At 38.9% G+C, this 144,179-nt stretch overlaps 5 protein-coding genes across 17 annotated transcripts; 2 read left to right on the forward strand and 3 right to left on the reverse strand.

Annotated features, from left to right (window-relative positions):
* The first annotated feature begins 14,571 nt into the window (after nucleotides 1-14,571).
* Nucleotides 14,572-18,159, forward strand: glrx2 (glutaredoxin 2). Of its 4 annotated transcripts, none has more exons than XM_058073331.1 (4): nucleotides 14,572-14,632; nucleotides 15,298-15,364; nucleotides 15,849-16,025; nucleotides 17,657-18,159. In XM_058073331.1, the coding sequence occupies exons 2-4, from the start codon at nucleotides 15,299-15,301 to the stop codon at nucleotides 17,813-17,815; spliced, it is 402 nt and encodes a 133-aa protein (XP_057929314.1). In that variant the 5' UTR covers nucleotides 14,572-14,632; nucleotide 15,298; the 3' UTR covers nucleotides 17,816-18,159. The 4 variants fall into 4 exon arrangements, with proteins under 4 accessions (XP_057929314.1, XP_057929313.1, XP_057929311.1 ...); XM_058073330.1 differs by having other exon boundaries at nucleotides 14,609-14,691; XM_058073328.1 differs by lacking the exon at nucleotides 14,572-14,632 and adding an exon at nucleotides 14,639-14,845.
* A 446-nt stretch (nucleotides 18,160-18,605) lies between these two features.
* uchl5 (ubiquitin carboxyl-terminal hydrolase L5) lies at nucleotides 18,606-25,757 on the forward strand. Its single transcript, XM_058072941.1, has 11 exons — nucleotides 18,606-18,844; nucleotides 19,255-19,318; nucleotides 19,395-19,500; nucleotides 20,711-20,836; nucleotides 21,086-21,147; nucleotides 21,535-21,665; nucleotides 22,197-22,260; nucleotides 22,983-23,085; nucleotides 24,159-24,272; nucleotides 25,119-25,217; nucleotides 25,442-25,757. The coding sequence occupies exons 1-11, from the start codon at nucleotides 18,769-18,771 to the stop codon at nucleotides 25,484-25,486; spliced, it is 990 nt and encodes a 329-aa protein (XP_057928924.1). The 5' UTR covers nucleotides 18,606-18,768; the 3' UTR covers nucleotides 25,487-25,757.
* A 3,804-nt stretch (nucleotides 25,758-29,561) lies between these two features.
* Nucleotides 29,562-31,507, reverse strand: rgs2 (regulator of G protein signaling 2). The gene is made up of 5 exons (XM_058072942.1): nucleotides 31,391-31,507; nucleotides 31,223-31,300; nucleotides 30,791-30,852; nucleotides 30,487-30,653; nucleotides 29,562-30,141 (listed from the first exon to the last, which is right to left on the reverse strand). The coding sequence occupies exons 1-5, from the start codon at nucleotides 31,483-31,485 to the stop codon at nucleotides 29,950-29,952; spliced, it is 594 nt and encodes a 197-aa protein (XP_057928925.1). The 5' UTR covers nucleotides 31,486-31,507; the 3' UTR covers nucleotides 29,562-29,949.
* A 7,184-nt stretch (nucleotides 31,508-38,691) lies between these two features.
* On the reverse strand, nucleotides 38,692-43,284 carry LOC131129476 (regulator of G-protein signaling 21-like). Of its 4 annotated transcripts, none has more exons than XM_058073092.1 (5): nucleotides 43,153-43,284; nucleotides 42,825-42,884; nucleotides 42,468-42,529; nucleotides 42,179-42,345; nucleotides 38,692-40,880 (listed from the first exon to the last, which is right to left on the reverse strand). In XM_058073092.1, exons 1-5 carry the CDS (start codon nucleotides 43,227-43,229, stop codon nucleotides 40,692-40,694), a joined length of 555 nt encoding a protein of 184 aa, XP_057929075.1. In that variant the 5' UTR covers nucleotides 43,230-43,284; the 3' UTR covers nucleotides 38,692-40,691. The 4 variants fall into 4 exon arrangements, with proteins under 4 accessions (XP_057929075.1, XP_057929074.1, XP_057929076.1 ...); XM_058073091.1 differs by having other exon boundaries at nucleotides 42,468-42,532; XM_058073093.1 differs by lacking the exon at nucleotides 42,825-42,884 and having other exon boundaries at nucleotides 42,468-42,532; nucleotides 43,153-43,277.
* Nucleotides 43,285-47,705: 4,421 nt separating this feature from the next.
* LOC131129867 (regulator of G-protein signaling 21-like) lies at nucleotides 47,706-97,468 on the reverse strand. Of its 7 annotated transcripts, none has more exons than XR_009129909.1 (9): nucleotides 97,289-97,468; nucleotides 88,757-88,804; nucleotides 68,849-68,927; nucleotides 68,549-68,649; nucleotides 68,325-68,474; nucleotides 62,539-62,605; nucleotides 51,623-51,842; nucleotides 49,607-49,690; nucleotides 49,502-49,538 (listed from the first exon to the last, which is right to left on the reverse strand). XR_009129909.1 is itself a non-coding variant. In XM_058073792.1 (5 exons), the coding sequence occupies exons 1-5, from the start codon at nucleotides 50,087-50,089 to the stop codon at nucleotides 47,979-47,981; spliced, it is 561 nt and encodes a 186-aa protein (XP_057929775.1). In that variant the 5' UTR covers nucleotides 50,090-50,875; the 3' UTR covers nucleotides 47,706-47,978. The 7 variants fall into 7 exon arrangements, 1 of the variants encoding a protein (XP_057929775.1); XR_009129908.1 differs by lacking the exon at nucleotides 97,289-97,468 and adding an exon at nucleotides 91,243-91,323; XR_009129911.1 differs by lacking the exon at nucleotides 97,289-97,468 and adding an exon at nucleotides 69,542-69,609 and having other exon boundaries at nucleotides 88,757-88,798.
* Between the last annotated feature and the right edge of the window lie 46,711 nt (nucleotides 97,469-144,179).

Genomic DNA, 144,179 nt, shown 5'->3' on the forward strand with positions numbered 1-144,179 from the left:
ATTGGCTGATGACAGGCCATGGAGTAACGTTACCTACAGCCATTTGAAGATGCTAATGCAGCAAGAAATATTAATTAGGCCAATGTTGGCTGCACGGTGGACGAGTGGTTAGCGCACAGGCCACACACCCCGGTTCAATTCAATTTCTGTGTGGAGTTTGTATGTTCTCCCCGTACATGTGTGGGTTGTCTCCGGGAACTCCAGCTTCCTCCCACATTCCAAAAACATGCTAGGTTAATTGGCGACTCCAAATTGTCCATAGGTATGAATGTGAGTGTGAATGGTTGTTTGTCTATATGTGCCCTGCAATTGGCTGGCGACCAGTCCAGGGTGTACCCCGCCTCTCGCCCGCGGATAGCTGGGATAGGCTCCAGCATGCCCACGACCTTCATGAGGATAAGCGGTATAGAAAATGGATGGATGGATAGGCCAATGTTAAATGTCACAGTACTCCTTGCGTGAGTACTCATGTCAAAACTGTCATCTAGTGGTCACAATGAGATACAACAAGAGAGACTAGTAGGGCATAGTTAGCATAATAAATCAGTGTTTACTTGTACATTACATACTCAGCATTATTTGTCAGGGATCCACCCTCACTCTCTTGGCGGCAACACTACCGGACTTAACTGACACACATCGTTTAGTTGTGTTTGGGGAATATTGGTCTGAATTTAGCTGCATCTTGAGTACAAAGCCGAGGTTGGTTGAGGCAGTTTTGCAGAATACCCCCCATAGTATGATAATGTGAAGACAAGCAATCTCAAGGCTGACCAATGACTAAAACATGAACGTTATTGTCTCCATAAATAAAACAAACAAAAACAAAGGTTATTGTCTCCAGGGTATATACAATATTCTGCAGGAAAAAACATACATCTGGACTTTAATGAAAAATGAAAGGCCTATGTCAGCATTTATTATGTTGGGATAAAAATAGCAGGAGTAGCAACAAACCTGTCTGCGCCCAGGGAAGACCTATGCAAGGCCAAAACGGTACCACTGGAGGTGAGCAGATGATCGGAAAAGAGTTAGCTGTGAGTATGTGGCAATCAGCAGGTGTGGAGAAGAAGCATCCAGAAAAAAAAATCGATACCCAATAGACCATCTGTGTGACCATGAAGCACATAAATCAGTCTTGTCCTTTCAGCAAGAGTCTTGGTGAGGAAAAGGCCAGTGTTGGTATTATAACAAAACAAAAACTTGAAAAAAATTGTCCTTGCTTTGGAGTTCCGTGTCAGATTTTGCTTTGTGGAGAAAGGATGATTCTAAGAAAAGTCATCATCTCCGAATTACATGGCAGGATAATATACAGTATAGTAGTCTATCAGTGCAGCATGGTAGAAAGTTATAACACGCAACTAACTTTTTTTCTAATTTTGCCCATAATCCACAAGCCTTATGTGAGACATGAACACACATTCATATAGTCCACCTATAGAGCCCTCTATGAAAACACCTGCAACATTTCATCATTCAATATACAGTCTCTGACTGTGCAACAGCAAAGTACAAAGTCACATTGCTGTGTGTTTGCGGAAGTAAAGATTGCTGCAGTGTGTTCACTCTCCTCCTCTCTTCTCCTTGTGGCAATTTCAAAGATTTTGTGCTACGGGAGTCAATGTTTTCTTAATCCAGTGGTTCTCAGTTATTATCTCTCATGTTTTCGCACACCCCCGGATTTGAAATACTACTGAGAAAGTGATAATATCTATTTATTCATCTGTACTGTACAGACTGAACTCGAAACCGAAACCAGCCAAATACAAACAAAATGGAGAGCAGTGAAGCATAGAAGTGTATTTAAGAGTCAAATTGCACGCTGATGAGGACAAAATCATTCTCACTCACTCTTTGACAGTTCACCACACTTCCCCCAGGGGGGCGGCCCCACTGTTTGAGAAGCACTGTCTGAGCCTACATAGCAGATTAGCAAAAAAGAGGGCAAGAAGGGTTTCTACACAAATTTATTCTTGTGGATTAAATACTTATTATTAAATACTTACATATTATTATTACAATAAATATTTATTTCCTTCAATCATATCTCTCTCTGGTACCGAAACCCTGCACTGTTCATATATTTGTAAGGGGATTAGTGTACAAAATCAGCAGAGAATAATCTACCTACTTCCCCCACAGTATATTTCTTTCATTTTACTGCTGTTGTCAAGAATTCGATTTTATCTAATCCCATCTCTCATTCTTAGGACAACCGCTGGTGAATTGCTTACTGGATGTGTCAGGTGTACCATGGAGACCTTTGCTTGCAACATTGATGAAACTGTTGAAACCAAAAACAACAAAAAAATAGAAATCTTGAGCCAACGTCATATACTTCATGTTCAGTATTTTATAGTTGGTTATAGTTTTACAGTTGGTATTGTAACTACGGACATGTTGGATTAATTACAGCTGTGTGCTAGTGTGGCCTAACACAGCCTGACACCCCAACCCCAATTAATGCAATGTTTCTGGTTATTGTCGCTATCTTTCTACAACTTTGTCCCATCTTCACACACAAGGGCTCATTAAAGATGTTCCCTGATCGACTTTCCATGGCCCAAGAGAAACCAAATTTGGCACTTTATTATTTTTTTCTCTGCATAACCAACAGAGAGAGAGAGAGAAATTACGTTAGAAATATGACAAAAGTCAATTGCGCAAATAAGTGAGTAGAATACAAAAATTGTACATGTGTGATGTTTTTTCCATGTGCGGATATCCAATTCTGCTTGTGAATGTAAAGCTGACTTTTGGCAGTTTGTAGGCGGTACCCACCAGAAGCATAGAAACACTGCGCCTGTGACGTCTTGATTGACAAGGTAGCTATCTGTTCCATAATCAACCTCAGGGAGTTGGAGACGGGTAAGTGCATTTATCATAATCGGTGGAATTTATCGGTGGAATTTAAGAGTCAACAAGTCCACAAACACCTGAAACAGGCTCCGAAATGAATGTACTGTTGACACTCATTCAATACCAAATACATATTTATAGGTTTTCATAATCCTGTATTCCTGATTCCCAACGATGTATTTGAAGAAGTGCATTTGATAAGAGCTCGACAGAGATCAAGCAAACGGAAAAAAGCACATGACAGAAAGGAGGAAGTGAAAGAGGAATGTCGTTTGTGGAAGTTTATGCATTGTAAGGACATTGTATAACATGCATAACATGCAATACTGTATTTGGTGTAAATAGTTCATGGTGTTATACAGGTATTTGAAAATAAATAAACAACATCTTTTTGTGCTGTTTATGATGTGGTATAGTAGTTTAGATATTTGAGATATTTGGAGAGTCATACGTAAAAGCAAATAATATTTGTGTGAAAGTTACGCTTGAAATGTATGTTTTCCAGAAAAGCCCTTTTCTGGTCGGGAACTGATATTCATGGGGAGAATGGATTTGGATAAGAGTACACTTCTGTTTGAGTCAAGGTAAGCTAAGGTATACAAGACTGTGGTGAGACCAGCCATGTTGTTTGGTCTAGAGACAGTGCCACTGAGGAAAAGACAGGAAGCAGAACTGGAGGTAGCAGAGATGAGGACGCTGAGGTTCTCATTGGGAGTGACCAGGATGGATAGGATCAGGAACAAGTACATCAGAGGGACATTACATGTTAGAGGCCTTGGAGATAAAGTCAGAGAGGCCAGACTGAGATGGTTCAGACATGTCGAGAGGAGAGATAGTGAATATATTGGTAGAAGGATGCTGCGTTTAGAGCTGCCAGGTAGGAGGCGTAGAGGAAGACCAAAGAGGAGTTTTATGGATGTAGTGAGGGAGGACATGAGGGTAGTTGGTGTGAGGGAGACAGATGCAGAAGACAGGATTGGATGGAGGAGATTGATTTGCTGTGGCGACCCCTGAAGGGAAAAGCCCAAAGAGATAGAAGAAGAAGAAGAAGAAGAAGAAGAAGAAGAAGAAGAAGAAGACACTTCTGTTTGAGTCAGACCTTCTGGAACAGATTAATGACACTAGGACACTAAGTTTTCTTTTTTGCCCATGATAAAATAAAAAGACTTTAGGCGAATATATATACATATATATATATATATATATAGCAAATGTATTAATATATATACATAGAAAAATATAAGATAATGTATAAATCTTAACAAAATAGTTAGCTCACTTTCTTATTCCCCTTTACTGTCTTACATTTTTCGAGCAAAATACTGCAACTCCAAATTTCCCCTCAAAGCTCGTGTGATTCTGTGTAATACATATCAAGAAATCCTCGACTGGTCCAAGGTATTCATCAACCTCTATTAGTGATGATTAAAGTCACAACTCAAAGTAAGAGGATATTGGGAACAAGGCTGAGTATCACTCATGCATGTCCTATGCAATCAGAGCTGTAGATTACTTGCATCCGGCAGCACTCAACCCCTCAACAAATAATGAAAATGGGCCCGGGGAAAGGTGAACGCAGCGAGAAGGCATAAAAAGGTGAGTGGAATAACTTAGGCAGCAATAGTACAGCTCTCTGCCTGTATAGGGAGAAAGGAGAAAAGAAGATTGCTGTAGGTATAGGCACCAAGGGAAGAAAAGCAAATATAGCAGAAAAGGATGAGAGGGAACGAGAAAAACAGCAGCGGGGGGGAAGTGATGAATGAATGGAAAAGGGGTAATGGCCGAACAGTATTGAAAACCTGTACTGGTGTAAATTCATAATAAAGGGCTTACAGTGGAAATGGATAGAGATGTCTTCCATGATGGAATGGAGGCGGTCATCAAACTTTAACAACAGACTTCATTGTTCTTCAGAAATCAGAGACACTTCTGGAGGAGACAAATTCCCTGACCTTTCCATAGCAGCTCCACCGGAAATCTGACCAAGAGCTCTCATTGGGGATGAACAATGAACCATAATGGGAGTTTACTGTGAAGATTAAGAGGATGTGACATATGAATGATGCATTTAGTGTCCTGCAACAGCCATGAGGACATTTCCTCTGAAGGGGAATACATGATTTAAAGGACAAGTCAAAATGCAATGGGTGAGAGACATAAGTAAGAGGGATGGATGTAAGAAGTAAGGATTGCAACGCGGTGGGATGTGTCTGGATTTGGGCTGTATTCACCAAATTCATTCATTCATTCATTTTCCACCGCTTATCCTCACGAGGGTTGCGGCGGGTGCTGGACCCAGCTGTCTTCGGGTGAGAGGCGGGGTACACCCTGGACTGATAGCCAGCCAATCACAGGGCACATATAGACAAACAACCATTCACACTCACATTCATACCTATGGACAATTTGGAGTCGCTAATTAACCTAGCATGTTTTTGGAATGTGGGAGGAAACCGGAGTACCCGGAGAAAACCCATGCATGCACGGGGAGAACACGCAAACTCCTGGTGTCCTAGCTGTGAGGTCTGCGCGCTAACCACTCAACCACCGTGCAGCCCTTTTCATCAAATTATTTTGGTTAATTTAGGTGGCAACATTCTTTTTGGTCAAAGCAAAATTAACAAACTAACATCCATCCATCCATTTTCGACACCACTTATCTCCACCAGGGTCGCGGGTATGCTGGAGCCTATCCCAGCGGCAAACTAACATTTTTTTAAACTCATATTTGTCCTTGTATTTCTTAGCTACCCTTTGAGTCTTAAAGTACTGTGTGATGACTTTAGTGTTCTTTGTACGATGACAATATGAGGCTCATGTTTCCTCAGTGACTCACAAGATTAAAACTTAGCCATAAATTTGTTGCAGCGCTGTGTAAGCCGCAGTGTTAAAAAAAAAAAAAAAAAAAATAGCAGCTCATACACCAGGAATAAATAAATGTACAATGTACAAAGTACAATAAATGTAGACACAGTAAAAAAATGTGAACTCTTAACTCTTGAGGAAGAAAACATCACCAGTGATAAAATAAATGTAAAAAAACATGTAGAAATGTGGGCTTTCTAACATGTATGCTGTACATTTGACCTTTATTAGAACACATTAAAAAATATTACAGACTTATGGGGAGTGGGATGTGTTTTCTGCCAAAAAAGCTCTTTTTTGAATTTTCTGAGTAATTAAAAAGATAAAAAATATAGCCAATAGGGGCTGTGAATGCTAAATTATGAATACGTATGTGGGGATCCACTTTATATCAAGTGTGTTCTTATAAATTGTGCTAAGTATGTTTGAAATAAATGAACTATGATTATGCTATAATCCTTGTTATTGCACTGTAAGAAAGATTGGAATAAAAGTAAGCATTTCTCTCCTGCTTCTTCTAGGATTTGTTTCTGCCTGCTCAATTAAAACCACCCCCTGCCACTTAGAGACACCAGTAATCAGTGTAATTGAAAAGAGCTGTGCTATTGAAGGATGAAATCAACAGGATGGTAAATTAAATGTTCATAAAATATGATGAAACCGGGGGCTGGAACCTGATGCCACCTGAGGCACAACTGACTTTCCCCACATGCCACCACATCATTAACCATCGCCATTTCTTCCTCAGCAACCTACTTAGTACTCAATGCCTCCATCTTGGCCCTTAAAATTGGTTGTGTAAATGCTATATTAAAATAATTAGAAATGCTAACCATAATGCATATGAATAAAATTGCCTTCCGGGAAAAATGTGTACATTAGGGATTATTCATATCAGTTTCGTCTGATTTCTGTGAAAAAGCACATGATCGGTATGTGCCAATTAATGCAGCTTACAGCTTGTAGGGTTCATATCCCGCCCACATTTACCTAGTGCTTAGCATGTTGGCCACACATCAGGTGATCGGGAAGATCTGGGTTTGAATCTTTGTTGAGCATCTCTGCGTTTTCTCTCCGTACATGCACGGGTTTTCTTTGGTACTACTTAGTTTCTCCCCACATTCCAAAAATATGCATGTTACGTTAATTGGCGCCTCTAAAGTGTCTATATATGTGATTGACTGGCGACCAGTCCAGGTTGTACCCCGCCTCTTGTCCAAAGTCAGCTGGGATAGGCTCCAGCATACCCGTGACCCTTGTCAGGATAAGCAGTACAGACAATGGATGGATCAACAAAAGAGAACAGGAAGAAAGGCTAAAGAAAATAGTAATTACAAAATGAAACTGTTTATAGTGTTTATTATCTGAACCTGATCCCAACCCTGCATATAATAACCGCCTCAAATTATGGTAATTGTAGTTGAAAACACATTTAAGACTCTGAAAGCTAATAGCTTTCTCTGTATACGTCAAACTAAAGGGATGAGAATATCGTTGACATCATTCTACTGGAATCATCAGCTGCCATTCCTCATAAATTACAGTACCACCTGCTGTGCGCTCTAACCCATCTGAGGTGATTGTGCATACCGACTATAACACCCTTGTTTTCCTGGCTCAGTAGCACAACAATCACTGTTTAGTTAATGTGTGTGGCCCTGCTTACCAATGCTTATTATGCAAATGTAGTCCAAGGGGAGAAATGAATGGTGTTAAGGTTGTTATCAAGACAGGAATACCAAAGTCTTAAAGGGAAAATTTAAATAATAGATTTTTTTTTTTTTTTTTTGCAATGCTTGGATGCCCACCATGTTGGCGGTATACCTGGAAAATGACTCATACATTGCGATACGTGCTTTCATGTCAGTGTTTTTTTGAAAAAGTGTTGCGAGGGTCTGAATACTCGCCAAAGAGTATTGCAATTGCTGGCACCACTTAGCCGACAATAGTCTAAGAAGTGTGTCCATGCCACCTGCTTGTCTTATCCAAAAGCACAACTTTGATACTCAACTTGGTGTAAAGTGTATTTGGGTTGCCAATTTGAGTTATAATAGTAATGTGTCTCTGGTAATCACTTCCATGGAGAAGCTTTATCAAGCTCTCTATGTTGAGGGACACACATGTAAATTCTCTGTGCGCTCATGGTACAGAGACGACGAGATGTTCTGCTGACAAATATCCTTCCAGACCTGGATCAGGGCATCATTCAACTCCTGGACAGTCTTGTGGTGCAATGTTGTGGCTGTGGATGGAATGAGACACAATGTCCCAGAAGTGCTCGATTGAATTCAGGTCTAGCGAGCAGGCGGGTCCACAGTCCACAGCATTAATGCTTTCACATGAGGCACAGCATTCTCATGCATCAGAAGGAACCCAGTGGTCACTGCACCAGCACATGGTGCATCAAAACATGCCATGTATCGCTAATTTGCGCAGATCAATCAATCTCCATACACTGTGCAAGGCCTTGCAAATATGTCCAATCCCCATAAAGTTCACACTTCTGTAATGTTTGGTGAGAAACACAAGCACCAGACTTGATTGCTGGAACAACAGGCTTTTATTGCAGGTTTGAGTTGTCTCGCAACAGGCACAATAATCTCTAACACGGGCAGCTGTGGCAGTCATAAGCCACGCCAAACTAAAACTCAACTCTGAACCCTCGGTGTGACTTCCTGTCCACCCCCCAATGAGCTCCATATTACTGAAACACATTTACAACAACGCACACAAGCACAAGTCTTATTATTTTCTCCTATTGGGTCTACTATATATTTTTTTGTGTTCATTACTTTGATAGATAGAATTTCTAAGTGCAGCGAGGGTTGTGCCACACTCTGCCACCCTGCACCACTTTGCACTGTGCCACATCATTAGAGCCCTTTATGGTTCACGGGCATTGAAAGAACTGTAGAACAGTCGGCTTTACCTCTCAAGTACTTAGAGGCTATCCATCTACCGAATCATTTCATGAAGTTCAACTGCAGCTTCTGCTACAATACCCAGGGCATTTATTTTTAGAAGTGATGCAGGGATTCGAGGTTGACTGGTTCCTGGTCTTCCTGGCCCTGAGAGAGAGAAGACATCAATCTTCTGTAGAGAAAAGGCCTATCTATATCGACTCCATGTGCCCTGTGATTGACTGGCGGCCAGTACAGGTTGTACCCCGCCTCTAACCAAAAAGTCAGCAGGGATAGGCTCCAGTTCACTCTATGCCTGAACAGAATAACCAGTGGAGAATGAATGAATAAATGAACAATACAGTAATGTACAGTATGCACAGTATAAAGTTTAGTATAACAGTCTATAATAATTCTCTCGTTTTTAATCTCTCTCCTGAATACAACTGGGATAGGCTCCAGCACCCCGGCAACCCTCAAGAGGATAAACAGTAGAAAATGAATGAATCACAAGGCACAGAACCACAGGAATCTAGTGGGTAAAAAAAATGTCTAATCAAATTAATAGAAAAATAGCTAGACTTCATGCAGTCATTGTTGTCGTTTGCATTTCAGTCACAGCACTCCACTATTTCCTTTGTGTTTTGTCGACTTGGATTATGGCATTCTGTTTATTTACTAAACGCCTATGAGTGGAACCTATGAATATGACACCGCCCATCTTTGTGAGCCAATTTTCTTGGTTATTCTCATTGTCATGCAAAGCAATGATTCCTTCACAAGGTCAGCTTTTCCCTGTACAACATTAACTACAGTTCACCATTGCCATTCTGCAGAGCTAATAAAGTCAACTGCATGGAAAAAAGGAAGTGGATGTCAGACTTGTCATAGCACACAGGAGAAATTCATGTGGGAGGGGAGAGATAAGGTGTGAAATCTTGAAGGAGAAATGGAAACAGGGTATTCATTTAAGGTCTAATAGAGAGTTAAAAACAGTTTAAATATTCTTGTAGTTGACACTGATTCTGTGGAACTATTATCTTTATTCATTCATTCATTTTTGACCGCTTATCCTCACAAGGGTCGCGGGGGTGCTGGAGCCTATCCCAGCTGTCTTTGGGCGAGAAGCGGGGTACACCCTGGACTGGTCGCAAGCCAATCACAGGGCACATATAGACAAACAACCATTCACACTCACATTCATACCTATGGACAATTTGGAGTTGCCAATTAACCTAGCATGTTTTTGGAATGTGGGAGGAAACCGGAGTACCCGGAGAAAACCCACGCATGCACGGGGAGAACGTGCAAACTCCACACAGAGATGGCCGAGCGGGAATCAAACCCAGGTCTCCTAGCTGTGTGGCGAGCTTTATCTTTTTAAACTTCAAATAAACAAAACAGGGCTCTATTTTTTATGTAATATTTTTTTCAATGAGATTAGAGGAAGCTTAGTGTGCCAGGTGACAGCATACTGTGAAAACCACTATTAATTCATCTTTTCCACTGTTTCGATTGGTGAAATGCAGGTACAGTCAGTGCGCAGAAAACACACGCACATACATGGAAAAGCCATGGCAACACAGAATATGTACCTGTTTGCCTGGTTTCATCTCCATGGTAACCAGTGATTGATCCCTAGAGTTATGCAGCGAGAGAAACAATATTAATGAGGAGCAGTTGCAGTGGAGGCTGGAAAGTGATGACATGGTTGGTGGTAACACAGCTAATTTGTGAATGCAATGCAAATGCAAATGGGAGGATAAAAGTAAACATTATGCAGACTCATTTGTATTTCCTTATTTATCTATTCTTACTACAGGCTTTGTGTGCTGCTTTGTACTGATCTATTTGTGGGTATCTGATCTTCTTTGAAATTCATATACAGTGGTGGGAAATCTTTTTTTGCATGTTTGTCACACTTAAATATTTCAAATCCATCCATTCATTTTCTATACCGTTTTTCCTCACGAGGGTGGCGGGCATGCTGGAGTCTATCCCAGCTGTCTTTGGCCGAGAGGCAGGGAACTCTCTGGACTGGTCGCCAGCCAATCACAGAGCACACAGACAAACAATCATTCACACTCACATTCATACCTATGGACAATTTGGAGTCGCCAATTAACCTAGCATGTTCTTGGAATGTGGGAGGAAACCGGAGTACCCGGAGAAAACCCACGCATGCACGGGGAGAACATGCAAACTCCACACAGAGATGCCTGAGCCGGGAATCAAACCCCGGTCTCCTAGCTGTGTGGTTCACTGTTAATAAATGGGATTTATGGCATAGAAAACCTGCTTACCATCTTCTAAATATGGTTTTGAACATTATCAGAACTATCCAGACATAAAATAAATAAAATAACACCCATATAGTCACATTTACATTTGTATTAGTCATATAATCAGAGAAAATACAACATATTAGACATAAATGAAGTAACAGAATCACTCATCAGCAGTACCATGTTGTTTTTTCTGTGGTGGTTATTATCTCATCAATGTATTTGCACCATTATTACCCAATATAGTAGACATAATAAGAGTTAATATTCCATTTAAGATGTACCTGCTTGTGTGTGTCACAGTAAATATGTTCCCTACGGGAACTTAGTGATGAGTGGACAGATGTTTGAAGGACAGGAAGTGACGTTGGAGCTTCCGAGCTTAGTTTTAGTTTGTCATGGGTTACAGCCCCAACAGTAGCCCGGGGTATTATTATGATTATTATGTTATTATTATTATTATTGTGCCGTTGTTGTGAAAACATATATATATTGTGTTAAGACATTGCTGAGATTCATTTCTTTTCAGTCAAGAATCATCACATCATTATGATAATACATTTGGTACAGTCTCAGATGTAGTGTGAATACAGTCTGTGAAAATTTGACGGACATGACAACCATTAAGGAAATGTGATAAGTAGTTGTCTTTTATTCTGAGAAGACTTGCGACAAATGAAAATTTCATGGAAAAAACAAAAACAGTCAATCAAACTGTCACATCAGTCTTTATTTGGACTGACTGTGCAAATTGTTAGTTCCGTTCAAACACGTGCAATGTAAGTGTCGCGTTTCGTAAAGTAATATGCCACATTCCCACCCACCTGCATCTGCATGTACAGAATATCAATATGGCAGCATAAATTGTGTATCTTTATTCTTGTTGTCTCTATGGCTCCAAATCCAATTACAAGTCCATGTTTCTCTGTGAGGCTGTTTCAGCATCACTGTGTGCCTTTTGGCCAAAAAGCAATGTAACACTGCATCTTCAGCAAACTTATTCTTTATTGCCTGCCTCTGTGCTATCTGACAAAGATTATTGGGCCTCCGATAAAATGTTTATGTTAGCACAACTTCCTACAGTAGATTGGAAAAAAAAAATCCCATTGAAAATTGTCCAGGCTACTGAAAGCATCTGATAAAAGTACACTGGGGAAAGGATTCTCAGAGATGGATAGCCAACTTCAGGGGACTAGGATTATCAGAGATATAGACGACAGTACAGTAAAATACAGCTGGCATATTTGCCATATTTTTTTACAATTTCTATGTTGCAAGAAATGCTGGTTGATTTGAGCATATACTTTGTAGATAAGACAGAAAACTATAACGTGTAGAATGTTATTTTATATACAATATACAATATGTGTGTTTGTGTGCACTTATTAACCCTCAATTAATGTGACGAAAATGTGATGTTTGTGGCTGCAGCTTCAATGTTAAGCAATACAAAGCAACTCTGCCCTCTTGAGGACAAAAACGAAATTGCACACATCACACAGTGGTTTGGAGTAGCCTAAAAAGCCTAAACCTTATCGGTACGTCTTCCATTGCCACTTCTGAGTGACGAAATTCCAGCTTGGTAAAACAACCGTGTTTATTGACGTCAACAGAAAATTTCAAAGTAAAGCACATCACTTCCTCTTCAAATCACATGCATAGAAGTAACCAGAATTTCATAATAAAATACAGTAATGGACCAGAAAATGTAAAAAATAATAGATTTATACCAGTAAATCACCCATACTATTTTGTATACATAGGGTCTTGTTAGGGTACATGCTTACTGGCTTCCAGCCAATCACAGGGCAAATATAGATTAACTATTCTTACTCACATTCACATGCAATTTTGAGTCTCCTATGAGCCTAACATGCTTTTTGGGATGTGGGAGGAGTACCTGGAGAAAACCCATGCAAACACAAGCAGATGCCCAAATGAAGATCCAAACCCTCAATCTCCTGACGTACTCACCACTCATCCACAGTGTAGCCTCCAGCAAGTAACAATTGCCAAGCTTACACAACCGTATATATCACAGTTTTGTTAACTACAATCACCACCATACAACACAGATAAGTAGAAGTAGAGTTCAGTCAGTGTTTGAGCATCTTCCTCTGGGCCGTTTTATTTGCCACCTTGTATCAAGATCTCCAGGATTACTGTGCTCAAGGAGCTGTGAAATCTTCCCTGACATCTTGAGCCTCTGAAACAACTGGAGTCCGCCTCTCCTATCAAGGAAACACATGCTGGACAGCTTCCACATTGGATAAGAAGAACAACCCAAAACCTTCACACAGGCGCTAACGCTAACCTGCCATGCCACCAATCCAATCGGTGCCACCTTGCACGTCCATTCAAGAAAAACAGCAATTGGTGTTGACAGCAGGCCAGAGAAACTAACTTGATGCATTGTTGCAACCTCCTCTAAAACAAATTGTCAGCATCAATAGCACCTTCTCAGCTGCGTGACACAAGCCACGTCCAATTCATCAGATGAGACGCTACAAAACTAAAGATGACCCTGGGCAAAACCTCTAAAAATAGAGATTTTTTAAACTGTAATATAAAAACAAAAATATTAAAACAAAAATATTGACACTGGTCCCGAATGTTCAGTTAATTTCTCTTTCTGTACCCTGGGAACTCCGGCCTGGTAGCCCTGGATGACTTGTCACATAACAAACTAACACCTTTAAAAGCATTGTGTCTTTAATTCCTGTCCTTGGGAGAATTTCAGTATATGAACTCACACACTTCACAAACTTTGATAATTAAAAACCAATAACACATCGACACAGCCATACTCCTGCATCTTGGGTTTAAAGGAGGTTTCCAAGTAGATTACTTACAACTGGTGTGGGTATCGTGTATCATTTTAATGTCATTTTATTGACCAGATGGTATCGGATTTATGAAAGTGTATAGCATTAGAGGCCAGTTTAATTTACAAAAGTGATACAGATACTTCATCTTTTCAGCCATTTACCAATAGCAGATGGCATTGAGTCAACTTTGTGATGGATGTGTTTTTAAACGGCGTAAAAGACAAGACTGGTGATAGTGCATGTCATGTTTGTCCTGTTTAAAACTTAAACTTTAAATTATTGTTATTTATTCTAAATTATTTAAATTATTTGTACAAATTACTGTTTACGCTGTACATTGTTCATATTTGATGTCATCTATTTATTCTCCACATTATTATTTATTATCTATTATTACACAGGAGCCAGGCAACGACATTTCGTTGGGAATTTCACTGCTGTGTTATTGTGCAATGACTAAAGAATAAATAAAGATGAATAAAGAATAAAGATGACTAAAGAAAGTCTATGTCTATGTCTGTCTATGTCTGTTTGAATGGGAGTCATATAAACTGACTTCAATATTTGCTCTCCCCCAAATGATTTAAAAAATCACCATGTTTTTCTTAACATTTGTTTTAATGTATACAGGTAAATATGTTGCTATTCGATATTTGTTATAGTATTTGATAATTATATATTTATTTTTTATTTATTTATTTTATTTTTTTCTGTGGAGTATATATTTTTATATAAATATCAAATAAATATGTTACATTGAACACTATTATCATATTCATTTCACTTTCTTTACTAAATTGGACACGCCTCCCTCCCCTCAACACCGCGCGTTTTTGGTGACGTCAGTGAGTTACGTTCACCTGCGTCAGTTACTACTTCCGGGTGTTCATGTAAGGTAGGCTCCAAGTGAAACAAATACAACGGACGTAAACAAGCGCCTAACAGCAATTCGAGGTGTTTAATTGCGGACATATATATATATTTTTTACCGTTACTGCATGTTTTATCAACTAAAACTATTAGATTATTTTTGGGCCGTTTGTGGTTTTTTATCGATGTTTTCCCGAGCAGGATGTCTATCTCGAGCAGCGTGGACCGGTTGCCGAAGGTCATTATTTAAACATTCATTCATTTAATGTATTACCTCACCCGCTCGATCATAATAAGCAACACTTACTTCATATAAATACGTGGCAGTTTTAAAAACACAGTTGACGTCACTCACTTTAACTTTTAATCCTGGATTAACCAACCTAGTTGGTCACATAAACCTTTGTACAGTTAGTGACGACGCGACGGGACACCACTGTTTCAAACGTGGTGAACTACATAACGAGGGTTTTAATAATGGAAATGTGGATGTTCAGACCAGCAGTTATCCTCTTGGGGTTCTCACTGATGCAAATTAACGTTCCTCTCACATCTTCCTGTCATATTTTACCACTTTTAAGGTTTTAAGAAGCTGGGTTTTATTGTGGTAGTGGTAGTTGTGCAAAACTGTTCTGTTTTAACACTGATTTTATTCTGTGCTTATTTGTGTTAACGTGTGTTTTTTTCCAGAATGGGCAATTTTACGTCATCCCATACAGGGAGATCATCCAGTACGGCCTGTGTGCAGTATGTTAATGTAAGAAGACACATCTCAATTGCTTTAGTAAAATATTTAAAATAGATTCCAATATCACTTATAACGGTCTTCACTAGCTATTCACATATCACCCATTGTATTCATGCTGCAGTTGTCATCTTGAGTTCTGTTTTGCTAGACTAGCTTGCTTCTGTTGTTGTTGCTACTTGCATCTAAAGCTCATATTTTGGGGGGTTGGTGTTCATTGTTTGAATGAATCCAGAATATATCTTCCAATATACAGTCCCAACAACCTGCAGTGTATGACATCTAGGGATAGATTTAACATAATTATTTAGAAGCATACATTATATGGTGTTAATTGTAACAAAAAAATACACATATATATTTCTCCATTTAGTTTTACGGCTAATATAGATACAATTGTTATTATTCTGTAGATATAGATTATAACAAGTTGTAAAGAAATTAGAAATGGATGTCCTGTTGGTATTGAAGCATGATGTTTTCCTTTTACTTTCAGGAGGTGGTGTCACAGAACTGTGTTGTGATATTTTCCAAGACCACGTGCCCATACTGCAAAATGGCCAAAAATGTGTTCAATGAAATAGGCGCCACTTACAAAGTTATTGAACTTGATGAACACAATGAAGGGAGGAGACTACAAGAGGCCTTAGCTCAGGTGACTGGTGCCAGAACGGTAAGGACCTCTCGTTGCTTCTGGGGATTACTTTAATGTTTTGTTTTGAGACAACACCTAATATCTTTTTTATTAACCACAAACAATCGCACAGAAAAAACACGATACATTCTTAATACCGTCATCCCTCGCTACATCACATTTCGACCTTGCCCCTTCATTCTATTGCGGTTTTTCAAAAATGTATTAATAAATGATCACTGTTTTGTGGTTGAATATACCCTATTAATCGTAAAAACGTGCACATTTTGCCCCAATTTTTCAAGTATAAAAATGCTAAATAAACTAAAAGACAAATAGTGTAAGCCAGCCATTAAGCCCACTAACATGTGAAGGTAGTATTCCACATTGGTCACTAGGTGACAGTAATTGATTGGTGAGACCACCACGGAAGTACCATATATGAACAGATTTTATGGCAGGTTTAAATTATTTCACAACAGGTAGAAACATAATAACAATAATCATAATAACAGTGGTTTCATGGTTGTATGTTGGCCGTATAGTCAGGACTTTTTTTTCCTGCAGTAAACATCTCAATTACCATAAACCGGTAATAATTTATAAATGCATGTTAATATAGGTAAAATGTACAAAATACTATTTTTTTCCACGTTGTGATAATATTTTTTCACCAAGCATTGAGATTTCGCACTTTGTTCGGTGGTCCTTCAATGCACCAAAGCTGCTGTGAGACACAAAAGTGAAACTTTGAAACTGTATCTACTTACAATCTGTCGCTTTTATTGCAAATGTTGAATCAATATTGGAGGAGAACGTTGATGATTTATAACAAAAAATGTCTATATGTACATATCAATTACGCGTATCAATTACTCACAGGTTTCTGCAATTCGATTCAATATTAATAAACGGAATAGTTTCATATTTAGAGCATAGAAAACCCGCTTATGTCTTTCTTATTACGGTTTTTAACATTAGTAGAGCCCTAATAGATGTGAAATAACACCCCTGTAGTCACTTTTATACTCCTATTATTCTTTGTTTACATCACACTTGTGCAGCATGAGATCACTGCAGGGACATAACAGACAGACGCTGCTAGTATAGCAAGCTAGAGAGCTACTTAGCATCTCCTATTTACTTGGTCTAATCATAAGTGTTTCAAACAGAGTGGGGAATAACGACAAAGAAGCTCAAACTTACCACTTCCACACGTAATGGGAGGAGAACTTTTTTTTGTCTTTCTAGTATTTTTTTTTTTTTTACTACTAATAGGCCATAGCCAACCTCAAAACAGCATTCATTTATTCAATAGATACTATGGAGTCACAGACTGCCATGTCATTGACTGTAAAAGTAAAAGTACACAAGATCTCAATAGGCCATGTGACATGTTTCCCTCAATGAACCACAGCTTCTTAGTGCTGGCAGCACTCATGCAGCCCATGAACATTACAACCATCATGCATGACTGTAGGCAAGACAATTTTCAGTAAATAGTAAATATACTATACTGCCGTATAAGCTATAGTACCGTCCCTTGAGCTATACTGCTATAAAAAGTGGTTGCTGAAAACCTTGAATTCCCTCTGTGTCTTATTTACAAATGTGCCTCTGCGTTGGCGCATTTCTGACTGTCTAATATAAGGAATCACTTGTGTGTTCAGGTGCCAAGAGTCTTCATTAATGGAAGCTGCATCGGGGGTGGCTCGGATACCAAACAGCTCCATCAGCAGGGCAAGTTAGTGCCCCTAATCAAACAGTGTGCTCCCTGCTGTGCTGCAAGCAACGCCGAAGGCTCAGGCAGTGGACAGTTTGCAAAATGACTAACCGTTTTGCTTTCTTTCAAACATGTATTTATTGAATGTTTGCTGGATCTTTTCTTTGAAATTGCGTATGACTTGAACACAGTTGTTTTTAACAAAGTGCACTCAATACTTGATGCGTGATGCACATTTTCATCCCGCAATTTATTACAACTTTGACATGATGTGCTTCAATGTCTGTATGGCTTGAAACACAGTTGTTTTTATTTATCAAAGTACATATTTAACGTTGAAATATTCATGATGTAAAAAATGATCTAATTAAATTTCCATTGGACACTACCTCTAGTGTGATATGCATATTTTATGGGGCTCATTGAAATAAAACATTTTATTGAAAAACATCTGCAGTGACTGTTGAGCTACACTTCATTTTGAGCAACATTCTATAAGATGCTGTTTTATCCCAGAACTAAAGATCTAAAACTATGGATTTTGATAATCTATTGAAATCTACAGAGATTTGTTGTGTTCACTATGGCAGCTTTTTAACCACCTTATACACATTCATTCCAATTCCTTATACACAGCCATTAAAAGTAAACATATTTGTGAGCTGTTTCCATCCAAATTAGTGCTGACAGAGCACTCATACAAAATGCAACCTAGTGGGCTGATCTTTCACCTTTAATTTATTTAATTACTCGATTGCTTTTTGGATCTTGTTTGAAACAACATTCAGCATCACTTCATATTTCATTGTGGGAATAACTAACTGGTTTAGTAACGATCCGCGGTAAACAAGCTGTCGAATAGCAATACAAAACGGCCAGGACAGGTTCGTTTCAGGCTGTGCCGGCTGTGTACGCCGTGGAGTAAAACAAGCGAACCCGCGTTGCCCACATTGCACTGGTTTCGCTCCCGTGTAGTCTGTGACATTAGCTTGACTGAGTAAGCTAGGTTTACATTCAATACATGCGCCTTGTACGCTTGAGTAAATAACATTAGAAATAATGGCTGGAAGTGCGGGAGAGTGGTGTCTTATGGAGAGTGATCCCGGAGTATTTACGGAGCTCATAAAAGGATTCGGTGAGTGTTTCTGAGTTAAACTGAACCAACAATTTCATCGTAACATAGCTACCTATTAGCCTGCTGCATTCGAGCTAATGGCAACACAGAAATTACCTGTGCGTTTTGCCAAACGACTGCATGAATGAAACAATCGTACGTAGAATCATATATTAAATCCGGCCTCGTATGCATTATGTTTAAAGTTTCACTGCTCTGATCAGAATACATTAAATAGACACGCTAATTGCTAGCATTACTCAGCGTTCAAAACAACGGCGAGTGAAAACCAGTCTGTTCAAATGAACGATACATATAATCACTGCTCAGTTTTGAATTTGATAAATAATACAGCCGTGCGTCTACATCCATTTTAATGCTCAAATTCCCTGAGAGGTTTGAATTTCCGATGCTTTTGTGACATTTCTTAGGCTGCAAAGGTGCCCAGGTTGAAGAGATATGGAGCATGGAGCCAGAGAACTTTGACAACTTGAAGTACGTTCAATCAGTGTGCGTAACTCTCTTGTATACTTTGATTGGTGCGTCTTTTAATTTACATATCCTCTTCCAGGCCTGTCCATGGGTTGATTTTCCTGTTTAAGTGGCAAGCAGGAGAAGAGCCAGCTGGATCAATTGTGCAGGATTCAAGACTTGACCATCTTTTTTTTGCAAAACAGGTACATTTAAGTTTGTTCTTGGTGCAGTATTGTTTTGCATTTGCAGTAACTACACAATCAAAGAAGCCCAAATCTAAGAAAAGATGAGTTAATTTCTACCTTCATACAGACAACAAAATAGTAACAGATCAAGTTGATCTTTGTATGACATGAACAGTACATTAAATCGGTAAATGAAATTGCAAAGTGCAATGCCATAACACCTGTTTGGGACCCCCAGGGAAGACTGATGTACCCAAGTGTCAAATATGTCAAAGGTTCACATGATGTTACTCAGTAACAGCACAATCTTTTACAGTAGACCCTCACAACCCTTTTTGGTTAACATCAATTTTTTTCTCCCAACATTTTGCCTCAGTTTGTGTAAGTTTTTTTGGTTATTGTACAATATAATCCGTATCTTGTTGTATTATTTATACACTACATGATTCCAACTACATTCTTAATGTGTTTTATCACAAAGCATCCTTGTTAGCATCCTTAGCTTTCTAACAGAATGGCAACAGTAAACGGATATCAGCTATGTCATCAGTCTATGATGTCATCAGTGGTTGACTGTCATCAATATTAACACAAAACAATTTTTATAGTTTAACAATTATAGTTGTACATGCCTTAAACAGTTTTAAATGCATATGAAGGATAAAAAAAAATATGAATTAACATTTAAGGTTAATTTTACCTTCACTGAAAAAGTGGCAGGGAGTACCTACAATGTTTTGTAATGTTAGTGCAAAATGTACAGATTTATTGTACTCGGCATGCGGTTTGACTCTTGAATACATTGGTATGCTTCAGTTTTCCATTTTGTTGCATTGACCTGGTTTCACTTTTGTGTTCAATCTGTACACTACAGATAAATCGATAGATATCAGTTTCTGAATAGGACTTAAAATGTTGGGGTCTGAAAACATTTCTGTCATTACAGAAATAATTGACAACCACTAGATTGTGCAGAGAGCCGAAAAAAAAAAAAAGAAGCAGAGGCCTGAAATTGTACCCCGTCCCCTGGGCTGCACTTTGGCCACCACTGGTATATAGGGAACCTACAGTGCCATAACAAATTGGAGTAGCATTCCATTAGTATTTAATTAAATTCTATCTAAACTTCCCGTGCTGCTTCACATAATGATCATTAGGCTGTGTAGGGACTGATAGATCTCTCTTCTCACCCTTTTAATGGAAATTTATTTTACCTCTGTGATTTCAGGTCATTAACAACGCTTGTGCCACCCAGGCAATTGTCAGCGTTTTGCTCAACTGCTCCCATCCCGACATGCTGCTTGGAGACACACTCGCTGAGTTCAGAGAGTTTTCACAGAGTTTTGATGCTGCAGTATGTTTATTCTTTTTCACTATTAATCAAAGTAATTGAGGATATGGATGAATTTTGCCATACTGTTCAATAAATACAATGTTCTTTGTAGCAATAGCAAAGTGATAATGAAATTGATGCAGACCTCTGCATCTGAAATCAATGATGCAGCACATTTTATTTTCATGTAGTTACCAAGTGGGATAACGATATTTGATCGTTTCTACAAAACTGTCAGTTGTATAATCATCTTTCCTGTTTGCCCCACAGATGAAAGGTTTGGCTCTAAGCAACTCAGAAGTTATCAGACAAGTTCACAACAGCTTTGCCAGGTACGTCCTGCTTCTGTATTGGATGGAACAAAGGTCCTGTTTGTGATTGGGTTTTGGTGTGAAATCTCATTAACTACATACCTTCAATATTTGGGTTGGCAGTAGCTCATTTTGGAAGGTTCTGGCTTTCGGAAGGTCATAGTTTGAGTCCTGCTGCAGACATATTGCATCTACCTGTTGGAGAGATGCTAGTCTGCGTTCAGAGGACAGAGACCGACAGTCTCAGTATCAACGTAACCCTGTTTGGGTGCTTTTTCACTCTGCTTTGCTGCAACAATGGATACACAGAGTAAAAACTGAATTTCCCTGGGGAATAAAAGTTTGTATCATAGAAAAAATGTTGTTTGTGTTTACTGAATAGATGTTTTCCCTTTTTTGTATATGCAGACAACAAATGTTTGAGTTTGATGCAAAGTCCTCTGCAAAGGATGAGGATGCATTTCACTTTGTGAGTTATGTTCCTGTAAATGGTCGACTTTACGAGTTGGATGGACTTCGAGAAGGACCAATTGACCTAGGTAAGAACACAAACAGAATTTTGTCGGACACAGAGTTGTGCTCTCCAGAGGTAGCTCTTTATTTGGCAGGATCCAATCACAAGCAACCTTACAACCCATAGTTACAGTCTGACTCACGGTGTCATCTTATAAAAAAAAAAATCAAATCATCACACAGCAAATTAACACTCAAAAGGTAGATAGTAAATATAAAATAAAAGTACAAATACGAGTTTGGAATTAAAAAAACAACTATTTTAACGGCTTCCCATAATGCATTTCTTCCCAATGGATGATTACAATGACTCAGCTGCTTCTGTCCACTAGAGGGAGCCTCCCTTTCTTTCAAAGAGTTTTCACATAGCTCTATGGTTTCCTCACAGACTTGCCATGTGTATATTTGCTGCTGCGGATTACAGAAAATCCTCAATACATCTAATCTTATGCAACCTATTTGTAAAAGTAACTAAAATTATCAAAAAAAAAACATTGCACAACTTACAACTTTGGTCTGATTTAATCTTTTTTTCTGATTTCCTTTTTCTCCACTAGGTGTTTGCAACCAAGATGATTGGATCAGTGCTGTCCGCCCAGTCATTGAAAAAAGAATACAAAAGTGAATATGACTTTTTATCATATGACCATATACTTTCATTCAATTCCAATGAAATGTGTTGTTTCACAGGAATCCCTCACCACTTCACACTTTGAAATTTGCCACTCTGTCCTGGTTTTCCACAAATATATGAATAAATCATGTTATACGTTATACGGCCTATTAGTAAAAAATATATATATTTATGCTAATTTTACCAAATTGTTGCCTAAATTAAGCATTCTCAAGCATTAAAATGGCAAAATGAACAAACATACAAATATAAAGCTTTCAGAAGACTCATTCAGGGTGAGGTGTCAGTCAGGGTAATGTAATGTTTGTTGAGACACACAATCACCAGATTCAATCGCTGCAACAGCAGGGTTTTATAGCAGGTTCCAATTATCTGACAAACCGTCTGTCCCCCCCACCACACACACACACACACACACACACACACACACACACACACACACACACACATCACACACGTCTCCCATAGCTATGGAACACATTTAAAGCAACAAGCACAAGTTTTACTTGCGTCTAAAATGGCTCATTTTATTTATGTCTTATGTCTACTATATTAGGTAATATGTCTGTAAAGATGACTATGAAGTGATAGCTCTAGTCACGTTTTAAGATGTAATTAGAAGGTTAACAGATTTTCTATAAAATATTATTTTTTTTCATGTTTAATGTGACACTTTTACATAGTTTAACTGAGAGGGCTTTCTTCTCAGGTACAGTGAAGGGGAGATTCGTTTCAACCTGATGGCCATCGTCTCAGACCGAAAAATGATATATGAGAGGAAGATCGCAGAGCTTCAGACGCAGCTTGCTGAGGTGAGAAAGAGCAGAAAGAGCAAACAGTTGAAGCTTGAAGTTAACATTAATATTCAAAACAGATAAATTAAGGGTTGCAACTCGTGCTCATTTATTAAAAATTGGGATTGATTGGCCTCTGATGGGTATCGATTCATTTCTGTAAAAAAACACAAACTATAATGAAAAACACACAAAAAACAATCTGCATGTGGCAACTAATACTCTATGCCTACTGCATCACGTAGGGTTGCAGACAAAATGACACGTCTTGTATTGAGCTTGACACAGACTAGACCAATTGATTGCAGAGTGCTTGATCACTTTCTTTCCAAATCCATCTTTCGTCGAGTATTGCATCTTTGTTTACTTGCTTTGCCTAGCTGTCACTGGCTTTACTTTGCATTGGCAGCAGCCAGTTAATATTCTCTCCCTAGCTTCTGGTTTTCAGACATCCAAACGTGGCTTTTTACCACAGTGACATTTTGTTTCTAAAACAAAGTTTGCAGCTTGTTTTGAGTAGCTCCCAAAGGCTCCAAGAATATTTGCTTCAATACTACAGTTCCCGGGTATTCGTTTTATTCCAAAACATGCATCAAATTAATATTCCACATGCTGTAGCCCAGTCACTCCTGTCTTATATGTGTTGTTTATCTAACCTTTTTCTTGTAATGGAAATGTTTACTCTGTTGTAATTCATAGCAGTATTGCCACTGGGTGTTGTCTGAAATGTCCTCTGTTTCTGTCATACAAAATCTCATCTTGCTTAGTCATGCTGATGACAATCAATGCATGCGATGTGAAAGCCTCAAGCATTGAACGTCAGCAGAAATAGTTTTTAGCTTCTACTATTTTCAGTCAACCTAGAGTGAATAAATACATGACAGGGTTTAAATAAAATTGCTTTATCTTTTGTTTACTCTGCTGCAAAGCAGTTTTACAACAGATGAGGTCATTTGTCATTTTGTCTTTTTTGGTGTTGCATTCCGCCTGCTTGTAGCAGGTGTAAGAAGATGTGATTGAACCAGCATTGTAATCGTGCAGAACTTCATCTAATCTATATACATATAAACCTCTATTTTTGTGCTTTCCAGGATGAGCCAATGGACACAGACCAGAGCAGCACATTTCTAAGCTCCATTCAGTCGGAGATTGCCAAGTACCAGCTTCTTATTGAGGAGGAAAATCAGAAACTTAAAAGATATAAGGTTGGTATATTTGATTTTCTGCATTTGATGAGTTTACCGCCTTACAAAGCTATGAACAGTCCAGAATTTCTGTAGTAGTGTTATTGTAACCGAGAAACAGAATATCACAAATCACTTGCCCTATAAGTACAACACACTTGCAACCCCTCTGATTATCCTACTTCACCCATGTGCTGGCCAGGGTCAACAAATTTCCCCCAACGTGGTCAGGATGTAAATCCCGCGCAATCTAGCAGTGGCCTGCAGTGATCTCATAGCCTATGTAATATAAAGAATAATAGTATAAAGTATAAAGGGTGTAAAAGTGACTAGTGGGGTTTAATGTCTGCAGTTCTCTAATAATATTAAAACCTGATTTTAGAAAGTCATAAACTGGTTTTCTATGCTGAAACTACAAAATATTCTGTACATTAATATTGATTCCTACTTTGCAGAAATTCACTAATCACAATTAGGTCTGGAAACCATTAACCACCATAACCGAGGGACAACTGTATTATCTTGGAATTCTGCTCACAGAAGTGTCATAACATCACATGCTCAAATGGTCAAATATTTCTCTCTTAGTTATGATCAAGCTATGGTAAACATTCTGGACTGTTCTATTTTCTATTTTTTTTCTATTTACGGACCATTCAATTTTAGTAAGGGAAAATGTATTTCCTCATATAGTAAATGTCTGATCATGAATAACATTGAGGCCTTGTATAAACGGCAGAGGTTTGAGTGGTTTACTCTTAATTTAATTTTTTGTACTATATCTTGGTGAGGTCTAGTAAGATTGATTTTCTAACCATCCACATCATCATCCGCCTTTCCCCCTTGGACTCCTGTTTATTCTTACAGATTGAAAACATTCGAAGAAAGCACAACTATCTTCCCTTCATTATGGAGTTATTGAAGACGCTGGCAGAGCACCAGCAGTTAATACCTTTGGTGGAGAAGGTGAATGTTGAATTTTTAACACATTTTAACAAAGAAATATGTATATTATTAGAAAAAAGCTCAAATATTATTGTTACTTTTATTGACACAGTTTTGAAGAGAGATTTGATATTTTTTTTTGGCAAATAATTAGTTTTGGCAAATGGTGACGTAAAAAAAAAAATATATATATTTTTGGATTCAATGTGAAACGTGCACTCACTGAAATGTATTGTTTTTACCAGGCGAAGGAGAAACAGAACGCCAAAAAAGCCCAGGAGGCCAAGTGATCATGGTCACACTTACTGTATTACATACATACACACACACTGGCCCTCAAACACAGAGGCCCGAAGGTCATGATCTTGCCTGTGAGCCACATAGATTCTGTACATCTGCCATATACACTTCTGCAGCACTTCTTCACTGTGTTATTGCATCCAGACTTCCGAACTGTGTTGCAGGTGTAGCAGAGAGTGTTCATCAGCTTCCATGCATGATTGAAGAAGACATGTTTAAACTGTCTTATTTTCATAATAAAAGTGTCATTAAATTTGCTAATTGATGTGTGTTCATGAACAGATGTCCCAGTTGTTCCTAAGCGTTGTGACAGCCATCTGTCAGGAATAGCGTTTTGACAGTCTTCACACCACAAGCACTTTTGTCCCTTGCAGTAGAACCTGACTGCCACCTGCTGGTTGAGGGACTATTATTACAGTGAATAGATATACAATTCAAATCCCATGAATGCTATTGTAAGACGCACTAGTAACGTGATATACTCGCTCTGTCTTACAATATTTGCTTTGGATGCATCCGGATTCAGGAATAGTCCACGTTAGTTATTTGGGATATTCACAAGTCCAAGTCAGTCCCATTTCTTTGTTCACAAGTCCAATTAATGTCTAATGTATTTGGTTACAAGTCAAGTCTCGGGTCTTTGTGGTGTTAGACTTGTCTTTGGTGACAAGTCCAAGTCAATCTCGAAAACTTTGCCATAACAGCTGATGCCTAAAATGGTTACCACGTGAAAAAGGAATTAGAAAATGATTGTTTACGAATCCCAAAACACGAGTCTTAAGTCATTTAAGCACTGATCCGAGTCAAGTCTGTTTGTGTCCCCATCTCTGAAAGTGACAACGAGGCTTAATAATTGTATAGGTAGCAGACTGCTAGAGTTGGGGCTGCCAGGGATGAGAACTGAAAAACCAAAGAGGAGGTACAGTATCTAAAGGTAGCAGGAAGATGTAAAAGACATGGAATTAGAAAGAGCTTTGAATGCATCTGGATAGGCTCCTATCTGTGTCGAAAATTAACCGAACAATAAACTCAATACCGAGGTACATATTGAACCTTACCATCGCAGCCCTACTAATAAGTAGAAGTGCACGACTCGAGAGTCACCCTATTACTTACTGAAGTCGTCAGAAATCAGTGTTTTTGTTCTGCTTCTCATAGCTGTGTGTAGTTGTTTTGGACATAAAGTATAGCAGCCTTTTCAATGTGATTTACATTGAAGGTTCAATAAAAGTAGTAAAGGGGTTGTGTATATATGAACATTGTGTACATGCTCAGGTTTGCCACATGTCTGGAAGGCTTTCTTAGAATGTGTCCCTATTCTATTTTTGGCTCCAGTGTTTACAGACTCATAGACTCATTGGACTTACTTGTCAGTCACATACAGTGGATTCCTCATGGCAAGAAATGAAAACCTGCAGGTTTTACTACAAGCCCCAAGAGAGCACACACTGAGTTTCATTATCATGTCTGACGTCAGACCACACGCATCAGCAAACAAAGACTTCATTGTGAAGGCTTCATAATTCTGCAAGTGTTTCTTTCTAGAAAAGGTTATTATGGCCCATTATTAGTGGGCCTTAATGTTGCTAAAATGGAAAATGAGCCACCAAACTAAGTTGCATTGTGTGCAATGACAAACGTCTAACATCCACCCTAGCAACTGTATGGTGTGGTAGACATGACACATGATATGACGCTGTATGTCAGGGTGTGCAGACTTTGGTCAACCAGGGCCACAAACTGAACAATGAAAGTATGCACAGGCCACATTTAGTATATTTTGTAAACATGTAGATGTATGCTAAGAAGTATATGTATTTATAGATTACACAAGTGTATATACAGTATTTCAGCTCAATACAGTACATTTCAGGTAACATATTATGCTCTTTGGTCTTTGCTCTTTCGTAATTTTTGCTGTTTCTGTTTCAAATTTCCAACCAGTCCAAATTGTACTCTGCCTCTCACCCCAAGATAGCTGGGATAGGCTCCAGCACACCCCACGACTCTAGTGCGGATAAGCGGCATAGAATAGAGTATATTCCAAATATTGTAACTTTCTTCTTGTCAATGTTCTACTCATAATATTATGACTTTATTTCCATAATGTTGTGACTTTCCAACTTTATTTTCTTTAGTTTCTCATACTATTTGTCATAATTTATTCTTTATTTAAACTTTGTGCAAGTGTTGTTAAATCTAAAATTGAACTTAAATTATGACTCATTACAGTCAAGACTCATTTGTTCACTTACCTGTCATTGTGTCATTGTTTTCTTATTATTATGTGCAGACTCATGGTGTAGTGGTTAGCCTTCTGGACTTTGGAGCGGATGCTTCGTGTTTGAATCTCCACTAGTAAGTAAGTAATCATTGGTATTTGTCAGAAAACGGCACCTGAAATTTAAAGGACTCAAGCCAAAAATCGGTATGCTGTGGCGACTCCGTAAACAGGAAAAAGCAGAAAGAAAGAAACAAAAGCAGGCTAATAAAAAAAATGTGAACACCCCTGTTCTATGTAGTATGCATGGGCACCATGTTGGCGACTTGTGGTCTAGGCTTTACTTAGCTAGGTCTAGTCTACATACAGTATACACCATACTACATATACATCAGGAACTCGCCACAACCACATGAGACCTGCAAGCCTGCTTTTTATTCAGGATTTTAGTTAATAATGTGAGAATACGAGAAAGAAAGGCATTGTGACATACAGAATATGAATTGTGGATACCAGCATTTTGTCAATATTGTGGTGAAACAAGCATATTCTTTTTGTTTGGGTTTACATATGCTATGAAAATACAACAAAAAACGTTGGAGATTCCTGAATTAGGGAATGCGTACTTGGAGAGTCATATTCAAATGTGTAGAATTGACCTGGTCCAGAATGTAATTGGTTTTTGTGTTAGTGTATACACAGTACATGGTAATGGTTTTGTTTCATTTGAACATGCATCAGATAACAATTGAGTGCATCACATAATCAGAACATTTGTTCACTTCCTGCTTTCCATAATACAGTTTAATTTTTTTTGTTTTTTTTTTCTCGTCAATGTTCTACTCATAATATTATGACTTTTAACATACACTCCAATGATGACAGAGCACTATCATCTGCTCACAGAGGAATGTTCCCAAACCAAGAGGAACATTGTTCACGTGTAGTACGACACGCCTATCATCTTGTTATTACTGTCGCATTCACTGGAGCAGATCCTTTAACATAGTCAAGGATACGATCTATACCCTTAATAATGGTTCACCAATCAATCCAAAGATGAAAAAGGAGAAGGTGTATGAGGCGCTAATATAAAGAGCAAGTTGCAGCATTTCCTGGTTCACACGCACTACGGAAAATGGCAGCAAACTGCATGAACTTGAAAGGAAAAAATATTTTGCTGATTGAGCATTAGTCAGCTTGTCATCACAGCTTCACCTACAACTCTTGTGCAGCTCATGAACAAAGTTACTTACTTACACATTAATTATTATACTTGTACGGTACATACTATTTTAAAACTTTTACTCAAGTCATTCTTTGACGAGAACCTTTCACTTTTGCTCAAGTAATTTTCACCATTTGCACGGCGGACTAGTGGTTAGCGCGTAGACCTCACAGCTAGGAGACCCGGGTTCAATTCCACCTTCGGCCATCTCTGTGTGGAGTTTGCATGTTCTCCCCGTTTTTCGTTTTCTCCGGGTACTCCGGTTTCCTCCCACATTCCAAAAACATGCTAGGTTAATTGCCGACTCCAAATTGTCCATAGGTATGAATGTGAGTGTGAATGGTTGTTTGTCTATATGTGCCCTGTGATTGGCTGGCGACCAGTCTAGGGTGTACCCCATCCCGTCTCTCGCCCGAAGACAGCTGGGATAGGCTCCAGCATCCCCCACGACCCTCGTGAGGATAAGCGGTAGAAAATGAATGAATGAATGAATTTTCACCAAATTGTGTAATTATACAAGATTGATAAGAACAGAAAGTGAACCGTGTGTTTTTGTATGCCACTTTTCTTGCAGGAGTAACCTCAGAAATAATCAGAAAAATGTGTTGCATGGAAAAATGCGTTTTAATTTTAGAGCAGGCCAGCTGCCCCAAATGCAATGTTAACAAAATACATAAGAGCCACGCCACATAATATATCAAGTGTAAAAGCATTCACATTGGAAGTGCTGGTGTCTTGCAGCAGTGTACAGAATATCACATCACAGTATAATACATTCCAATATTTTATAAAGTCAAGAACATATAAATTAAATCACATCAGGCAGTAATGAAAGACGTCCTTCGTCGTCATGCAGCCATCATTGAAAGTCCTTCATTCTTAAGTTGTGTATTTTCCACACTTATTGCGAATGTTTATACTCAGTATTAGGGTATCTTTGAGTGAGGCAATGCTGGGATAAGAACTTCATTCCTGGTCCATTTGCACATTTAGGAGTAAATTAATTACTGTGTTGTTTCCTTTCCTCTCCTTGCAGCTGCACACAGTTCTTTGTAGAGGTCAGAGAGGATAAACCTTGGGTAGGAGTTGTTCTCCATCAGGGAGTAGATCTTCCCCTGAGCTGCCAAAAAGCTGGTGGCATTTGGCTCATGGAGACTCTGGATTATGTCATTTTTTGTGTAAAAGTCAAGGTTGACCTGTAACAAAAAGAGAAACACTCACAATGAACCTCCAATCTAAATCACCAAGATGGCATATTTTCATGTTCTGCAGTGGTTCTCAATTATTTTCTTCCAGAAATGTTTTTGGCATCCCATGATTTGAAATGCTATTAAGAAACTAATAATATCTATTTATTTATCTGTACAGTACAGGCTGAATTTGGAACTGAAACCAGCAAAATCCACCAAAAGCATACAAGTGTATTCAAGACTCAAATTGCATGCTGAGTACAACAAATTCCTACATGTTGGCAGGTCTGCTCTAATATTGACAAGTACCAATATATGGTGTAAGTCATTTCATGAAATTTGTTCAGTTACCTCTTTGGGAGCTTCATTTTTAATGAATTCCTCGTAAATGCTTTTGGCCTTGCACGTCAATTCTTGGTGTGATGAGAGCATCCTGAAATCCTCACATGCTGTCCAAAACTCAATGTTCTCTTCACAGAACTCGGTCTTCAAGAAGATGTAAAAAGCAGCCTTTCCGTCTGTGGGAGCGACAGGGCCAACAAACATTAAAATACATCTCCTACCATAGCCATCACTAGATGGATGGTAATAAAAACCTGACCTTTGAAACACTCTTATGTAATTTTAAACAAATAACGTGTTGAATGATGCTTACATTTATGACCGAGCAATTTGTCTAGTGACTGCGCCCACTGGCTCACATCATCTGCAGTTGGCCTGAAGGAAGAGAGAAGAGATCAGTCAGCAGGTTATTAGTGCAGACTAGTAGTGCTACTTTTAGGCAGGGATGGGACCAAGTTGCCACTTTGATCATTTTTATTTTTTTACATTAAAGATGCTAAAACCGATCCGATATAGGTTTACATATACTTAGACATCTGAACAAAACATCAGCATCACAATCAATTTATTTTCATTTTAGATTATGGCAATAAAAAATGAGCGACAAACCAAAAATGAAGTCATGGTAAAAATAATTTTTCCTGTAATGGACATTTAAATCCAAATTATAGCTATTTTAAGGGACACATTCAAATCCATTTCAGTTGACATCTTAAATGGATGCATTTGTAATGCAAAGTCTTACCTGTGAGGTTTGTTCTTCATTGAATGAAGTGAGTTGGTCTTCAAGAAGAGACCCATTCTGTGTTTCCAGTTTTTCACCCTGTCAAAAAGATGCAGCTTAGTGAAGCTCAACCCTCCAAAAAATATTATCAGTATTATTTAAATGAGGTTGAGTCTTAAGTTAACTTACTTCATCCCTTTTTTGTCTTTAGATAAGTCTGTGAGTTTCATGCAGTCGGTGAATGCCATGTTCCAGTGTGATAGACTAGCAAGGTCCTCCTTCATGGTTTTATCTCCTTTACCTCTCCCTCTTGACTCGCTGCCTAACTTTATAGTTTCCCTCCAGCGGTGCGCTGCAGCTGACAAGGAGGAGGCGGGCCTGGCATGACAGATCTTTTACACAATTGGCTCTAACATTTAAACACTGACAAGCCTATTTGTGACTCAAGGTTCCAAGGTAACAATTGTTGTTATGAACAACACACCCACACCACACAATATCTATAGGGTCTCTGTCCCGCCTCCAAATTATATTTTTCAAACATTCTTTTTAAACTTGATTGGCCTCTTTGTGTTTAGATTCATTCACAAAGCACCACTCCTACTAAAAAAAATCAACCACACAAAAAAAAACACTCTAGGCATCAGGATGCCACTCCGTGATTGAGGAGTTGTCCTGCATTTTTTACATGATGTCAAATATACAGGTACATGTTTAATTGTGCCATTGTTCGCAATGTGCTGCGTTCATGCTTAATGAGTCACACAGCGTGTGTCTCCAACAGATAAGAAGCACATCAATGCTGGATCTCTTGACACAATGGCAGTGATGAAATACTTCCTTCTATGGTTCATTCAAAAATGCTTACGCTCGACATCATTAAAGCGGTGCCAAAGAAGTTAGGCTGGCCTCCCTCTGTAGTAATTTTCCATGCTAACCAAGAGCAAAATGTGTGTTTTCTGCTTTTAGTGTGCAGCAACATTTGCACAAGCGATGCACACAATGTACATGGTAGTTCTGAAGGTCGCAAGTGAAGTGGATCGTCTTTAAATCGAAGACCTGTTGACTGGCGTTGACATAATCGAACCAAAAACAGTCATTGCTTGCACATTTACTTTCATCAGACACATACAAGTTACATTGGAATGCATCGCATAGCACAATTATGTGTGTGTTTATATTTACATTCTTTTGTTTTCATATAGGGCTGCATGTCGGACGAGTGGTTAGCGCAGAGACCCGAGTTCAATTCCACCCTCGGCCATTTCTGTGTGGAGTTTGCATGTTCTCCCCGTGCATGCAAGGGGTTTTCTCCGGGTACTCCGGTTTCCTCCCACATTCCAAAAACATGCTAGGTTAATTGGCGACTCCAAATTGTCCATAGGTATGAATGTGAGTGTGAATGGTTGTTTGTCTATATGTGCCCTGTGATTGGATGGCGACCAATCCAGGGTGTACCCCGCCTCTTGCCCAAAGACAGCTGGGATAGTCTCCAGCACCCTCCGCGACCCTCGTGAGGATAAGCGGTAGAAATAATGAATGAATGAATGAATGAAGGTTTTCACATATTGATCACAGTAAGGGAGACATTTTGAGACACAACCAACAGTCCCTTGGAGGTGGACAAGGAGCAAGTCCAAATCAGATGAAAGAAAAGGATAAACGTGCGACCCCGACCTGTCCACATAGCAGTTGATTAGAGCTTGAAAAAAATCAGACATTGAAAGCAGCCATCATGTGAAAGATTTTTGCTTCAATTCATCACACTGTGAAATAAGGACAACAGATCTAAAATTGTGTTTTATTAGAAGGTTGATTCCGGCTTTCCAGAATCACTCTCTTGTTTCACCCTTCAAGGACCACCACTGTGTCCGCCCCTGCTCATTATCATTCACTACAGACTCTGACAGATAGCGAGAAAGCACTATAATGTCCCAATTTTTGCTGGTAGAACCAGTGACGTTTCTGGAGGGACCCATGAGGGACCCAGCAGGACCAAAAATTTGGGCTACGGGGCCCGAAGCATGCCTCTGCATTGTACTCATGTTTTGAGGTTGCTTGCATCACCCTGACACAATAAGTGGAACCTGGAAGAGGTGGGTCAGGACCCAGCATGCACCTGAGCAACGTAGACATATCATAGAATTACTGTAATGTTCTTGCCAGCTATTTACAAAGTGAAAACATCACGCCCATGACTAGCACGGTTAAAATACTCTTAAGTGTGAGAATGCATGCGTATAAAGAGCACAGTCTGATGGAGCAATTAGGGGACAATAGGCTGTTTTACAAACTTTTTTTGAGGTTCAAATAAAAATGCATCACATTCGGTCTGCCTGTCTCGTGCAGGTGAATTACACGTGATATTTTTAGAGGTACTAAGTCAAAAAGCTTCCACACCATAAGAGGATGATAGGGTTGTAGCAGTGTTGTGTAAAATCTGACAGCATATTAAACTACTGTTGGCCACAAAACTGTTGAATGAGCCAATGGTTTTGTGCAGCTGAAATATCTCACAGGGTAAAGCATATCAGTATGAAAATATACATGTTTGTAGTTTTTATAACTTGAAAATGATGTGCAAGCATACAGCAGTTGTGCATAAACAAATGTATATTAATTTCTCGTGAGGTTATGTGAGGAAAATGTCACCATTTATTCTTGTCATGACATCATATTCCGGCTCAAGCAGAGGAAAGAATAACGTATTTTTAATATTGCACATTTTGTCCGAGATGATACGTATGTGCTACAATCCGTCTGCGTCACTTGATGTGTTGTAGCAGTCAGGAATACGCCGAGTGAAAACGCGGCATTGACCTCATCTGTTTATTATGATGTGCAGACTTGGTGTAAGCAATCGTATGTTTAGAAGTGGATGATGAGCAGAGCCAAGTTTCCACTAGGAACTAGCCCAAACAGCCTTACGCAGAAGGTGATTCCCAGCACTGCACAGTAGAGTTTGTACACTTTGTGTTCAGTTTTGGCTTTTTGCTGAACTTAAGAATTTGTCTTTGTTTTTAAAACAGTGGTTTCCGAACTTTGCTCCACGTAGCCCTTCAGACATTTGATTTGAAGCCATGTACCCGCCACTCCTGCACACTTAAACATATAATAATATATAAATAATATAAACATTTTAAATGAATTCATTTTATAGTAAGTAATTCTGGTTAAAGAATGTATTGTTCCATGGTCAAAGATTTTGACATGGACAATGATAAATAGGTAAGTATTCATCCTACATATTTTTTATTTCAGCAGAATGTTGAAATCCTTTCATTTGGATGGCTTGAAATTGAGCTTCACTTTTGTCCACTTGCAATTGCTATGATTTATCGGAAATTCCGGTGTATAAACCTCTACTTTTTCTTAAACTTAAAATCCTGCAGCCTATAAAGCGGTGCAGCTAAGTTATGGCTGAGATCTAATCTCGTGACATCGCCTTTACTACAACAAATTGTTTAAATACTCTGCTGCTTGCGAGTCAGTGAGTAAACAGTAGCCCTTTCTTTGGCAAAAGCTGATCACAAGTTATGATAGCACTCATGACAAACTTGGCAACCCATTGGAAATCACACGTCATTATATATAACAGTATAACAACACAGAGTCATCTTACAAAGAACACTAAATTCGTCACACAGTAACTTAACAGTCAAAAGGTATACCTGGGAAACACACAAATCAATATGAGTTTTGATGAAATGAAAAAAACTCCCATGATGCATTGCATCTAAGCATCCCATTCATTGACGCCCTGCAATGACGTCAGCCTCCCTCTGGGCTCCAGGCTCTTCTGGCTCCCTCAGGTGAAAGAAGCAGAAGCAGCACTGCAATGGCATCCATCCATTTTCTATGTATGAAATGAAATGCTTTGCTCAAACAAAATGCATTATGGAAAAACTTATTTTTTTAGCGGTACATGTTTGCATATTTATTAGGTATATTTTGTGGGTGTTAAGTTGCTTTGTGAGGAGTTTAGTGTTCTTTGTAATTTGTCACAGTGGGTCAGACTGTTGTATTGTATTCTTAGCCCAGTTCTTCATTGACAATTTCTATCTAAATAACAAAATACAATAGTATTTAGTATAAAATAGTATAAATACTGGAAAATGTTATTATTTATGTGTGATCAAGAATTGCTCTGTTTGTTATAGCTGTGCTGTTTGCTCTGTGCTATTTCATATTCGGGTATACGTATGTGCAGTGTATTGTCCCCTTTCCTTCACACTACACACAGATGTCCAGCAGCAAACCCAACATGTCTTCTGTGTCAGTAGGGTTGCCAAACATCCCTTGAAAAACGGAATTGTTAAGGACAGGAAGGGTGTTTGTGTGTGTGTGTCGAGCCAGCACATTCCAAAGAAAGGCAATTAAAAACATCACCTTTAAAAGCAATTGACTAATAGATTGAAGCATCATCTGACTGGTTTATCCTCAACTCATTTGAACCAAGCAACAGTTCATACCAGTAAAAATCTTGTCAAGGGTATTCTTACCTTATAAGTAGGGATATCCGGTATTGGCTTTTTTGCCAAAAAAACAATATGCCGATATTGTCCAAATCTCAATTTCCATGCAGATATCAGCCGATACCAATATGTTCAACATGACTGTGGTATACAGCATTTTTTAAAATGTTGGTTTCCATCATCTGGAAAAAAATGCATTCTGTGTTCAGTTGTGTTGTCATTGACTAATATTTAAATTTGTTTGATGATCTGAAACATTTAAGTCTGACAAACATGCAGATATATAACCCTAATACACACACCAGTTGAAAAAACTCTTATTTGAATCTTAAGGAGATTCTAAGTAAAGCTTCAAGATGAAAAAATAATTTTTTTGAGGGAGACACTTACTGCAAAAAAACATTCAATTCAAAATGTTGCTTATAAACAAATGATGGTGGGATATACCACAGACCAAGAGGAAAAATATGCTATTTTCTGAAATACTACTAATTAATATCAAATGTCGAGAGGCTTTCATTTCAATGCAGACCTACCAACATGTACTAATTTATAGTACTCAACATGCAATTTAACTCATGAATACGCTTGTATTCTCTCCATTTTGTTGCAATTTCCTGGTTTCAGTTTCAAGTTCAGTCAGTAGAGCACAGTGAAATGAATAGATATTATTAGTTTATCTAGTATTAGAAGGGGACGCGGAAAACATTTTACATCTCACTTTCAAGGATAAGAGCATGATGCGATATACAGTATATGTCACAGGTATATTTTTATAGTTTATTTTCATTAATTAATTAAATCAATTAGTAATTGAAGAAATAACACGTGCTGGTACAGCATTAGAACTACTTAATGGGTTTCTAAAGACTTTTAAGGTTGTGACAGGTGAGCTGAAGCCTATCCCTGCTGACTCTGCATAAGACACCCAGGTACACCCTGGACTCCACCCATCACAAATATTCTGTCACATTACTTTTTTACTGATTTACGTCAAGTATCTTCCCACACCTATAATATACATATGCCACCACTGATCCACCCGCGGTGTCATTGTTGTCATTGTTCGGGCCGAAGCAGGGTGGTGCAAAGGGTTTCTTGAAAATGCTATGTTTATCATTATTTTTCATGACCGTATTTTCTGGACTATAAGTATGTCACACCAGCCAAAAATGCACAGTGAAAACAACTTATACAAGTCACACTGGACTAAGACATTTAATCTTTAAAGGGGAGTTATAGTAATAACAATAAAGTGAAGAAAAGGTGAAATAGGCGTCTGTTACTGTAACGTAAATACTCTAGGTGGGATGTTAAGTAGCATATAAAGTTATTGAACTGTTAACTGACTTTTTAGTAATTTTGACTCGTAAAAAACATGAAAACTTTCATTTCAATGCAGACCTACCAACATGTACTAATTTATAGTACTCAACATGCAATTTAACTCATGAATATGCTTGTATTCTCTCCATTTTGGACTCGTAAAAAACATGACAACTCATGAAAATTTCAGATTACGCCAAAAACTTTATGTTTCAGAGGTCTCAAACACAAACCCTCAAAACTCACTCAGTAGCACCTGCAAAATTAAATCCATATTTTAAAACAATCAAGAAGTTTGGGCGAAAACCAGGAGTTGTATTTCAACTACTTAGTCCAAGTCACTTTCACCAAATGAGGTAATATTGATAATGATTTTAGAAAGTTCCGTAAAATGTGGTCAGGGCATGGTAACAAACGATGATCAATCATTTAACCGTAAACTTTAGTAACTCAATTGCATAAGTTCAGAACTTCATCATAATTGGTACATATGATGCTGCATCATAAAGGTATGCATTGGTCAATTCCTGCATTCATCTCAGTACTACAAAGTGACTCATGTGAGTCGAAGGGCATGCCCGACTTTACTCGTATTTGTGCTCTTAATGCATTCCTCAAACCAACAAATTAGTCCAGGGTTTTTTGTAAAAACTTTACTTGACAGCTTCTAAGGACTTCACCAGAGACACCACAATGTTTGCAAAGCTTGTGGAATTGTCCTGTTATACTATCCTTGGACACTTATACATATATCAGAGTTATACTGGCAAGATAGTGAGAGAACTCCTCACCACCCAGATCTCCTGATCCTCCTTTCTGCAATGAAAAACACCCTCCAAGCCACAGAACCCAGCTCTACACTAAACTCGATGTAATTAGGCCTTTTCCTCTGCAGCTATGAAGCTGCAGAACATCCTCCCTGACCACCCAATCACCCAATTACTTGTAAGGTAATTCTGCCCCCTAGAAGGGAATGACAGAAAATAATAGATAACTGATGATGATAATGTTACATTCATTTGAGACTATAATTTGTGAGATTGAATGACTATTTTTTTATTCTTCTGTGACTGACAACCAGTCCAGGGTCCCGCCTCTCTGCCATAGTCTATTTCCAGTAGAAAAATATTGAAAACAAGCAAAAGACATTCTCATGATTGCTACACCTGTTTGTACAGTATGTACTGCAAAGGTGTGCGAGTGTAAGGGTGTGTGTGTAAAGCCAGCACATTCCAAAACAACATTTTGACTGAAGCATCGTGGGACTGGTTTATCTCGAACAATGCACAATCACGAATGTGAAGCAATACTTAAAAGGGGTAATACATTGTCACCTTTCAAGGATATTCTTACGTTATAAGAGCATTTGTGTTCTTGTTTGACACAGACCAGACCAAAAATTAAATTATGTGCATGAATAACATGCAGAAAATTCATACACAGTTGTCCCTCGCCACATTGCGGTTCAAATGCATATTAATTTTGCATAAATTAAGCATTTTAAGCATGAAATGCCGACACAAACACAAGGCATTTTAATGTATGTAGTGAATGGTGGTATTTTATTCTGGTCTGTAGGTGTGAGTCATGTTACTCTAATGTTCGCTTAATAATACAAGTGCCAGACTTGCCGGAGCAACATGCTTTTATTGTAGGTACACAATAACATTCAATAATAATAACACGGGGTACTGTTGCGGCTGTGAACACATTTATTCGAACACTCATGAGCAAAAGTCTTATTTATGACGTATTTTGTCTGATAATGTGTTCTATATTGGGTAATATGAATGTAAAGCTGGGTGGCACGGCGGACGAGTGGTTAGCGCGCAGACCTTACAGCTAGGAGACCAGGGTTCAATTCCATCCTCGGCCATCCCGATTTCCTCCCACATTCCAAAAGCATGTTAGGTTAATTGGCGATTCCAAATTGTCCATAGGTATGAATGTGAGTGTGAATGGTTGTTTGTCTATATGTGCCCTGTGGTTGGCTGGCGACCAGTCCAGGGTGTACCCCGCCTCCCGCCCGAAGACAGCTGGGATAGGCTCCAGCAATGAATGAATGTAAAGCTGACTATAGGGGTATTATGTCATGTCTAGAGGGCTCTAATAATGTTAAAAATCATATTTACGTTTATAACAAGTATCCGGCTCACCCCAACTCATTCAACCCTCGGCTCTCAAGTTTGAAAAAAGATGTAAAACACATTGCTGTGGTATCAGTAAGTGATTTATTACTGTCCAAAACAGTGCTCATCTGTCGTGATCTTCCTTGAAACATTTGGTATGTATATAGAAAATGACCTGAAATGGAAATAAATAATTTACTCAATTACAAATATAGCTTTATACACATAAAACAAATATCTTTAATGCCCTCTTTTGGGATTCAAACAAAGATGTTTTCTTCAATGCAAATGCAAATGAATGTATAAATCTAATGTATGAATGTTTCTTTCAGTTGTCATAAACATACCATAAGGTACATAAGGTACATACTTCCTGGCCAGGGTTGGGTGAAAACCAAGCGGTTAAACTGTGGTGACCCCAGACAGGGAAAAGCCAAACGTGAAAAATAAATAATAATTATTTAACATTATTACAAGTACGACAGTACTAGCAACAAGTTAAGTTATTGTGTGACCTAGAATAAATAACATATAGCATATAGTGCTTCAGATATCATTTCAACAGTATGCCTCAACGTGTGTATACAAAGAGTTTTACCAGTGTTATCATGCAAGTTCAATTGTTGTTTTTCCTGTAATAAATATTTCCACTCAAATGATTTCTTACATTAAAAGCGTTGACATTTCAGTGCTGCAAAAAGTCACCGTAGACCTCTATTACGGCCAGTCAGCATACATGAAAGTTCATTATTGCTGTTTTGCAACATTTGATTCAGTTTCCACTCAGCAAAACTGTTGTCATAAATAGTGAAATATAGCAGTAGTATATTTTTTGTTTTAAATGTCGTCATTATGTGCAAAATGAACTGTATGCAGACGTTGATGAAACTAAGTTCCCAAAGTCTGACCTGAAAATGATGACGTCACACATATACAGTATATGAGTATTAATGAGGGTGACCCACAGGTCTCCTGTTATAAAGTCTTGTACTTTCCTAAGAACACGTTTCACAGAACACACAAACAGCAGCCTTAATTGTATGGATTAACTTGCATTGTTTCGTGAGGTCTGGCAAACCGCATGAATGAATCTCATTTCATGCAGCAACAAACAATGATGGTGATTCATGGGGATTTATGAGCAGGGTCTGCAAAATTGTTGGTGAATTTCTATCGTATACTAACCTATCCTCATCTCACAAAATAAATGCCTTCTGAACAATTTGTGTTAGATCCTGTGCACCCACTCCAGTGTGCCGTGTGTGGGATCTTAGCACACTGATCAGAGCGGGCGTCAGTCACCCAGGGCTTCCTTCTTCTGTCAAATGGACCACGGGGTCAGATGTGAGCCAGCGAAATCAAATACTACATTGTCAATATCAGTGGGGCCGCATTGTCGTCTCCTTAGACAGTGCTTATTGTGGGGATCCTTCCGTGACATGACGACTCCAAGACTTCGGTTTCTGTCTATGAGGCGTACTTGTTGACCCTCTTTATTAGTCCTCCCTGCTGAATTGGCTGAAACATTCCAGTTTGATCTCCATTTGCATCCTCTTGCTTTCATCCCTTTGTAGCATCGGCAGAAAGGTTTTCTAGGAGCGTTCTATAAATGTCCGATCGTAGAAACCGTGGGTATGAGTCTCTTTCCATCAGCCCATAAACAATCTTCTGTGCGTCGTCAAAGCAATAGATGGTGGGGGTCTTGACGTTTCTTTTGATTTGCTCTCGGGTGTGGTAGTCAATGTTGATCTGGAATTAAGCATACATTTATTGTTTACTTAAAGGAGCAACAGAGACACAGTTTAAATGACTTTGAGTACTAAGCCTATGTTCACATTGCACCAGGTGGGGCTCTCCTTGGCGCATTTGTGGTCATTTCAAGTATATCAACATTTTCTTTTTTTTTTCCATGTAGGAAATTAAGAATTTTGGCGATGGGAAGTTCATGGAGAACTTGCTGCGATGTCTGTTCTGAGGAGTATATGAGTGGACATCGGAGTCAGGTGTGGTGAGACATTGACCTAATTGACATTTACCTAACACTTTTAAAAATAATTGTTGGATCTCAAGAACAAATACATTTATTTATTGCACGGCATGGATGTATGCTACTTGACCGTTCAGACTGCAGTAGATAGGATACATATTGGAACATTTTCTATTTTCCAAAAGGCATATCTGTCATTCATTCATTCATTTTCTACCGCTTTTTCCTCACGCGGGTCGCGGGGGTGCTGGAGCCTATGCCAGCTGTCTTCGGGCGAGAGGCGGGGTCAATGGACAATTTGGAGTCGCCAATTAACCTAGCATGTTTTTGGAATGTGGGAGGAAACCGGAGTACCTGGAGAAAACCCACGCATGCACGGGGAGAACATGCAAACTCCACACAGAGATGGCCAAGGGTGGAATTGAACCCTGGTCTCCTAGCTGTGAGGTCTGCGTGCTAACCACTAGACCGCCCTGTCTAAATCAGTTAGTGAGTATTCATCATTCATAGTCTATCCACCTTACAGGTGTAGCGTATCAAGATCCCGATGAGGTTGGCTACAGTAAAAGGCCACTCCAAAATGTGTATTGACCACCATTTGCCTCAAATACTGTGTACACCAATCCACAGCATCCTAAACATGCTCAATGGGTACTATGAGTACTATGATGTAATACTGGGATGTATTCAGCTTCCAGATGCATTATCATGCTGCAACATGAGGTGATGCTTATGGATAAATGACACAACAATGGACCTCAGGCTCTCGTCAAAGGATCTCTGTACATTCAAATTGCAATCAATACAATGAAATGCACCTGTGGTGTGGATGGAGTGGCCTGTGGTGGCAGTGGGGTTATTATAAGGCCTCATTTTAAGATGGCAAGCATGTTTGGGATACAATGGAGTATCATTTTGGAGTGGCCTTTTATGGTGGAGCCCTAGCAGGGTTGCCAGGTACTTCAAGTGAGGTACCAGTCGGCAATCCAGGTGTCTTCCACCGCTAACTACGGCTGACAATTGACCTGCTATGTGAATGTTGCCCAAGATGTGTTCTTACCTCTTTTGGAGATTCGGCTTTGATAAACTGTTCGTAAATCTTCTTGGCTTTGGATGACATTCGGAAGGAAGACTTGATCTTTTTGTAGTCCTCACAGACAAGCCAAAATTCAATATTCTCATCGCTGTATTCAGATTTCAGAAAGTTGCGAAATGCCGCTAATCCATCTAAAGTGAACGAGACAGAAAAAAATGATTAGTTTACTTTGCTCAATCCCCCCCCCCCACAACAGTTATTCTCTGTAGATACTTATTCTTACAAACATAATTTTGTCAGAATGCCAACCTACATTTAGAGTCTAGAAGCCTTTCCAAAGACTGTGACCATTGTTGGGTATCTTCTAAAGTTAGCCTGCTGAGAGAGAGAACAAGTTCTATTACTCAGCCAGAAACATATTTGGGTATATAATGAAGCAACATCAGCTGACTGCAAAATACATTTGGGGGTTCCTCGAAAAACAACGCATGACCTTATTGAATTCATACAAAAATATCAAACCATGGGACATGTTGGCGAGCATGCTCTGCCAAAGCAAACACAGTGTGTAGTTGGTTTGGATCCCTTCAGACTGCCATAGATGGAAATGAAAGGAGCAGGCCGGCTTTTTAAAACTAAAAATCTATGCACACTCCATAAATCTCCTTACCTCTCAGAGCTTGATGAGTGTGAGAACATGCACTGGAGACGGCACATAAAGTTCTTTCCACTGTGCAGAGATAAGAAAAACATGAATATATCCCGTCTGGATTTACTGTAGTAAAATTAATTTAAGCGAATCAGTCTAAGAATGATAGGCATGTTATTAAAAGCATGCCTCCATTGTAAAAAACAGAAAACATGATTAGCTTTGAGTATTTTTAGGACAATCCATGATGAACTAATGTGTCTGACGCTTAGTTATAAAAAGTAAAACATGTCAAGTAAACAAGTCTTAATTGCATGGAATACATGTCTAAAATACAAGTTTCACTCACATATTCTTGTTTTTCTTCCTGTCATCTCTGTCCATGATGAAGTGGTGTGCGAGTGGTTCGACAATTAGGCTGGGCATTGTTTTGTTAAGTCCGCACTCTCAGGCTCTCGGTCCTGGTCATGCTGCAGCTGAGAGATACTTTGGAGGCTTCCCTGAGCACTGCTTCTTTTTATACCGAGGTCTCCTGTTGCTATAGGCCAAGGCTGCTGGGATACATCATCAGCTCAGCCCCAGACTGAAGAGGAAGCATCCCTTCCTCCTCCTACTCCTGTTTCTCCTCTCCTGCTACCTCACCATTGCAAACAACATCAAGTCACAATGTACAGTTTTGTGGTCCTTCCCTTCATGCCTTACTCTCTTGAATATCTTTTTGTTGTTTCTGTCTTCTTTTTGCAAATCCTGACTTCCTCGTTCTCTTTTCACTAGGCAGCCTAAGCAGACAGTACTCTTTGTGGCCAATTGCATGTTGTGTTGACATTATTTTTAGTCAGCACCACAGATGCCAATGACAGAAACTGTGACTGTGATAGGCAAACTATGACCTTCGCATGCTTCACATGGGTTTTGGTATTCTTGCTCTTTGAAGGAGTATGATTAGTTACTCCTATAGTTTGCCTTTTCCTCTTCAAAGTGCAAGTGCATGTCTAAAGTAAGCCTCGAGTTGTTAATCCCAAGTTTAAAGTACAGATGTGCAAGTCCAAGTCAAGACAAGACAGGTCGAGTCAAGTCTGAAGTCATAGGCTTTGCATTTTCTATTCCTTGCCAGTCATAAGCCCAGTTTATTCATTCATTCATTCATTTTCTACCGCTTATCCTCACAAGGGTCGCGGGGGTCCTGGAGCCTATCCCAGCTGTCTTCAGGCGAGAGGCGGGGTACACCCTGGACTGGTTGCCAGCCAATCACAGTGCACATATAGACAAACAGCCATTCACATTCATACCTATGGACAATTTGGAGTCGCCAATTAACCTAGCATGTTTTTGGAATGTGGGAGGAAATCGGAGTACCCGGAGAAAACCCACGCATGCACGGGGAGAACATGCAAACTCCACACAGAGATGGCCGAGGGTGGAATCGAACTCGGGTCTCCTAGCTGTGTGGCCTGCGCGCTAACCACTCCTCCTCTCTATTAAATAAAGAACAGGTTAGTGTTTCTCAAATAAAATGCCATTTTAACAATGCAACAATCTATTAAATATGACAAATACATTGTATTTTAATAACATAGACCAGTGTGGCAAGACTTAGTCATCGAAAGAGTGCTGACATAGCATTCAGGATTTAGTCAGTGCACAGAAATGCAATCCACACATTCCTTGTTTGTCATTAATAGATATATTCAAAGAGGAAGAGTCAACGGGAAAATATGTTGTCTTGCTGAAAATGACATAATGTGACATGACGTCAGAAGTCCAAGTCGAGGTGCAAGTCTATGGTGATGTTATCAAGTTCAGTCCAAAGTCATCAAAATTGTGCTTCAAGTGTGACTTGAGGCCAAATAGCATGACTCAAATCGACACCTCAGGTTTGTTGTATTTTATTGTTTATATTGACACAATCATAGAAAGGGAGTGAAGAAATGTGTATGGTCTGTTGGTTATGATGATGTGTAGTAGACAATAGACTCTGACACATAACCGCGATTGCTTTTGGTGTTTTGCAACTTGCTTTATCATGGTGGCTGTGAGGAATACTCGGCTTGATGTTTGATGTTTTACAATATATAGGCAGTAAGTATCTTAATGAACCTTCAAGGGGACCTATTGTGCATTTTTCACTTTTCTGACCTATAAATGCAGTTAGAATGTTGTATTCTTGTGTTAGACGATGCCAATAATGAGGTTAACGCATTTGGAAGTGAGGCCTGAAAGAAGTTTGTGATGGCTCTAAACGCTCGGTTTCAGAGGGTGTTGTAAAACTGGAGGTTTGTGATGTCACAGATGGGCAGGCTTCCTTATATGGGCATGCACAATATAGTTTGCTCTCCCCCCAAACTATAATTTCGAAGAAGTGTTTCTCGGGTGCAAGGGAAAGCTACATTTGTGTAAAATTCCGAAATTCCACCATTAGGCACAAGTGTTTGGAGTTCCTCATTCCTTACCAGCAAAAGAAAAATATTTTAATCTGTCAATGGCATTTCACACTGCGCTGTTTCGTGAATATTTAAAAATGATAAATCACTGTTTATTACCAACTCCTATACCGTTTATGAACTGGTATAAAGTTGGGATCGCCAGCTAGCGGCACAACATCAAAAGTCCTCCTAAGCACTTGGAAGTGTGACCAATCACAGCAGAGTGGGTGTGCCTGGAGGGAATAAACTAAAACAGCGGGAAGCACAAAATCCAAAGAAATACAGCTGGAATAGGTGAAGATTCTGGAAGATCTAGAAAGCTTCCTGTGCTGATTATTATATGTAGCTGCTCTATAGGAGTCCACAACTCAATACAAAGGGCCAAAAAATGAGCATAATAGATCCCCTTTAATAATCCTCCAACGTGTAGCTGTAAAATTACTACTTGAACCCTGGGCCATCTGGCTGGTAGACGACAGTTACAGAGTCACCGTGGCACTGCATCTCAAGCCGTCTTGATCATAGAATACTTATATAGTATAAGAGGAGATGCTAAAATTGGGGTTTTAGAAGAATATTAGTATCCTTGTATTGGGGACTGGATATTCAAATGAGATATAAAAATTGGGACTGGCTGTTTGAGATATGCTAGTCTGCAGGCACCCTTTAAGCAAAAAACTTCAAGTTGTTAAATCTTAAAGTTACACACGTATTTGGTCAGAATGTGAGTAATGTACAGATTTAACACATAATGTGGCTCAAGTAGAATTAATGCCATGTTTGTTCGGGCACATCACACTTGGAGTGGATGTACATGGACTTAATGCAATTGAAAGGTAGAGAATTCAGTGGAAAACATGTTGAAATTCTATCTCAAGGACAGCTGCTGTTCTCCCTAGTCCAAAACCTGGCCCATGGATCCGCCTTATTCATTAGGGTTTCCCTTCTTTGCCCAAACACGGTTATAACAACTCAAGCGCTACGGAGAGACACCAAACACATGTAACTGAAAGCTGTCCCTCACAGACAAAGCAGCCTGTGCTTGTTTCTTCAGGGCTTATTTCTATATGTTTCTATGCGTACAGTTCCTACATGGATATACATGATTTATATAGGAACATACTCACGCCATGAGAATGAAGAAGTTCCCTAAATACACCCATCACCCTTCTGACCATCACATTGACAGAACCACTTCCTTTTTGGTACCATGGTAACTGCTGCGTTGTGTGAAAACAGACAGACTGCGTGTGAAGAAAGTTGGAACGTGTGCAACGTGATGTGGGAGACGTGCCGTTTATCAGGAACAACCCCTTGACACCCTCAGTGTTCTCACATGTACAGACATGAACCATTGATGGAAGTGTTGTGGTCGGCTAAGGAAAAGTAGCTCCTGGAAATTAATTTTAAAAATTAAGTTTGATTCTGAAACAACTTGCTGGACAGCTAGTTTCAGCACACGTAGGGATGTAATGTTACTCTTCTAGTAAACACATCTGAGTGTGCCTCATTCGCAGCTACACAGAGTTAATAACACTTCTTATTAATTAACTTTTTGCACTTCATTAGGTCTGGTGGAAATATGCGAAGTACAGGAAGAGCTATCACAATGGAAGTGATATCACCAATATTGGCAGCATTTTGATATTAAACGTTCAGCTATCACAAACATCATTAAGGATAAAGATCGTATCCTTCGGCAGGATAAAGCATCTGCTCCTATGAAAGTGACAGTAATAAGTAAGCAGCGTAGTCGTCTTATACTGTAGTTTTCCTGCCTCTTCTACTTCCTTCTTGTTGTGAATGGCATCTTTTGGAAATGTGAACAGGAAAAAAATACACGGTAACAATATGTATATGTATATGTATATGTATATGTATATGTATATGTATATGTACGTATATGTATATGTATATGTATATGTATATGTATATGTATATGTATATGTATATGTATATGTATATGTATATCATGGCTAGTTCAGGGAGGGAGGGTTCTCAAAATGACAACACTTCCTCCTTTGCAAGTCTCCGACCAGATTGTGCCAGAAAATGTAAAAAAGGGTAAATAGGGGAATATTTGCACACATCTAACACAGGAAATGTGTTTTTTGGTGTTATGAGCACGGTAATGTAAGTGTATGACATCATTCTTGAGTATTCCTATATGTATTCTTGTACGTAAAGAATGCATATTTTCCGGTGTTTGTTCTTGAAACATTTGTTCAATCATTATTTTTCTGTGGAACGTACCACTTTTTGTGAAGTCAAACACTTGTATTTCTCTCTCATCAGAGGGTGATGAGATTATTCCCCTAACAAGGCAGCACATTCAGGCTGATCTGTTCCGCATCAGGTTGTCTGATGACTCCGGTGCTGTCGTTTAAGCCGCTGAGTTATTATTAGCTGCCTCAGTACTCCTTTTTAAGGCACATTTTTTAGGAATAAGGCCATTTACAGAGCAGAATAGGATCAAGGGTTACGGTGGGGTTACTTTTTTCCACTTTGGTAAACCCTATTGCTGGTGAGTAGAGTAATCTCTGTGCCTAATTAGAGGATATATCAGACATGTGACTAAAAAGAGAATCTCCTTGCTGGGTGAGCTGTGGAAACTTGATGATGAACACCTTCAGTTGATACAGATGATAAATAGAAACCGCTACTTTAATGCATTCATTTTAATTCAAATAAGCGAATGGCAGATTGTGTTTTTGAACATGATTGAGTCAACAAATGAAGGACTGGATGCTGATCACAGAGTCATGGATTTGTGCTTTAGTCCTAGGTAAGCACTGGACTGCAGAAACCTCGGACGAGAGTCTCTTTCCATAAGGAGGTAAACATGTTTCTGGGCCTCATTGAAGCATGTTAGACTTGGATAATCCAAGGATTTCTTGATCTTCTCTCTAACGGAGTGGTCAACATTGATCTGTGTGAGGAAACAATATACATTATAAGTTTTTGCTTATATTGATGGTAAAACGGCAACACCTGACTTCAACACGTTTTACACTGTATACCAGTGTCAATTACGGTATTCTAAGATGGAAAGAATGACATTTGTGGAGAGCGAGTAACAGAATGACAAACTACGTGAATCATAATATAGTTCCTCATGGTCACCTTATCAAGACATTGTGGTCAATTCTATACTTCTGATTTTGTTGGAGCGGTCTTCTCTGTTTACATGACTGACCTACACACCTATCCTCAACCCAATCAAACATCTTTGAACAGAGAGATTGTGAGCCAGGCCCCCTCCTCCAACGTCAATAAACTCTGACCACAGAAAGACAGTCTGGAAAGAAAGCCTTCCCAGAAAACTGGTAGCTGTTCTACAGTATACAGTGTTTTTTTTTCCTCCAGTTGATTTTCCCAATTTCTTGATAGTGAATGCATAGTGGAAACAACATAGCATCGTTACAGTCAACAAGGCAAACTGACCTCTTTGGAGGCTGTAGGCTGAATGAACTCCTCATAGATCTCCCTCACTTTCTGCTGCAGGTTATCCGATGAGGCAGTTGCCCTGAAGTTCTCACAAGCGAGCCAAAAGTCAATGTTTTCATCACTAAACTCAGACTGCAGATATGAGTGGAAGGCTGCTAAATACACTGGACCAAAAGATAGAAAGAAAATGAATCAATACACTCATACAGTAATACAGTAATTCCTCGTTTATCGTGGCTTATTGGTTCCAGACCTGACTGCGATAAGTGAATTTCCACCAAGAATGAATCAATATAAATAAAATTAATATTTTCATAGTTAGAGCATACAAAACATGTTTATAATCATCTAAATACGTTTTTTTTTTACCATTATGAGAGCTCTCTAGACATTATATAACAACCCCACAGTCACCTTTAAGCTCATATTACCCAATAATCATAATCAGAAATAAAGCTCATCCTCACGTGTGTTTCAATAAAAGTCTTTCGGCTGCTATTCCCCCATAGGTTGCAATACTAGTGATACATTGATACAGTAGTAAACACCCAGCATTGGGGCATATCTTTACAAGACGAAATGATAAAAAAAAAAAAAAACTATGAATACACAAACACGGAAACAATACATGCTGGCCCGAATCCATCATCATTTTATATCTTTGGCTCCCCTGTGTGTGCTTAATATTGGCCAAAAATACATAACAGTTGCTTAAATATGCAATTTTTGACAAAAAACGGGCCTTGGGCAACCAAAAAACAGCGATCATTTATTAATTAGTATTTGGAAAAAAATGCCAAAGATTTTACCTTTATCCTGGAGCAAATTTTCAAGTGTTGGCTGATGTTTACGGTCAGTCTTTGAGCTACAATAAAGAATAACTTGAAACAAACATTCACTCAAATTATGTTGAGTCAGCTATACTTACAGTACCTGAGTTTTACTGTGTATTTTCCATGGTTTCCCTTGATGGACTGGATGTACTTACGCCATTTATGATTTAGAACAACATGGATCCTGTAAAACAAATTATATGGAAGTGTGAAAAGGCAGGATTGGAACTGCACCTTAAATACTTTGTACACACAGTAAACCTTGCAATCCAACCTGACTTTGGTGTTCCCAGCATCACTCGATTGCTTGTGATGTGTGGCGGCTGCCACGGTGTTACTATCTACACTTGAGCAAACACGAGCAATGTGTGATAATATTGACTATATGATTATTTTTTGTTTCAATTTGTGGAAAGAAGTTCAACTGTTGGGTCAAAGATGAAAAGTTCTAAAACATTCCAAAATGTACCTGTATCTACTCACATTTGTTAAATATGCTGACTTACCTTCTCGACCGCTTTATATCTCTTAAAAGATCCTTTATCTCAACGAGACCAATCTTGGAAAACAAATATTTGGTCATATTAACATCCTTGGTTTAGTGTGAGGAATTCCACTATTCGATTGTGTCTTCAACACAACGCAGACAACTCTAATGCTTGCCTTTAACCTTACGTCAGTGGTATTACGCCCACAGGAAGGTGTGACAGCGGTGACGTGAAGGGCGTCCTAGCACAGGTTTATACATGCCTTTTAGATAAGCACCTGTCTACTTCTGACACTTGCTGTCTTTGACTCACAGCTGTAAAATTCCAATGTAATATAGTACAGTATATACAGCTTCTGATTCCAAATATAAATGAAATGCTCTTTTTTAGGTACTATATACAGTACATGTGTATATAGAATATATCATGTTTTTTATTGTGACACTGACTTATGACAATAGATTACAGATTAAGGGGTTCAGAGGTTGTACAATAGAATTACGGGGGTAGTATTCGTAGGACTCAGAAGTCAAATTGGTAAGGTTCCCTTTTGCCACGTTTACATGAGGAGTTTTTCCTCTTTCCGAATGACTTTTCCGAAAACAATGGTATACATTGAAAGGAATATTCCAATCTCTTGTCTACATGCGCCGCTATTATCAAACAGAATAGTAATGGGGCAGTAAAGCGTAAACATCAACATCACAAGTTTTTCTTTCAATTGTTGGAATAACTCTGTATTGCGAGTTTTTCGTTCCTCCAGTCTTGCAAATTTAGTTTAGATCAAAAACAAACTTTCCACAGCAGTCCAGTGCTGATTGCTCGTGTTACGTCATATCTGAGCATGTGCTGAGAGAACGCACCCGGGATAAATTTAAACAGGAAAAGATAAAATTCAATCTTGCTAATATTTTATAATTAAACTATGGACATGTTTTATATAAATATATATTTTCTTTTTAAGATTCTGTTCCACAGATGGCGGTGATGCACACCGAAAGCTGCTTGCCAACTGCTAATAAACAACAGATGAAGAAGAACGCATCCTGACAACTTTCCGTTTGTGCGGGTACAAGATACCTTAATCGGATTGGGGAAAGGAATATTCCACCCCTGTGAATCCGATTATATGTTCATTCGGAATGGCACTTTTTTCGGAATGAGGTGAATATACAAAGGTTAAATTCTTTCCATTTGAGCAAATAAACCAAATCCAATTGGAATATTTGGGTCCATGTATACGTGGCTAATGTGACTATACAGTACATTTTCTGCAGTGGACCCTAAACATAGGTGAATTTAGAGTTTTTGGAACTTTGCCCATCATCCACAGTCCTTATGTGAGAGATGAACACACGTCTTTCACTTTTCTGTGCGTTCCAAAGAGAGTAAAAACAGTTAGTACAGGGCAGCTAACAATGCACAGTATGGGACACACCTATTCCGACCAAACAAAAACTCCAAAAAACACCAACAATGTTCTATTTCCATATCATGACCTGTATATTAACCAAGCTACAGTGACATTGTTATTGTGGGATCTGACACTAAAGAACCTTTCTGGGGTGGTGACACAGTGCGTCGCTCACACCGTGAGGTAACTTAAGTTCATGGAGTTGCTGAATCACCTATGAGTTTGAACTGAGCTGATCTTGTTGGAGGAGTCTTCTTCGGTTTTTGCTCACAGCATTCACCTCTTCACAGATGGCCTCCCAAATTGCATTTCTTCTGGCAACGCTGAGACAACTCTGCTGGGGTTCACCAGTGTGTTTATTTGCCTCCTCCACAAAGACCACCAATTCTATGGCTTCAAACTCCATGCGATGAAATAAAAAGATGCCGAGATATCTGCACAAGAATGACAGAAAATAAAATAAAACATACGAGGACGTGACAGGCACCTCACTCTAATGAAGCAGCAGATCCAGGTAACATTCTGTGATGAGCAGATTATTTGACTCGAGTAATATGACTCGCTTAACCCAAACATTGCAAACCGAGGTAGGCCCATGATAACACAGACACACATTTTTTACGTTGAACACATTTAATTACTCTGCAAGTTTCAACTATTCAACAATTTTAAAGGCCGTAATGAATACAATTTAAGACCCATTTCACATCCGTGCATCCATTTACTGGCTTCAACCATGCATTAAATTGCATGTTCTGGAGCTGAAAATTGTCCAACTTTCATTTACCCAATGTATACAAGTCATTTTGCTGTGGGCTTTCACTGAGTTTTCTCCACTGTTATGTGCTACTAATACACATCAGTGTGCACGAAACACACTAGCTGGTTGTGCTCGATACATTTTGACCAGGTTGCACAGGTACTTTAGTTCAATTTTGTAGTTGTGTTATCCATCCATTTTCTGTACTGTTTATCCTCACGAGGGTCGCAGACATGCTATCCCAGCTGTCTTCGGGCGAGAGGTGGGGTACACCTTGGACTGGTCGCCAGCCAATCACAGCGCACATATAGACAAACAACCATTCACACTCACATTCATACCTATGCATAATTTAGAGTCGCCAATTAACCTAGCATGTTTTTGGAATGTGGGAGGAAACTGGAGTACCCGGAGAAACCCAACGGGAAGAACATGCAAAGTCCACACAGAGATGCCCGAGCTGTGTGGCCTGCATGCTAATCACTCGTCCAACGTGCAGCCCTAATTCAGAATCAGAATCACCTTTATTGTCATTGAATTGCATACAACGAAATTTGAGTGCAACTCCACGGTGCATTTTGTAGAAAGTAAAAATAAGAATAAGGAAAAGGATAAAAATAAAACAAGGAATAACAATATAAATATAAAAGTGGCAGGTGCTGTTCAAAATAAGTGTAAATATATGTACATAAAAAACAATAACCTATACAGTAACAAGATGTTGTGTTACATGTTCCTCAAAATTCCTCAACGTCAGTACATTTTAAAGATATTTCCAAATCATATTTGATAATGTAGTATCTAATGTTGGACACAAGAACAAATACTGTATGTACAGCCAAGAAGAATCGGTACTGAGCACCATCTGTTGATGGTGTTTCTTCTCAGTTGCTTCTGACTCATTCACATATAAAGGATGTGTGGCTCACACAGGGATTCCCTTAATCAGACGCATATTAATGGCAGCATTTCCACAACATTTCAAGATCCAATAATGAGATAATTTCTTGCACATTACTTGTACAACTGTAACATTTATACAGTATAGATGTATAGAAGCAACATGGGTCCCCTTCCCAATGGGCTCACCACCCACAGGAGGAGCCAAAGGGGTGTGATGCAATGTGAGCTGGGAAGAAGGCTCTGCTGATGCATGAGGTTTAGATGTTCCAGCTATATAGAGTCGGGTTCACCTCACTGCTCTGGAACCAGTTCTCTTGGGAGGAGTTGGACTCTCTTCCACTCTGGTGTTCCCATAAGCATGGGTGGCAACGCTTGTTGTCCCCTCTCAGGCTACTGTAATGTAGTGTTCTTATCAAGTCACACAGAGTCTGACAACGTTAACAGCAATGGGAGCGCTCAATTATAACACAGAACACAGTTCCCACAACAAAACGTCCTCCTTATCCACCAATAACATTAACAGCGAGGTGCATTCAGGAACATCAGAATTTAGACCATCAACATTACATCACTAACAGAGCGTCACAGTAACATTGCTAGCATCTACAGACCAGTTTTGAATACAACATACGTACGTATAAACGTGTCTTTCAATGCGTTTTTTGAATAGCCAAAATACGATATTTGTCTCCAACTAGTGGCATATTTTTTGACTAAACTAAACTGTGTGACAATTTATTGATATATTTTGAAAAACTACAGTAGAATAGTGTGAAGCTGCGAAATTCAAATCGTGATGTGCGGAGACTGAACTAGTGTCCAGTGGGGAAATAGCCCTTTTTTTTTTTTTTTTACAAAGATTATCTACCTGTCTAAAAATAAAAAATAAACAAGAAAACTAACAAACACAACAGCATAAACATAATAATATGAATTGTAACCTAAAACATGCAAGAACTGGTGTGCAGGCTTTAAATCTATATAACTTTTCAACATATCTGAAGGGGATAATTCTATCCTTTTACAGTTTTATTTATTTATTAATTAATTGAGGGTAAAGGTGTGTTTTTTTAATGTATAATGTACATTGTTTGACGTTATGATCACTTTTTGAAGCTGTCGGTATTTATTTACAGTGGATGTTTGTCTCCATCTAGTGGGCTCCATTGCACAGTGACATCTTTGTGCATGAAACGTGATGTGAAACTTGATGAGGCATTTAAAAAAATAAATCTGGTTTGATGAACGCATGAATGCAGCAAAAAAAAGTTTTACATGAAAGAAAAAGACAATAAAAAAATCAAACTTCTGTGCTTAAAGCTGACCTGACCTTAAATATACTACATTTTTACATTTTGTACATTGATACAAATGAAATATGCTCATCTCATACCAAAGTCATGTTAATTTATTCATTCATTCACTACTGCTTGTCCTCACGGGGGTCGTGGGGGGTGCTGGAGTGGCGGGGTACACCCTGGACTGGTCGCCAGCCAATCACAGGGCCCAAAGTCATGTTGTTAAATTAAAATTATACGAAAATTATCCACAGACTGACATAATCTCTTGGAGTTTGGGGTTAGGTTTCCTTCTACGTGTCGGGAAAGAAAGATCGGTCGGTCACAGTCAGCGGAAACCCAACTGCCTTATCTCCACACCCACCGGCGGTTGTGGCACTTGTGCTGGCCAAGCCCACAGTCCTGTGGCATTATCTCTGCTTCTGCTGCTCACATTACGGCAGCCCGCTGGGGATTTGCTGCCTCCAAGTACCTCCCTTGGCGCCGCCCTGTCCATCTATCCTTTCTCCGTCCCCTCACTTTGCTGCATTGCCGGTTTTGTCAATCACTTCTCCATCCCCTGCCCTCCTTCTGTCCTTTCTTACCTCGCACTAACTTAATTTTCTTCTTTCCTCCTTACTTACCTCCCCTGTCGCTGTCTCTTGTAATACTGTCACCTTCCTCACCCTTCAGCTGTTTCCATCTCATTGTCCCTCCGTACAAATCCCCATTTTTTCCTCATTACTGGCAACCCCCCTTCACTCTTGTTATCACAATATACCTGTTTCATTTGTTTTGCATTTGTTCCCTGGTTCTGTCCTACCCAGACTGTCTAGAAGGCATTTCTACGCATATTATACTTTCCGTCCTATTTTTCGACCTTCTCCGCTGAATTCTTTTTATCCCGTCCGATCCTAAACTTCCTATCCTATCTCATCCCCGTAAGCCCGAGCTGACTTCCAGCAGGGTCACAAATGCAATCAGACAGAACTGGACTTCATTCTCTGCAGGACGTCTTTCTCTAAGACCACAAACACACATTCTACAGTAGGTTCCTATAGTGAGATGATGATACAGTCCCATTTGTGCAATTAATTTCACACAAATAATTTTTATAATGACTTTATATTCATGCTGAAAGGATAACCGGATGGGTTGGGCCAATCAGGACCTTGGAGGCATCCATCCGCTGCATGTGCCATCAGCTTCCTGCCTTCCGGGGCGTCTCAGCTCCCATGCAGTGACAGTTCTGGACATCTGCGGGCCCTCAGCAGGGTTTTTCCTGGAGGCCCTCGCTAGTTAACAACGAATTTGCATATCTTTCATACACACACAGGCAGCAGTCTTAGTATTAACCGTGCTGGTCCATCGAGGTATCTTTACATTATAGTATTATAACATGTATTCTTATAAGGCACTGTAATCTATAAATATCTTCACATGTAGTTTTCTAAACAACAAAAACACCACACAAAAAAAAGACACTTGCAGAAAAAAGTCAAAATGTACAAATGTAAACAAAGCAATTTGTGTCAATATCCAATCATCGCAATATCAATTGGTAGTGGACTCGTGAGGTCAGTGTTTCGGGGACCCTATAGTGGCTCCAGTAGCCATTAAGTTTGCATATTTGAAGAAACTAACCCCCCCCCCCCCCCGCCCCCCCCCCCCCCCACACCCTACATTCACAAAGATCCTCAGTAACAGGTACTGTACGTTCCTGTTCAATATTGCTTTTGGTTTACAGCCACCTTTGTTCCCATCACAGGGAGTAACAGTTCTGGTGCAGTCATTCTCAACTGGTGGGTCACGAGCCAAAAGTGGGTCATACAACTGTTTTCAATGGATTGCAGGGTCTTTCCACAAAACAAGTGTTGACCTAATGCACTGTCCGTCCAACACACAGCTAGATAGCCATTAAGAGAAGACTACGGCATAAACAGAAAGTTCATATTGTGCTGTGTGAAGGAATTCTTTGCACAATACAGGTACTGCATGATGGTACTGGGAAGTGTTTCATACGTAATTCTTTGAGGGGTGGCCTACAGAATAAATGGTACTCCTATTATCATTTAACCTCTATACTAGGTGTTGAATCAGAGCAACTGGCTTGATGTTTCACTTCTTGTTTCACAGCTCATCCAGGTCCATGTTCAAATGCTCTGATTAAAGATGTACCCAAACTGTACTTTAATGTCTTTTCATTACAGGGACTATTTGCAGTCGGCTCAAAATGACACCACCAGTGCTTAGAAAGTCCCCTGTACATGTATGGGAACCATCTGAGAACCACTGATCTAAAGGGTTTGGCTGTCTTGATGTGATTTACCTGCACCCGACTCCAAGAAACTCATTTGACGTGGAGTGCATCATAAACCCCTGTGCTGTCAGACTCAAACTCAGAGAGCCACTGAAGATCCCCCCGATAGTCCACATCTTCCCAATGGAGCCCATCACCACTAGTCACCTTTGACCTCTGTCATGGTCTACAGCTCTCATTGTGATTTTATTTTTCTTATTTCCTTTCCTGTCTGTCTGGTTCAACTCTTTGTGTTTTCATGTAGCCAGTTTGGAGGCAAACAAGGCAAGTGGACGCATTCTCCAGCTGCTCTGCATTCACAACAGGAAGAAGCCAGATTGTTCCCTCAGCTCCGTTTCATGACTCCTGGTGTTCATCTCATTCGTCAACACAGCTTGCGTGCTGAATCTTTGTCCTTGTGTTTATTAGCGTCGTGCTTTTCCTGTGTTTTCCTCGCTGTACTTTTCTGGATTTTTTTTGTTTGTTGGTTTCCCCGGTTAGACTCATTGCTCCTTTCTTCTTCCCCAGTTTCTAGCTGGCTCTGCTATACTAATGCCAGCTCGTTTTTTTGTTAATTGTTTGTGCCATTTAATTTCCCTTGGAGCCCTTTAATTTGTTTTCTCGTGTACTGATGTGTTTTGTTTTTGTTCATCTGTTCCTTTCTTTTTTGCAGTTGTTGTTTTCCCTCACCTTTTTGGAGTATAGACTTTAGACACTGTTCAGGTACTTGGGCTGAATTTGATAAACTATATAATTATACTTTTTTTTTTTTTTTTACAAAAACTTAAACACTTTCCTATTCATGAACCATTCTCAACAACTCATTAAATAATTAGAAAATACTTTGCTGTGCATTCACTGTTTGTCATTGTCAATTGCAGCTGCAGCTTTTTTTATTGGCATGCAGCACATTCTAAAAATGTAATTTAGCAAAAAAACAAAACCAGCAACAACAAAGATGGAAAAAACAGCATGTAAAACAATGTAACGATAAAAGTAGTATTTTACAAGAATAAACTTAAATATATATATATATATAATTTTAGTAGTATAGAGTTGAAATAATGAAGACGACATATGATTTATAAAGTCTTAATATTATGAGAAACAAAACAAAATATAGTAGCAATTTTTGCACAATTAGATTAATGAAAAAGTTATAATATGTGAATACATTAAAAATATTATGAAGTCATAATATTATGAGAAGGGAATTTCCAAAGATAGGGAAATTAAGGAAAAAGTTGAAATAGTTGGAATTGTTTTCAATGCAAACATGGAGGGAAAAAGACCAACGTTTGTGCTAATAATAAAGTGCTCTCCTAACTCTTCATTTCTTTGCGCTGACATCGCCTAGACTCACTCATCATCAACTATGTTTCTGTGAACTATTCTCTTATAACTATTGTAACTTTTCATCAGTTATCTTATATTTATTTTATAATTTATTAACAGTCATTATGAACATTGACTCCTATTGTACCACATCGTTATACTGCATTATACTTTCCTATGTATTTTAAATTGTCAAAGAGTACATTCGAAATTAACTATTGTAACTTTTCATCAGGCGGCACGGCGGTCTAGTGGTTAGCGCGCAGACCTCACAGCTAGGACACCAGGGTTCAATTCCACCCTCGGCCATCTCGGGGAGAACATTCAAACTCCACACAGTTTGCATGTTCTCCCCGTCCATGCGTGGGTTTTCTCCGGGTACTCCGGTTTCCTCCCACATTCCAAAAACATGCTAGGTTAATTGCAAACGTTAATTACGTTAATTTACAAAATATCAAAGTGGCCCTGGGATCCTTTCATTTTTTAGTATGGCCTTAGGTGTAAATAGTTTAGACACCCCTGCCGTCCACATACTGGTAGGGACAAAGAGCAGTACAAAGCTTCACCAGAGTTTGACGGAATTTCAGGAAGAAGAGCCAGCAGGGAGAGAAAATATGGAGAAAGGTATTGGAGTCTTACATGGACAATTTCATTTTAAATTTCTTCCAGACAGTGGAATATTTTTTGACTACTTTGAGTCTGAAGTATCACTTTGAATGCATGTCTGAACAATTGTAAACAATTGAACCAACTGTATATGGTGGGATCCAGAGTTTCTTCACTAATAGTTTTACATAACAATTTAGAAAGGGGGCAGGTGATTTTTAGGCACTCTTCAATGGTCTACATACGCCATAACCTGACTAAGAGGAGATGGGATTGATGTATTTTTAGAGTCAATGACTCACAGACAAATGTTTGAACCCCATAGCAAGCTCAGATTGTTGGAGAGAAAAAAAAGCAGCCTTGTGGACTTGCGGTCCATATCTGACTGATCAGTCTGAGCAAAGTTGACACTTTGAAATTATATAAAATGTCAAGGTGTATTTTAAATGTCATCAGATTGCCACAAAGCAAGCCGGTTCATCACTTAAGAGACAGTTCATCTCGGTGAGGGGACAACAGGCTAAAATATTACAGATCAGAAAATTCATTTTCGGGTTGCAATGAAAAATGGGCAAGACTGCAGTGAAAAAGGACCGATAGGACTCAGTCATTGTCAAATCAAGGACCTGGAATATGGTCAGGTGAAAGCCATCAGTATGTGCCGGCTTTAGAAGTGAATATCTACGCCAGCAGCTCAGATTAAAACTCTAATCTCTGCCAGTGTCAACCTCCTTAAATATATCCCCAAATGGATTTGAGAAACCTCCTCCTCAAGAAGGTAATTCAAAATGATATTAAGCGCTGGAGTGAGGACAGAGTTTTTTTTTGCGCTGCATTTGATTTGACAGTTGAACAAGTGAACTTGCTCTTCAGCTGAAATTATTACATGGAATTATTTCACTCTCCCCCTCATTAGAAATCTAATTACATTTATTTTCAAAATGTACAAACTTTTAAAAAATAGCCAATTAAAAAAATATTGTAGTCACATTTTTCACTGTTTGTTATTTTGATTTCAGATATGTTTTGTCTGAGATTTGTCAAGGCAAGATGTATTAGATCATCACTGAAACTGAAAGGTTCGACTGGGTGGATTGCAAAACAGCAGGAAGCATAAAATCGAAAGAAATACAGCTTTACAGAATATACAGAATAGGTACAGATTCTGGAAGATCTAGAAAGCTTTCTGTGCTGGTTATTGTGTGTAGCTTCTCTATAGGAGTCCACTACTCAGTAGAAATGGACAAAAAAGTACCATAATAGGTTCCCTTTAAGTCGTTTTGATGTTTATAATTTCAAAAAAGATCTAGTTGCAGTAAAAAGATGATGCTTTAAAGTGTGTTTGTGAGGCCTCTCTTCGAACCAGAGACAATGAGACACATGAGTCTATGTTCTAATTTAGGCACTCCTCTTTTGTATTGCATCATGTGCAACAGAGAAAACATACAGCTCAAAGACGCCTCACATATCTTTTTCATCTTTTTGGTATTGTCATAGGGAGGAATAAAGAATGTGGAAGAGAGCTGGAGGCAAACAGAAACAGAGGGAGAAACTTTCAATAACAACATCACAGATCACAGCAGAAGCACTGCCTAACAGACTCCCCACAAAGAGACAAGCATCCACAAAACACATCCCACTTTTGTTTCAGTGGCATGCATTGTAGTTGGGCAAGATCTGAGAGGCAGTTTTTTTTCGAAACAACAGAGAAAAATGCAGGGGAAGAAAAACATTTGAAATGGTCGAGTGTGTCAAGAGTCTTTGTACCAAATAGCTAAGATCTCGGAAAATGTTAGGAGGTTAGGAGGATGCATTTTTACAGTACTGTAGCTCTAAGCACCGCACACAATAAAAAGTGTTGCTTTTTACACACTGGCTCACTCTTATGAGTGCAACGTCTGTGATGGAAAGTCAAAACTAATGATGGTGAGTGCTGACACTGTACGGACTGACTGACTCGGAATGCTAACCTTAATCACATTGCTAGAATAGTGATGTGCGGATTGATACCAAAATATTGATAGTTTCGATATCAGGTCTTAATGCTCTAAAATCGATTTGAGATAAATCTTTGTCTATTGAAAGAATAACCAATCATAAATTGAGTGAAATTGTGAATAAAGTTTTAATTCTTGTTGTGGTTATTAATAATGAATCATTTATTGTAATGGATTAGGGGTGCACAGCGATAGAATGGTTCGAGTTGTAGAAATCCTCCCCCTGAGGACTCTACGTGGGTATCCAATAGAGGATAAGGGAATCTTAAAGAACCAAATTATAGAATGAGAACCAGATTGTTTATTCCTGACAACAATACCTAATACAGATGTCCGGGCTTATCTGCAGTCCCTGTATGCCTACAAGTAAGCGGGTCTTATTACAGCGCAGCTGCAAAAAAAGCACCCTTCCTTTCCCTGCCCGGTCTTTTATACACTCAAGATTGTGTAAGAGGCTGGAGTCCTGGACCAATCAGCTTTCGTCACTACCCTTGCTTGAACCGCTTCTTTCATGGTGTTTCTGCTTTTGTTTGTTCGCAGGGGCATCAAGGCATCTTTTCCTTTGTTCGCAGGGGCATCAAGGGGTCTGGAACATTCTGCTTTTCCATGGTTGCAAAGCAAGCTGTCATATGCTTACCCAATGTTTCCACCTTAACTGTCAGTTGTCGCTTTAGTCCTTTTTTGTGTGGGTGCGTGTATAAGTATCTTTTGTCTGTATTTGTGAGACTATGTTTGTTTTAGCTTATATCTTTAGCTAGCACAATTGAGCAAATACCTTCAGCGTGCAGACCTCACAGCTAGGAGATCCGGGTTACGGATTCCACCCTCGGACATCTCTGTGTGGAGTTTGCATGTTATCCCCGTGCATGTGTGGGTTTTACATTCCAAAAACATGCTAGGTTAATTGGCGACTCCAAATTGTCCATAGGTATGAATGTAAGTGTGAATGGTTGTTTGTCTATATGTGCCCTGTGATTGGCTGGTGACCAGTCGCTCACCCGAAGACAGCTGGGATAGGCTCCAGCACCCCATGCGACCTTCGTGATGATAAGTGGCAGAAAATGAATGAAGATTTTAAGTTATGATTACATGAATACATTGTCTCTGTATGCTATGTATGCTAATCGCAACTAGATTTTGTCCAGCTGTTGAGCCGTTTTACACAGCAACAGTGAGGGGAAAACAGTGCTTCTAACTGTTCAAAATGACTAACTCTCAGACAGTCCCGAAATTCAACTGATCATTTTACACCTGTTCAAGGACGACTCGTCACTCCTTGCTTGTACACTGTACTTCTCTGCCACTGGGAATTTGGAAAGGGCCATATAATCAGTTAATCACTATCAAAATTACGATGAACAATGGATCCCGACAAACAATGGTGACATGAAGCGTTCCATGCTTAAGTTTAGCAAGAGTCACTGACATGACTTATAAACTTTGTTAAATATTGTTTATGTTTTACGTTGTTCGTTTTATGCAGGCAAACGGTATACTCAGAAAAATGACATTTATTGTTCATGGCAGTAGCCATGACGACCTCCAGTCCCAGAATGCGGGTGGTTTTTATCGTATTTTCAAGCCAAATGCTTCTTGTAAGGTGTTCCGTCATACTGTATATACTGTATATACTGTATATACTGTATATATATCTACTTATATACTTTAAGAAGTATATGCACTAGGATAGGAATAAGAAGGCTATGCGAGTCAGTTCAAACATAACTGTAGCTTCACATTCCGTGGCTAACCCGTAACATAAGGAAGCAGATGCTCAATTATCAGTTATAGGTGGGGTGTGCTGTGTAGTCAGCCAACATACAGAGAAAAGGGGAAGAGGGATGAGGCTATGAAAATGACTGATGGGAGCACAAATGGCAGCGCTGCAATGGCAGGGAAAGGGAGGAGAGGAAATGGAGTCGAGGGACAATGCTGACAGCTTAGCTCGCCTACCTGTCCACCTGTCTCTCGTTTTCTGTCTTGATTTGCAAGTTCTCAGCGGGACACTTGTCCAGGATGCCTGGAAAACAAGACAAGGTGTCATAAAACGCAGCTGTAACTGGGATTTGCATCTGTAATGACCTTACTGGGATGCTCATAGTTTGATCTTACAACAAATAGCTGACAAATGCAAGCTTTGAGTGCTATTCATTAAACTCAGATGTTGAATCTCTGCCAAGTTTCATAACACAGCCCATGTATCCCCTCAAAGCAGAAACAGGCTGCCCTACTTGGGTAACCCTCAGACATTCTGAAGTCCATAAACACATTTTTGTGCATAAACCTTTGAATCTTTTCACACTTTTTCCTGCACTTTGGTTTTGAAGTGTTCCACCTCCTTTCAAGAGTGGGTCCATCAGACCACATCCTTTCCTGAGGTTAAGGTAGATGATAGTTAAAGTATAAACTACTAAGATGATTTTTATGGTTCCTAATAAGCACCATTTCTCATTGCTTGAGATCTAGCAGTTTTTTCTGGACATGACTGACTGGAGAAGACGCCATCATGCTGTAAGGCAGGGGTGCTCATTATGTTGATTGAGTTACCTACATCATAAATGTCACTTTGATATCATATGACATATGTGTTTTATACAGTTTTTGTTGGTAAACTATTACATTTCATGAGTAATTAGTGTGCCCATTGCTGGACCATTTTCAATATGCCCAGACTTTCAGGCACATATAGACAAACAACCAATCATACGTAAGACTCAAGTGTGATTATTTAATTTGAGGTATTTTAAAGAATAGTTTTCTTTTTTTAAGCTAATTTCCATCCTTCCTCTGATATCGTTTGTTTTCTACCTATCTTGTCCTCCTTAGTAACCTGCTGCTCCGTTTGCCCTGTCCCAACTTTTTTCTTCTATTAGTTTTCTTTATGTTGATCGGTGGCTCCACAGTGGAGACAAGTGGTTGGCGCACAGGCCACGCAGTTAGGAAACCCGGATTTGATTCCGTGCTCCGGGGAGAACATGAAAAAAACATCTGTTTTCTCCGGGTACTCCGGTTTCCTCCCACATTCCAAAAACATGCTAGGTTAATTGGCCACTCCAAATTGGGGTCTCAAACTCAATTTACTTGGGGGCCACTGGAGCTAGGGTCTGGGCGAGACTGGGCCGCATCAGGTTTTCAAAAAAAAAACCAAAAAAACGCATTTATTAAAAACAGAAAAATGAATAAACTTTGCTTTGGTTTCGATTTTCTACAAGAAAAGCTCTGATAAAACATTCCACTGTTCTCAAATATCTTAATTTTTATTTTTCTGCACAAAATAAGATGAAAAATAAATAAACAAATCAAGAATTAAGAAAATCAATCAATCAGTAATAAATGAATATAATAATAATAAAACGGCAGATAATAAAAACTTAAGAAACCACATATAGTTGGTGGGTAGACAAATTATTTTTTTCAGATTAAAATTAACAAAGCCTTGAGACACATGCTAACTCGCAAACTAGAGAGCTAGCGACCTAAACGGTAGCCTTCAAGTTATTTGTTTTAAACTTAAATAGCCAAAAACTTACCACTTCCACACGGATTGGGAGGATAACTATTAACAGTTATTTAACCTTTAACATGAACATTAATCAAACGTAATAATTTTTTCTGGGTACATGATACCATACAACATCCATATCAAACTTGTGCGGGCCGCACTAACATTAAACTTTCATATCAAGGCGGGGGCCTCAAACTAGTGTCCTGTGGGCCACATTTGGCCCGCGAGCTGCGTGTTTGAGGCCCCTGGTGTAAATAGTTGTTTGTCTATATGTGCCCTGTGATTGGCTGGCGACCAGTCCAGGGTGTACCCCGCCTATCCCACCCGATGACAGCTGGGATAGGCTCCAACACGCCCGTGACCCTCGTGAGGATAAGCAGTACAGAAAATGGATGGCTGGATGTTTATCTGTGTTTTCTGTCTGTGTCACTGACCCTGCATCTGAGATCCAACCTATTACATAAAGTCACAACGTTTCACCCTGCGGCAATTTCGCATGAAGAGGCATTTGGAAATGGACCTGTCAAGTGTGGTGAGTCAGGAAACAACCTTCTGTGTGCCCATCCATGCTGTAACCCGCCTCATCCCCAACGACCCTAACATGTGTGGAATGTGACCCAGACTCTGTATAAAGTAGGTGATGGTGTCATGTGATAATATCCTTGTTGCCATAGTATTACCATGTTGCTCACCAGTTGAAAACACTAAACCTCCTCTGGCTGTTGAACCAGCTCTTTATGGATTCTCCACATGACTTGCATGTCCCCTTCAGCTATAAGCCCCCAGTGTTCTGGTTAATGATCACCCTTACTACCTAAATGCTTTGGTAGAAAGGGATAACAACTACAGAGATATCAAAGATAAGAAGCTGGCCAAAGATAAGAAGTTGTGTGTCTGTAGTTCCTTTCCTATCAAGTTCTCTTTCATACTGTGCATTCCCTGATGGAAGTTACCTCTATTTTCCTAGCTTTAATCCTCTTTTATTTAGTAAAAGGTGTATAAGCAAAGTATGTAATTTCGGTTCCAATGCCACAAGAACTATGTAAGAATAGAATAAGAATAATATACATTGGATATTAAATTAAGTACATCAATCACAGACAAAGCAGTTTAAATACAGTAAGTTGACTGCACAGTTAATAAAGGTGTTATAATTGTTATAGTTTGGCCCCAGAACAGATTGCTTTAATTTGAATTGCTTTCTATGGAAAATAACATTCATGCAACATCCGGTGGCTTTTGTTTTGTAGGATTTGACCATTATTATAGTGTTTGTCACGATGTGATTGACAGCTTGGAAATGTATTTTCATTTGACTGGGATGTTATGACAATGTTATTGATGCAGATTGTTTTTAGTGCGTCGTCGGAAAAAAATAGCCATGCCCATGTGATTTATAGTAATGTGCTAACTTTGGGAGTCAATAAGGGAGCAGCTTGAGAAATCAATTGTAAATTTCAATATAATGACTAACAGGAAGACTGTAATCAACTTGGATTAGAACTGATACAATGATTGATTTTGGATCTTTATCTCTAATCAATTTCACTCCCTCTCTCTCTCTTTGCCTCCCCCTGCTTACTGATGGAGATCAAGTCAGACAGTTGTTATATAGCCTTTGTCACCCTACTGTTCACGCCTACTCTCTAATTACATTAGATGTGTCAACACGTGTATGGCATGCACTTTGCAATGCTGAATTCATGTTCGTATTTGAGATAAGGTTTTATACTATGGATCATAACACCAGGAGCCATTATTATTTTGTTTAGCTGAATGCTAAGTGAATACAATACTTAACACAATGAGAAGTCCCAACTGAGCTGCACAATCTGCATTAAGAAAGAGTGCTGCAGTTTAATCAGAATATAAGATTGTGTTTAATTTATACATGTTTCTAGCCTTGTGTGGGCTGTGCATTGCAGCTCCACTGTGGGGAGCTGTGTCTCTGTATGTGTGTGTCCCCTGATCTCTTTTTATTTTTACACTTAGCTTTCATTCTCTGTCCATCTAGTCTTATTTTTTTCCATGTCTTTATTTTCCTTTCTTTCTCTCACATGCTGCGGCTGTGATTGCTAATGTTAAAAGCTTACTCGTGCTCTGTGACCTTAGTGTTTTACAGCACAGTGGCTTGGACTACCCATCTGTGGTAGTGTGAGATGTTGGAGTATGTGTGTGAAGGGGAAGGTGTGGGTGTTATGAAAAGGAGGTGGACATGCAGTTGCGCTTATGTTCACTCATATCTGTGGGTAGGGATGGCTATATCTCTTGGATTAAGTGAAAAATATCCAATAACAACAGCATAAAACAAAAAAGTCATGTGAGTATTGTCCAGTAAAATAAAACAATTAATGACTAATAAATGGTTGTTGAGTGGGTGATTAAACCTACTAATATTCAAACAATTTAGAATTGAAATGTATACAGTAACTTGCAATCTCAAATATATACAGTATACATCAATGAAATACAATACACATCATTACATAGACTGACATATGTATATATTTAAGAGGCAGTAACACATACTCATATAATATTCCTACACATCCCACACAAGTCTTTTTTGGCGCTCTCCTCATTATGTCTTCTCAGCAGCTAATGATCCCCTCTTTACACACTCCACAAAGAATATTATTCTGCATACACAGTGTTTCAGGCCATAACACAAAAGTTTGTTGTTCATTTTCTCCCAGCATGCAAACTAACAGAAAAAAACTGAGAGGACAACCTAAATTTTAAGGTCGATTAAAATTTAAGAGCTGAAGAAAAAATGTTGCTACTCTCACATATCATTTTATGAATGTATCCCCCCGCCACCCAAAAGTAGATAAAGTTTGTGTAATTATCCCCTGATTAAGTATTTAAAATAGATGCTATTTTTTTCTGTAATTATTTTTATTCTTAGAATATTATTATGTTATGCATAACCTCAAATTATTTAACGGATATATTATTATTGTATATTATTAAAATATGTTCTGTATTGTAGGCATCTACCTTCATGTGGAATATAGTTAATGCACGTACAACCATATATCTTACTCATCATCTTCATGGAATGATAGAAAAGCTGAGTCTGCACGAAGGAAACTCATTACATTTACTCTCATGAATAATTAATGAATTCTTCAGGAACGTTGCTTATTTTTCAAAGCAAAGGTTGTACAGTAAGTGTTTAAGGACTTGACGTGAAAGGGAAACCCATTTTCAACAAGCTTTGGATGATTACCACGTGAGAATATAAACAATGTTTACTTCCTCTCACAAAAGGATTCCCCTGGAATATCCGGGTAGGGTAGGATGTTGTTTGGGACTATTTCTGCTTTACAAAAGAGAGGCCAAAAGATCACATGCTGTGCTTTTTATCATTGAGCTACCAGCTGGAATGTTTAGGATGGGTTATATTAGAAAAGGAAACCACGGTTGCATCACTGAATGCGAACCAGTCTGTACAGCGAACAGTAAATACAACAAGGTCTTAAAATGATCCACGCCTTCTATAGGGTGCCCCAAATCTAACCTGAAACTTCAGCATGTGAACCCTGCTCTTGGTTGAACGATCCATGCCATGACTGTCAGAACTTTGCATTCAATAAAACTTTGGCAAGATTTACAATATCGTGTAAGCCACAAACTTTACACACAAATATAAAAGACTTGCACCTCTGATGTGTGTGAGCACTTTGTCTTTAAAGATGAGGGTGACACAAAAGTTTGGCGGTTTGCAAGCTGTATCATTCCATTGTACAGTAATCGCTGGTTTGTTGCATTTCATTGGTTGTAGACTCGACCTTGTTAAATAAATGTCTGCGATATAGGAGTCAAATGAGAACAAATGAGAAAAAAACTTCCAAAACCACTTCCAGACGGAATGAGAGGATCGAGAGCCTTTTTTTTTTTACTTGATCTGAACCATGCCTTGGCTTTGGTAGCTCAATAGTCAGTGTGAAAGGTAATGTACTCTAACTTTGTGTTGTTATAACATTACCAATGCCTAGCGACCGGAATACGACATATAACTTGTCATGCAGAAATAATAATAGGCCATAGCCAACAATGAAAGAACGTTAATTAATTAATTAATTACTGTTTGAAAAACGAGATATAGTGAGGGAGCGATACTCAAACCGCAATGAGGCGAGGAATTACTGACTGGCTATACAGTAACCAGTACTGTTTAGAACAGGCCACTTCATAGACTTTTTACTACACTTCATGTAACAGCACCCACATGGCAGAAGGCTACTGCAACTGAACGCCGGCATCTGGTGGTGGAGGATGTGCGCCGCCAGGATGAAGCTGCCAGATGTGCCACTGCAGTGTCTCAAGTCAAGCAAGGTCGTTGGATGTAATGGGAAGGCGCGAAGCAGAGGGAAATCACCTGGAGTGAGTCCAATAGGATCAGTTTTATCATCAGAGCCACATACAACGCCCTACCTTCTGCAACCAACCTACATTTCTGGTTTGGAGAGGATTCAGCTTGTTCCCAGTGTCCTGCACCAGCAACACTTAAGCACGTCTTGGTGGGTTCCAAGACTCTCCCAAGGTAGCGACACCTGGCATCACATTCAAGTGGTAAAAAGCATAGCAGCGGAAGTAGCGAGGAAGTGGGTAAAACCCACACAACATTCCACCGATATAATTCATTCAGTATGGAGAGAAGCAGAGGATGAAACCAACTTATTTAAAACCAAGCCCACTGAATGCAACATGACATTGGGAAATCTCTGTCAAAAGCTTAACCTGCGCCCAGACCTGGTCCTTTGGTCTAAATCCTGCCTATAGGTCTTCATCATTGAGTTGACAGTCCCGTGGGAGGAGGTAATCGAAGAACCTAAAGAAAGAAAAACATATTCCATATTCATATTCTGGCATCTGAAGCAGAGGATCGGAGCTGAAACGTAAAGGTTCGCCCAGTTGAGGTGGGATGCACAGGCTTTGTGGCCAATTCCATCATTAGGCTCCTAAAGGAGATCAGCATCAGATGGCAAGTACTCCAAAATACCATAAAGGAATCATTCATTGGCCGTGGCTGAAGTGTAAGGATACAGTTTGGGTCCCACGTATGGGATGGTATTGTGGAATTAGCCCTAATACGTTGATTAAAATGTTGCCCCATTCAAAGTATTCAACTAACATGATGGTCATTGTGCCATTTCCAACAAGAAAACATTTTCCCACTGAATGTGTCTTATTGAATGCATCTGCTAATGTCCAATCAGGTGTAATGGTTTAAATGTTGTAAGAATTAGTTAGAATGTCTCGTGTTAAATGATGCAAACATTTCATATAGTGAGGTTTTGCACATTTGGAAGTTAGGGATGGATCTGAACATTCGGTTTTCTAACACTGGCCCTTTGGATGAAGGATAAAGTTTGGACACCCATGGTGTACAGCAAATAACACACCAGATGATGAAGTTTTGCTATCAAGTCAAGGGAGTCTCACCTCAAACAGCAGGCCAGAATAATTGTCCGGACAGGCATTAGTGTGAGGGTGAATCTTTGCAGGGACAACTGAACAAACAAACAAACAAACAAACAAACAAACAAACCCATTTGGTGATCCTTAACTGGATTGGCTGGCTTTACTTCAGAACACACACTCAATACAATGCCCAATTCCATTTTGAGTATACATACATATGTGAAGAACCCAAATTACACGTTCTCTTAACAAGCTGGGACTCATGTTTATGAATAGGCTCGCTTTACATGTGTGTGGAAATGATAATATATTGGCCGATGCTGATGTGTTCAAGAACATTTGTAATTTTCATAATAACACAGAAAAGGCTCACCGTTTTCAATGCATAATCACTTTGGAAAACAGTGTATGCATGATTGACAGAGCTTGTTAAAGGGCTCTTATTTTTCCAATCAGCAAAGTAATTAAAAATGGGCCTCATGGGCTCCCCCATGTAATCTGGCCACAGCAGCTAGATCACCCTTTGATAGTAGGAGAGTGATTTGCTGAACTCCCTGGAAACATTGGCTATAAGTTTGCTGTCTTCATTAATGAAAATAGCCCACACGCCTTATGTTCCTAAATATATATAGGCTTACTTGGTTTACAGGAACTGGCAAGCAACAAAAAAAGTGTCATCCGTGTGGATATCTCTCCTCCTGTGCTCTCCCTGCTTGTCATTGCCATCTCTGTCAGCAAAAGTCTTCAATAACCTTATAAGTGACGTTAAAAACAAACTTTCATTTGATATTTCAAACTGATGGATTGGATTTCTTATGGGAAACATTGATTCACTTTGGGTGTATTTCAGTTTGAGTCAGATATTCTGGATTACATGGATGCATAGCATGGGTTTGTTGATATTGACTATATTAAGATAGCAATATAGCTAAAGCCCCGTTACACCCAATGCCAGGTTTAACCCTTGTGCCACCTTCAAATATATTACCCTCTCTTGGAGTATGACTGGTTATGTCTCTGCCTCTCAAAATCAGCAGGAGTAGTGATTGTACAGAAAATGAACGGTTGTTTGGATCACTTATTTTCTATAGACGGATTGACTATTTTTCACTTATTTTCTTATGTAAATGTTGACAGATGTGGCTCACATATTTCCACATTTACCAAACTCTGGATCTTACTCACTGTGTTACTTCTGAACATTTCTGCCAACTCCAGAAGAAGACTCTCGCGGCGTCATATATATAATAAGTCACAGGACCAGCCAAACCATGAAAAAGGCGCGGAAAATACAATTCTTGCACATTTCTCAAACGACTCAAACCATTCCCATGTCCAAACCTTCAGTTCATTCACACCATAAGTTTATCATGTCCCCCAAATTCCAGGTTTTACCGGAATTCTACATTTTCTGACAACATTTAATGGCATTTTCCCATATTGCTCAGCTAATTCAAACTATTCCATTCATCTTTCCATCTTTTATACTGCTTATCCCCACAAGAGTCGTGGGAATGCTGTCGTGAGCCTATCCCAGCTGTCTTCGGGCGAAAGGCAGGGTACACCGTGGACTGGTCACCAGCCAATCACAGGGCACATATAGACAAACAACCATTCACACTCACATTCATACCTACATTCATACCCCCACCTATGTGGGGGTACCCGGAAAAAAACCCACCCACGCACGCACGGGGAGAACATGCAAACTCCTTACAGAGATTGCGGAGCGGGGAATCGAAACCGGGTCTCCTAGCTGTGTGGCCAAACCATTACAGCATGAGAAAATTCAAGCTCAATTTTTTAATTAAAAATCTTAATTACTACTTTTCCTGTAATTCCACATTTTGTGAATGTGACATAAAGCTTCAGGTCCTTAGAATTCACACTCGATTTCTACATAAATTGCCTGCTCTAGGTATGTTCAATGTTCTCTCTTGTCACCTTTTTTTAAACTTCTGTGCAAGGCCATGAGAAATAACATGGTGGCCCTGGAGGTGGTTGATATTTTTTTATGCTTGAGAGTGGACAGCTTCTGACTAGTTACAGTAATCCATAGAATGTTTCATTACTCCACAGCCTGTGCACCTTGTGCACACACATTTGATACATATATAAAAATACATAATAACATGTATAACATTGCTGTTTAGAGGCCCAGAGGGTCTGCTGATTATAAAAACATACTAGTGTATTTTACATACAATTAAATTTCAGTCTTAGCAAATCATCCATTGACAACAATCATAAAAAAAAAAAACTCAGGATGTGACCAAATAGTTGAATGCCATATTTTGTCCTTAATATCTGCTCAGTATGCGTTGACACTTGCCATTAAAGGCTCTTAACGGGTTGTTGTGTCATCTTCATGCTGATCTTCTCATCAGTGTAGGAGTACTCATGAGGTCTCAAGAGTGTCATCTTCCTTAAGGTGCTCTGATTGGACATATTGCACCCTTATGTCCTTGTCACTACCTTCTAATAACGTCGGCAACAACACCCTCTAAAACCCTCTGTAATATAGCCGATGCAGAAAGATATAGCTAGGCATGTTCAGAGTGGGAATAACAACATTCCGGAATATTAATGCACGTCATGAGAAGGGGAGAGAATGCACGATAAACATCGAAATTCTTTCAGATACATCAAAGCTGGCAAGTAATGAACTCTGTGTCTTCAGGGCATGGAGAAATATCACATTAGGGGTGTACTGTATATTTCCCATTTCAGCGTATGCATTCAGATCATATTTCATCCAAGACATATCCTGCATTTGGCTCTGTTCTAGCCAATTCCCAGGGGTCTATGTTTGCATGATCGAGGGCCAGCAACAACACAGGTTTACCTAAATGACAAAAGCGAACCCCTGCACAGAGAGTAATACCCTGTGTTGATGTTGTACTTAGAACCGTACGGTTATCGGTTTAGCATGCACAAAAATCAAAAAGGTTCAAAGGTTCTTGTAGCAATTACCTGTGAATTACAGTTGCTTTTTATTTTCTTTCCGTGAAACAAAATGGACTCTAAATGCATCGGCCTCTTCGCGTTCATGGCCTATATGGTAATGAGTGTCCTGAGGTGGTGTTTTAATAACAGGTTTTTTTTGCAGCGTTTTCATCCAAGCTGGAAAGTGAAAATATTGACATGAATAAGCACTCGCCCACCTATTTTCTGGGTCATTCTGGTTAATAGGGTGCAATATTGTCACCATAGGACTGCAATAGAGTTCTAGTGGGAGGCAGGAAAGGTTAGTTTCTTCCTCTCAATAACAAACAGTTTCATCATACCCCCGGAGCGACACCACACAATGTAAATACAGCTTGAGACAGTATTTTCTTATGTTCATATTAACCCTTTAGACAAATATATTATATTATATTACAATTTCAAAAGGCTGTAGCTTAGATAAAGGCATACTAGAAATGAGAAAACTCATCAGTATGACCCAAGGTTTGTGATGGGAGTGAATTCAATAATCTAATTAGCATATTATGACATCACCAGGCTTGCTTGTGAACTTTGTAGATCAATGGCATGTTTTTACTGAAAACTTTGGGCTGTAAGCCCCTGTTAGGGTCTAATGGAAAATGAAGTAAATATGCCGCATATCTCTTGGAGATGGCACACATCCCCTATCTTGGACTCAGACTATCTACTGATCTACTGATGGGTGTAAAACAGCGATTTTGGAACTACTACAGACAGTTGAGCAGAGCAAACATACTAAGTGGATGAATGGTCCAAATTCGACTACAGCTGCTAGTGTTGTGACTGCACATGTAAGGAGGTGGAAGCCTTTCACAGATGGGGAATACATAGAATCAAAGAACATGTATTCTCAGAATTAAAAAATAAACAGGAAAAGAAAAACCTCTCTTTGCAAAGACAGTCAAGGACAGAGCCAATAGAATGGCATCAAACATCACCAGTAGGCACATTGATGACATGAATTCAACGCAAGCATAGTCAATTGACTGTGCTGAATCGAGTTAGGTAAAAGATATTGAGCAGAGATTGATGTACAGATGTTTGAATGTAATTTACAGAAATTACTTTAAAAAGGCCTACATCTTTCAGTGTGTTGAAGCAGCTCTGCACTTTTGTCAGTTGGTTCTGTTGCTAAACTTGTAAAAGTTCATAATCTGTGTAAAGTTTTGTGGCTACAGACTTTTTTTTTTTTTTTTACTGGAAGTGGAGGCAAAGTGGCTCTTTTGATTGTAAAGGTTCCTGACCCCTGTCTAGTCCTAATGTATGAGGTACACAAGAGTGGAAGCCTGGGTGACTCAGTGTTCTGTACACATAAACTCCATTTCACTTCTGCACCAGTTAAAGTGGTCACGACACGAAAAAAAACACATGAATCTTATTTCACAGTGAAAAACAACATTGACAGGAATATTTCCTGTGTTAGACATGTGTTCCAATGTTGAAATATTTATATATTTTTTAAAATGTTCATTACTTCTTCCAGGTCTGGAGGAGGAGGAGCAAGTGGCATCTAAACCAGACAGTCCCACCTGGAACTTTCCCCGAAGTTTGACGGACAAATGTTCTACTACTACCCTGCAAATGGAAATAAAAAGTCAACAACCCACAAGGTGTTTGACCATGGAAATGCGTGCCAAGGCCATCAGACTGCTGAATGCCAAATACGCCCCTCTACCTGCTCTCACACAAAACTTTAAATTATTATTATTTATTTAAAATTATTTAGATTATTTCTGAAATTTACTACTTTATCTAATTTATTTAATAAATAAATATAAATATTAATTATAATTAAATAATTATTTAATGAATATTTATTTAACAAACTACACATTTATTTTTTTAATTTTAATTTATCTATCAATCATCCATCCATCCATCCATCAGCCAGCCTAGCGGCTATTCATCCATCCATTTTTTATGCCGCTTATTCTTATTAGGGTTGTAGGGGTATGCTGGAGCCTATCCCAGCTGACTTTGGATGAAAGGCGGGGTACACCCTGAACTGGTTGCCAGCCAATGAGTGCTGGCAGCTAATGCAATGCTCATTCCTACCTTGCTTGTTATGACGCGCTCACTCGCTGGCTAATGTGGCAAAAATCAAAAATAAATGGGTTGTGAAATCGCCAAAACAATAGTTGTCTCTCGTTGTCTATCACTGCCAATTACAACGCAATATTAGTGAATGTTATTGCTGTGAATATGATGTATATATATTCTTCACATGTTGCCATTGTTGTCAACGTGAATTGCTAGTGAAACATCAATTGTTATCACTCGTCTTTGTCGCCTACCTTGCATTGGATCTGCAAAGCACAGTAACAGTGACTATTATTATTGTGAATGTGTCATTTTCTTGGCTTTGCTGTGAATTCGTGGCTGCATGTTTTTAAATCTGGTTCCTCGAACATAGCTTGGCAGTGACGTGGTGTTGATTCAGTCAGATGTACAAAAATAAAATAACCTATTACTCCAAAATGTCATACAATAACCCAGTTCTTTTTCTTTTTCAGGGTCGATATCGCTCACTCCGGAGTGGGGGCTGTCTTCCTGCAGAGATCTATGGTTGACCAAAAGCTGCACCCCTGCAACTTCTCATGTCACCTCAGACCAGCCAAACGCAGCATTGACACAGGTAGGACATACGTACTGTTGCTGCTGTCTTTTGGGTTGGTGTTGCAACAGTGGAGCTACAGTCTGAAGGGCAACACACACCTCTTTGTCATCCTCACCGATTAGAAAAACCTGGCCTACATCTTCTCGGCCCAGAGACTGAACTCTCCTTATGACTTTGACGAACTAGAACTATACAGGCTGCTCTCAGATGGCCAATTTTCTATATTATATGACTATAACCTCATGAGATTAATGCACAATTGCCGATGCATTTTATTATATTTTAACAAACTGATAACTGATAACTGATTGATTTTTTAAAAGTGAGAAGTGGAGCCTATCCCAGCTGTCTTCAGGCAAGAGGCGGTGATTGGTGGCCAGCCAATCACAGGGCACATATAGACAAACATATATCTTCTTGCATGATCAAATAATATTAATATTTAGAAGAACTAAGTGCATTATTGACACATATTATTCCCAGTGTTTCTTCAGCCACATTTGCCCCCCAGCTCTTAAATTTGTGGGGTTGTTTAGTTTTTTTTTGCGTGTGTATGGAGTGTTGATAATGTGAATGAATGACTTCAGTAGGCAACAGCATGGTAACAGAAGATAGAGATGTTGTTTTTCATTTCACTTAGTCAGTGAACTGAACAACTGCTGGCAAATGAGACCAGATGGCTCTTGTCAGTGAGAATTCACTATTTATTTAGCATATAACACCACATATGCTACCTGTCTAGCAGAATACCAGAATAGTTGTAAACAAGGTTTCATGCTGGTATTTAAATAGCCAATTGATGAAGGATAAAGCACATTCTTATTGAATCATCATTGAACGTGTGAAAAACAGACTAACCAGTAGAAACCACATAAGTAATACCTCAGGGTGTAGTCCTTCATCACTTCAGATTAACTGGATGCATGTTCAGGGTTGGGAAATGATAGACGTCTGCAGGTATTGGATGGTAAATAGCAAACTATAATAACAGGGAAAGTAGCTATGTTGAGTTTTGGATTGACATATCTTATTGTTTGCATAGAGTTTTATCATTTAAATTCTATTTATGGAATTGAGGGAGTCACATATGGTTTAACACCACCTGTATTGACAAGGAACACAATTTGGCTTGTCTAGTCTAAACTTCCAATGGTTTCCATCCCACACAGGCTACGCCAATCGATGCCAGTCTATCGATGCCATGTATAATCATTCTTTGAATTTCATTGAATTTTTCGATACGCACTTTGCCTGGCTGTTCTAGCTGATAGAATTATCCGCCTAGCTTTGCGTCTTTGGACTCCAAATGTGACTCTCTACTACAGTGATATTTTATTTTATATTTAAAACAAGTAATTTGGAGCTCATTTTTCTTTTACGGTGTAGTGGATATTACCAGTATGTAAAACTTATTCCAGTGTCCATTGGAATTGCAATTCATTAAAGTCAAACAATTCATTCTTTTCTATGCCGCTAGTCCTCACTAGTTGTGGGGGTATGCTGGAGCCTATCCCAGCTGACTTTGGGGTACAACCAGTGAGTCAAACAATATTTTTACAAACTTTGAAATATAGACATTTAGTCTATAGTATGTTCTTTATTATGTATTATTAGTTACAAAGCGAGACAGCACTTTTAATATCAAATAAAAAACGTATCAAAATATAAAAATGTAAATATCAAAATGTAAAAAAAAAAAAAATACGGGAAAAAATGCAACTGAAAGCTGTGCTATTACTGATCATAATTTATCATTAATACTCTCCATCCAGGGGGTGAATGATCTCTCCAAAACAGGTCTGTACATTGTATCATCTGCGGTATGAGAAAGGCAATTACACACCTTTCTTTAACGACAGACTTTCATGTGATTCTCTCTGCACCTCCTTTTCCCCTGATACATCTTTTCACAAGGACCTAACAGATCCAGCGCTGATAAGCCACTGCTGATAGAGGTTGTCTCCTGACATGTGCCCACATCTTGTCAGTAAGGCTTTGATAGTGGCTTTATCTAAATTGCATTGAAGAACTGCTGTTCCGCTGAAGCCTTTAATGCACACAATTAGAAAATACACTTCTACTTGCACCGATCTTATTTTACCCCTTCTATCAATGGAAAAGCCACTGGATACCATCCGTAAGTGAAATGAGTTCATTTTTTTTTCAACTATTTCAAATACATGAATTTTAATGTTGGGCTTTCACTTCCATAAATAAACTTGGTAAACGGAAGAAGTGGAAAACCAAAAGCACCATGATTCATTCATACACTATATAAGTCAATTACTACAAGCCAGTATTTTCTGTCTCTGTGAATGACAAATATTTTTAATTTCCCAACATTTTAACTTTCTTCTTAACTCATTCAATACCAAAGACGTAGTTATATTTATAAACCCAAACACCGCATCCCAACAAGATATTGATATGTCTTTTACGTTTTTTTGTTGTCCGCGAGAGCCTGATGGAGGTGATGGTGCAACTCCTCAAGGAGTCCTCACTGATTACACTTGAGAGCAAGTTTGATGCCATAACATTAACCACTAGATGGCAGAATTTGGATGGACTTGATAAGAGCTGAGAAAGGAGACATATGATGTTATGCTTGAAATGTATCTTTTCACAAAAAAATTTCCTAAAACTGAACCACGTTCTACTGCTGATTACTAAACAACGGAAAAAGGTATAAACAAACTATTTTTTCCGATGAAAGACATGAGTGCAATCTTCTTTTGGTAGGTTCTATGTTTATATTGCCATAGAAGACTAGTCACTGAAAAAAAAGATTAGTCACTGAAGGTGTTGCCTTTTAAAATAATCATCGTAAATGTTCTAGTCTTTTCATATTACAATTATGATTTTAAAAAATGTTGTTTTTTCCGTTAGTATTTTAACTCTATGCTATTAAAGTGACACAATATTTCAATATTATTACTGCAGAATTTCAGACTTTTTTGTATCTTACAACTTTTTACTTTTCATATGTCTTGACTTTGTTTCTTTTTAAAGTTAATGTTGATTTTTCCACTTTTGCTGCTACTGTTTTTTGTTGTTGTTGTTGTTTTTTTCTTGTTAATATATTTATAGAATGTGCCATGGGTTGCAAATGGCCACGTTGGACACCCCTGGTCTAAGCTAAGTACAACCCTTAAAAGACTGAACAATTTCCATGAATAAGCATTTGCCGAAAGTGGTAATGAAGTTGGAGGGACGTTAAAACATCCTAATTTGCATACATTCCTTTATATAAAAAATGAATTGTTGTAAAAGTGTGGTCGGAGATGCTTTTGTATATTTGTATTCATCTGTCCTCCGTTTTGCAGTAATTCTTACAGTTTGTGTTAGTAGTATATCTAGTATAATATCTGGTATAGCAAACCCTTATGACCCAAAGCATTATAGCACCTACCTTTCAGCCAGTGTCTCAGTTCATAGCCGTAATGATCTAATGATCAGTAAAGTAATGGTTTGCCCAAAGTCAGCTGGTATAGGAAGCAGGACAAGAATGCTAGAAAATTAGCAAATGACCTATAGTATTTAAATGTGATACTCAATGTCACAAGTTTCCCTTTATAACCATCTTTGGGTAAGTCCCCAAGAGCCTCCAAAAGGGTCAGTGCCGTTTAGTGGCCTTATTCATAAGAATATATAGTGTATGCCTTGTTTTGCCCACTGGGCTACATTATGCAAATGGTAATGTCAAGTTGGAACTCCAAACGTCTTGTTTGTGATTTATGTCTTTGACTTCCGAACCAAGCAAGCAACATTTATTTATGTAACACAACATGCATAATTGATGTAAGCGTTGAGAGATCTGGAAAGAGTTCTCACTGAGGGACCTGCCTGATCAGGATATGTAGTAGCTGCTAAGTATTGGGTAGCTCCTTTAAACCATCATGGCTCTTTGGCTTTACATTCATCTCTTGCCACCTAGTGGTTCAAATCACATTTCACTCGATCACATTGTCTCATTCAATTTCTCATTCACTGCCAGCCCTTTTCAGGGAAGAGAGTTTGGGGGGCATTTTTGCTTAACTTTCAAGACCCACGACATATTGACTTTTAGGACTACATAAACATTGAAACTATTTAAAGAAACTTTAAACCCTCTTCTTTTATCAGAAAAAAGTTTGTTTTTAGCCTTTTTGGGTCTTTATAATTCAGCAGTAGAACATGTTATATACGCGGTGTGTGGGACATTCAGTGGGTGGATCAGGAGTCTCGATGAGAGAATAGAAAAAAGGGCGAAACATGCTTAACTCCAAATACATAAAAATCACTTAAACACAAATGGGATAATAGGCCCTTAATGCACAAACTTGTATTTACATCGATGTCTAAAATTTAGCACTAGCAATAAATGATCACACTTTACAGCGTACTTGTTAATATGAGGGCCACAAAGGATGGTCTGAATGCAGACTTCCATCCAATATAGATGGAGAACACATTTGTCAGCCACAGCCTTCGTGGAATTCTCAATTCTCAAAACAGCCCACAAATGCAGACTCGAAGGCTACAGATCCCGAGTTCAGACACAGCCAAGTAGTGTAGACAATGGATAAGATGCAGGCCATGACAAGTTCTTGGCTTTGCAAATATGGCTCTACAGATAACTTGTAGGCTTAAACAAGTTTGTAATGTGTCGGTTCATTCAGTTTATATAATCATATTACCATAAACCTTTGTTTTTCCTCTGTTAACCTTAGTTAAATGCAATGAAATACATACATGCAGTATCATTGCTAAGCACAGAAAGAGCTTCACAAGCTGCTAGTAGAATGGCACCAAAACCAACCGTGATCAAATCATTAAGAACCTCAAGGAGAGAGGTCCAATTGCTGTGAAGAAGGCTTCAGGGTACCCAAGAAAGTCCAGCAAGCATCTGGACTGTCAGGACTGATTTGGCTGCAGGATTCGGTGTGCAGCGCTTGCTCAGGAATATCAGCAGGCAGGCGTGAGTGCATCATCACACACAGTGATGGGCATCACGGACGGACTGGTATTCTGCAAAATATACAAGTTTTGGAGTCCTGAAGACTGAGTCAGAGTCCTGTGTCTGTGAACCAACCTGAAATCATTCATATGTGGGGTTGCTTCTCAGGCAAGATAGTGGGCTCACAAACAATTTTGCCAGATAACACAGCCTTGAATAAAGAATGGTCATACCAAAATAACCTCCGAAAGCAATGTCTCCCAACCATCCAAGGACAAACAATGCCTTTTCCAAAGGGAAAAGTGATAACTAAGTGGCTTGGGTAACATAAAAATACGGAAGCAGCAAACTTTGTCAAATCCAACACTTCTGTTATTCTCAAAACTTTTGGCCACAACTTTGTTATGGTTCTTCAGATAGCTTGACATTTATAATGTGAGCACTCACTGTGTTATCATTGTTGCCCATGGTTTTGCCTTCAACTGTCATTTCAAATAATCATTTTTAAATGAAATTATAGCTGTCTTCTAATTGCACGTATGCAAGGAAACGTGGGCTGGAAATGTCAACAGGAAAGAAGCCCATCAAATCAACGCCAGCGCCACCGCTGAACAAAAGGAATAAACTTTATGCTGAACATGTACAGTACATTTTTGATTCTGATAATATTTTCAAATTTAAAAAAATACAGAAATGATTAATCACACAGAAAGTTCATCAGATAATAGAAAAGGACCTGATTCTTTATAAGATGCAATTGAACATAGTAAATGTTTACGTTTTGTGACTGTGATGCACAGCAGTAAGCAGGACTCGAACCCGCTCAGTAGGGGGCAATCCAGTTTTGTTTAAAGGTTTACACATAATGGTGTTAAAAAGAGGTTTTTTTTCGGATATTACTTTGTCACACTTAAATCAAACAAATTTAAATATCAGTCAATAACAATTCAACTGAACATAGAATGTAGTTTTTCATTGAAACAATTTATTATTAAGAGAGAAAAAAGTCTTTGTGCGAAAAAAGTGACTGCCCCCCATGTTAGAACAAGTTTTGGGACTCCGGCAAACCACAGTGAGAGCAATTACCACAAATCATGAAAATATGGAACAGTGGTGAACCTTCCCAGGAGTGACCGGCCAACCAAAATGACCCAACCAAAGCGCCGACTCAAGAGAACAAGAGTTCACAAAAGACCCTACATCAACATTCAGGTCAGCGTTCATAACTCCACCATAAGAAAGACACTGGGCAAAAATGGCCTGCATGGCAGAGTTCCAGGACCAAAACCAATGCTGAACAAAAAGAACATTAAGGCTTCTCTCAGTTTTGCCTGAAAACATCATGATGATCTCCAAGATCTTTGGGGTGCTCACACTTTTTTGGCCAATTAGCTAATTTTAAAATGACCAAGTCCAAAGATCTGCTTTCAACTGTAAATATTGAAAAATAAAAATATTTGTATATATTTACTATGTTCATAAATCTGAGTCTTTATTAGGGTCCAATCCGGATTTTATGCTGCCGATACGATAATCCATGAGTGAAATCACCAATATCGATACCAATACTGATCACATCCATGTGGTGTAAATGTTTAAATGTACAAGTATTAGGAGTCACCAAGGTTCTAACACTTTTTTACACCCACTGTACATTATACACACCATCTGATTACTTTGGTACGGTAGCTTAAGGCCATCAGTTGCTTGAAATATAGAAGCCACAGCAGGACCTGTTCGTGCCAACAATCTTTCAAAATGCTGTGCGTACAGATAGCTGTGAGTGGGCTGTAGCCTCTTTGAAGATTTGTGTGTAAATGCATCCACTTCAATTCTGACAGCTTGTGAGAATGGGGAAAAAACTATGAGGTTTGGTTTAAGTGTCTATGGAACATCTTGATATGATATGAATGTTTCATTTTTGGCACCAAAACATATATTTTTGCAATTTTTCTTTTACTGATTTATTTGGGAAACTGGGACTTTCACGAAACAAATACTTAAATCTTCATGTGTCGATAATTTTTATTCCATCAATATACTGAAACTGAAGACCAACACTGATACTTGAACTGAAGTTTGGAGCAAGTTTGGGCTTCATTATAGATATAGATATATAGATATATAGATATAGATACATAGGGTACACAAAGTATATTATACAAGCTTTTTGTGACAGTTGAGCTAGTGAAAATAACACAACCCTAACAATATAAAAATACTTATTCAACTCAGAAGACAGCATTTTTGTGTACATTTCTTTTTTTTTGAATATGACAAAAAGGTTTACAAGAAAAAATACATGTTGAAGCTATGAGAAAAGGTCACAGTCTCATCAGGAAAAAGTCAGCAGTTTGATGAGAACATATTGAATAGGAAATAGGAAATTGAATAGGATATTACAAAATACATATTTTTACATAGAATTGTTGCAATGGCATTGTAGAAAACGAAAATAATTAATGTAAATCAAAAATATATCAAACAATTAATATAAATATGATATGAATAATTCATATTATCACAGGCTGTAAATCCACAAGCGTTCATGCCAGCACATTCTATCTTTCACTGAAAAAAATATACAGTATATTGCATATGCATAATAATGGTAATGGTTTTCGGCTTGCATTTTTGCCAAACTGCAAAAACTTTTGTGTATATTTCTGCATGTAATATGTCACGCAAGCTACCAAGCTTACACTTTTATATTCACAACTTCCAACTTGTCAGCTGTTCCTCCATAGACTTGCTTGTTTCAAGTCACCATCTCGAAGAATCAATGATTATCTTTTTTTTTTTTAGCAAATACAGCAACTGAAGTAATGAGCTGTCTTTTTTATCTGTTTTTATATCTTTAGAATGCACAGAAGAGACATGTGTTCATGTCTCACATAACAATTGCGGATGATTCCAAAAACGTGCAGTTTTCCTTGAACATTTATACACTTCTTTGTCACCTATAGACTATGTTACACATACAGTAAAAAAAAAAAACTGTAGTGTCAGCCCATGTCAGCCCACTTATCATGATATTGTGTGGATGTCAACAGTAACAATGTTAGTCCTCACAACTGTTTCAGTGATAAGCACCAGAAAGCAATTGTATTCTATATTGTATTGTATTGTTCTCCTGGATGACCCAGATCAGAATATGAATAAACTGGCTCCAAGATGGAAAAGGGCCATTTTTTGTTTGAAAGATGTGATAAAGGGTGGACTGAGAAGAGCAATTTTGCAGACAGTATACACCATAACAGACTCAACCCTTACAAAGGCACTTTGCAAAACATGTACATGCAGTAACAGACAGACATTTTCACTTGGTAATGACATTTTCCTTCCACCAGCCCCTCCCCTTGGCCACTCAAGTACAGAGGTTTTGTTTGGTAACAGTTAATTTACACTTTGAATATTGTGTGCTTGTTGGTTTGTGTCGTACATAATACTGTTTATTTGCATTAAATTCATTTATTGATTTGTATGTGAATTGCAGATGTTCACATTAACAGTATGGTACACTGTTGTAGGCCACAAGTGGTGTACAACCCACAACCTCCGAGACTGGTCAGAGTCGAAATATTAGGTTACAGTATCGGTAATGAACTGCTAGGCAATACGATATTTGTGTCTCTACAAATTATTAATAACATTATTTCTTAGTAATTTTAGAACTTTGTGGAAGTAAGGAAATTGGTCTGTAGTTGATGGTGAGTTTTATACATTGGCATGACTTTTCTGACTTTAGATTTGCATGTGTTTACAATATCAGTTATTTCTTCAGTGGGGAACAGGGAAAAGGAATATCTGCCTGTAGTATTTACGAGGGATGCTCCAATCGATCAAAACTGGGCGATTTCTGTGAAAAAGCATGTTTGATGATTCCGATCATCTATGTGATTGGTATCGTCTGATTTGGAGTCATGGATTATACATAGGTATCGGAATCAGCAGCATGAAACCCTGATTGAAGCATCCCTAATATTGACCAAATCTATGCCTGTTCGAAATAAATTAAACCGTTACCATTGTCAACAACACAAACGCTATCCATCCATCCATACCGCTTATACTCAGGAGTGTCACAGGCAAGCTGGAGCCTATCCCAGCTGTCTACGGGCGAGAGGCGAGGTACACCCTGGACTGGTCACCAGCCAATCACAAATCAGAAAGGAATTACCCATATTTTACCAGATGACACTGTCTTAAGGACATAGAAGATGCAGTGTATTTTCTGTCACATGGCACCACCACTGACTTTTTCTGTACTTTTTGTAAACCCATTGTCTTTTTTTCCTGTTCACACCTGCTTCGTGATAATTCAAAACCTAATGTATCATGAGCATGCAAATGTATCAATGAAACAAATAGGGAAAACACCAACAATACCACAATAATGACATTTAATTCACATTTATGCCAATATTTTAGCTTTTGAAAGCTGTGGCCTTAACTTTTGTTCAGCTGATAAACAGCCTATTTCTTGTCATTTTTCAACAGGTCTAAAAACTTAAATTTCCTCTTCTTTAGTGCTTCCAATTGTTCCAATTCCAATTCTTTTAAAATCAACTGCATTAGTGTCAGATTACTTGTTTTGGACTTACTTGGCTGATTTTTGGAAAGGTGCACTTTCTTTGAACTGGTATGAGGCTTGAGCTCCAAATGTGCATATGCCTACATATTACATGAACGATGACTCAACTTAGTTGTGAATTATGTGAGAAATGAGATTGCTGCCAAAATGTACAAGCTAGGTGAGGCAGCTAATCTCCTTGGCAAATGACTCGCTTGTCTAAGGTAATGATTAGAGTGTCTTAAAATTAATGAGGTAATGACTTATTGATAGGCAGCATGGTGGGTCGTTGGAGAAATGGGGATTTGTAATGAGGCAGTGTCCTCCAACATGCAGGTCAGGCGGATTACTCAGAAAATCTGTAACATTACTATAATAGGTGAGGGTTCTTGCAATAGTATTAGAAACTCATAAACCTCTGAAGTATAGCTGTCTGAGAGGATGCAATAAGAGCTCTTGGTTCCAGTGACCAAGTAAATAGTATAAGGTGAAAGGAATAAGTACCACTACTATACACAGATTTATAGTCTATTTTATGAACATGAAATTTGATCAAAAAGTTGATTCCACATAAGCTGGCCCCAAATCAATTTATATAAGACCACCACCCTTTGAACATGAAGAGATTGTTGTCACGACTCTTATCGTGTTTGCGCTAACTTGCAATGGGTCTCTTACAACACTAGGGAGGAATTTCGGTCCACTCATCTTTGCAGAATTGTTGTAATTCCGCCACAATGGAGGGTTTTCCAGGATAAAGGTCATGCTTACAGAACCTAAGTTGGTTTCAGCTTGAGGTCACAAAATAGATGCCCAGACATTCTCCTTTGGGATTTTTCTTTTAGATAAGATAATTCATGGTTGAATTTATCACAGCAAGTCTTCCAGGTCCAGAAGCAGCAAAACAGGCCACATAATATTTTCCCAAAGGTCTTGGGATCATCAAGATGCTTTCTGGCAAAATTGAGATGAGCCTTAATGTTCTTTTTGTTCAGCAGTGGTTTTGGTCTTGGAACTGCCATCTTTCCTATGGTGGAGTCATGAACACTGACCTTAACTGAGTCAAGTGCAGCCGGCATTTTTTTTGGATGTTATTGTGGGGTCTTTTAAAAGTTGTCGCTGCACTCTTGGGGTCACTCCTGGGAAGGTTCACTAGTGTCCATGTTTTTGCCATGTGTGGATAATGGCTCTCACTGTAGTTAGCAGGAATTTCAAAGCTCTACAAATTGATTTATAACTTTTTTCCAGACTGGTAGATCTCAATGGATCTCAGTTAAGTTATTATCACAGTCTTCATTGAGCGTTCCTGAGTCAGTGATAATAGAGTCTTTGTCAACCTGTGAGTCTCTGAACTCACTGGCTGATCGAGTGAATCGTTTGTTTTGTCAAGTCTGGGATGCCGGTCAGTCAGGAAGGGGATAGGAGAGTTGATTTGAAACAAGGACCAGATCTGTTGCTTTTTCCATGGGGCGACTAAGATATTTGTATAGTCAGAGTAACAGTTGCTCAATTAGTGAGACGTTAACTGGTTTCCTTTTTTAATTTAGGAAGTGGTTAGTAAAAGGAATTATGTTATGTTAATTTGAATGCACATGTACAGTTTCATGTTTACATTTGGCGTCAGAATTACATGTTAAACTAACCGAAACAGACCAGCCAGTTAATAAAATGCAGTGAGGTGTTGACAGGAAAACTCAAAGAGCTCACCAGCTTGTAGACAAGCCTAGTGGCTGTGATGAAGTCTGCTAACAGTGCAATAACTCAGTCTGCTCTGGAGTCTGCTGATCCACTGCCTGTTTTGGCAATTTTTCAGAAACTCATGGTCGCAATGCTGCTGCAATATATACACAAAAGTATTTGGTCATGTCCTTGCTACGCTTGAAATTGTCACGTTCTGCTGTGACACCTGTTGGTCTTTGTTATTGTTGTTGTTACAACTTGTGTCTTGTTTCTCATTCTTTTGTTATGTTTTGAAGTTCCCACTTATCTTGTGTTTGTCTTCTGCAGGCACCGGTCCTCCCTGAAACAGGTGGAACTAGTGGAAGCGAGCGTTTAGAAAATCCACACAAGCATAGGGAGTAGATTCAAACTCCACACAGACGTTCCAAAACTGATTGTGACACACATAGTATGCTAACCAATGAACCGCCAATCTTCTAACCACTTTGTTGCTGTTTGATGGTAGCTGTTCACTATAAAACAACCTAAAAAAGTACATTTAAATGAGTACTGCTGTGCTTAATAGTTCAGAAATTATGAATACCAATACTGTACAATTAATGCATGATTAATCACCTTGTACTTAAAATATGTCAATATATGTCTCCCTGTGTGGAATAACTTATAGAGGTTATGTCGAGGCAGTTGGACCCGAAGAATATTAATTGATGTATCATTTAATCGACAAGTCTTTACACGTCTAGCAGTACGACAGTCATGTTGTGACAAAACTGTTCCAACAAATGTGGAAGCATGCAATTGTTCAAAAAGCTCAGTGGGTGTGGTCAAACTACTGAGTGATGGATTAAATAACAAGAGTGCCTGGTTATTATTGTTTGTATACGGTGTAGAGGCAGTGCCTCACTACAGGGGGTGCACTTAACAGGTGAAATGCCTGTACAGTCCAGCTCTAGTTAATGGCACAATATTGGCATCTGTCAGTCTGATAGAAACTGAAAGAATTTACACTGTTGGATCTTACGGAAGTTCCAAGTAGGGCTTTGTTTAGCTGCATAAACTTGCAGAGCGACATTGCTGCAGAGGATGGACACAGTAGACAGTTATATTAAACTTCTTCATAGATCCTGGTTATGGAACCGAAAGGTCTAGTGGATTGGCTGTCGATCAAGAAACAGGACAATCAACGGCCCAAATGAAGGTTGTTGCTGGTGCTGAGTGCATCCCAATAACCATCACACGGCCTCTGTGAGAGAAGGGTTTACAAAGAAAAAACGTCTTTAAAGGCTTTGTCTCAATTGCCTGCTTGTAATTTGCAGGAAAAGCACCATACATGGGGCATTGAAAGATGGAAGAAAGAAAAATGAAACCTTGGCAGTTCTGATAGCTTCTAATGTTACTGGCATGACAAAGAGATCCGTCCTGAGATAGTTTCCATATACGGCACAGTGAAGGGAGTGCCATAATCTGAGGTGCTTTTTCCTTCAATGGAACAATGGAACTTCAAGTTGTGCAGGGGCGTTAAATGGTAGCGAGCTATGTGGAGATGTTCCAGGGAGCATCCCTCATAACAGAAGGCCATCGACTGTGTGGTAATGACTGGGTTTTTCAACAAGACAATGCTGCAGTTCACAATGACCACATGACAAAGGATTTTTTTTTCCAGACGAATAACGTCCATCTTTTGGACCATTTGGTGTGTTCTCCTGATCTAAATCTTATTGAGAACATTTGAGGATGATGGAAAGAGAAATTTAGAAAACCTTATTTTTGACATAAATTCATCCACCTTAAAAGTAAACATATGTTACTAAGCTTATATTTATTTAAAATTTGGAAAAATATAGAAACATGCTCACTACAAATGGAAATGCGTGCCTTAATATCAGACCGTTTTCTTTTTAGTTTTTGCTTCGTTTCGCCCTGATCCAATCACAGTGGTTCATTTAGCCATTTTTATGCTTGGAAAAGTTTAATTTTGGGAAAAAATATGAGCAATTTGCTTAATTATGCTTTTTTTATACCAACAAAAGGCCGTAATCAACCACAAAAGAGCATAATTTATTAATTAATGTAGACCACACGACAGAGGCAGGGAGCTATATTCGCACCATGATGTAGCAAGCGGCATCTTGTAATTGAAAAGGATGACAAATAAAATAATAATAAAAGTGGGTTTTGCCTTAGTGGGCACAGAAAAATGTGGGTTCCAACATCCAAGTGTTTTAGATTGTTTAGATGACATGAGAAAGAATAAAAGTCAGCCGTGTCAGTCCTGCAGCCAACTGCCTCTCTTTCTATTAAAATGACTCATGGACTTGGTGAAAGCTATATTTTAAAAATCATAATTTACCAGGCTCCTTTTTGAAATGTGACAAATGTGGAATGACGTTCTTCACATCCAAACAGTAATCATCTCAATAATTAGCTTGCAAGAAAAATTACCTTGGCTGATGTGGTGATACAGTCTTATACCTGACTCCAGGACTGACCCTGTAATTGCAATGACAACACAGAGCACAAAGCTAATTGGTTTTTGCCTCACCATTATCTTTTAAATACCATTCGAGATTGCACTCTTTTTAATCTGGGATCCAATATGTCTCTCCTTCAGTCTTGTTAACCTCCAGAGAATGAAGTGACATACCCACCAGATTAGAAGACCGATCTGAAATATTTATCTGTGTTTTTGTCAACAACTTGTTATTTATGTACGTGGTTCATAATTACCTTCTGCATTGTACAAACATGTTAAGATGACTAATTGGCTTCATGGGTATTGTAAATTGACTGTGAAATGTATGTAAGAAATCAAAAAGCAATATGATACAATATCTCTATAATGTGGCAACACACAGTGGTGGTACATGAAATCGTATTGCAGTGGGTAATACACAGTAGAGAGTAGACTTATTACTGCACGGACACCAGGATCGTGCATCAGCAGTGATGTCACAGTTACTAAGAGTAATCTGATTACTGAATGAAAAAGTAACTTAGTTACTTTACTTTATTTTGAAAGTAACAAAGTTACATTACTAGCTACATTTTCAGGTACTTAACAGCGGCTGTCTGCAACATCCTTTCACCACAGAACCACAACCTGTCTATTATATAAAATAGTTTATATTAAACATATAACTGTTTTATATATATATATATATATATATATATATATATATATATATATAAAATAAACGGCCAACTGAATACCGCCATCCTGACAACCGTTATTCAGCCACCACTACAATAGCAACACAGAGTGACTGTGGATAAGTAACTTCAATCAGATTACTTGTTTTGAAATAGTATCGAGTTAGATTACTCGTTACTGGGAAAAAAGATTATGCAAGAGTAACGCTTTACTTAGTAACTTGTTACAGACATCATAATTTAAAGTCGGATGGAAAACTGCTTGTAGTACTGAACGCAGTGCTTTTGAGAAAAATACAATCAACAATATTGTTATGTTTATTCACCAATTTCACACATCTCAAATATATGAAATAATTCCAATTTATATATATATATATATATATAAATATTTTGAGAATAAGGTCTCAAGGATCACTTACACACATAGTTACATAGTTCTGTAGCTGAAAAATGAACAATTATTGCTGTGTGTTGTTGTGACCACTGGGTGGCAGTGTGTTATGTGTGACGCCTCTCGTGTAGACCGTTGTTTATTTTTTTCCTTGTTGTATTAAAACATTCTTGCAGTAGATTGATGCCTCAGAATGCGTATCCCTCCAATAAATACAGTATTGTGATATGAGGACTAACAGGCTGAGTACTCACACAAGGACTCCTGTGACATTTACATCTGATAGCATTAGCATAATTATTCATATTTCTTATTGCATTTTATTCCTGATGTTCATATGTGAACGTGCAGCGTATTCCCTTGCCTGGAAATCTAGCTCACCTATAGATGGATGATATCATCAGAGAATGCTTTTTTTTTCCATTTATTTTCTCCATGTGCCCTCAGGTACCTCATAGGTTGTCAATAAAAGGTGACACCATCTCTGAATTATTGAAATAGTGGCACTTTCAAAGCCAACTTTAAGCTGAAAGCCTGGACATAACCTGGTCACGACCAGGCTATGAGCGTAACCTAAGTTACCATGGTGATACAGCTGCTTTAAAAGAGAGCGACTTTTCCTGAACACGCAAGTCAACATATCTTATGAATCCACTAAACTCGCTTCCCAGAATACCACAATGGTTTCAAATGTACAAAACCACATTATTTTAAGACACTCGCATTACAACATTAAAGCTCCCACAAGAGGAAGTCAAAATAAATCAGAATCCCAATGAGCATTAAATTCAATAACAGAAGACAATTAGTGTAAACACACAGAAATAAACAAAAACTCAAAATAACCAAACACACACCAATATTTCCACACAGCAAACAGGGCCTATAGGGCTAGGGGCAAAACCAAAACAAAGGGGAGTTCCACGGCTCTGAAAACCACTGTGGCAAAGCCAGAGCCTCCAGGCAAGCAGTAGAGGGTTACTTCTAACTGTTAATGGCGATGCAGTGCATATAAACACCAGTGGGAGATGGACGCACCTTAGCAGCACACAATCATTGACCAAATCTGTAAGTTGAACCAATGGAAAATGGGGAGGATTCAGGCACAGGGTGCGGATGGGGAAACAAACAGACATAACAAAGACTTAAGACGTTGGCTTGGCCACACACGAACAAAACAGGCACTGCTATGTACCAGACGGCAACAAGGGGATGGTGTGAGATGACCCTAAAGCAAGCAGACCTCTACATCAAAACACAAGAGAAGGACCCATCTACAGGACATTGCACATCTACTTTGACACACACGACTGAAGCAAGTACTGCTAGACAGCTTCCAGACAGCCCCAAGAGAAGGACGACGGTGACCAGAAAATAGGCCTACCTCAGCACAGATGATCAAGAAAAAAACTAAACTAGGACTGCTTCCTTTTAGGGTGAAACCAAGTCGTGATTGGCTGAGAGCCATATCACAGCAAAGCACCACACTATAAGACCAAAGAGTAGGTTTATGGATGTAGTGCGTGTGAGTGTGAATGGTTGTTTGTCTATATGTGCCCTGTGATTGGCTAGCGACCAGTCCAGGGTGTACCTCGCCTCTCACCCCAAAATCAGCTGGGGTAGGCTCCAGCATCCCCGCAACTCTCGTGAGGATAAGCGGTAGAAAATGGATGGTTGGACATTAAAATATGGGAGGCGCTTGCAGTACTTGCTTCAGCCTGAAAGGGTGGGGGCAGGCATGAGCTGGAATGTGCTTGCCATTGCCATCTTTCCACATAGACAAAAAGCCAGAGGTTTTTTTTTTTTTTTTTTTTACAGCAACACCAGCTGTTTGATTGAATGAATGAATTGGACTGCCAAGATAGAGGATTATATACCCAAGCAGCACAGACGGGAATTAGACTTTCACAACTAAGTATCATATAAATACATATAAATATAAACGGTAAATAATAAACGGTAAGGTCAAAAATGGTTTTCATTCATTCATTAATTTATTTTCTACCGCTTATCCTCACGAGGGTCGCGGGGGATGTTGGAGCCTATCCCAGCTGATTTTGGGGCGAGAGGCGAGGTACACCCTGGACTGGTCGCCAGCCAATCACAGGGCAAATATAGACAAACAACCATTCACACTCACATTCATACCTATGGACAATTTGGAGTCGCCAATTAACCTAGCATGTTTTTGGAATGTGGGAGGAAACCGGAGTACCCGGAGAAAACGCACACATGCACGGGGAGAACATGCAAACTCCACACAGAGATGGCCGAGGGTGGAATTGAACTCGGGTCTCCTAGCTGTGAGGCCTGTGAGCCAACCACTTGTCTGCTATGCAGCCCACAAATGATTTTCAGTTTGTAAAAATAAATAAAGACAAGTATTTCAAAACAATTTGAAAACATTTTTCAACTCAGGTGAAGTATTCTCTTATTTTTCTTGACATCCTTTTACTTTTAAAAGTAAAAAAAAAAAATTAAAAAAAAATCCTAAGGAGCCAGTGCCTCACCAGCCATGAACTTCACAGCAGGTCACTGATTAATTAATCCTACTTCAGGACACAGAATCGAACATGTAATCACCGATGTCTCGAACAGACAGATCTAAAGAACGATTTCAAGCAGCACAACACTGACCTAAACGTGTAACTCTGCATCAATTTCGTATAAACAACCCCAGAAGCAAGGTAGTTAAATGTTGGTGTACATGTATTGTGGAACCATGCAGGAAATCCATTGCACACAGTCCAATGCCTGTTGAGAAAAAACATTCTAAGAATCAATTAAAGATTTAAAGGTGCCTGCTATGCAGAGTGTCTCAGGATAGAAGGAAATTGGAGTGTACATACAATGGCAGCAAAAACAGATTGGAGCATCTTGAGGGTGATTTTTACAATTTTGCACCAATAGGGGGAGAACACTGGGGCCAAAGTGGTCATGTTGTATAGTAGGAGTCAATGATACTGGGTGGTGACCCAGATGACCATAACAATTTGGAGGATGGGAGCATCTGGACTGCAGTTACTGCAGCACTCACATCTATTTATCACTAGGAGATCGGGTTCCTGATCATCAGTACTCAAGTTACAAGAATTTGATTGATTAAGGGCAGTCTTTGTGATGAAATGTAATGTGATAAAAACCCATGCTTCACATTGTCCCTGCTTGGACATCCGCTATAAATGTGAAACTAATTCAATAAAATCCTTTTGATGTTTGTGTTATCAGTAGTTATCACTATGACTAATTGAGGAAGTGAAATATGGACCTCTTCATCATACATCACTCATACATCATTGTTGAAACTGGCATACATGATTCTGCTGCTGAAATGAATAATTAGTTAATGCACCAGACCTTTCATCATCTTAAAAAAAAAAAAAACTCAAGTGGCTGTCATTTTTACATTCACCATCTTATAGTTATTGATTGAAGCAACACCGATACAATTCTGGACCTTTTCCTGCAACCAAATGTAGCTATACTGTGATCCCAGAAGGAGAAGAAGGGTTCTTTGATGTATCCATTTGGTTTGGGGTTGCCATGGCAACACATCATGTTCTGGTTAATCCTGGTTCCATTCTCATAAATACCTCATAACTTCCTAGGTGACATTGACTGTATTGGGTGTGATACTTCACACTTGACCATTGACAGTCATATCGTTTTTATAATGTAATTTATATAAGTAAATAATATATTCATTTTATCAAGTGTGGGTGTATTTATTTTTTCCCTTCATCATGTAGATATAAACCCGATATGTATCCAATGCGACTTCTAGTCTGAATATTTGGGTCTCCTGTATCCGACCTATACATCATTGAAAAACGTGTTTTCATGTGTGGTACTAAGGTACTAAAAGATGCGGGCAAAATTTGTTCTTGACATCTGTAAACTATTTTAAAAATTTGTTTCAGTGAAGCGGTTCGTCAATGTCCAACCACACCTTCCTCCAACATTCATCCACATGCTCCTCGGAAAAGACGTCTCAGGAAATTCTCAGCAAAACACACTTATATGATGTCTGTGCTTCATCTGCATGTGTGTCACTTCCCAAATGTATTGCGTTATAATATATGTCACATTTTTTGGTAATATGAACGACAAAACATGTTAACAAATACCCTGCGGTGTGAACGTAGCTTGTCTCTATTACTCCTCCATATCCAGTCTTTTGTGGTCAGTGTGATGAAATGTTTCCAATTTCAATTCCATCATCTTTCTTTTTATCCTTTGTATGCTGTTGTTGTTATTCTCGAATGTTAATGAGTTTATTCCATCAGACTGCATCACTCTGTTTGTCTGTCTTGCCTTTTATATTCCTTGTGGTTGAGGAGATGTGGTCTATAATATTCGTCCACTTCCTTGATGTCTTTGACAACAAGTAATTTGGCTTCTGGTCTTACATTTAACTTGATGTAGCGCCATTTGCTTTGGTTGTTTTGTGTGCCTCATGCAAATGTGTTTTTAAAGTATTCATACAGCACATGTGCAATCGTTTTATATATAATCGTCATGCAATACAGCAAATGGGACATCATGAGAAAACAAGATCACTTAGACAATAAAACCCCATACTTTCTCTTGTTACCTCATCAGGTGATAACATTGGCCATTAGCGTAATCATGACCCAACAAGTGTGCAATAATGACTTGAGCGGTTGGTGAAACTGCTCAAAACCACCATGACTCTCAGGATGATTAGCTGAACACTGAGCTTTACAAGCATTGACAAAATTCCTATTCACTTGTGGTATACATAGAATTATTTAAAGTGCCTCATGTCACGTGGAATGAAAATGATTTGCTTTTTTGCTCGGGCTAAGAGGCAGAGACTCTACTCATGTAACACATTACTGTTAACAAAACCCTTTACTGTGCAAGTGTTCAAATGGTTAAGCTGTGAGAGGAATGGGAAACATTCGTTGACAGCTATTGTGACTTTTTATGGCGGCCTAAATTCCTTTCTTCAGCTTGGGCCAATGAAAGCATGAAAAAAGGTCTATGTTTTGTTAAACCGACTTAAATTTCCAAATGTCCACTTGTTACATCATGAGCTGAGCTCAAAATTCCATCATGAAGCTTAGATGTTTTGCAATTTATGTATTAAAAATATGCATAATATACATCTGCATTTTTACAAATCACGCTCACCTTACTTCAACCACGATTCTCTGCAGGTGTAGTAAGAGTATACATGTATGACATAATAACATGTACATGTGTCAGCAAAGTGTCTTAATTTGTTAAAACGTTAAATGACAGAGAAGCTGTGTTGTAGGCTTGTTTATCTGCTTTCAAATAATTTACTTATTATCCCAGCAAGACAACCCATCCAGTACCCATTTTGTACAGAGGACCTCAGTGGTGGCTGCATTGACTGGCCACATTAGGTACACTTGCATTCTGCATTTATGGCTGGCATAAAATATTACACTCCTCTCAATATGTTGCGGTATGCACCTTGCAGTCTTAAACCTTTTTCATAAAATATACAATATTTTTAACATGACAGCGGGAACGATCGTACATCAGTGTGTGTGTGTGTTTTCTTCTTCATCTGCTTGCTTGCTTGTGATATAATGTCAGTCGGAAAACTTGTAGTATTGAACGTGGTGCTTTTTTTTTTTAGAAAAATACAGTCGACAAGGCTGACAGATTATTTCTCTTTTTACCATGTTTGCATGAATCACCAACTTCACATAGCTCATTAAACATAACTAAAGGATGAAGTCTTAAGAATCACTTGTCAAGTAAAGTCAAGTCAGGTTTATTTATATAGCCCTTAATCACAAAGGAGCCTCAAAGGGCTTAACAAGCGACATCTCCTGATCTGAACTCCCAAGGAAAAACTCAAAACCCATTGGGGGAAAAAATGCAGATGGCGGGAATCCCCCTTCTAGGATGACCAGGCTGCAATGAATGTCGAGAGGGCAACATATGACACAATTAAGTATAAACAGAAAAGTATAATAATAATAGTCCAGTTCCTAGTCCCAGTGGGCACTTGAACATTTCTACTGAGGTAGCAGCACGAATATTAATATTAGCACTTACACACACACAATCACACAGTACACATATAGCTGAATAATAAACAATACATATAGCAACTTCTGATCAATCCATGTCAATAATGTACAGATTTAAGCCCTGCCCATTTCTGGTTAAACCACCCCCACTTCCGGTTTATACCCCGCCCACTCCGATTACAGGTGTATTTTAGATGGGTGAACAGATACAGATAGAAATATTGGTGTATTCACTCATCCCTACTGGTCGGCATGTGATGGACTGCTTCTACTTCCTAAAGCTGCTTTGCATTCAGTGACAAACAGATGAGTGAAGTCTCCTTGAACCTGGGCTGACTCCCTTATAGCCTGATAAATGCTCAGATTGATCTTGAGTTCATTTCCTTGCAGTCATATCACCTTTTATAGATCACGTTAATTGCTCCAGGGGTACAGATTCATATTTGGACAGCATCCAGCCAGAGAACTCAAGCTTTGCTTTTTTTTGTGTGTGTATTAGGCTGTATTGTGGCTGGACGATGTGAACATCCCAATATATTTTGTCTAAATATTGATATATGATGATTATCCTGATATTTTCTCTGCAAAGTGAGTTTAGACAACATCAAAGCCAAATATGTGTGTCAACTTTTTTCATTGAAACAAATTGAGAAACTTCATGCAAGATGCACATTATAAAATGGCCGCTAAAATAAAACAGGCTATTCTCTTGTTCAAAAAAATATTCATTCATTCATTCATTTTCTACTGCTTATCCACATGAGGGTCATGGGCGTGCTGGAGCCTATCCCAGAGGACTGGTCGCCAGCCAATCACAGGGCACATATAGACAAACAAACACCTATGGACAATTTGGTAACCTAACATGCATGTTTATGGAATGTGGGAGGAAACCGGAGAAAATACACACATGCACAGTGAGAACATGCAAACTACACACATGATGCCCGAGGGGGAAATTGAACCCGGGTCTCCTAGCTGTGTGGTCTGCGCGCTAACCACTCCTCTCCATGCAGCCTCAGTTAAATATAGTATCTCTGACCGCATATTAATGTCATCAAAATTCCACCATAGAAAGTAGTGGTGGGAATTTCAACTGGCTCTGCTCTCTAAAAACTCTCTTTCAGTATCCCAAAGGCTCCTCATATTTTTTTGTCACTTAAATTGAGTTAGTAAAATTACAGTAATTTGTAATGTAACAATTGGACAAAAAGGTCCAGCCTGAATGTGTGTAGTATTCGGAACAATACAACATCAACCAAATATTACACAAAAAAATGTAAATTAAAATGTGCAAAACGAAAAGAAAAAGCAGCATCCAGTTTTTGCTGGTATTTAGCGAAGATTAGCATTCAGAAACACATAGGGAATCAACTTTTGTTTCCTGTTGCTCACCTTTCCAGCGTGTAATCTCAAATTCTGTCACTTTCGCTCTTGTGCCTTAACCCCCCGCCTCCGCACCGCACCAACTCCTCATCCCCTTTTCATGCGTTCATGGCTGTGATGTGTCCATAATGCATCCCTCCCATCTTGAGCTCAGTGTTGACTCAATACAGCCTCACACATTTTGAGTAATTTAAGAGAAAAACGAATGGAAAAAAGAGCTGTCACTTCTAAGGGCCGACTGTAAAAGTCAGATCACTCACCACAAATAGCAGTACTACTTTCTGTTTGAAGTATTGCGAGACATTGAGGTGTTAGATGTGGCCCAACTGAGTCACAACTGTATGCTTAACTATGCATTGTTTGATTGTTGGCAAAAATAGAAGCAGGAATGCTAATCAAATCGACGAACTGAATTGACCCAGGGCTTACACTGATTGTAAAACCTTATTTCTATCTGCGATTAAATGTGATTAATCAAAAACCTATTAATCAAGATGAACTAATTTAATCAATTGACACCCAAAATTGACACCCAAAATTGTAAATTGAGACCATTATAATAACATTATTGACACTACACACACTTGTAGTATAACAATAATAATAATAATACATGAAATGTACTTAAATATAATATAATTTGGACTAATAATAGGCTGTATTCAACTACAAAACAACTTGATTCACTTATTAATATAAGGCATAAAATTCAAGCCATTATGTAGTGACGATAGGGGCATATTTGTGTTACAACAAGGCTCTTTTACAAAGTCTATGCAGCATGTGTGGACAGCTGCTTGATAAATGAAAGTCAACCTCTTTTTGGCAGACCTCTAGAAGGACGAAAGGTCCACTAACATACAGTACACACGTAGAATTAACAGAAACAGAGCTTGGTCGTGTGGAACAACTCCAAATCCTTCGCCATGTGTGTATGTTGATTAATTTTGTATTAAAAAAATACAATAAAACGAACACAAATGAGTTTTTAATATGTGTGTTTGTTGCAAGCCTATTAGTTTCACCACCAGAGACCAAAGGCCAATATTGATTTTAATGGCAAATGGCATATGCTGCATGCAATAGGTGCATACAATTATTTATTCAAACCTTTGGAAAATGGAATGGTAAGGAGTAGTAGTAGTTTGCTGAGGGCCATATTCGGTGTGTGGGGGGGGGGGGGGGGGGGGGGGCACGGTGGCCAAGTAGTTAGCATGTTGGCCACACATGCATGTTCTCCTTGTGCATGCGGGGTACTCCAATTTCCTCAAAGGATCCTTGGATTCCAATTGCTGTATCAACAAGAAGTAGAACCAGCTCAGTGCACTCATGCCATATTTGTTTTTTGCCATATATTTCATCTAATTCATTCATTCATTTTCTACCACTTATCCTCACAAGGGTTGCGGGGGTGCTGGAGCCTATCCCAGCTGTCTTCGGGCGAGAGGCGGGGTACACCCTGGACTGGTCGCTATGTAGCCAATCACAGGGCACATATAGACAAACAACCATTCACACTCACATTCATACCTACAGACAATTTGGAGTCGCCAATTAACCTAGCATGTTTTTGGAATGTGGGAGGAAATCGGTGTACCTGGAGAAAACCCACGCATGTACGGGGAGAACATGCAAACTCCACACAGAGATGTATTTCATCTAATTAAAAAAAACAAACAAAAAACAATCAAATGAACTCTCAACAAACCTTCTGGTCCCTTCAGCAACACAAATTCTGTGTAACACTTCCTGTATCCAGTACATCCGGGCATTAAAGTAAAAGCATACACAGTTACGCCACACTTTAACTCTGAAAACTAGCTTGTTACTTTGCTATACTTTGCTTGTTACTTTTGCCATACTTAGCAAACATCACGTTAGCAAAACAGCAGGCTATATAAGAAAATACATGTAAACAGGATCTCATTGCCTGGACATTGTTGAGCCATTGTGTTGAATGTTGTCACCTGTCACTCACTGAGATGTATTACGAAATGATACAGAATAATTTTTTACGTGTTTATTTCATTTACAGATCAGGTTAGATTGTATTTTGTGTGTTGTATGGATTTGTTATTGCGCGACTGCGCACGTAAGCAGCTCAGAGGGAACACTGGTTGTTTTAAACACCAGTTTCCCAAACTCTAAAATGTTTTTAAGCATATTTATAATCAAATAATGCATCTCAACACAAACCAGCATAAACATGGCTTAAACATGTCAAAATAGGCCAACCAATTGTTCCATTTTGGTAATGATCCTAGAAGTGGCCATTTAAAATTTGCATGTCATTGCTTCACTTTTAAGCAAAGGTTAGGCTCCTGAAGTCAGAAGTGTTTATCATGAGAAGAGGAGGACCTCATTAGCAGCCAATTTGTTGTTACGGTTTAGTTTAATACTGCTAGGGTGTATCCCATTATCCAGTGATGCAGACGCACTGAACAATAAACTCTTCTAATGTAGACCACAAGAGGGGAGCTACATTAGTTCAACACAATCATAATGAGAACAAAAATCTACCTTGCTGACAAAAAGAGCTCAGGAGGCACCGCGGGTAAGGCGCTAAAAGAATAGCTAAAGGGTAACTATGGCAACCTGACAGATGAGCTACTCCACTGGCAGAAAAGCGATGGAACTAGCATTTGCCGGGAGACTCATAGAGGACATCAGACAAAGCTAGCAGGTAAGAGGTCCACGCGGAATAGTCAATTGACCCGATGCTCAAACTGCAGGTCAAAGACACACACAAACTGAGGTTCCACTGTTGTAAAATGGTGAAACATTGGAACTAACTTGAACATGTCATTTCTTTTGGAAAAAATGAATGAACTATCCAAAATGGAACCATTACTTGTGAGAGAGGTAAGGAATGCCATTGTACTAAATATTGTTATTTAGTATTAGCAATTAACTCATTAACTGCCAGCCATTTTCAGCAAAAACGCCCGATTTTGACCAAAAAAAAACCTAGAAAATTAGCTTTTCAAACGAAGCAAATTCAAACAGAACGGTGACTGATGTTAATTTGCGACTCCAAATTGTCCATAGGTATGAATGTGAGTGTGAATGGTTGTTTGTCTATATGTGCCCTGTGAGCCCTGTGGCTGGCGACCAGTCCAGGGTGTACCCCACCTCTCGCCTGAAAACAGCTGGGATAGACTCCAGCACGCCCGCGACCCTAGTGAGGATAAGCGGTAGAAAATGAATGAATGAGTACTAGCAATTAACTCATTAACTGCCAGACATTTTCAGCAAAAACGCCTGATTTTGACAAAAAAAAGTAGAAAATTAAGCGATAAAAAATGGATGGATGAATGAGTTAGTGTATAATGTATACTCCAAAGCTTCCACACACTCAAGACCAAAGTGGAGGGAGCCAATCAGCTCTCCTCTCCTATCCATATAAACTTCAGAAAAAATATGTGTATCTTCTAACACATAGATTTCTTAAATTTGATGCTTCTTCCAGTGTCATCATTAATAATGCATAAATGAAACTGTGAAAGACTGTCTCATAATTCACTTTTAGTTTTTCACTACAATTTATATTTTGAAAACACCTGGGGAACACAGACATAATTTACTGTAGGTGAAAGGAATAAACATAGTCTATCTCACTGCATGACACATGAAAAAGATTATGACAGTTTTATTTGACAGCAAAATATGCTTTTCATGAAAGTCACTGATCAAAATGATCACTGATCTCTTGTTTTAACCTGGCTCTATGGGATAATGTACAAATAAATTACCATATTGACACTAATATTCTGCACATTTTTTTGAGAAAACAACATGTCTAGATGGTTATACCGTATATGCAAATCATGCAAATATATGCCCCAATGTCATTTATCGTCTCGTCTTGTGAGTTGGGTGTCTATGCTGGAGCCTATCCCAGCTAACTTCGGGCGAGAGGTGGGGTACACCCTGGACTGGTTGCCAGCCAATCACAGGGCACATATAGACAAACAACCATTCACACTCACATTCATACCTATGGACGATTTGGAGTCACCAATTAACCTAGCATGTTTTTGGAATGTGGGAGGAAGCCGGAGTACCTGGAAAAAATCCACGCACGCATGGGGAGGACATGCAAACTCCACACAGAGATGCTCAAGGTCTTCTCGCTCTCCTGACTGTCTGGCCAACATGCTAACCACTCCCCCACCGCGTGGCACCATGAACATGTCTCCAAAAAATAATCTTATATGTTTATGTGTTATATTTGTGACAGATTCTTAAACCATTCCAAAGACAGCGTTAATGACCATTTAATTTGTTTTGTGAGTGTTGGCATGTTTTGTTTTGCCTGTGGCTGGCTGTTTTGGCCCATCGTCTTTTGGAATCCAGCCTACATATCCAACCCTGCTCCAAGTTTAATGACTACACAGCCACAGTGGAATGTGCATGTAGTAGGAAACAATCTGTATTGCCGTCCCACACCTACATATATATGGTAGCTAAAGCATGTTGTTGGGATGCATTCACTGAACACATACAGTGCATTTTGCAACCACTGGTGGACATTTTTCGTGTCATTTGGTCATAACAAGAAATAACGGCACAAACTCTAAGCTGAACTATTATGTGACAATGTAGAAAGGTTTACCTCAATACAGTTGCATTTGACTTGCAATACATGTTTTCCATCCATACAGAACCATATTGTTAAGTATTAATTTATTCAGAACAGCGGTTCCTTACATACCTTGAATGATGAAAGAACAAAGAGCAACATGGATTAAAGAATGACCTTAAAATTCAAGGTAACCTTAGAAGCCTGATCAAAGCATCCCTTGTAGCCTGACTTATGAGTCAGGGATGTGTCTAACTTTTGCATAATTACAAAGCACCAAACCTCCTACAGAGTAGGATTCTCACGTAATCTCTGAGTGGAAAATGACTTCCTCGACCTTGTCAACCAACACCCCCTCCTCCGCTAAAATAATAAAACAATTGATAAGGTCATTTGGGAGTGTTTAGTCACTCCTGAACACCTTTAGGAGGCCAGGGATATAGAGCTGTCTAGCAGGGGCATGGAAGCGTGTCAGTGTGCACCAGCAGTCAAAGGGAGCTCAGGCAAGACGAGGTGTAAGTGGATCTTCCACCTGATGTCAACATCAGTTTCATTTGATCGATTTTTGCATCCACCGGTCCTGGTCGACAGGAAAAAGGTGCATGGGGTGTGAGTGAGGGTGAAGGATGGCAGTCCTACATCCTCACCAGATGGCCACCACAAACTCATTGATAAAGTACATTTTTGTGTATTTTACTAACATTATTTTTATTTGATGCAAGTTTTGGAATTACTGTATTGTGCTCGACTTTATTGATGTAAAACTCACCACATGAGGTTCGGACACCAACATTTTATGGCGTCTCATGGGTAGTGCAAAAACGATTAAACAAAATGAGTCCCTGCAAGGTTGACTGACTATTGTCCACCCATTTACGTGGTGTTCAATTTCTCCACCAGTGATGGCTTGTGTTGACAAGTTTCTATTGCTCAATTTTAAATGACTTGCAGGTGAAACAGCGCCGATGATCGCAGTGCTGGTGGTGGCTGGGGATTTTCATCAGTTATAGCTGTCAAGATGCTCTAAGGCAGGGGTCCGGGTAGTGTGCCCATGGGTGGGACCGAATCAAGTCCTCCCCAAAAACATGATGAACTAGTTGTCTCTCCATCATGACGGTCCAGTAGGCCTACAGTGACTGCAGACGATCTGCTTGTCGATCTCACGCCCCAAGATTCCCTCACTCAAGAATAAGACCTTAAGATACGTGAACCCCACCACATGGGGTAAGTCCTTACTCCCAACCCAAAGGGTAAAACTCTTTTCTGGCAGAAAACCAAAAAACCAATACCTCGTTTTGGAGGTGCCCAGTATCGTCCCACAAGCTTCACGATCAACTGCGAACTGCCCCAGCAAACGTTGATCTGATGATGGCATCAGGACCATATCAGGACCATATCATCTGCGAATAGCAGAGACAAGATCCCAAGACCCCCAAACTGGACTCCTTAACACCTTGGCTTTGTCTCGAAATTCTGTCCATAAAAAATTATGAACAGAGTCAGAACAGACTTGACTTACTGCTGGCAATGCAAACTAGGATTCTGCACCAGTTATACAAGGACCGAATGTCATGGAGGAACATGCCATAAACCCTGTACTCCTAGATGACCCCCCACAGGACACCACAAGGGACAAATGCCAATTCAAGTCCACAAAGGCCAGAAGTTTCCTCCGTAGGCTCAGAGCTCAGAGTAGATGTAGAAATGTAGAGTAGACACCAATGTGCCAAACCATTTCATACAGTCTTTTGTTTAATTTCTGTTTGTTGAGTTCACACTATCATATAAAATAATACCTACTGCAATAAGTGATTATTTTCCGAGAAAATCATTCATACTGGTTTTAAAATTATTCCCATTATTATTTCAGTTTTGATCCATGCAGGTTTTACCATCCAAAAACAATGTTACATTATATTAAATGTACCTGCTGTTTCTTACTAAAGCGTGATTATGGTCATCCTCAATTCCTCCTCTCTTGTGATATTTTCAGATCAATTTGAATCGCCCACACTGGGTGGTACTTGTTGCTGGTCCAAACATCTCAAATGATGATCCATTTATTATATGTCTCCTAGTTGAACTAGTCAGAATAGTGTAATTCAGATTTTCCGAGGTCTGTTGACGACACTCCAAACACAAGTGTTACATTTGTTGTTAGCTTGAAGTTGATTAACGAGGTGAAAAGGAATTGGATATTAATTTTATGCAATTTGAGTTAAACCACAAAGGGAACGGTGAACTTAAAAGTTATTAGAGAAAACTACAAGGACAACAGTAATAAATAAAACATTTGAAGAAATACTAGAAAACAGTCAAATAAACGAGGATGAGTGTTATTAAAAGGTTCATTTTTTTGGGTGCTTGTATCTATTGCAATTTTTGATAACATGTAATACTTACAGTATTTCGTCATACTTTGGTCCTTTTAAGTATTCCGAAAAATGTTAGCTTTTTTCATTATGCTTTATACGCAGAATATGTGTTTCCAATTATATGCATTAGCTTGGGTCAATTTACCCCAGTAATGACATTTATCAGCAGCAATCTGCACTTTGTTGAAAGCTGGATTCTCAGTGGAATTTGCTCTTTTGTTCACAATTTTTTATTTTTGACAGCACATTATTGATCCACTTCAAAGAAAAGGGCAGTGCATAGCTTGCCATCCATCATTTTTGCATATCTGTTGCCATGAATGCTGAAGCGCTAGTCTCTGTAAAGCTGAGTAAATTAACATACCTGAGTGTCAATTTATCATTTTCTCAATGACAGATCATTTATTTTGGGGAAAATAGTGAGGCTCAAGTTCAACTTACTTTTCATATAGTAAAAATAAAATTAAATAAAAAAAAGTGATAAAATAAAGTGATTCAAGCAAACTTAGAAATATTGAAGAATGATTTGTGCATAAATAACAAAACAAAATGAAAAAAATCAACTATGATCAAAGTATAATAGATGTTATAATTATATTTTTCATACATATTTTGTTGTTGTGTTTGGTCTAGAGACAGTGCCACTGAGGAAAAGACAGGAAGCAGAACCGGAGGTAGCAGAGATGAGGATGCTGAGGTTCTCATTGGGAGTGACCAGGATGGATAGGATCAGGTAGGAGTACATCAGAGGGACATTACATGTTAGAGGCCTTGGAGATAAAGTTAGAGAGGCCAGACTGAGATGGTTGGGACATGTCCAGAGGAGAGATAGTGAATATATTGGTAGAAGGATGCTGCGTTTAGAGCTGCCAGGTAGGAGGCATAAAGGAAGACAAAAGAGGAGGTTTATGGATGTAGTGAAGGAGGACATGAGGGTTGGTGTGAGAGAGACAGATGCAGAAGACAGGGTTGAATGGAGGAGATTGATTTGCTGTGGCGAACCCTGAAGGGAAAAGCCCAAAGAGAAAGAAGAAGAAGATTTTTCATACCTATTTTGTCATTTTTTTCCACATATGGGCCGCACAATGGCATAGTGATGAGCATTTTGGCCACAGAGTCTGGAGATCTGGACGATGTGGTTTTAAATCCCCACTGAAGGCACAGATAGGTCCCAAATGCACCGCCTATCGCTGCCTTCGTAACATGATTTTATTTGGCTGCTCATCCGTATTGCACAGGTGGAGTGAGGAGAAATGCTCAGAGACTGGGATAACCACTCATAACTCTGCTTCAACTGTGTGATATGACTGTTGCAGCCAACCAAATATTAGACATGCCAGACATTCCACTTACAACTTTCAACCGATTGGGAGCTGGCAGTGGCTTCTTGATCTTAACACTGGCAGTGTACCACAGATTGATCTTATTTTTGTATACCAAAAACATTTTCTTGAAAAATGAGTATTACATGCTTAGTAGCCCACCCTTTAGCTCATGTGCTGCCAGAGGTTTGAACTTTATGAAAGATGCATTTTAAGACTGTAATTCTTAAATAACCTCAGCCAAAAGTCTTGGATTTTTCTGACAGTAATTTTAAATCTTTGAAAGTGCTTTTCATTCTCTGTACTGAAAATAAATGAGCACCATTCTTAGACTGGCTTTGTTCAGTTTCACTCAACATTTCAACCATGTTTTGTTTGAGCTGGCCAGTAGAAGGCCTGTGTCAATATCTATTTAATGCTCAGTCTTGGTCATGTGATGTTTCAGTGAATGCAGTGGTGACTACTGTTGTCCTGCGTGGATAGGTACTTTTTATTTCTTTGTGAAACATTTATGCTTTCAACATGATGTATTTTCAGTAACAGTCCACACAGGTTTAATTAGTAGAATAATGTTAAAAAATATATTTGCAGAAATTAATTGAAACAAATGTTGACCTTGTAAGAATTAACACTGATTTTAAGCAAATGCGAATTGCAAGGAATAGCTTAATTTTTAATTTTTTTTTTTACAAAATAAGCCAGATGACACTTAAAAACTGTGGCAAGTTGCAGCTTAAAAACTTAATAACTAAGGTTTATACTGACTTTAAGTGAAGAAGTGAGGTACATACACACATCCCCATCAAGGATGACAACTACATAGAAAGAGGATTTCTACCCAAATATAGTGGAACTTTGTTTAGAGTCAGTAATCCACTCCAGAAGGTTGAAATCTAACCTAAATCTAGTCTAACCACATTAATTGTTCTCAGAAGAAATAATATAAATCCAATTAATCCATTCCAGGGACCCAAAATGTTAAAGGGGACATATTATGAAAAACACGCTAACCAGGCGTTCTATCCGAGATGCCACTGTAATCGGCAAAGTGAGCTCATGACGAATTACTTGTCATTCAACACCTCGGGATTCCATGATTTTAGATTGTCGTGGACTCAAATGTCTGATTTTTGAAACGTTTTTTCTCAAAATTTGCAATGGAAATTGCAGTCTGCGATAAAAATTGACTTATTTCAGTAACCACAAGTTGTAACCAAAAGTCATATCTAACACCAACCGTTGCAGACAATATGTTCCATCTGATGCCATTGAAAATACATCATATCTGATATTACATGAACTCGAATTTTATCTTAGAAAGTGGTTTGTTAACCAACAGTATTAAATTCAACCGAGGCTTTCTGTCAGATGCGCAATAATGAACACAAAAGAGACGGAAAGATACAAGATCCCGAAGAGGCCATTTCATCTTCTAAGGTATTGAACTGCAAACACCGTTTGTTCTGCAAACTGACCACAAAACCAGCAGATGACATCCATAACCCTGGGTCTGTAATATGTTGTTACTGCCCACATAATTTCATCATGAGCCTCTGGGATCCTTGTAAAGGTGATTGTTATTTGATATCTAACACACACGACAGTGGCCCCTCTTGGGGTCAGAGTATTGATGTAATTTATTTTGTTGTCGACATCAGATGCCTGTGTTTGTCTGTTTCCTTCCTCTTTCAGCTTTGTTGACACTTCCTCTCATTTTTTTGAAGATCCTGGGGCTGTGGTGATGTTTTCAGAATTGATCTGTTTGATCACAGACAGTCTGGTGGAAGCGGACAATTTGTCAGGAGGCACATGTGGACTGTGCTGTACGTGTCAGCAGGCTGATGTTGCAAATCATATAGAGGCATTACAGAATTAACTTGGGCCAATTTCCATTGAGCATGATGGGCTGTTCTCTAGCATGGAGCATGATTTATTCCACTCTGGAATTAATTAATTAACCTTTCTGTTACTAAATATAATTGCACTGTTCCCCATATTTCATATTTGTGTTCAGTGTGTATAAAAGTAATTTAATCTGGTCACTTAGTGTTCTAGTAAATGGGGAAATCATTCATCCTGAGGGTGCTGTAATTCAACATTTAATTAGGACAGGAAAATGAATAAATATTTGGCTGAGGATCATTTGCATGGCATTTTTGAGGAAACATTTAGTTGAATAATCACACTTAAGCCTCTGCTGGGTGGTGACATTAAAAACGCAAACACGAACTAAACCAATTCCTCCAACGTGAGAGTCCAAGGTTGCCAAGGAACAAATTCTTATCAATTAACAATTAGCTCTTTACTTTTGCTCTGTGATGGAATGGCTGCTTATTATGGACCTGTTAAAACTGCAATGCAGCAATAGAATCTAGGGATGTTCCGAACAGGTGTTTTATGCTCCCGATCCTGATAATCCATGAGTGAAATCGTCCGATACCAATACCAATACCGATACCAATACGATCACATACATGCAGTGTACATTTTTAAATGTACTACTGGCTATATAAGGGGTCACCAAGGTTTTTTGTTGCAAGGGCTACTTTTATAAAATGAAAATGGCCAAGAGCTATTCATTTTTGTAACATTTATTTTCATAGCTTATTTCAAGCCAAAGGATGTATGCGTGTTTTAACAAAACATTAACAAAATGCTGGTATCCACAACACATGTTTTGTAGTTCACAATGCATTCATTTCTAGTCTTCTCACATTATTAACCGTATCAGTTGCCTTCATTACTACAGATGCATTCGACTCCCAAAATACCGACACTCACCCGTCAGCTTGGCATCACTGCTGACATCAGTGTGCACAATGCGCATTTCAAGCACACTGCAAATCTCATCACAGTCGACACGATCTGTGCATGGTTACATGTACGTGGTTGTTCCGAATGCTGCCTTGGAGGTGGAGCTGATCAGCATTTTAAAGCAGGTATCGGCCAGTATCAATACCGTGCTTTTTCACTGATATCAGATCAGTGACCGATCAATCAGAGCACCCCTAATAGACTCCCATCTTATTATTGTTCTGCTGTTTGTTGTAATCTCTCATTTATTGCAGTTAATTACATTTTTGCGAAGTAGGAGTCTTTATTTATAAATGAAATCTTTTTATTGTTACTGTAGCTAACTAGGTAGCTTGCAATATTCTAGAAGTGCAGCCTGTCTTTGATGTCCTTGCAGTGACTCCTGTAGCGTGCGCATAAGCGGTGTGCAGTGTAGTGTAAACAAAACTAGCAGTATTGTCGGAGTGTACATCTTCGTATGGAAAATTAATGTTGGGTGTCATTCATAGCACTCATCCTCATTATAACAAATATCATTATGAGGATGGATGATAGGCTGATGTCTATTCTAGGCAATCGACCCACATTACATTCGAGACACTACAAGGAACGTTCCCAATGCTGGGTTATTAGGTCTTATTATTGCTTATCTGGTCTACTGTATTAGGTAAGAAAAGGGGTCATTAACAGGCTTCCAATTCTGGTCTGTATAAAAGAATATTAATATTATTCAATTTTTTAAAATTAATTTCTGGCGGCACGGTGGTTGAGTGGTTAGCGTGCAGACCTCACAGCTAGGAAGACCAGGGTTCGTTTCCACCCTCGACCATCTCTGTGTGGAGTTTGCATGTTCTCCCTGTGCATGTGTGGGTTTTCTCCGGGTACTCCGGTTTCCTCCCACATTCCAAAAACATGCTAGGTTAATCGGCGACTCCATAGGTATGAATGTGAGTGGGAATGGTTGTTTGTCTATATGTGCACTGTGATAGGCTGGCGACCAGTCCAGGGTGTACCCCGCCTCTCGCACATGAGGAAAAAGCGGTAGAAAATGAATGAATGAATATTAATTTCTACTTAATTGAAATTTACCAATAACGCCTGTAACCAATTATCCATAATAAACAAGTAATGAATATTGCATTTCACATACGTACATTATAAGAGACAGGCTAAATAATATTTTCTGTGAAAAACAAGGCAAGAGTAAAACCTGTCTTTTACACCCCCTTTTTTCCCTTTGGCATGCCGAAAACAACCATAATCCAATAATATTCTCAATGGATGGAGGCAGAGGATGAAACTTTTATTGTCCTCAGTCTCATTATCAGATACAGACGCTAAAAAATGTTAGAGAATATGATGGAGAAAACGAGCGAGAGAAGCAAGCAACATTTAGCACGAGGAGCATAGAACTCGACACAGAAGGGGAGGTGTTATGGATTTGGAAGAGAAATAAAAAGTGTGCTTATTCAGTTGAGAAAGATTTATGACCTCATGCAGATGTGGTTGTGAACTCTTTAGTGCTTTGTCGCTCTCAGAATGTCCCCGTTGCGACATTCAGTAACTCTGCAGTCCTGCAATCAACATCCTGTCTCCATGTAAATGTGCATAAATGGCTCCCTATACAATGAAATTTATAGTCCAGCCCACACACCCAAAGGTATAGGTTCACAATTGCTCTGAATGTATTGATTTACACATCGTCTTTATTTCCAAACATCAAATCATGACAATTTATCTCTGCTAACTAGATAGCACTCCACAGATTTACAAATAATTGCATCATGACTTTATACATACAGTATTTTCTCAAATATTCGGAAGACTTTATTTACAGCAATGGAATTCTAAACCACCAAAGTATTATAATGACAGACCATCTCAAAAGAAAGGAAATCCATTTTACAGGTTTTTACTGAATAAGACACCCAGATATGTACATGAATAAAATATGTAGGGTTTACAATATAATATAAAACATTCAATCACAATACGAAACACAGAAACAGCCCTCTCCGTCACATGGGTTTGAGCTGCACGGTACACAGACATTCACCCAGTCTGCTTTCTATCAAAGCTTTGTCTTCCTGGAGCTGCTGTGATATAGTCCCTATGATTACCATAAAGACCCATGCATCACTAGAAAGGGCAGAGTGTTCAAGACTTGAATAAAAATGACAATGGCATTGCATATCCTAATGCCAGCTACGGCTTTGATGATATGAGTTAAAAGGAAATAATTTGGAAACATCTGATGGGCCGGAAGAAAAAGCTTAGATGGCTGTATATGTCCTGAGGGTTATAGTTTGCCAATGTCCATTTGAAACACACTGATTACGTTACATTTCACATTTATGTCCATTTACGTCTGAACATTCTCCATCACCGATGATTTCACAAACCAGCTGTCTAAGCAGAACATACATACAAAAATACTAATATAACATATTTTACCATATCTCAGCACACAGCAGTACAATTAAGTCTGGTGAGATATCATATTTTGATGAATTCTAGTTGGATGGGACTCTTGAAGTGCTGGAGTATCTTGTGTTACAGCTTTCACAAGAGGATGCCGAGCTCTAAAGGCCGGTAGACTTCCTTTTCAAGGGCTGTTGACCCTTGTGGTGGGACAGATGATCAAGAAGAGCCATCTAATGTATTTGTGGAGTTCTCTGCTGATGAACTTGAACTCATTCAAGAGACTTCAGTGTCTTCTGATGCTTGCTATTCATGTTGAGGTCATAATATATATGTATGTCTGTGAGCAGCTCACCAACGGCCATTTGCAGACTTCCTTGCTGTATTATCTATGTGTGGGATGGGTAAGAGGCAAATTATGCTTCATCAGAAATCCTGTGATGAGGCCACTGTAATCATCCAATGACCTGAAAGTGAACAAAAGAATATCAATATCAAATTCCACATCATTTACATTTCCAAATCATTTATAGGGGACCTATTATGCCCAATTTCGACCCTTTGTATTGAGATATGGACTCCTACACACAATAACCCACACAGAAAGCTTTCTAGATCTTCCAGACTTCTGGGCACGCCCAGTGATTGGTCACACTCCCAAGTCCTCTGGACTACTGTTGAATCTTACTTTTTAATTTTGTGGGTGTAGGAGTTGATAATAAATGAATTAACCCTTTGGAGAACTACTTAAAAGTGGTTAACAGCTACTAGTAGCTCATGAGCTACTGGTTGGAGACCCCCGCGTACCCTGGCATGCCCATATAAGGAAGTCCAGTTCCAGTGTTAAAAAAAACCTCTCTGAAAGCCAGCGTACAGAGCCATCCCAAACGTCTTTCAGGGCTCACTTCCAAATGCGCAAATCTCATTATCTGAAACTTTGGCATTGTTTAACACGAGAATACAACATTCTAACAACATTTATAGGTCAGAAAAGATGAAAAAGCATCATAGGCCCCCTTTAATAGACTTTCAAACACATAGCTCATCAGCATAATAGCCGTCCTTTTACTTTCATTCATTCATTTTCTACCGCTTATCCTCACAAGGGTCGCAGGTGTGCTGGAGCCTACCCCAGCTGTCTTCGGGCGAGAGGCGGGGTACACCCTGGACTTGTCACAAGCCAATCACAGCCATCATTTTACTACTGGTCATATTTCTTCTTGGAGGCCATTTATCTTTGATCATGTATAATTGATGAGCCTCATGTTGTCACACTTGCTGATAATGCTGAGCAAGCGCATAATTTGCACAGGATACTGGGGTCATCACCCCGTCCAACAATCTTATCTAGCCAATATAACCCCCCGAATATAATCAGATAATTCTGATTTAATACAAAATATCCATTATCATGCATTAAAATCTTGTTGATTTTCTCTCATTTACCAGCAAAACAGTAGCATGTTTAATCATCCGTTAATACGTGATGCTCCTCTTTAGTGACAGCTTCACCTTTAATTTTATTTGTCCGCAGATAGGCCCGAGATTGAGCATTTGTATTAATTTACTGTCTTGACACAGCAGTGGCCATGCTATATCCACAAAGAGACAGCTTGGCATATCAGAGTAGATTGATGCAGATATATTGTTGTACAACCTGACAAAAAAGGTCATCGCAAAGATATGTGGAATCCGAGCTTAGTTGCACACTTTAGCAGCTTTTACCGCATTGGTTAAACATCCCAGTCTTACCGTAGTTCTTGCTGCCCTAATTACTATGGGAAGAGGCAGAATAAATTACTTTCTCTATGTAGTTCAACTAATTAATCAAAAAACACCATTAGTCATTAGCCTTGCATTCTTAATTAGCTCTACAAAGTGTTGTGTAATAGATATTACGAATAGTCATATTTAAAATAAATGCAACCCAATTTTGAAAAGGTTTCGTAATTGAATGAAGGTATAATTGTTCTGAAAATGTTGGTCAAACTCCATATTTTAAGAAGGCATATGACAGTTGAGGTTACACTGCAGTTGTGGTCTAAGTAAAATATAGTACAGTACGATAGTGGGCTATTTAATAGGGATGAAGGAGTATACCACTATCTGTGTCTGTATGTGTTCACCCATCTGAATTATCTGTATCCGTATCTATACTTGGGGTATTATTATCATATTGTCATGATAATATATTTTTGAAAAGGGTCGCATGGTGACCAAGTGGTTAGCATGTTGGCCACACAGTTAGGAGATCAGGAAGAGCTGGGTTTGAATCTCTATTTGGGCATCTTTGTGTGGACCTTTCTGCAAGTACTGCGTATTTTGGCCATTCTAAGCATCACTATGTATCAATGCGCCAGTAACGTAGTTCGATCGGCATGACAATGTTAAAAATAGATATAATATATGGATGTCACATATGTCACACATGTCGCTTATAAGTAAATGGAGCATTGCTGGAGCTTTTTGAAGTATTTTTCAGAAGGCTTAATATATGTAATGAGAGGATCATATATATGCAGTATTGACTTGTGTATTATTATCTGTTTTTACATCCTACAGAAAAGACAAAGACATACGTATGTGTTCATGTATCACATAAGGATTATGGATGATGGGCAAAATTACCCCCAAAATTGCAGTTTTCCTTCAAACAAATGGCATGAATGAATGATCAGTGATCGATATTAAGACGACTTCAGATTAAATAAGATTTTTTAATTTTTAGACATGTTGAATTGTGCATGTATAATTATGTGATGTACTTTAATTTAATCTATAAACATGGCAGAAACAAATAAACCATGACCTTTAAGTTTTTTTGTTTCCAGAGAGAGTGACATTTTTTTGGATACCTCTTGTGTAAGACACATTAGGCAAAAGCTGTGTACAGCTGGTGGTACTCCAGGGGAGTTGTCTTCACCTTAAGCACAGCTTGCTCTCTGTCTGGTACAAATGAGGCAGCCACACAGAGAGGAATAGTCACTGACATGCTCAAGACCATGGCAAACTAACAACCTGCATTCATAATGGCACCCACATTGTTTTTTTTTTAGCGATGCAGTCTTTTTCAGTGTATGCTTGTTAAAATAAATAGCAATAGATTACAGTACATCTTAATGCCATTGGATGTAAGTAATACATTTAAAATTAATGGACACTCAATCTGTCCTGGTCTATCCTGGTCTCCATTCCGAGAGGTAAAGTTAGAGGTACTATTTCTTAAAGTTACACTGAAATACTAAAATTGCCTCAAAAACACTCTAATTTACATTCCAGATGAGTAACACATGTATGCACATCAACCGCTCATCAATGTAGTTGTGTCCCAAAACTTATTTTTTAAACTCTCCAGGGTGTATATTTTGGTTGGGAATTTGAGTTATGAGAGCGTGTCTGCTGTTCCCAGTAAATGTTCAGTGGAGTGGTAAAAATACAGGCTATTGTTATTTTCACGCCCCCTCCCCTCCCCTTTCCCCTTTCCAGACATACTGTAGACATTTTCAAATGCCTCCACTTTGACAACTGCACAAGTCAATATAAAGGGTAAAAAAATGAGCATAATGTGTCCCCTTTAAATAAGCGAATCTTATGTCTGGTTATCACCCGAATCACAATATTGATGATTTCCTCCAAGAAGACACTGTACACGGCTTTTCCATCCAAAAACTCTCTACTTCCGGAATATGAAAGGTAAAGGTGGACAACTGTTTTACGGTCGGCCTGCGTAGTTAGGTTGATTTTCACATATGTCGGCGGTGAGACTTATCATAAAAGTCATGTTTATTTTTGGTCTTTGGTAAATTTTATACAGCAACTCTGAAATTTCCCCAATGTGGGATCTTATCTCATTACTATTTATGAGCACTGCGTCCACTCGTGGAAGATGGCAGATTGTTCCTTTTGCTCTGTGTAACATGTTACTTACTGTCTGTTCTGCTAGCCTGGTGGTTCTCAATTATTTTTCGTCATGCCCCCACTGGGGGGACCGAAATGTTTTCGCACCTTCCCCTTGATTTAAAAAAACTATTGAGACATTGATAATCACTAGCGAAATGCAATAGAATGGAAACATATAAGCCTATAAGTCAGACATGTTAACAAGTCTGCACTAATGTTGAAAGTGCACCTCTCTCACAAACCCCCCTGACAAATCACCATGATCCCCATGCTTGTATCATGTCCTTGCCTAGAGTTTGGTGTAGATTCTGCTTAGTCTTTTGTTTTTCCTTTTTTGGTGTCTTCCTGGTCTACTTGGTCGGCTCCATGGTTGATTTTTGTTACTGCTCTTGACTAATGCTTTTTACTCATTCACTTTTTGATCATTTTTCTGCTGTGCTGCCATTTTGGGTGTTTTTTTGCTCTTGTTTTAAACACTATTAGACTTCCATCGCTGTCTGTGACTCATATCTGTGCTTTGGGGTCTGCCTTTGACATGTCCGTCAGAAGAGGTGGATAGCTCATGTATCTTTTAATAGTTAAGTTTAGCTCCAGGGTGTGGAGTGTAGTTCTGGAAATTAATGGGATGGATAGACATGTCACATGTAAGGACACAAAATACAGTCATAAAACACTAAGAGCGGTAGTTTACAAGTCAATTAACATAAAACGATCATTTATACCAGTGGTTCCCAAAATGGGGTACGCATACCCCCAGGGGTACATCAATTGCCATGGGGGGGTACGTGAATAAAAATGAAAAACAATTAGTGCCTAACACTCCTTACGAGTGCACCTGATTGCTTCACAGTGCAAGGAAGGAGAGCGGAGTTGTTGCTTGCTCTGTGTGCATCATATTAACAAATAAGTACGTTTGAATGATTACTTTGTGCAGTTGTGAGCTCAAAACTTGGGGACCTTAGATTTTCCTGTGCAATCTGGGAAATGGTTGCATGTCCAAACAATGACAAACTTTACATACTTGACAAAACCTTGCTTCTTTGTTACCAGACTTAAGTGATTCACTAGTGATTCTCACCTTGGGAAATGAAAGGGAGGGGCTGCACTGTGTATGACAGGGCAGGCCCCAAGCACAGCTTGACCTGTCTGTCACTGACAGATGTGTCATTGGAGTTTCCGTTGTGATATGCATCCAAGGTGATATCCCATAATGAAACACCTCATTCTATTATTACAGAACCAAAGTTACATCAAGTAACCCAAAAATATTTCATTCATTTACCCAAATATAAGGCATAATCTGAGCTGGTAGAAGTAGCCAAATGTATGACGTTTTTCGAAAAAAAAACAAAAAAAAACTGATGTTGATCACATCCTTTGTTGTGAGGGGCATCACACACTGCGAGATGTTGCCACAGGGCCAGACGACCAATCAGCATGTCTACAAAGACATCCTGCGGCATTGGCTTCATTCAGTATGCGAGAAGAGGCAAGAGTTTTGGCAGGAAAATCCGTACTGCGTCAACATGACAACAAACCTACTGTCACCGGAACACACAAGCACGAGTTTTATTTACATGTTGAATGGCTTATTTTATTGTGAAATATGTATGTAAATGTGACTATAGGGGTGTTGTTTCATGTCAACAGATCTCTAAAATGTTTAAAAAATGTGTTTAACACATTATAAACAGGTTTTCAATGCCATAATGCCAAAAATATTTTATTTATGAATGAAGAATCCTACTTCACAGAAATTAACTTATCACTGTGAGGTCTCCGGAATCAATTAACCGCAATAAACAAGGGATCTCTATGTGTGAATAACATATCCAACCCTTTAACAAGGTGTGGCGTATTTGGTTTACGTCGCAGAAAATGCACAGTCATGTCCTTACTTATTTGGATTTTTTTGCACAGACTTTGATCTGATGAAAAATAATAGTGTAAGTCTGAACACGGCCTTAAAGGTTGGGCAAGCTGGCAAACAACAGATGAGGATTTGTGATTCTAATTTGAAGATAATGGTAATCAATGAAGCACAGTCGTCAAACTAGAAACTATATCCATTTTTTAAAATGCAGCAGGTTTTATTTCACTTATGTTAAAAACAGGATTTATTTAAACAAAAACAGGTTTTTAAAAAGGACCAAGCCCAACAAATTCCCTCACAGTGGTGAACAAGAAACAACACATTTCCAAGAGGAAACTCTTGGCAGTGATAACCACAAGCCCACAAGCAAGCCAGACGTGGGTTGTAAAATAAATATCCATCCATTTTCTATATGCTTATCCTCAATACGTTCGTGGGCGGGGACTGGTCGCCAGCCAATCACAGGGCACATATAGACAAACAACCATTCACACTCACATTCATACCTATGGACAATTTGGAGTGGATAATCAACCTAGCATGTTTTTGGAATGTGGGAGGAAACCGGAGTACCCGGAGAAAACCCACGCATGCACGGGGAGAACATGCAAACTCCACATAGAGATGACCGAGCAGGGAATCGAACCTGTGTGGCTTGCGTGCTAGCCACTCGCCTACCATGCAGTGTAACATGAACAATTAAGAAAAAAAACAGGGTGGGTCATTGTTGTCGTAATGCACTTATAATTTTATTTTTATTTTTACGAAGAAAGGAAAAGCTGATCTCCGTACAAGGACGAGTACTACAAATGGATAGATTTCTCTACCTTCCCTAAGGACCGAGCATCATTTTTTTTTTGTCTGGGCCCTTCCTTTATTTTGATTCTAACCATGCATTGAAAAAATGAGCTCCATGCTTTTAATATAATGGAATGCAAAATGTCTTGCTCCGCTACAGTCACATTTTTTGGTGTTCCTTTTATGACATTCATCGTGGGAGCCCTGAATTCATTAGAGCTGCGCTTTGCATAACTGTCATAGCCTCGAGTCACTCCATCTGTGAAACTCGTACAGAACAAAAGGAGTAAAAAGCGACGGATGGGGAGAAAAAAAAAGATTGAAATAGACTAGGGAAGAGAAAATGGGGAGTGATAAACAAGAAGAGAAATAAATAGAAATGTGGAGGAGAAATTAGAGGCACAGGTCACATTTCAGTTTTAACCATGGACCAAACCATGTAGAGCAGAAAAACAGTAATTTAGGGGTGTTATTTGTTTACAGTACACCATTCAAGCAGAACTGTATGGCCTCGGTGTTAAGTGTGATACGGTCAGGTGTAACTGTGAATGTGGCACCGCACACATGCCTGGCTGGTGATATGTAATTGAATTCACTGTTTAAACTCTCCGAACAAATTGTCACTGACAGTGCACTGTAGAAACGTCACGGTGACCTTGTTAGATGACTGTAGTGTGACTGACTCACGACTGTGGTTTCTCCAAAAACATATTGATTGTCATAGCAGCGCTACTGACAAACAAATGCTGAGGTGGTGTGTGTCTTTAATTGTCTTTTAATGAGAATACTGATGATGTTGGATAAAGGCTTGTATGCAATACATGCAGTCATGTCTATGGTTACATTCACCACATCACCTGGTTAGAACGCAATAGAATGGTTCCAATACTTCAAGCGGCCTGTATTATTCATTCATTCATTTTCTACCACGAGGACTGTGGGCGGTGCTGGAGTCTATCCCAGCTGTCTTCGGGTGAGAGGCAATGTACACCCTGGACTGGTCGCCAGCCAATCACAGGGCACATATAGACAAACAACCATTCACACTCACATTCATACCTACATATGAACAATTTGGAGTCGCCAATTAACCTAGCATGTTTTTGGAATGTGGGAGGAAATCGGAGTCCTCGGAGAAAACCCACGCATGCACGGGGAGAACATGCAAACGCCACACAGAGATGGCTGAGGGTGGAATTGAACTCGGGTGCAACCCTGTATTATTCAATATACAGTAAATATTAGTCCTAATTATTTCCTCTCATGGTTTGTCGGCCCTTTGTTAGTGATTTCCCTCCAATAATGATAATTCTGTGCAACCTGTGAAAAATACTATCAATACCTATTTGAACAAATGGCAAAATATGCAGCTAATTCATAGTCTCACAGCATTAAACAGTCTGTGAGACTGAATGATTTCCACTGGGACATTCTTCGCTATTGAGCAAAACAATTCATATCCTTGTCATGAATACTTTTTTTTAGGCTGCTCTCAAATTAAATAATTCCATGAGTACACTTTACTATGTAGACTGTCCACTATGTATACTGCATACTTCATTACTGAAGAAGTGGATTTTGACAGTATTGTGCAGTCTCGATGACTGTCACTATCGCATAATTACTGGAAATGCCGATCCCAATGTTGATCCACTTGTTCCTCTTCTCTCCTTTTATTGCAGTCTCTCTATGTAGCCAAGATGGCGAAGATTGAAGGTGGTTGGGGTACATCGCTACACACTAATCATTTATTGAACTTCTCAGTGTGAACACACTCAAAAGATCTCACTCTAACTCACCCTCTTCCTGCTCCAAGCACGTAAGCCACACCCCACGTAACATACAAACACACATGCATTGGTTATGGTTGTTGTCACCTAATCATAGCAATTTGGCCAAGTTTAGTCACTAACATTAGCTATTATTGAATGTAGTTGGAGTTCCATTGCTAGACTGTGATGTAAGTTGAGTTAAGTGACTCACACTGTACATAGAACACATGCAAGGACACAAAATTCATTCATAAAACACTAAACACCAGAATGAAATGAAACGAATAAAGTCATAAAATCTAAAAAAGCCAAATCACTAGCATCCTTTCCATCAATGCTGTTAATATTGTCACTTCCACGGGAGCATATGCTTCAAAGATACTGTAGGGACCATGGAGTTTAGCGTTAAAGAGTTTTGCAATTTCAAAATGTATTTGAACGTGACATGTATGGCAACTGGAGGATGGCTCAGTGCAGAGAGTTGATTTTGCTGATTCCAACACTTGTTTAGATGTCTGATCTACCACCTCCTCCTCATCCTTACAACATCCGGGTAGGTGTTAAAATACAATCTTTTTTATGATTGTATATTTTTTGGTTGAAAAAAAATATTATATTGAGTTCCTTTAATGGCAGAAGTGCAATAATGAGACACCGATCCAAGAACAATTTGGACACACATTTATCTTGCAAGTGCAAGAGTGCAGGAATCGTTGCCATGTATGCTTTGACATCACTCTGCAGTTTAAATCGGGAACGGGTACATGCATCAACATCAATCATTCAGCACTGGGGTCTTGAAGCAGAAAGAGAAAAGGTTGGTTCTACATTGTTCTCTTTCAGGGTAAAATGGTTTCATGTGAATTTGCCTCATGAATCATAGCACAGTCACTAATCATGTGGGTTGAAGTACCAGTCTCAACCTTTTTTTTCCAAATGAATCAGCATCTTTTCAGTGGGCTTTGAGTTGATTAAGGAGGAACATTATTTAAAGTGCATTATTTTGCATGTCCAATATTTATTTGATTGTCCAATTTGCATTTTTAAATAACGGGAGCCACCTTGCTTTTGTGTTCCATTCCAAAGCATTGGTGTAACATTTTTTTCCCATGATTTTCAAATTAACCTGATTATGTGTACATTTGCATATCTTACAAGACATATTTATTATCAGGGGTCAAACTTCTGCTCTCGTGAATTTGTGATTTTTATAGAATGTATGTTAACAAGCATTTTTCCGTCATATAATAAAGAAAAAATAGACAACATAGCCAAGCACATCTTCTTGCTCCTGTCCTCAGATTGGATTTAGTTTTGTCTATTTATTTTCACTTGCCTTCAGATTGCCACGTACTTTTTCTTCATTGCTAAGACTGCCTGCTATTGTGCAACTCATTTCAAGGTTGTGTTTGTAATTTCACAGCACAGTAAACCACAGTAAGGTCCAAAGTGTACCCAAGGGTCTACTTATGGAGAACAAAAGGTTTCCCTGAAATGGCAACAGACGCCAAGCCAAGAAATAAGTTTGACAACAATGCATGGTATAGAATGATGAAGCATTTTATCTTACTTTTTACCATTCGGTCTACCAGGCAAATATGGTGAATATCCATCCATCCATTTTTGACTGTTTATCCTCATTAGAGTCACGGGTGAGCTGGAGCCTATCCAGCTGACTTCAGGCGAGAGGTGGGGTACACCCTGGGATTGGTCACCAGCTTCGATCTCCTGACGGTGAGGCCACTATGCTAACTACTCATTCACCAGTGCTAGGGAAATGGTCAGAAATAGACATGGGTGCTGTATGTTTAAAATATGGCTGTAATGTTAGCACTGTAGCTAATTATTGGCCGACATCGGGAATTATGACATCAAAAATTTGTTCCAATAACCGATCCATTCATTCATTTTCTACCGCATTTCCCCACGAGGGTCGCAGGGGGTGCTGGAGCCTATCCCAGCTGTCTTCGGGCGAGAGGCGGGGCCAATCACAGGACAAATATATACAAACAACCCTTCACACTCACATTCATACCTATGGACAATTTGGAGTCGCCAATTAACCTAGCATGTTTTTGGAATGTGGGAGGAAACCGGAGTACTCGGAGAAAACCCACGCATGCACGAGGCGAACATGCAAACTCCACACAGAGATGGACGAGGGTGGAATAACTGATCAAAAAAAAAAAAAACTCCAATGAGAGGAGATTACCCATATCGTGCTTTACGTGGGTTAGTGTTACCAAATCAAGCTCTTTCCTGTGAAATGCTGCATAAGGTGCAATTTGCCCTGAAATAGTATAATAATAGGACACTGAAAATCACCAAAACATTGGTTTAGATATTTGTATGGCTGGCAGAATCGTGCCTTCCACTCTCAGTGTTGTTGATGTGTTTGCTGAATTTGGTCTGCAGTAAAATAAAACAAGAAAATAATAATAAAGGGACCAAATCAAATAATGTTCTGTTTTTCAAAATATGATGAATTGAAGTGGGTTCAAAATACTTACAATATCTGTACACCCTCATCAATGGAGCACCTTAACTATCATCTATTACTGTCATGATCTGTTTGAGTGACAGTGCACATCGGCTGGTTAATCACACTGCTCAAACGTGCTCAGGTTTTCCACACATGCTAGGTGTCAGGAAAATGTGCTGTACTTGAGTATGGATCAGAGCACTCGGGACTCTTCAAACACCCCAGACTTCAGGTGTTGAGTGTGCCCAAGCACTGCACTTATTGCAAAGTGCAGGGTAACATTCACTAACAGTGCATACAAGACCATTCATTCATTTATTTTGTAACACTTATACGGTTCCAAGGTCATGGGATCTGGCGCCTCTCCCAGCAGACTTTAGGCAAGAGATGAGCACATATAAACAAAACATTTCGCAACAATTCACAATAGACAATTTAGAGTTTCCAATGAGCAAAGCTTGCCTGTTATGGGGGTGTGGGAGGAACGTGAAAAACACGCACACACAAACTCAACACAACACACTTTTTGGGGTAAAAAATTTTATGTAGTCATTCACATTACAAAAAAAAGGTGACTTGTCTTTGTGTAAAATGAATGCAATGCATCCGACACATGGTGTAGTGTGTTTGTGGAAGTAAACATAGCTTCAATTTCTGGTCTCAGTCCTGGCAACTTTAAAGATTTTGTACAACCGGAGTTGTACAAATATTTTCCTGACCAAATAATTTTGTAAGTGAGATTAAGAAGGAAGAGGGCAAGATTTTTGGCTGTGGCAGTTTGTGAGGCACATGCCGTCTGTTCCAAGACTTGTGTGGGTGAGGAGCCAGGAGGGTTTGGACATTGATGTGAGCTGTTTCACTGACATTTAAATGTTAAAAATATTTATTGGATGACAAGAACATTTTCCTACATCTATGACCACCTTTGCCCAACTTCTTGATGCCTTTTACCTTTCAATGACGTATAGGTTGGATATATGCAACATTGACTCCAGTAGTATTGGTGAATGTGGCTTTATAACCAGATGCAAAAGAGGCATGGGTTGATTTGAAAAAAAGGTACCAAAAAAAGGTATTCAAACCCAGAACCACTTGGTGAAGCTGATGTGATAACCACACATCTACCATGCTGCTCCTTGTAAGATCATGAATCACAAATAATCTCAACATCACCATGTCAGCAGAGATTTGTTTCAGCAATTGTCTGACCACAACATTATAACAAAGCCTTACATAGTGAAGACAACTTCTCAACAACATGCGCGAAAGGACTCCATAATTTAATTTGCAGTCTATTCCAAACTGTAAACACTTTCAGGTCTCTTTTTCCCTGGATGCAGTCTACAAAAAGCATGCAAAAAAAACCAAAACTATACAACATATGCTGTGTCTTCAGTGTGTTTTCTCCAAAGATTAGGTCTCATCAAGTCTCTAATGGATATGTACTCATGGGCAACTAAGACAAAAAAGGAAGGATTATGTGGTGAATCCCGGTGATGAGAGAGAGGATCAGTAAAAAAAAAAAAAAAAGAAATCACAGCAAAATAAAAGACAGGGAGATTAGAGTGTTTGTGACCTTGGCTGCTGTGTGGCAGAGGTGTGTTGACTGTCCTTCACTTTGACTACGGGAAACTATCAGATCCCTATAGTTCTAAAATGGGATGTGAATTTGATGTCTCTCTCTTCTTCACACAGGGAAGGGCTGACCAGATGGCAGGCCTCTGGCTTCAGCTGGTGATTTATGAAAACAGCATGGAGTGGTTGTTTGTATTTGTGAGTGAGCTTGTTTGCTTATTTATATTCTTCCTAAGGGAGTACAGTCAAACCTTGATTTCCCAACGACCCAGTTTTCATATGATTTGGTTTTCGACACAAATATTGGACTAAAATTTGCCTTGTGATTTCTTGTAGTCTTGTATTCATATATACATGTCCATAGTGAATGTTCATACACAACAACAGTCTCAGAGAAGAAACTGATCATTTGCAGTCCTTATGTGGTTATGACAGGCTATATATTCAATGGTCACTAATGTTAGTGGATAAACTTTACCAAATCGCTATTAGATACTCCCAAGGAGTATCCCGCCTCTCGCCCAAAGAAAGCTGGGATAGGCTCCAGCATGCCCGCGACTCTTGTGAGGATACAGAAAATGGATTGATGGCTGTTAGCTTACAGCGAACATAAGTAATGCACGTGCATTGTGTTTGACACCGGCCGTGCAGCATTTTTAAGTTGCCTTTTGTTCCTGGATATTTGTGATGTTTATCGTGGTATTGAAAAAAAAAAAAAACTCATACTCTCTGAACTGTTCTTGTGTTTCCATCCTGGGATACATACACTTGTTTCCGAAACCAAGACTGACAGAATGATCCAGACCTTTTAGATGGATCCCACAGATCAAGAGCAGAAAACTAGTCAAAAATCTATCGACTTTAAGTCAATTCTCCTCTCTGACTCTCTGTGGTGGGTTATTTAGCAATATTAACTCAATAAAAATAGTCATGAGCTTTGGTTAGTAACCAAAAAGACAATATTGCAGGTTTAGGGTGGCTGGGTGAGTAGCGGTAATGTGGGAGAAACTTGGAGTAGAGTCACTGCTCCACCGCTTTAAGAGGAGCCAGATCAGGTGACTCTGTTAGAATGACTCCTGGATACCTCCCTGGGGAGGCGTCCAGGGCGCGGAAGGAGGCCTCAGGGAAGACCCAGGGCAAGTTGGAGAGACGACGTAACTCAGCTGGCCTCGGAACACCTCAGGATCCGTGGGGAGTAGCTGGACGAAGCACCTGGAGAGAGGGAAACCTGCGGTTCTCGTTTAAGGCCGCTGTTCTTGTGACCCTACATTGGATACGCAGAAGAAGATGGTTGGATTGAACTCAAAAGAAATGCAAGGACAGTGAGCCACCAACAACAGGGAGCTTTGTTTCGGGACTCTACGGAATCAACTAGTTTGACTAGTTTGTGATGCAGAGACAACAGATAACAGAGACAGTGCATGATAATGGGGGCAAAATCCTGTAAAAACTGTATTGCGTTACACTAAATCAGTGTCAGCAACAAGTTATCTAGTGAGATGTTGAAGGCAATGAAAAGGCAGTCCTATTGTTATGGACACAAATAATGGCAAGGCTTAATTTTATTGTTAGGCTGCCCATCCTCTATCTCTCTCAGAACAGCAAACCAATTCGGTAAACCCGAGTACATGAGTGCATACTTCAGCAGGACTTATATGCATGTTTTCCTCCCTGTGATTTTGCGCTGTCCATGGTGCTGAGCCAGCATGACGCGCTACAGTGTGTTTTTTGCTATTACATACACATAATTTTTGCTGTTGCTGTCACTGTTACTGCAATACTGTGCTGTGAAAGCAGAAATTGACCCCCTCTACTTTTCTCTGAAAGCTCCGCACTTCTTAATGGGTGAGGTTGTTTATTGGGGGTCTTCAAGAAAAGTGAGAGAAGCCATTTGTCTTTTTTGCCTCATCTTGTATGTTAAGGGACATAAAGAGAATGGAGGAAAGGTGAAATTATGTCTGTGTTTATGTTTACATGCATGGATCTTGTAGGTTGACTGAGATTTTGGGAATGATGGATTGTTCAGGATTCAGGAGCCCAGTAACAAGGTAGAGGGAGTAAATGTTTTTAGTATGTTGCCTCAAGGTCAGTTTATGCTAATAATTGCTACATCCATCACATCACAGCAGGAGCTCAAGCTCTAAATTGCCCGTAGATATAAATGTGGGTTGAATTGTTCTTTGTCAATATGTGCTGTGGCCAGTGGCAACCAGTCTAGGAAGATCTAACACTTAAATGCTATTATTATTATTATTACATTATCAATGGAATTTAGAAATGTAAGGAATGGAAGTTTTTTGTAGTGCTCTTCTGAAGATTCTGAAGATTATTCACTTATTTTTACTAACTACAAAAAAATGACAGTTCCCTTGACCTTTGCACTGATCCACTACTTACTGCATGCTATGAAAATCCTGTTACTTTTGCTGACACTCCAAATACCACCTGCTTAGGTCTGCTGTAATATTCTATATGGAGGTCATAATGTGTTCTCTGGGCGGTAGTTAGTTCCGCCAGTGTGCACAGCAAGTACATAAATGGTAGGATTTTCAGAGCCCAAAACAAAAACTGCATTGTCATACTAAAATTAATGGATAAATTAGTATGACAAATACCCACCCTGCAGCACAGAGGCTGTAACATCTTTCTAAAATTGAGCCATACAGAGATAGGCAAATGGAAGATTGTGCGACCCAAACCCCTGTTGCTGTACCGTCATTATGTAACCAGGAGAAAGTTTTATTTTTCCATATCACCAGAAGACAGGTGTGATCAAAATGTAGGTTTGGTTTTTCACAAAGAAAAAGTACTAGACTGCATATACGGGTTACCTTATCTCTTGATTAATTTGTCTGTATGTCTATATTTGTTTGTCTTAAAGTTATCTTACAATTCTGCTTTAACATTTACACAAAGTATAATCTGTGTACTGCACCATACTGAGAGCTGTTTTACTGTGTTTAAATGTTGGTTCTCACTTAGCTACCTTAAAAGGGAGAAACTATCAGATACAATTCTCATGCATTACAATGCATTACAATTGTACACAACATAAATAAAGGCATATCGTATCTTACCTTGATTTTTTTTATTAAATCAGAAGGATGTGATTATATTCGGGGAGTTATATTGGCTGGATCTGATTATTTGCCTGGGTCATAACTCCCTCTATCTCACGTGCAAATGATGTCCCTGGACATGTAATAACCCACACAGAAAACTTTTTAGATCTTTCAGATTCTGCACCTCTTTTTGCATTGTTTCCATGGACTTTGTTAAATTTACTCCACCTCGGGCCCTCCTGTTGGTAAGCCCACTCCACTGTGATTGGTCACACTTCCAAGCGCTCCAAAGGACTTCCGGATACATAGGTCCACATTTACTGAGTGCAGGAAATCAAATGTCAGTAGAACTCAGTGTGACTCTGTAGAACCGAGTGTGTAGAGCCATCCAAAATGTCTTTCAGGGCTCACATTCAAAAACGCAAACCTCATTATCTGACGTTTTGGGTTTGGTTAACACGACAATACAACATTGTATCAACAGTAAAGTCGAAAAACCATAATAGGTCCCCTTTAATAATCTTATTTTATAGTTTTAAGACGTGTGAAGACTCACCTCCAGGAAAGGAGATCTCCTGTTAAATTATGCTTTGAGATGTAAAGGAGGTGAGGGGAGCTTGTCCCACCAAGGTCCCTCTGCAGTACAGGTCTATAGCAGCATAATTAAGAGATGATTCAGGACAAAATTTAGCCAGCCCAGTTGCCTATATCAAAAAGGAAAGTTTTGAGTCTGCTCTTAAATATAGAGATGGTGTCTGCCTCCTGGGCCAAAACTGAAAGATGATTCCACAGGAGAGGAGCCGTAATGGGAGCTTTGCTACATGTATTGCAACCTTTACACCCTTCGTTTGGCCAAATATGTGAATAGTGAATAGAGGAGGTTGTGTATATCTGCATCTGATCTCAGTGCATACTTCATCTCAACCCGTTGAGGTTTCATTAATTCTGTTCTGTAAAAAGTGGATGCACATAATTTGCCCCCAAAGGACTGACCTCCCTGTTCATTAAGAGTAACATCAGAGAGACCAATTAATCAGTGTTCGTGGCACTATAACAATTTGCAGGTATGCTGCTTTCTATTGCTTTTTAAAAGTGTAGCCCTATAAGGTGAGATATTTAATAACTACTTCTAAATATACTAGACAGTGATATATTAGTAACATACAGTAGTCCCTCCCACTATTGTGGTTTGCGTTTCAGCTTCACTCTGACATGGTTTTTCAAAAATCTATTAATTAATAAATCATGCTGTTTTGTGGCTGAATACAGCCTATTAGTCACACTCAAGCAAATTTTCATGTCTTAAACGGTTTATTCACTTATTAGGTAATACGAGTGTAAAAGTAACTATAGGGCTGTTATTTCATGTCTAGAGGGCTCTAATACTGTTAAAACTAGGGCTGTCAAATGATTTAAATGTTTATTCAGATTGATCACATATTTCAAATTAATCATGATTAATCACCATTGGTGATTATGTCTAAAAAATGGCCATTCTTTTATTGAAAGAGATATCAATGGCAGGTTAGACTTATATATATTTGTATGTATTCATAGCTTCAAATGGACTGAAAACTCAATTATGCTAAATGATAGCACACATGAACAAAATCTATGTACTTTACCTGACTTTTGGGATTTCCAAGTTTACTAAAATTCAGCAAATTATACTTCTCCAATATGAGTTACAACGGAAGTGATAAAAATATTCACTTTTTTTAACTTTGTCTTTTTGTGTATTTCGACCACATGTACACACACAATAAACACATTGTTGTGACGTTCAGAGTTTCCCTGAATGGAAGTTAGATACATATGTAGTGTTGGAATTGCACTGCTGTTGATGTGTTTGGGTCAGACTAAAGCTATAAAAAACTCTGACTGTGGGGAGTTGCGCTGTATAAAATTTGTTCACTTCCTGTATTCCAAATGGACACTTTACCAATTAAAAAATTCATGAGAAAATGATAACGCAGTGTAACAATGTGGAACAATAGGAGTCAAGGTCTATTATCGCTGTGAATTAATTATATAATATCAACACATGCCATGCTACATTTGTAATTAAATATCCAGCTCGGGACAGCCAGAAGAATGCATAGAGATAGTCTCCAGAATGCAAGCTAGTCAGCAGCAACTGTGTGTATGGACCCGACAAGCTGAGTGGTCTTAGGCTGGCTCTTTAGCAATAGTGAGGAGCAGAAAGCCATTCACAGATGAATATGCCAAAATATTCATGCTTGATGTGGTAAATTCAGTTTTTGAAGACGTTTGGGATAAATACATGGTAAATGAAAAAAAAGACATGCTTCTGCCAGTAAGAACTGCTCACAATCATGCCATCATGATGAAAAATCAAGTGGAGGAAATACAAGAGACGGACACAAAGCTTAACCTTACTATGCATCAATCAGACTACAAAGCCATCAGCAAAATCATGCAGCACCAGCATTTGCATTAATGGAAATATGTATTTTAATTTATTTTTGATTAGCTGGGCTGCATGACAGCCGAGTGGTTAGCGCGCAGGCCTCACAGCTAGGAGATCGGAGATCAATTCCACACATGCAAACTCCACACAGAGTTTGCATGTCCCCCCCCGTGCATGCGTGGGTTTTCTCCGGGTACTCCGGTTTCCTCCCACATTCCAAAAACATGCTAGGTTAATTGGCAACTCCAAATTGTCCATAGGTATGAATGTGAGTGTGAATGGTTGTTTGTCTATATGAGCCCTGTGATTGGCTGGCGACCAGCCCAGGGTGTACCCGAAGACAGCACCCCCTGCGACAAGGGGATGAGGATATGCGTTAGAAAATAAAATTAATGAATGATTGCTGTTCTTGTCTGCAAAAACATGCAGCGTTCACATTTTTGGCTCTCACAGAATGCCATTTCAAAATACAGTATGTGGCTTTAATGGCTGTCTTAGCTAAAAAGGGTTCACGACCCCTCTTGCAGGTTAAAAGGAAAACCTAGGCAAAATTTGGTAAAAAATATTCAGATGTTAACCAAAAAACGTGCCAATGATGGCCCATGCTTTCTTAGCGCACCAACAAATTATGAAAATAATATTACCACATAACCAGACAAATGAATAACATCAAATAACACCAAAGTACATAAATAAACCTACACACACTTGTGTACACCAAAATAGACATTTGAATTATACCACTGAGCCCACTATTTCCAATATCATGAGAATTTAGCTCGAGCAAAGACTGGCTCTTATCAGCAGTCTCATCAGTTGTTTGGTGAGTATTTCTGTGCCGTTTCTTCTTTTTTCATTCCAGAACAATTTTCAGCCCGTCGACGTCCGCTCAACTCCAAGTGCACACCAAAGTGAACAAGGGAGCTCCAATTTAAAGTCAATTGGCGTGCGCTGTGCTGATTGAAATTAATTTCACCTGGTGCTCAGTCCTACACGCTGAGAGTCGTGGGGGCAATTACAAGTCAGAGCTCTTATGTTTAAGAATAGATGAAAAGTCTGTGGCTTCAAGCAGTGGAGTTGTCTCAAATGTATGGAGTTTGAATTTGAACACAAACGAAAATGAGAAGTGTCAAGAAAGATCGATTACATTTAGGGACCCCAAAAATTAATTGAAGGTCAATGTCTACTTTGGACCTTTGTCCGTTTGGGCAAACTGAAGATGACCGGTCAAAAAGCAAGTTTTGCCTTTATTGCACCATACCAACTGCCTGAGTAAAATGATTATGATACATCTTTTCACAAAGGTAATGTTATAGATAAGTAGAATGTCATGAAATACTGGTTTCTTACACACGTGATCCACGGGTTACATACCTTCTATACAGAACACACGGACATAAAATACAGTAACAAAACACTGAAACACTCACCTCCAATTGGTTTGCTTTCTCGTGAAGTATCCTTGACCCATTCTCTGAATATAATGAACTCCGCTCGTAAGGCTCTTCTTGCAATCATGTTATCACTGTGATGTCTTATCTTGTACTCTTTACTAGTGGTGGTCAGACCAATCAGAACGGATCGTATCAATATTGATGGATACCTATGTTAAAAGATCAATATTTAGGTTTCAGTATGTTAAAAGATCAATATTTAGGTTTCAGTTGGTTTCCTGCCAAACTCCAGCAGTTTCAAATGCAACCTGGTTGTGTGAAAATCCATGCTACTTGAACATTTGTTATAACAATGCCACTGTAATTTTATTTTTTTGCATGAATGAATGAATGAATAAATTAAATTAAATTAAATTAAATTAAATTAAATTAAATTAAATTAAATTAAATTAAATTTAATTTAATTTAATTTAATTTAATTTAATTTAATTTAATTTAATTTAATTTAATTTAATTTAATTTAATTTAATTTCGAAACCACTATACTTTACCATTTGGGCTCTGTAGAACTATATTCACATAAAAACAGTCTAGAGGATCCATAAAGTATATAACAAATACTCACAAAATACATATATGTTCACATATGACCAGTATTATTTTTATTATTGCTATGTATACATACACGTATATAACATACCCATGTTATATACTACATACATCATATCATTTTTACCATTAGCCATTGTCATTACCAATATATGACCAGTATATCCTTCCAAAAGGTATTCTAACTGCACTCTGACTGCATTGTAAATATACTTATTGTATTGTAAATACTCTTATAGTATCTCCAACAAAATTGTAGACATTCTGATCACATTTAAAATAAAAATGCAGAAAGTTGCCACTGAAACGTTCACCATCACATAACATTCACATCACCGCCAAGGAAAAGTGGTCAAATAAATCCACCAGCGGTCTCTGAAGTGGATAGCACAGAGGTGCTGAAAAAGTGCCTGTTTTTTTCTAGTTTGTTTCCATTTTCCTGCTTTTTGCGCATTCTCTCTGCAGCTGCGAGAAAATAAGACTTTCCTTCTTTGCATGAGCTTCCTCTCTGAAATATGAAGAAATGTGTTCTACTGAAAACTGTGTAAACAGTCAACTGAGAAGTCTACCGAATCTACTGAAAACAGTAGATTAAATGGTGTACTTTACCTGGGTTGTGTTTGGCAAGCAAATAAAAAGCTTTGATGGGCTGAATGTGGCCCACGGCCTGTGCCTGGTATAAATGGACAACTACTAATAACTTAAAAATGTCCTGGTGTTCTCAATCACTGTCTGCTATGCCTGTTCAGCAGCATAGAAGAAAGCCGTCAGAGGGTAATAACCACTGGCCAAAAGATCATCAGCTTTCCCTTACTTTCTCTAGAGGAGATTGCCAACTACCCTTATGTCAACAGAGCCTATGCTCTATGCTATCATCAAGGACCAGGCCCATTAAGGACAAGCTCTTTGAAATTCTGCCTTTTGAATGTAGGTACAGATCACATACATCATGGACAAATACTACAAAGCTTTTATCTCACAACAGTACACACTTTATGGAGACACTTTTTTCGAGAACATATTTTTATGACTGTTTATGTTGTCAGTTAATATGTGTGAAAGGTTGTATATGTAGCACAATAACTCCTTTGTATATATTTTAACAGTGCCATTTGTTTATCAAATTGAATTGGTCAAATCGACCTTTGTTTGAGTCACTCTTACCTCCAAAAGGGGACTTTTTTCCCACTTTTCTGACCTATAAATGCTGTAAAAATGTTTTATTATTATATTTATTACGCCAAAGTTTCAGATAATGAGTTTTTTTTTGCATCTGAGAGAAGTTTGGAATGGCTCTAAATGCTCCCCCCAGCCAGTGACTTCCTTATATGGGCGTGTCCGGTTACAAGCTGTACAAGCTGACTGGCACCACCAATCACAGCGGAGTGGATGTGCCCGGAGGCGGGCTGTGGGTGGAATAAATTAAAAGAGACCTTTATGGAATGCAAGGAAATACAGCTGGAATTCTGCGGATTCTGGAAGATCTAGAAAGCTTTCTGTGCAGATTATCGTGTGTATTAGTCCACAACTCAATACAAAGGGCTAAAAATGAGCAAAAATGTTACCGGTTCTCAGTATCGGTCTTGAGAAGCAGAAAGTTAATTGTATTGATTTGACAAAAAAAGTTGGCATCCCTGCTTGAAAGCCTTGGAAAAGCCTTGAAAATGTGTTAAAACACTTTTATTTCTTTTTTTCCTTTTTTTTTTTTAAACTGAAGTACACATTTTGGAGAGAAACTGTCTGGTGGAAACTCTGGTCAGAAACTCTAATATGGCATTATTTTCTTTTTTTGTTATTTCTCTTGTTACTTATTGAATACCAAGAATAATTGCTCTTCAACGTCTTGACACTATTTTTTTATCTTTAGCATCTGAGCACAATTGAGCACATTTCTGATGCAGCAAAAGCAGTCATTAAGGTGTCAATCTGGAAGTAGGTACTCAATTTGTGTAAAAGCTGATATACAGTACAGTACATCGCACAGAGACCGAGACCATGCACATAAATGCAGGCAAGAAACTTGACTTGTTTGACATTTATGTTAAAGAAAGTCCGTATATATATGAGTCATTACGCACATCAGTTATTACCCTCAGTTCTAGTTTATAATAGCATATGGTGCATCGGATGCAATTTTCCATTCATGTAAGGTTTTATGTTTCAGTATATGTAAAGAAAACATTTCTGAAGCAGCGTGAGATTCAATAACAGTGTTGAAACATGTCGCAACAATTACAGAAACAAATACTGTTGGTAAACAATAGGAAGAGAATCTAGGTCTTAAAAGATATAAACACACATTTGACTGTGAGTGTGGCTTGTGCACTGGAGTATGCAGGTATTGAATCAGTCTTGAATTAAGTGCACTCCATTAAAGATCAATACTGGACATCTTTAAGAATGACTCTGCTAGTTAAACTTTAAAGAGAAAGACTGTTTTTATATATACACAGTCCATGTAAGCACAGCAAATCATTTCAGACAGCAACACTAGCAAATCTATCCAATTGTGTGATAGAAACGTCAACACTCATGCTCTGACAGTCATGCTCTGTGTCATATGTGTCGTCATTTTTTTATGCTCTTATGTTGTATTACTTTCACGTTTTTCTGTTCTCTTCTCAGCCGCCTTTACGTTTTTTCTTTTGTTTTCACACACCTGCGGCTCATTTAAGTTTTGATTATTTAGTTCTGCCTGTGGCGTCGGACTTTCGTTGGTGCATTGTGCCTTGCAGCCCCGTCTGTTGCTGAATCCCTTTTTCTGCACTGCAACAATAATTAATTTAAGGTTTTTACCTGCGATTGAGTACCACCTCTGCATACTGAGGTCATCAACACACACCACCATGCCGTACCCAACAGGAAGTACTACTACTGCTGAGCTGCACTCCAATTCAGATCTTATTCTAAGCAACTCGTAAATGATGTACTGTTTGGGGAATATAACATTAAAAATGTTGACAGTAATAAATGTCATTTTGATGGATTGAGTGAAGGCTGCACAGTATGCTGATTACCATATCAGCCACACAATCAGGAGATAAGAGTGTTTGAATTTCCGCTGTAGCATCTTTATGTGCATGTGTGTATTGGTGTCCAGCTTCGTGATATGTAAAGTCCTGCTTCTACTCTCCTCCCTAACAGTCTAAAACAGTCTAAACAGTTTCTTAGTATGAGGTTTCAAACCAGAATTCCATTAATAATCTCAAAGGACTTGGGACCACATTCATCATAAAAACCGTTGGTAGCGTACTTCGCTGTATTGTGGTCCTAAAGTATCCGCATTAATAATAATAATAATAATAATACATTTTATTTAAAAGCGCCTTTCAGGACACCCAAGGTCGCTGTACAGAAGATAAAAAACACCAATATAAAATACAAGATAAAAGACAACATACAATAAATAGGGGGAGGGGGGACCATGTGAAGCAGTTAAAGAGAATAGGCAAGTTTGAACAGATGAGTTTTGAGTTTGGATTTGAAGATGGGAAGGGTGGCAGAGGTACGGAGGTCTGGTGGCAATGAGTTCCAGAGTTGGGGAGCAGAGCGGCTGAAAGCTGTGCCCCCCGTAGTGCTAAGACGTGCAGAGGGTACAGTGAGATGGAGGGACGCTGAAGATCTGAGGGAACGGGATGGCTTGAGAATGTGGATGAGGTCAGAGAGATAAGGGGGGGCAAGGTTATGGATGGTGTTGTAGGTGAACAGAAGGATTTTGTAGGTGATTCTTTGAGTCACGGGGAGCCAGTGGAGTTGCGGTAGGATGGGGGTGATGTGGCGGGATGAGGGGGTTCTGGTGATGATCCGGGCAGCAGAGTTCTGAACCAGTTGGAGCTTATGGAGGGATTTTTGAGTAATTTTGATTAGGTTGCCACTTATTACTTGAATCATTTGGAGAAGGCTTGGGGGAATGAGATTTGATCAGATGATATCTAAATTGAGCTATTTGGCATTAATTTCATTCATTTTGTTTGGAGGCTAATGCTGACTATAAAGACCAACCATGCCTACTGTCAAACATGGAGGTGGGAACATTCGGCTTTGGGCATTTTTTTTTTCTGCCCAGGGAACGGAAATACTTTTGTAGACATGATGATGACCCAAAACATACAGAAAAAGCAACATAGGAGTGGCGAAAAAGCATACTCTAACAAACATTGTATTACCATCATCAAGTATTTTCATGTGCACTTATTTTCATTAACTCATTCGCTACCAAAGATGCAGCTCCACAATAAAAGAGAACACATTTGGTGCCTTTTAAGCCAGAAAAATGGCCACCAGAAGTGCCTTTTATAAGAACTCTGCCTGCAACTTTCCAATAGTTTTCATTGTAACTGGTCCCCAGTGGAGCCCAATAACTATCAAGTGGCATCTGTGGGGAGAAGGGTTTTAAGAACAAAGGCCTCGTCTCCTTCAACACTACAATGGAATTTACACAAGAGCACCAAACATGGGACACTGAAATTTTACCTTGACAGTTGCAATGGCTGCCAACGTCGCTGGCATGGCAATGAGAGCCTACCTGAGATGTTGGGTGCTATCAGGTTGTGCGGAGGATCAAACAGCAGCTGGTTATGTGGAGATGTTGCAGGGGGCATCTTTCATAACTTAAGACTCTCGTTTGTTTGGTAATGACTGGGTCTTTCAACATCACAACGCCGCAGTTCACAATGCCTACCTGACAAAAGACTTATTGAGTTTAATGTTTGTTTGCAATAAATTCCTTAGTCAAAAAAATGCTTTGTCTCACTCCCATTTCTTATTTTTGCATTTTGAAGCTCTACTTAGAACATCCTCAAATTCCAGGATTTTATCAACGATATTTTATGCAACGTTACCTGTGTTTGGTCCTAAATATACAGCATGTAATCATGTAGGATTTGAGAACATGCTTTACATAGTTTACTCCAGTTTAATTAATACATTTTGTAGATAATTATCATTAAATTAAGAGGTTGTGTCCAAGCATATTAGTTTTGTCTGTGCCCTTCCTGACTTATGTATTATGTGGGCTGACAAATTATTCAATTTTTTAATGCTTGCACCATTAAGTGCTGTTTGTTCAACTAAAAGAGTAAAAGAAAACTGAGACGTGTGATGAGTATATTGTTACACTTGACAAAATAATGGTTCTTATAATGTCAGCAATCTTTAAGAAAGAAAAGTGGCTGACAAACAAAAACGGTGTCCCATCCTCCTATTGTGATTGCGCTGCATGCAGGAGACAAATCCTGTCTTTTTTTGTCCAAATCCATCAAAATAAGAAGCTGTTATTTTGGAATAATGAGCCTTTACCCTTTGTTCAAAACGTTAGTGCTGAATCATTTGGTAAGTCGTTGTTTCTGCTCCTGGGTCTTCATACCAAAGGTTATTTTTAGGCAACACTGAGTATGTTGTACTGACCTATCCATCCATCCATTATCATCATTAGCACAGGGTATGCTGGAGCCTATCCCAGCTGACTTCTGGTCAGAGGTGGTACACCCTGGTCTGGTAGCCAGCCAATTGCAGGGCACATATAGACAAGCAATATTTCACACTCAAAATCACCAATTAACCTTTTGGAATGTGGGACGAAACTGGAGTACGGGAGAAAACCCCACACACACGGGAAGAGCATGCAAACTCCATGCAGGGATGTCCAATCAGAGAGTCAAACTCAGGTCTTCCACATCTCCAGACTGTGTGTAACCACTTGGGCACCTTGTGGCCAACACTGACCTAACAAGTGAAAATATGGAGAAAAAAAATCTGTAGAAAAATTGGGGCATAGGCGACCTTTCTTTATTCACATTGGACAGTTCATCCTCTTCAGGGTCATGATGGTGCTAGATCCTATTGCAGCTGACAGGTCATCAGTCACAGGCACTTATAGACAAATAAACAGTCACATTCAAAACTAATTCAAGATTTTCCAATTAACCTTTTAATTTTCATGTTTTTGGTCTGTGAGGGGAAATAGACTAGTTTGAGGAGAAAATACAAACGTTAAACAATGAGGTCCAATCCAAAGTTTAAATCCAAGACAACCTTGCGGTGAGACTAACTTGGGAACCACATATGCCAACATGCTGCCCACAATAGCTTCACATTCTTTAGGCTTATCGCTGAAATGTTATGTACTATTATTTATAATCACTATATGCCTACAAGAGAACTCTTCAGTACAAAATCATATCAACCTAACTACTGAAATTATCTCACAAGAATTTGCAGAATAAATATTGGACCTGGCACTTATCTGGATGTGCAATGTAAATATTTTTTTAAGTTTTTCCACAAAGTTTGGCTGAAAGATGAGTTCCTATGAGGACCGCCGTAAGCTTATTATTTTTAATCTCTGTATTGATTTTTGACACTGTGCTGTTATTACATGCTCAAGGCGTCTGAGGAAAGCGCGGAACAAGACAAGGTATAGAGGGAGATGAAAAAAAACTATGTCACATGTTCAAAAGGTCATGGAAGACAAATGAGAAAAGCAAAGAATAAAACTGAGATTGGATGCGTGGGTTTCCCAGGTTTCTTGCAAATACAACTGTTGTTAAATGCGTCCAAAGAAGTGAATGTGACCAGTTGTCTGTATAGATTAGCCACTGATTAATACATCGTGCCCTCCTAAACTCATACTACTGTATGCCATGATGGTAATTTGTGGCAATTTATCTTCGACTATAATTCAGGACCAGACTGGCTGGCTCTGAGTTTTTCTTAGAACTTTATGTACGTGTCACATATCCTCAAAGTTGCTCTGTGAGATCAGGCTTAAAATATTTCCATACCGCATTCCTTTCCTTTTTACGGATCAGCTTCTACCCTACTGCCTGTGAATCCAAGCATTCCATTTCATACATCTTAATATTTAATTGCAACTAGCAACTAGAGCTTTTCTATAATTACCTCAACTTATGTTTCTCTGTTAGCGTTGCTCTCCAAATTCATTTTAAAATGTTTTTTTTAACCATGGGGTATCAAACCCAGGTGTCTTAGCTGTGTGGCCTGTGTGCTAACCACTCGGTTAGGAATGAAAACTGTGTTCACAATTCACACATGGCTTTATTTCAACAGACACGTTGACATTTAGAGCATGAATCAATATTTCAGTAACGAGCCGCAAATCACTATCAAGAAAACATGCCATGGAATGTTTGTACTGTTTGGATTTAGCTATCTGTGCATGAAGAGTATCAACCTAGGTACGTCCTTACATCAACACAGACCATTTTGATAAACCTCAATACCCATTTTCGCTGATGACATGTCTGGGTTTTTTTTTTCATTATTTGGTGCAACATTTCAAAAGACTAACCACCTTCTCATTACTTTCCCAGTGAGTTCTATGAAGATACAGAGAAACCTTGCAGTGCCACAGTAGGATGCCTCTGCCATTATGTACCACCAACATTGCAGCAATTTAGATCCAATCTGTCTTGAAGGACGCTGGCCTATTCTCTCCTCAGCTGGAAGGATATGTTTCCATGCGGAAACAATGGACAGAACATTTTCTTGAGATGGAACATCATTTAACTCTGTGCAAGTTAATTTGTGCTGTGATGGGTGAGATAGTATATAGTCCAAAATTGTTGCCTCTCAGGCCAAATTAATAGTCATTCATTCATTTTCTACCACTTATCCACGAGGGTCGCGGGGGTGCTGGAGCCTATCCCAGCTGTCTTCGAACTGGTCGCCAGCCAATCACAGGGCACATATAGACAAACAACCATTCACACTCACATTCATACCTATGGACAATTTGGAGTCACCAATTAACCTAGCATGTTTTTGGAATGTGGGAGGAAACCGGAGTACCTGGAGAAAATCAACACATGCACGGGGAGAACATGCAAACTCCACACAGAGATGGCCGAGGGTGCAATTGAACTCGGATCTCCTAGCTGTGAAGCCTGCGCGTTAACCACTCGTCGCCATGGAGCTGCCAAATTATCAGTTTAAGTGAATTTTCATTTGGTCGCTGGTTATGTTTTAGTTGACAAAAACGTGTATGTACATTTTTTCCAAAAATTAAGATTCGGCACTTTGATTAGAATGCTGCATATAATACCATAAGAATCCTTTTACAACCTTTTAGCTACTTTCCTGGGTCTTTTAAAGCAAATTAGTATTTTATTATTAGCAGTATTATGTTATCCCCTACTTTGACTTTGACTAGCCAGATGAGGTCGCTCGGACATCTGGTCAGGATGCCTTCCAGATGCCTACCGGGTGAGGACACATCAGGAGGCAGGAGGCCTCGAGGAAGACCCAAGACACATTGGAGAGACTATGTCTCTAAACTGGCCCAGGGAAACCTCCAGATCCTTTGGGAGGAGTTGTACAAAGAGGGGTGAGGGGACTGTGAGCTTCTATGCTTAGATTGCTGACTCTGGATAAGTGGAAGACGATGATGGATGGATTATCCCCTACATAGACTGTTGCCTCCAAAATTGATGGATGGATGGAAAAATTGATAATGTGGATAATAATTGTACAATCCAGAGTGACCATTCAAATAGTCTCTTCTCTATGCTACGGTTTTTGGTTGTCAAAACTGATCAGGCTATGGTGGACACATCTGGTCCAGAGACTTTTGACTCAGTTTCATCGCCTCGATCTGTTCTTGATTTCCAAAAATGGTATAACCATGTAGATTAAATGCATAGTTAAATTAGTCACCTATAGTGTAAAACAGTCCACTGTATGTAATTTAATATGTGACTGAAAATATACATTCTCAAGTGCAAAAGTTATTTTTGCCCCCATTTTTGCAGGAGCTGTACTAAAAAGTCTAAAGTATCCCCTTTTGTATTTACACAAAAGACCTAATTCTCTCAAATACAGTATTGTTCACAAATCTGTCTAAATCTGTTAGTGAGCATTCATAATTCATCCATATCACATTTATGGCTTCTGGAGATGCTATTAGACAGCATGATTATTGTTATTGCACAGGTGTGCCTTAGATTGGCAGCAATAAAAGGCCACTCTAAAGTGTGCTGTTTAATTGTATTGGGAATACATGGGGGTTAGAAAACCAGTCAGTATCTGATGTGACCACCATTTGTCTCATACAGTAAACCGTATGCGCCGATTTAGAGCATCCCAAACATGCTCAATAAATGACATGTCCAGTGAGTATGCTTTGTATTGTGAGTGTAGTGGTTACCAACGTTTGAATCACATTGCATCTGTTTATTTTGTTTGTGGGTTCCAAAATCAAACATTCCCAAACTGGTGGATTGGAAGGATGGTCCAGTTCCCTGTTCACCAAACATCACTCTCCCGGACTTCTTTTGATGTTAAAGATGAAGGTTTCTGACACTGAACATGGCAAGAAATTGAGTAGTGTCTTGATTTTCTTCATGAGCTAATTATCCCCAAATAGCGGCACATTAATTGAGGCAACAAAAAAAAACCCAACCCTGCAATATCTACTCCTCATTTTGTAATAATTTCCACAGATTTGTCTTTTCATTTGCTTTTGTGTGTTCAATTTCAAAAGAAACAGAATCCACACCCTTTTTAATCATATTAAAAGTAATACTTCATTTCATTCCTGACAACACTGTGCCAAAAAGTTTTAGTTCTCATCTGATATATAATTTCAGGGATTATTAATTAGATGCAGTCATAACAATAAAAATGACAGATCATTTTGAAATTAATAATTTTGACTGACATTATCAGTAGATGAACTGTCTTATACTTAATCTTATACCTGAATAATATTAAATAAACCTCATTGACCTGCACATTTTTCATTTACATTGTGAAAGGTTATTTGTTTTTAGATTTGTTTTTAATCAGAAAAAGATAAATATTTATTGGAACATGACACATGACAGATATATCAATCATTGTGAGGAAATAAAATGACTTTTGACTAATTCAAGTTACACTTTCATTTTCTCATTTGACGTATCGGCAAAAAAATAATAAAATATGATAAAACATGGATGGCAATCTTTTAATACCCTCACTTTACCGTAGCCTATACTGTAATTTCTCAATTTAGAATCTATATATGTTAATTTATTTGTATATTTTTCCAGGGTTGGCAAGATGAAGCCTTGTCTTTAAGCACGGCCTGGCAGTGGGCTCTCATAAGGTGATTAATCAAAGCTGACATCGAGATGGAAATGCAGGGGGGGTCATCTCAGGATTATCAACTAATTTCTGGAGAGTAGTCATTGTCTAACTTGTCAAAGGTGGAAGGTTTTGGAAATACTCTTTCAAATGAATCTAAAACAATATAGGAGGTGCTTGTTTCCAACAAACTATTATGTATGTATTGGGGACATAGGTGAGTTTGAACCTGTCCGAGATGGGGTAGACCCTGGATTGGTAACCAGCATATAAACACGCAACAAGCCCAGCATGTATATTTTTGGAATTTGGAGGGAAGTCAGATTACCTGAAGAAAACGCCATACAAAGATGTGACTGAGCTCACCACGAGGCAACCATACAACCTAGATGCTTATTTCCTATTTGGCCGAGTGGTGAGCATTAAGGATGAGCCGGATACTCGTTTAATGCATCCTTAAATGCTAATGTGGATTCCAATCTCCACTTGGTCATCTCCGTGTAGAATTTACATGTTCTCCTCATGCATGTGTGGGTTTTCTTGAGGTACTCTGCTTTCCCCCCAAATTCCAAAAACATGCTAGGTTAATTGACAACTCTTAATTGTCCAAAGGTGTTGGTAAAAAATGAATGTTTTTCCTATATGTGCCCTACGATTTACTGGCGACCAATCCAGGGTGTAACCCACTTCTCGCCCAAAGACAGCTGGGATAGGCTCCAGCATACTCCCGCGACCCTAGTGAAGATAAGCGGAATAAAAAATGGATGAATGGATTCAAGCTGTAAAACAATTAAAACATGCTCTGTGTTAATATGTTTGGCTTTCTGGTACAGATTAATTGGATTTATATTATTTCTTATGGTGAAAATGTATTTTATTTCAGTTAGAGCAGACTTTGTGGAACAAATTAATGATGCCAGCTAAGGTTCCACTTTCTGTTTTATAGTAAGTGGTAAATAATTTTCACACTTGCACACACATTTCACGCTGAAAAAGTGTGTGCACCACTGATATACATGTAAATATACTGTACATACATGCTCATATTTATAAATATACTAAATATATTTAATCTCTCTGTTTAGAGTTGGAGACTTTTGAGACTTGCTCATTTTAAAAGGTAGCTTGCAGGCTGAACAAGTGTGAGCACCACTGATCTAGTCTTGAACAGATTTGAATTGACTTGCCTTAGTGTCAATTTACATGGATTAAATGATCACCTGTCAATAATAACCATTGTATATGTTCACTATATTCACAATTATAGGAATGGTCCGATCTGATACGCTGAGTCGGCCCAATACTGGCCAAATTGACTGCATCTGATATAGGAAAAAAATATACAACATGCCCAATTCAATCCAAGGGTCTTCAATCCATATAATAAGTTGAAACCTCTGTTTAAAATGCCAAATAAAAGTATTTAGCTGAATTGGGATAAGGAGGTGTTCTAATGGTGCAGAGGTATGGTTGTGGTGTTTTTAACATTAGAATTGACAGAAAAAGTAGGTAGATACAATCTTTAAATATGTCAACAACTCTAAAATTAGAAATATGACCAAAGCAAGCTGAAATGATGATGTGGTCACTGAGCTGGCTGCAATAGCAGGCGTTATAATGAGACTTTACCCGTTTTGATTTCCTACTTAAGTACTAAGAGAGGCACAGGCAGAGGAAGCTGCCTGATCGCCTCATTAAAGAGCCATAAAGCTGTTTGACACTCACAGGATGCCAATCCATCATGGCTAGGCCACTTCTGATGGGGGGCAAATCTTTAGGGAAGACAAGCTGCAGTGACAGGGGGAAAAAAATCCATGTCATACTGAGCTGTCGTCTGGTGAAACAAGATGCCAACACTCCTGGGGCGCCAGAGTTGGATCCTGATCTACTAGCCAACAAAATAGTTCCACATACTCATGAGTGAGGCAATTAGCAAGAGCCCCTGTGGATAGACCGTTCCTCTTACAATGATTACCTCCAGCCTCCCTTCTTTCGCTGCTTCTTCACGGCTTGCTTGTTGTCTGCCGAGGACTTACAATTTGGCCATCAATAAATTAATTGGCGCACAAAAAGTGTGCTCTAATATTAAAATATGCTAAACAAATTCTGACTGGATAAAAACATGCAGAATTCCTGACAGCACCTACACAATAAGAAAGGTGTGTCCAGCAGTCCATGTCTTGCAATTTTCCATTCAGACTCTAATTGCTAACCCTTTCCATCCGTGCTTTCTTAACCAATTTTTGTTCTCTACCATCTTTCTAGTACAATAATATAATTATATTAATTAATGTAATTGAATCTAATTAATTTTTGTTCAACAAAGAGAAATACTTCTTCTCTGTGAATCACTATCTGATTGTGGTGGTTTGAGTGATCCTAAGAGCTCTGTCGTTTGGGGGAAATGACCCTGGGAAGGGTTTAACAAGGCAAGCAGGTGAGTGTTAAAGGGCCAGGCAAAGAGTGATTCAGAAATTCCAACTTGAGCTACTCGGCCTCACCTCAAACCCACAGTTTGGGCTGTGGAACCAAACTCAAGAGAGGCTAGACCTAGTTCTACTATGGAGTTCTTGCAAGGGAAAGGTGGTGAGCAAGAGTACCCAGTAGTACCCATTAGTATCCATCAGTGGGGTGCTGGAAAGCATTCCTACTGGTGACACTGATTTTTACTGATACCCCTTCCCCACTGTAGTGAACGTTGGTGTTGGTGCTGGATTTTTAACTGACTACACCAGTTTCATTTTGCATTGTAGGCATCACAGGCCCTTGACAAGCATATAACAGAAAAATTTCAAATGTTTATAATTTTTAATCAAAACACACACCTATGTCATTGACACTGCATACTATTTTCAGTTACAAAAATCAACATAAGCACAAAAATGTAAAAATTAAGGTTCAAAATTCAAAACATTTTAACAGAAAGACTGAAAGTTGCAGGCTTTGTGTTAGTGTGGAATTTCGTTGAATTTTACTGGTTTCACTTTGAAGCTCAGTCTGTACAGTACACATAAATGAATTAATATGATCAGTTTCTCTAGTATTTCCAATCAAGGAAAGCAAAGCTCTCAAATAGCGGTGGATCTACAGTCCTACCCTCACTTTTGGTCATAAGCTTCAGCTGGTGACCAAAAGAGCAAGACCACGGATACGACTGACAAAATTAGTTCTCTCCATTAGGTGTCTGGTCTATGGTCTAACATTACTTTTCAAGTACATAATGAAGAGGGCCACAGTTCCAATCGTCCAAAGGTCAGATATGAGCTGTCCCATTATGCTCATTTAATTAGTAATCACATTTTGAATGCTTTTATTTTATATAGCATTCAAACTGCATTCCACAAACATTGAACCCTGTGTTCTAAATGTTGTTTTAGTTGTAAATGACTGATTTAGCATAACAGCAAGTGCAGTTAGTAAGAATATGG

This window comes from Doryrhamphus excisus, chromosome 5 (assembly GCF_030265055.1).
Source record: "Doryrhamphus excisus isolate RoL2022-K1 chromosome 5, RoL_Dexc_1.0, whole genome shotgun sequence".
NCBI classification, from domain to species: domain Eukaryota; kingdom Metazoa; phylum Chordata; class Actinopteri; order Syngnathiformes; family Syngnathidae; genus Doryrhamphus; species Doryrhamphus excisus.

Bases quoted from the DNA above. Each gene is read 5' to 3' on its own strand.
- LOC131129867 (XM_058073792.1), bottom strand. From the start codon at position 50,089: ATGACCAAATATTTGTTTTCCAAGATTGGTCTCGTTGAGATAAAGGAT. The intron at 49,691-50,012 runs GTAAGTCAGCAT...TTTGTTTTACAG, and splicing joins GATATAAAGCGGTCGAGAAG to GATCCATGTTGTTCTAAATC. The intron at 48,156-48,670 runs GTCAGTTTGCCT...TTCCTCACACAG, and splicing joins AGCCTACAGCCTCCAAAGAG to ATCAATGTTGACCACTCCGT.
- glrx2 (XM_058073328.1), top strand. From the start codon at position 14,736: ATGTTTTATCAACTAAAACTATTAGATTATTTTTGGGCCGTTTGTGGT. The intron at 14,846-15,297 runs GTCATTATTTAA...GTTTTTTTCCAG, and splicing joins GCGTGGACCGGTTGCCGAAG to AATGGGCAATTTTACGTCAT. The intron at 16,026-17,656 runs GTAAGGACCTCT...TTGTGTGTTCAG, and splicing joins AGGTGACTGGTGCCAGAACG to GTGCCAAGAGTCTTCATTAA.
- rgs2 (XM_058072942.1), bottom strand. From the start codon at position 31,485: ATGAAGGAGGACCTTGCTAGTCTATCACACTGGAACATGGCATTCACC. The intron at 31,301-31,390 runs GTAAGTTAACTT...TCTTTTTGACAG, and splicing joins AAAGACAAAAAAGGGATGAA to GGTGAAAAACTGGAAACACA. The intron at 30,654-30,790 runs GTAAGCATCATT...TCGCTCCCACAG, and splicing joins CAAATTGCTCGGTCATAAAT to ACGGAAAGGCTGCTTTTTAC.
- uchl5 (XM_058072941.1), top strand. From the start codon at position 18,769: ATGGCTGGAAGTGCGGGAGAGTGGTGTCTTATGGAGAGTGATCCCGGA. The intron at 21,666-22,196 runs GTAAGAACACAA...TTTCTCCACTAG, and splicing joins AGAAGGACCAATTGACCTAG to GTGTTTGCAACCAAGATGAT. The intron at 25,218-25,441 runs GTGAATGTTGAA...TGTTTTTACCAG, and splicing joins TAATACCTTTGGTGGAGAAG to GCGAAGGAGAAACAGAACGC.
- LOC131129476 (XM_058073091.1), bottom strand. From the start codon at position 43,229: ATGCCCAGCCTAATTGTCGAACCACTCGCACACCACTTCATCATGGAC. The intron at 42,885-43,152 runs GTGAGTGAAACT...ATCTCTGCACAG, and splicing joins AGGAAGAAAAACAAGAATAT to TGGAAAGAACTTTATGTGCC. The intron at 40,881-42,178 runs GTAAGAACACAT...GCTTAATTCCAG, and splicing joins AAGCCGAATCTCCAAAAGAG to ATCAACATTGACTACCACAC.